Raw genomic sequence first — 144,179 nt, 5'->3', positions numbered from 1 at the left:
TGGTTTTCATTCATTAGAAGTACCCATAACCCTATAATCTCAAGAAAGGATGGTCACATCATCCATTAACATTCAATGCCATGTGCTATATTTTAGCTCCTTTTCTTCAGTAAGTATAGGTGAGTTGGAAAGGGCCAGTGATCTCTCATGGACAGAATCAATAACCCTCGAGAACTTGCCCTTAAGTAAATGACCATTCTTTTAGGCAAATGATGGTTGAATTATGTGGATTTGGAACTAGTTGAAAGGCCCAATCCAAAAAATAGTCATTAATGGGTCAATGTCAAGTTGGAAGATTGTCTTTCTCTAATGAAACACTCTCAGAGAGCTATGTTTGGCACTGGGCTATTTTACATTTTTTTCAAAGATGTAGATAAAAGTATAGTTGGCATGAATAGCAAATTTGCAGATGATTCCAAGCTGAGAAGAAGAATAAGTAACATGTATGGCAGAATAAAAGTACCAGATGATCTCAGTAGATTAGAGCATTAGACCAAATATAATAACATGGAATTAATTAGGATTTGGGCTTTAAAAAAAAAAACAACTTCACAAGTATAAGGTGGAAAAGTAAAAGACAAGATAGAATTTTACTGAAAAATAGCCAGATTTGGGCAGGTAGTTGGTGGATAGAGCACTAACCCTGAAGTCAGGAGGACCTGAGTTCAAATTTGGCCATCAGATCATGTCATATTCTCCTGATCCCTTCAAGGCAGTAAACAAAGTTCTTTGGAGAAGGTTGGGCAAGATTTCAGAGATTTATACCTTCTTCATGGGTTTAGATAACCCATGTGGGCAGAGATATTTTATAAGAGCAACTGGACAGCATACCCCTTATATAAATTAGCTACTTAATATAATCTTCCTGACTTCCCTGTATCTCCTCTGCATTCTAAATGTCACACCCTCTCGGAATAACTTTTCTGATGCAGAGAAATCTAGTGACAAACAGGAAAAAGTAAAGACTCTGGAGTCAGGAGAACCTGAGTTCAAATCTATTCTCATATACTTATTAGCTGTGTGACTTTGGGCAAGTCACTCAACTCTGGTTCCCTCAAAAAAATAAAGAAAAAGAGAAGGAAAAAATAACTTTTTCAACGAACAGCTCTGATCGTATGACTTGTCCATAAAAAGCTTTTAGTGTCTCCCAATGTTGATACAAACTTTTGCTCCTGGCACTCAAGGTATTTTCCAACATGTCTCCAAGCTTTCTTCCCTGCCTTAGTTCATGCTGTCCACCTTCATGCATGTAGTCCATGTTCTAGCAGCAATGGCCTAGTCAATCCCCATTCTCTTCTTTCCATCCTATATCTGTGTCCTTGCATACACCATCCCGTACTTAGAATGAATTCATTGACCTGTCTTTCACTCCCTTCTTCTTGAAGTCCTTTCCTCCTTTCCTCTCTTCCTTAAAACCTTCCCTAATGACCTCCCTTATAACTGAAAGGGATTTCTCCTTTTTCAAATTTGCCTGGAATTTTCTTTTGAACTTTCCTTTACGTCATAGTTATTTATGTGTGTGTCTCCCTCCAGTTAAATTCCTAGTTACTTGAGAGTAGGAATTACATCTTATTTTCCTTTTCTCATCCAGAATCTAGAGTCTTCCACATGGTAATAGGTACTTTATAAATATTCATTCCATTAAGTTTGATGAATAAATGTCAGGTTGTATAAGTCCATAAACATTCATCATTCTCTACAATTAATATTAGACATAACCATATTTATCATTGTCCTCTCTTTATCACTCCTACCTCACTTATATTGCATCCCACCTTTTGGTTAAATATGGAAAATGTCCATTAAATTGGGAAAACCAATGACATATTTTTTAAAAAATTAACATGTAAAAATTTAGAACAAAGATGGCAGGAATTAGAACAAAAGGGAATATTGGAAATCACTAATCCACTCACTTAATTTTATGGAAAGAGGAGGAAAATGACACAGAGAAAATTTAAACAAATTTCTCAAAGTCACAAAGATAGCTAGTAATAGTTATATTTATAATAAATATATAATATTTATATATTATAATATATATAATATATAATAGAGGTGGAATTTGAATCCACATATTCTAAAATAAGAGAAGGGAAAGTTTCCTCACACTCTTCTAAAATAAGAGGAGGGAAAGTTTCCTCACACTACTACCAAAAGATGTTTCACAGGACTCCCTCGAATAGTAAGACTGTCTGAAACACTGCAGTGTTACAGTATTGTTTAATAAACATCCAATTATTTCACTAAACTTTACAAGAAATGCCTCTCTTGCATCAATCAAGGGGCACCTTTAATATCACAGCCTTTGAGATTTTAATAGTATGTATTTCTTCTTATACTGACTCCAGCAAATGTAATCAAGGAGATAAGATCACCCAAGAAGAGGAAAGTGTTTTCCTCTTTCACCCCCATAATTCACATAAGACAGCTGGTCCAATGACGGGAGAAAAGCACATAATATGAAAACCGGAACTGGAAACTCATTTGGCAATTTGTAATGACTGGATATTTATCCATCCTACTTTAATCTTCAGTATAATAAATAGCACAGACCCTTGATGTCTACTTCCTATTTTAAACTTCTCTTTCATACAGTGCTAATGATACACTGATGGAATTTTTAACTTTTTCTACTCCCCTTTCCTATATTCCACAAGAACTGTAGTTTTTTAATTCAACAAATGTATATCAAATGCATACTAACTATTGAGGATAAAGACAAGGTAGACAAGTCCCTAAACTCCTGCAGTTTAAATTTTTCTCATGTATAAAATGGAGATAATAATAGCACCTCTCTGCTAAGGTGGTTGTGAGGATGAAATGAGATAATACCTGCAAAATTCTTTTCAAACTTTAATGTACCATATAAATATTAGCTAGTAGCTATCATTATTGATATTACCTATAAGGTGATTAACTATTAAAAATAACAAAAAAAATTGGAAAAACTTGTCTCTGATAAATATGGAGGCAAAAGTAAATTTTGTAGTTGCACTCAGAATGCATCATTTTTGAGTTCCTTCCATTATTCTATGACACAAAGTATAAAATGGTCTCCATTAGAAAGTGCTGGAAGAATATCTTAATTTTCTATTATTGAAGATTTTGGAAAAAATGAGAGAAATGCTTTCAGAAAACAAAGAATGAAATAAAAAGATGAGAAGGAGAGGGGAATACTATCATGTGTCAAAAGTTTGGAAGGTAAAAGAAAACAAAACAAAGGGAAAAAAAAGGAAGGATGATTAAACACTTAGGGAAAAGTGATAATATTTCCAGGGGAAATATTATTACAAAAGAAAAAGACTTACAACACAATTGAGTCCTAGCTTCAGAGTTCATAACTTTCTAGATCATGACCATGGAGAAGTCACTTAATCTTTAAGATCTATAATGTACTTATTTATAACATGGGAGTAATGATACTTTCACTACCTATCCCTAACAGGTTGATAAAGGGAAAGTACTTTAAAACTTACATAAATATGAGGAGTTCTTCATATAGAGAAGAGAAATGATCTTTTCAAGAGGAATTCACTTCTTGGCCTCCAAGGAATGAAGATGAGTCCATTTTCAGTGCTATTTCTCACACTCACTTTATTTTACATATAATTATGAGGATCCACTGTTGCTGTCAAGAGGGAGATTGCCCAGTAAATTTCTAAATAAAAAAGAAACTCTTGGTAGTTAGTATTTTCTTGCTGAAGGGAACCAATGGCACCATTTGTTAAACTAACATAATGAATAATGAGTCTTCCTAAAGCATGTAACTGGACATGATAGAAAGCCTCTGGAGAGTTGTCAAACATGAAAACTACTATCCACTCCTGGTGATTCATGTGGAAAGAAATGATGATAGAACCTAAAATGCACTGTTGATGATTATGAAGATTGGGGGATGGGGAAGACTAGATAAGGTTAGCTGTCATCAAATAATTGAAAGGCTCTTATTTGGAGGAAGGGTTAGCTTGATTTTCCTTGGCCCAAGAGACAGAATTAGAAACAGTAAGGGCAATATTGGTACAAAGGAAAGAAACTTAAGGTGAGTCCCAAATTGAGATATTTCCTCATACTTCTTAGGTCGTGACATGGACAAGTCACTTAATTTCAAAGATATCATTTTCTTATTTATAAAATAGGGGTAACACAAATTTTTAAGAAATCATAAAATGCAAAAATTAAAAAATTAAAATAATTAGCACTATCTAAAGATGGAATAATAAGTGGAGGTTTTCAAGCAAAGGAAGCATGGCTAATGATTGGAGATGTTGTAAGAGTTTAATTCCTGTTTAGGATGTGGGTTGACTAGATGGCCTGTAGAATTCCTTTCCATTCTAAGAGTCTGTGCTTCTGGGGCAAAACTGGCTCCTGAGTTAGACTTTTCAGAAAGAATGGGACATTAACAAATAGAGATGCAGGGTCTGGTAGAGACCATATAGGTGGAATGGTCTGAGAAAAGATAAGCAGAGAAGAGAGACTGGTGAGAAAAGAAAAGTCCTGTCTGCATAAGACATTGCTTCAGTATGTGAAAAGAAGTGGTCACTATTGACCTAATACTGCAAAGGTAAGATGGAACTGCCGCTCAGCTGCCAGTGTCTTTGATGACATTACCCTTCTTCATCTCAATCTATTTTCATAACATGTTCAAATTCAAAAGTTTACTCTCTTGGCAGTAGGAAAATTCCATTCCCTTTGCTTCTACCATAAACATTTTTGTACACTTAGATGAGAATTTCCAGGAGCAATAAAATGCACAGACATTACAGAAGAGCTTTAACGTATTCCTCAGCCTACTTTAAAATGTATAAGTAACCAGCAGGACAAATATTTATTCTTGGAAGGAGGAATGGTTTCTGAAACTACTTTGCTGCATATTGATTTTTATTATAGCACTGAGAGTTATTCAATTTTACTGCATTTGGCTCTTTTTGATTTATTGATTTTTCAAGCAAGTTATTGATCACAGGAAAACTCAGATAAATTAAATTAAACGCTTAGAGTCTAAGTAGCTTTTTAAAAAAAATTCAAAGATAATAGCATTTCCTTCCTTCACTTGGAAGCATTTGAAATGGTAGGCTTATATATTCATGGCAATGTGGCTCTGGAATCACAGGAAGGACCTGATTTTAAATTCTTCTTGATACTTGTATGATCTGAAGCAAACTATTTCACTTCTCTGAGGTCTCAGTTTCCTTATCTATTAAAGGAAAGGACAGGATATAAAAGGAAAGGATTGGATTTGGTGGCTTCTCCAGCTGCTTCTAGCTCTCATTCTGCTACTTTCTTCCTCTCTATCCTACTAGTTTCTCTTTCAAAACTTGAGAGAAATAAATTTGTCCTTGGATATTTGGACTCTAGTTGCCATCTATAGAGTACAAACCAGGGCTGATTACTAATAAAGAAGAGCAAGACCCAGAAATGTTATAATAAATGTACTTGTAGGTGGTTGTCTATCAATCATCATCATAACAAAGCTTTAAGTCTTTGTAATCTCAGTCCCAAAGTCTATAGCTATGGGACTGTCCCCTTATTGATGGAGATTAATGCCCTAACCTGCATGAGGACTCAAGTGAGGGTAAGGAGAAAGGGGAATTTTGGTCCTCTTCAAGCTCTTTAGCATCTTTGCGTTTAACAGTCTCCTCAAGAGTTTGGCCTCTATAGTCACTTCAAGAACTTCTGACTTCCAATTTTAAGAATCTTAGATCTCACCCAAATAGGAAGTTCTTCTGTATCTCTAATTGGGCTTGGAGATAGGGACATAACAGGGTCTGCCAGCTCCTCCTATGTCTTCCCAGAGTCTTTCCCTTTGCAAACTGAAGAGGGGTTAGCATTTTCTACCTTAAAACAAGACTATGAAAAGAAAACCAACCAATTAGAAAAAGGGAACCAGAGTGTTAAAGAAGAAAATGATCCTTTGAAAATTAGAATTGGACAAGGGGAAGCCAGAGAAGCTATGAGACCAAAAATAACTATATATATATATACACACACACATATAGATAGATAGATAGATAGATAGACAGACATAGATATAGATAGATAGATATAGATAGATATATATGTATATATATCAAGAATGAAAAAAATAGAATAAAATGTGAAGCTTCTTGTAAGAAAAATAACAGGTCTGAATAACAGATCCAAAAGAGAAAACATAAGAATAATTGAACTACATTAAAGCTGTAACCCAAAAAACATAACCTTGGTATAATAATGCAGGAAATAATCAAAGAAAATTGTCCTGAAGTTATGGAACACAAGTGGAAAGTAAAAATAAAAAAAAAATTACCAATCGCCATCTCAAAGTGATCCTACAAGGAAAACATAGGAAAATTATTGCTGACTTTCAAAACCTGCCAAAGAGAAAATTTTATAAGAAATAAGCAAACAAAAACAATGAAAATATCCTTGTTCTAGAATTAGAATAGTACAGGATTTATCAGCAGTTACAATAAAAGATGGCAGGTCCTGGAATATTATATATCAACTATCAAAAAATGATACCTATAGGCAAAACTATTAAATCCAGCAAAATTAAGTATAATATTGAACAAAAAAAGGATATTTGATGAACTCTCAGATTTTCAGAATTTTGTCTCAAACATACATGAACTCAATAGAAAATTTAACATATAAGAACAAACATCAAAGACTAATTTCAAGGGATTCAATAAAGTTTATATTTTATACAAGGAAAGTTAACTATATGTCTAAGAGTGATTTTAAGTTGAGTAGTCCAAAAGAAAGATTGGGGGCAGAGCTGAGTATGATCTTACTCTAAAAAGCAAAACCATCTAAGAAAATATAAAAACAGTAATTATGCTATATGAATGAGATACAGAGGAAGAACCAACACAGAGGAATTAGATGGGGGAGGAAGACTGGTAGTTTTGAAAATCTACTCACATTGAGAATGGGTTAAATAAGGAACAACATACACACACATATACATACATACACACACACACATATATATATAATATATGTATATATAATATACATACATACACACACACACACACTTCAAGAAAGGCGTGGTTCCCTCCAAAATGTATAAAGAAACAAGGGGTAAGGAAATAGAAAAAGGTGGGGTAGAAGGATGTTTAGATCAACTGGAATGGGATAAGGTATGTATTATTAATAGGAATGGGATAAAGAGGGGAGAGAAGGGGCAGGAGGAGAAAATAAGGGAAGCATCCATGGGTGAGAGTCAGTTAGGTAATAGGAAGATAAGTTAACGAGTAGCACTAAAGTAGAAAAGATAGCCAGGATAGGAAAAAAAAAAAAAAGATATTCATAAACATAGTAATAAGGATGAGTAGTAGAAATTGTTAGGGAAAAAAACAAAAACTAGGGCTAGTAATCATTGATCTCAGACAAAGTCAAACTAAAAGATTCAATCAAGAGAGAAATCGATGTTATATGTCAGTCATATTAATAGTTTTAGATGCATATCAATGTGTATATGTACATTAGTGTTAGTGTGTTAGTATGTATGTATTTAGGGTGTGTATGTAAGTATATGTATATGCAAGTGTGTGTATGTGTATACACACACACATACATATATTTACATATACATAAATATATCTGTAACTCTAGCTTCCTTGAGGAAGGGGGTTGAAGAGAGGGGAAATAAAGTAAAAAGTGTGCAGAAGAGAACAAAAGAATAACCTATAAATCAGTAAAGAAAAATAGATGGTCATGAATATGATGTCTTCTATTATTATATATTCTATCTTGTAATGAAAATTTATTGTTACATGTTTTGAATTTTCTCTATATTCTGCTTGGCACATTACCATGATTTTTTTTTTCTTTTTTTGTCTTTCTTTTTCCATTTTTTTTTCTCATTTTGTATTTGTTATAAATACCAATTTTTTTCCAAAAAAGAGTGGGATCCTCTTTTTTCTCCAATTAATAAACAGCCTATCCAAATTTGACTTAAACTTGAAAATCATATCCCCAGACTAATAATCTTTAAGGAAGCAGATTAATAAAATTCCAGCCCAGTCTCCTCTCTTTCCTCAGTTTCTGAGAAGAAACAAGTGGCCAAACTTCTGGCCCCAGATTCTTGCTTCCCTTTCTGGCAGGAAATAAAGCTTCTCTGAGAAAGGTGGTAGAAAAAGAAGCTGTCTCCCCTCAAGCCAGACAGAGACACCTCTATACTATATATGGGAAATAGCTCTCAGTACTATTTGAGAAGCACTTTATATACATTAGTTCAGTTGATCCTCCTAACAACCCTGTAAAGTAGAAGCTATTTCATCCCTATTTTGCCAGTAAAAAAGATGAGAATGAAAGAAATTAAGCAATTTTTCCCAGTGCTACATGGCTAGCAAGTCTCTAAGGCATATTTCATTCTTGTGTCTTTCTCACACCAAGCCTACTCACTGTGCCCATTGCCTCCTATGTGGTATAATTTGAAGGATTCCAGGAAGCATCCCATATGGTACAGCAGAAAAAGTATTATATTGAAAATCAGAAATCTTGGGTTCGAATGCCAGATCCTTACTTACAACCTATGTGACTTAACCCTTCTCAGTCTCAGTTCTTTCACTTTCGATATGAAACTAATAGACTGAAAGATCTCTTTAATTTCTAGACCTATGATTCAATGACAGGATTCTCTTCTTCACTATGGTCCCAAATTAGTACCATTAACAATCCAATTACTTTGAAGACTGCCATTTCAAGACTCCATGAAAAAAAAAAAAAAAAAGCACACATTCTTGAGAAAAGCAATACATTAAGTCCTAAAAGATGTTTTGGAGGTAAAATTTTTTTAAAAATTTGGCAAATGATTAGAATCTGAATAGATCTGAATAATTGATTTGAACTTAGTATTTAGGAATTACAAGAGATATTTCTAAAATAGACTTTATTGCTAGGATTGTAAATCTCAGCTTACATCTCTGAAAGACAGGTAGACATATCACTAATTATCCTGTTGGGTTAGTTGGATTAATTTAATTCATTAAATTGATAGTTTAAATGTTCAGTGTACTTAAACATAGGAGTAAATAGTGTAAGGTCTTCCCTAAAATCTGGAGGAAAATATTTGTCTTCCTTATACAGGATGAAACCCCAGGTCTTAGCATCTTCTTGGTAAAATGGATTAGTTTGATTAGGAAACTACCCAATGATTTCCCTCTAAAAGCAGCACCTGCTCCACACCTGGTCCCTTGCTACTTCCCATTTCTAACTCAGTCTTCCTATCAGTTGCTTCATGATATCTTAGGGATTCTTCACCAATGGCACCTTGTGTCCTGAGGTCCAAGGTTTTTTCATGAAGTTTCCTCCATAAAATACATTTGTCTTTGTTGTCAGGATTGCCAGTTATGACTTTATGGCCAGAACCAAGAATAGGCTCTAAGTATTTCAGGGTTCTCAGGGAGACTGCTCCTCGGGAATTCAGGCTCTTCTTGCTCCATTCCTGAGCACACATTTCCCAGTCTTAATCATGCCTTTCCCATCCATCATTTACCTAAGGAAAATGAAAGAAAGAAGAGAGAGACTGGAGGAAAGAGTGTCGTGATGTGAGTATAAGGATTTATATTTTCAATGGGAAAAGGGGGAGAAGAAGGATAGCTGAGGTTCTAGAGTAGATGTGACAGCAGGATAAAAACCCCTGACAGGAGAATCACACTGTGACTTCCCCTCCCTCGCTGCCACCTTGAGCCCTGTAACAGTCCATTAAATATACTCTTCATTAGACCTTGTAGTCACTATCTTCAGTCTAGTTACCATTTTTCCCATTTAGCCCTGGGCTAATTACAGCCCAATATAATTACACATGCCCCACTGGGCATTTCCAGCTGCAGCTGGAAAACAATATGTGCCTTTTAGGATGAAAATGAAAGTCTACCCAATGAGATGTGTGCCATGGGGTAGAGGAAATGGAATGATTACTTGAAACAGAGATTGTGACCTGGTGTGGGAACAAAGGGATCCCCTGGCGTACCTCTTTGTGTGTGTGTGTGTGTGTGTGTGTGTGTGTGTGTGAACAAGAAGTGTGGTTTCAAATGGGAAGGATCAAGGAGTTCTATATTCCATGTAGCAATCTCAGGCTATGTTCACACTCGAGCAATTAATCAGATAATTACTATAATGAGAACCTGGTCTTAATCATACTGCCTATGTTCACACTAGAGCAATTAACTAGGTAATTGTACTATAGGAGAGTTATACACATTATTATTAAAATGCACACAAGCCCAGAGATTGTGGTTTAATAATTTTGCAGCATACAACTATTCTTCATACCAAAATTAATGAACAGGGACATCAGGAAGAGTTATGTGATGAGCAATAAAGCACTGTATTTGGGGAAAGATGCATTAGCAAATCTAAATTTAGAACTGTGAATGCCAGAGCCCTCTATGTGCCAGCTGAAAGATACCTTCATCAATCATCTGGAAGGTTGTTTCACCCCTTCCCCTTTTTACCCCCTCTTAAGTGACCTTCCATATTAGACCACCTGCTCCCTCTGAGCTGGGATGCTTTGGTTGGTGCATAAGGAAATAAGAAATATTGCATTTTTTTTTTCCTAGAGGATCATAAAGGGACAGTTTTCTTCTATCCCCAGAGAGGAAATAGGCTGATGGATCGCATCATTCGAATATAGCATGCTTCTTTCCCTTAGGTAATTAATCAAGAGACTTGTTCTGAATCTAGACTGAATCCTTTAATCTTGATAGGCATTAATCAAAGGGGAGGTACCAAAAATGGAAAAGGGGAGTGAGTAGACAAAACAAGGGAGAGACAAATAGTTTAATCTCCCAGCCTAGTGGTCACATGTTCTTGATCATGCACCTCTATCTATCAAATATTTTTGAGCATTCATCTCTAATGTGTTTATTTACTCATTTATGAATTATATATATACCACTTTACTAATATACACTATATAACTTATAAAAATGGAAATTTAAAAGAATGAGGTCATATTTGATCCTGACATCGTCAACATGAAGCTACTGGAGTAAGGTAATATGACCAGACTTGCTAGCTAAGAAAATCTTTCTGACAGCTGCAGAATGAATTAGAGTGAGCAGAAGTTTGTGTCAGGATGACCAATTAAGAAGCTATTTCTATAATCTAGGCAAGAGCTGATGAGAGCCTAAACCAGGGCTTTGGTAAATAGAAAGAAGGAGATGTTTTGGAGGTAGAAGAAACAAAATTTGGCAAATGATTAGAGATGAGGGGTAAATGAGAATAAAAATCAAAAATTAGTCTGAGATTGCAAACCTGGGTTACCAGTTGGATGGTGGCTCCCTTGATAGCAGCAGGAAAGTTTGGAAGTGAGATTGGGGAAAAGTTAATGAGATGAGATTAGAGATATAGATCAAATGCATCTCTATGCAAATGAACTCTGTCCTAGCCAAAATAACAAAAGGTGGGAGGATATTAGACAGTATTCTATGCCTGGACCATAAAGTCTGCTCTTTAAGAGGCTTTTACAATAACCACTGATCAGGAGGAGAGGGAAGAGTATTTTTTGGGGAAAGGGAATTTTCATAAAAACGCCTTTACGGCAACTGCTGTGAGTGCCTGAGTAATGGTTTATACCAATCCTGAGGAGCCAAAGAAAGGATTAATAGGGAATGTTGGAGAATAAGGATTGTGTGGTTGCATGATTTATCTATGGCGGAAGTTGGATGGGATATTTCTTCCTATGCCTCAATAGACTGAACATATATCTGACCCGTCCAGCAGGTCACCTACATGTGGGTCTCGAGGTGGACAATGCCTGTAAGGCTAATGCCTGTAAAGGAATGGGGTTAGAAATGAGGAGGGAGACGAGTTGAGGTGGAGCAAGGTCTCATTTATTTAACGAAAAGGATCTTAGTTATATATGATTTGACTGCATGCGTTTTCTGGGTGGGGGGTTGCAATGTAAAGAGAAGAATGTCAGACCACAGGTGTGGCTGACATCCCGGGGCATACTCGTTATCTAGTTCCTGGGCGGAGATGGCCAATTTCCTGGGACACACATTATCTTGTCTCAGGAATTTAGGACTGTTCACAATAAGGTTTTAGCTAACCATATCAGAGTTTACGCACAGGTAGTCACGTTCTTCTTGGCTCTTTGTTTCCTGTCTCGAAAGTCCATAGTTGTAAAAGTCCATAGTTGCAAAAGTCCACATTCTTATCACTTGTTGTTTTCTTCTTGAGAGGGTGGGGTGCCCGTAGGCACTAAGGTATAGGAGAGTCTTTTATACATGGTTTCTAGCATATATCTTGGGCTAAAACCAGTGTTTTAGGGCATAATCTCCAAAAGTTGCTCTTTTGGTAAATGTGCTAATATAGTCATTTACTTTCAGTTGGACCCATAACTATAGTAATATGATAAAAGGGGTGATTCCAAGATAGGTTATATGAGGTTATAAAAAGTTAGTGCCTGAAATCCTGATGGTCAGCTTCCCCAAAGTTGAATAGATCCTTCATTAACTGGGCAATGTTATATAAACTTACGGACTATTGTTTTGGTTGTTGTTCAATCATTTCAATTCTGACTCTTTTTCGTCCTATTTGGAGTTTTCTTGACAAAGATATTGAAGTAGTTTACCATTTAGTTTTCCAATGCCTTGAACATATTTAAGTGGCTAAGCTATAGTGGCTAGCTAGACATTATGCTAGGCTGAGGTTAAATCTTCACCAATCCTTATTATCTGTCTTTGCATTTGCCCTGACTTCATTGCTACGGGGAGAATTAAAGGCCCCAGGGTTTCAATTCCACTCCCCACCTCAGATTCCTCAGAAAATAAAATTTTGACTTTCTTCTTTTCAAGCAGTGGATTTGAAGGGAGAGGACAAAGAAGTAAAGAAGGTGCCCAGAGCATAAAAATAAATCAGGAATGGAATATTACATTTTATCCTCACACAAGAAAAAGTCTTTGTCAAGATATTTTGAGACACCCTGTTTCCCATCGCCAAGACCCAGCAAGCAGGCTATGGCTAAATTTGACAGAATAACAAACCTTTGCATTCTAGATGATCTTACCCTTTGGCAAAGCATGTTGCTTTAACCAATACCAGGTGTTCACCGAAGAAGCTTTCCCTGTTTCTGGTTAAGCAGAAAACTGAAAACCAGAAGCAGGTGATTCAGTCTTTTGATGTGCTCACAATCCCTGTTTCTTGTAACATGTAAGTGAACCAAACCATGTACTGCTCTCCTGTTTCTGCCATGCTAACTCTGATTCTGTTTATGGCTGTGAGACTATCAACTTGGAGACTGTTCCTATAGGACCCAGAAATGACAGCATTGTCCATCTAGGAGTCTGCCTTGGGAATAGCTAAGAATGATTATTCCATGGTCCAGACAATTTATGTATATATAGCACTACCTTGCCCCAGCATGTTAAGCCCTCCTTCTCAGGAGAGTGGTTCTGTTTGCAAGCCCCTTCCTCACTTTGAAATTAATTAAACTTATGGTTTTTATGCTGATAACCTATCTCTAGCCTGTTCTGTTCAGCTCTACTCATTCCCATGTTAGACATATTCAAGAATAATCTCTCTAATAGACTGAAAGCCTTTTTCAGGGTCACTTAACATTTCATTTATGATAGTGCAACACTTAGGTCATTTGTTTCTTATACATCTATTAAAAGCAAAATCTTTTATTCGGCTTTTCAGTAAGTCATAGTGTGGTGTTCTCGTCTTTAAAATATAATGGTTCTCTCTGGGAATAGGTTTCTTGGGGAGGTTTTCTGGAGGCAGCCTTAGTTTCAGGTAAAAGTAATAATCACCCAAATGCAGCCAGGTGCTAAAAGTTCAAATCTTTTATTCTGTCTTTCAATATAGCCCGGTTAGTTTTTCTTAGAGGCCTCTCTCTCCTTGGTTCTCTTGCAGCTTTGTCCTTTGCTTCTGCCTCTGCTTTCTTCAGCCTCCAGCCAGCACAAAAGTGGAAGATGGAATGAATCTCTTGTCTCCTTGCCTGGGGCTGGGCAGCTTTCTGGAGAGCCTTTCAGACTAGTCTTGGTCTCAATGGGGGAAGTGCAGGAGGCCAGCCACCACAATGGGATGAATGAATCTGGTTGTGCCTCCGAGAGAGGGCTTCTCCTGAACTCACTTGACTGGCTCACTGAAGCTCTATTTATGCTCCTTCTCTGAGAGTGGGGTTGTGGGTTTCTTCCCAGAGTGCTCTCTGGCCCTAAGAACTTCTTGCTTATGTGAGCTCTCTAAAGGTGTGAACACAAGCATTGTTTCTATCAGTTCTACTTAGTACCTTGTTTCAAGTTCTGGCCCATAACATCTCCTCCTAGGATCAGATTAATCATACTGAACCATGCTAAATTAGATAATTATTGTCTCTATCAACTCTAAGGACTTAACCCTTTGTAAGGATTCCAACATCATAGAATTTCAGAATCAACAGGAGCCTCCGTGGTCATCCAGATCAGTCAATAATCTAAATGAGTTTTCATCAACATACCTGACAAGGGGTCATCTCTCTGGAAGACCTCCAAATGACAGGAAATCTCTTCTTTTAAAGTGACTTATCCTGTTGTTGAAGAGACCTCATGTTAGGAACTCATTCTTATTGTCATTTTTCTGGCAATCAAACCTAAATTGCTTCCTTGAAACTTCCATTTATTGTTCCTGGTTCTGCCCTCTGAGGCAAACAGATCAAATCTAATCCCTCCTCCCACATGTTAGTCCAGAACTCATTATTTGAATCTGGTCATCAGATACTTCTTTCTCCAGACAAAACAGAATGGTTCCTTCAACTGTTACTAATGTGACATGGACTCTTGGCCCTTCACCATCCTGCTTGTTTTTTTCTGAATCATCTCTGATACATCAATAACATTCTTCAACTGTAACATCCCAAAGAAAATAGAGTGTTCTAGATATGGTATTGAGGAGCTGCCATCAGCCTATTTCTGGGAGTTGTGTCCTCTTAATGTAGACACAAAAGGGTCACAAAAATTCAGATACAATTTGAAAAATGACTACTCAGTAAACTCTCCAGTTTCAAATGTAAACTCCTCTGTATGGCATTTAAAGTCCTTCACAACTTATCTCCTTCCTACATCTCCAAAATTCTTATATTTTATTCCTTTCATTCACTCTATAATTCAATGACATTAGTCAATGTACTGTTCCTTACACATAGTCCTCCATCTCTGATCTTTGTGCCTTTTTTGTTGCTGTTCCCTGTACCTAAAATGGTTTCTCTTCTCACTTCTTTAATTTCCCTGGTTTCTTTTAAGACTCAGCTTGAATCCCACCTTCTTCCAGAGATCTTTGTCATTCACTCTAGCTGCTAGAATCTCCCTCTTCCTTTGTGTCCACAAGCACATAGCACAATGCCTTTATTAAGTATTTAACAAATGTCTCATCCTATTTAGACCCATCACATATCTTTCCATTGTTTTTTTGGGCAACTGAACATCTTTATTCTTTAGAGATTGTTGCAATTCTATGAATTATAGCTATCTAGAATGACTAAAAGAAGAACTGTGTTTTTAAAAAGGAACTTCGTCTGTAGGCAGCTGTTGGGAATTCTTGAAAGGGCTATATAATTTCCTCAGTGTGATCTATTTTCTTTTTATCCTATTCGAGCTTAGCATGGTCTACCTTACCCCTGTCCCCACCAAATCTTCCATTTTTCAATTCTTCTATTTCTTAAATGGTTTCCCCATTCTTAGACTCTCATCTCTTCAATGAAGAGGAGTCCATAAATTTGCTTTTTAAAATATTTTGATAATTTTATTTCAATATATTTTTTCTGTAATCTGATATGCTTTACTTGACAAATTAAAAAAAAAAAAAAAACTTTATTCCAAGGAGGGCTTACACATAGGCTTTACTAATCTTCCAGAGAGGTCCATGAAACAAACAAACAAAAATGTTAAGAATTCCTTACCTAATTTATTCTTCATACAGTGGTCAAAATATTCTTCCTAAAGCCCAAGTGTGACTATGGTAATCCTCCACTAAATAATTCAACAGATAAATAATGTGTGTATACATGTATATATACATGAATATATACAAATGAGTGCCTCGTCATACATGTATGTATGTATATCAGAGTGCATATCTGTATATGTACATATATTATGCACATAGCAACATAGAGAAGCTGCTTAATAAGTATATAACAGGTTTTGAGGTTGATCTTTTATTATATGTAGCTTGAATATGGTGGTGACCCCATCAGACTCCTCCTTGATTAATTACCATATTCATTCTCATCATTCCAAAATGTAAGGTAATCCAGAAATATCCTTGAATGTTTATTAGTTATTGAAATTTCTAACCTTTATTATTAATCAATCACTATTGAGTCTTTGAAGACAGAAATTATCTTTTGCTTCTTTTTGGATCCCCAATACTTAGCACAGTGCTAGCACATAGTAGGCCCTTAATAAATGTTTATTGATTGATCTATAAACTGAAGAAACTGCTTTTTCCTTCATTAACAGTTTGTCATCTGTCTATATAATATATCTCCTGATCTCCATGGTTTAAAATTACCAGCTATAAAATTTATTAACAGGGTTAAGATAGAAATAATTATATTTCAGCTATGAGAAAAATCATTGCCAAAGTTGCTTTTAACCTACACATGAATTATTATTCATGATTTCTGATAACACAATTCCACAAAGTCTGTTTTTTCCCAGAATAGCAGTTAACATCTTTCAACAATCCACCTAATAATATTTCTGCATAAAATACTAGTTTAAAATGTCCTCAAAAAAGAAATACTTTTCATTCTTTTTTTTTCTATATTTCACTCAATCTCTTTTTAGCCATGATGGATTATATCTTTTCCAGTGCTCTAATCTCTCAAGATTAAATTGCCTCTTAGAAATACAGTAACAGTATAACCAACAGGTAGCACTATTTGGCTTTTTGGTTTCTTCCTAAGTATGGAAACTTTTCTCAGACCACACTTTTCCTCCTCCCATTGGGCCACCCTTGTGGCGTGGCATTCCCTTGGTTCACACTTCTACTCCACCTCATTCCTGAGGCTGGAAGTCACTGTCTAGGAAGAACTGGTACAATGTCATGTGGTTCGTTGATATCTGTATTTTTGACATGTATGGGAGTTATAGAAAAATCAAAACTACATCTTCTTATTCAGGGCAACTTCAAGATAAAAGGAAAAATCCCTAGTGCTTCCCCACACACACAAATCAAAACACAAATAAAATGAACAAACAAAAACTGCTGAGCTTTGGGTTCAGTTTCTTTGATTCTTCTTCACAAATTTATGTGTCTGTGAATATACTTCTTTGAGACTCTCTCTCCCAGGGCAAGGAGAAAACGAGTTGTCCATTGGAAACCACAATTCCCAGAGTTCACACAAGTAGCCAGCTGAGGGCAAAGTTTAATTGTCCAGTCATATCAATACATACAGGTGCTTGTTTTGTTTTGGTGGTGGTTGTTGTAGTTGTGCTATAGGCCTTTTGGTTGTTTGATTAAAATCTATAGATCTCTTCTTATAGCAATATATTTAAATTCATAAAATAGAATAAGTAGAATTGGAAAGGAAACCAATTATACTGAAATAAGTATGTAAATTTCCCTCCTCCAAGTTCACAGAACCAGAAATGTCTCCATGGTCCCCTTAACTGTCTGTAGACTTTGGTTAAGATTCTTTTCCATTTAACTTTTGTTTAGGATTTCTTCCATGGCAATAGAAAATACTTTTGTATGTAGTAGAAATAAGAAATAAGAATACTGGATCCATGGTTTCATTATTTTAGGAAACTCCCCCTACTCATGTAAGATAGTGCCTTCTTTTCACTTTATAGTCTTAAAGTTTTTTTAGAATACTGGGAAGTTAAATAACTAACTCAACATGTATCAGAAGTGGGAGCCAGGTGTTTTTGGCTCTGGGGCCAGCTTACTATCTACTATGTGATGCTATCTCTATAGGCTTCCCTGACTTACTTCAAATGCCAGTTTAAATTACATCTTCTTCAGGTCAGTCTTTCCCAATCACTCTTATATTGCCTTCCTTCTGTAACCATTCCAATTTATCCCATACATATTGTCTTTTCCATGAGAATATGAGCTCCCTGAGGGTAGGAACTGCTTTTTTGTCTTTTCTCATCTCTCCATGCTTAGAACAATGCCTACCACATGATAGGTACTTAGTAAATGCTTATTGTCTCTGTGTAGTGTATGTACTTTACAAAAGTTTGTTGAATTGATGAAATTGAATATTCCTGTGCTTTGAGCTAAATTTCAAAATTATAGTTACAGTAATATCTATGCTGTGAGGATGACAAAAAGAATGCCTTTGAGCACTCTAGAGCTGTGAGTTCTTTGCAAACATACATCATTCTTTTTTTTATCTTTTTTTAATATAGCTTTTTATTTTCATAATATATCCAAAGACAATTTTCAGCATTCACCCTTGAAAAACCTTGTACTCCAAATTTTTCTCCCTCCCTTCCTCCCCATCCCCTCCTAGATGGCAAGAAATCCAATATGTGCTAAACATATGCAATTCTTGTATAAATATTTCCACATTTATCAATACATCATTCTCATACACATTCTATATTTCTTATATCATCATTGCAGCTCCAAGACAGAAAGTAAATCACAGAGACAAACCACTTCTAGATGCTATGTCAGCTTTCTAGATGAAAACTGTCCTTATAAGTAGATTGAGAGATTATATAACTATAATCTAGAGTCAAAAGAAACTAATATATTTTCAATATTTAATGCTAGAGTTGACAAACTAAAAGTTACAATTATTTCAAAAGATTTGAATCTCTCCTTAATATTCCCACACTGTTTCTTTCTCCTTTTAAAAGAATAGAACTCTCTAAGGAATCTCATTTACAAAGTATTTTACAAAATACTTTGCTCAGGAACTATACTGAAGAAGGTAATTTCAAATGATCCCTTCAAACTCAAATAATGGCTCATATTTATATAGAACTTTAACATTTTCAACACATTTTGCCTACTTTATTTCACTTGAGATTCACAACCACACTGTGGGGCCAATTTGGTCTCATTTTATAGTTGAGTAGCCCGAGGCTGAGACAGATTAAGAGAGGATCACACAGGAAGTCAGTTTCTGAGGTGGAATTGACATCCAGGACTTTCTGGTTTCAGATCCAGTCTCATACCTACTATGTGATGCTGCTTACAACATTTTCTAAGATTAAAGTAGATGATACTAGTATTATCCACATTTTACAGATGAAAAACCAAAGACTTAAAGAGATTATGCAATTTAAAATAAAAAACTCTTAAAAATAGAAGATTAGCATTTGTCTCCTAATCCACAGTTGATAAATTTCTGGTCTAGAATTTTCACTCAAGTGTTATGAGCTCAGAGTTGATGTTTTTTGAATTATATCACTTTGCATTTCTAGAGACATGATCTACATATGGGTGTTGCTACTTTTACCGAATTATTTAACATAGGCAGTATATAAACAGACATTGCCTTAGGTCTTCATTGCTACCCACTAATTAAGCTTTGTCTGGTCACTGAAATTCTCTCCACATATAAACTATAAAGATCTAACTGACACTCCATGTTGTCTCTGTGACTTTGCACTTGCCATTCCCTCATCCCTGTAACACATTTCTTCCTTCCCAGAACTTTGTAGAGTCTTTGATGACCTTCGAGCATCTCTTTTAACAGTTTCTCTTTATCTTATATCTGTTATTGACTTCCACCCATTAAAAAAATCTGTTTTTATTTTATAGATAGATAGATAGATAGATAGATAGATAGATAGATAGAAGACAGATAGATAGATACTTGTCTTCCTCAATAAAATATAAGCTCCTTTGAGGTAAGGACTGTTTTGTTTTTTGTCTTTTTTATCTTTGAATTTATAGTACCTAGTATAGGGTCTGGCACAAAGAAGGTACTTAAGAATGCTTGTTGGTCTGTGAATTTAATAATAGTATCTGAGTGTATAGCCTTTTTATATTAACACTCCTCATACATTATTCCTCATAAAAGACTCTCTTTTTCTTATTAGAAATGTTTTAGAAGGTATAATTAGATGAGTTCACAATCAGACGGAAATCCATACTTCTTGGATCTTTTCCTACTCCAAGACTCCATTAGATTGGAGGCTCCTTGAGGACATGGACAGTCTTTTACTTCTTTAAAAAAAAAAAAAATATATATATATATATATATATATATATATATATATATATATATATATATATATTAAGGCATTTTTCTGAAGTTACTCATTCAGGGACATTTTTTTTCCTGAGGCAACTGGGGTTAAGTGACTTGCTCAGGGTCACACAGCTAGGACATGTTAAGTGTCTGAGGCTACATTTGAATTCAGATCCTCCTGACTTTAGGGTTGGTGCTTTATCCACTGGGCCACCTTGCTGCCCTAGGGACATTAATTTTATATATGCAATTAAAAACCAGTCAATAGGCATTTATTAAACACTAAATACCAGGGATTGTACTAGGTGCTAGGATATACAATAAAGTGTATTTCCTCCTTACTTATAGCTCTTAGACTGCTTAGCTTCCTTCAAGGCTAAAGAGAAGTATTATCTTTTGTAGAAAAACATTCCTAATCCTAATTAGTGTTTTTTTAATACCTTGAATTATCTTGTATTGGTCCCCAGTAGAATACAAACTACTTGAGGGTAGAAATTACTTCTTTTGTTGTTTGTGTTGTCATTCCTTCTTTCACCAAATCCCACCCCAGCACAAGGTCTTCTATATGTTAGTAAATATTGTTGAATTGGGAGGAACTGAATCAATCCTGTGGCAAAAGATTCCCATCCAATGCCCTCAATTCCAAGTAGAATTGCAATTATCTAGAATTGCCTGTAACCCTCTGGCAAATACACCAAAAATTGGAAGAAGAAGAGCACAAATGAAAAAATAACTTGACACCATATTAATGAGAATGAAAACACTAACTGAAAGCAATATTTAATGAGTTTATAAATGATTCATTTCTCTTTGCCTTGCCCTTTTATAGAATTTTAATGATTTAAAGACAAGGAAAAAGAAGAAGAAAGCAAGTTCTGGTATTCATATAAGAAACCAAAATCTTAATTTAAGATTTACTACATACATCCAATTTATGCTAGCATAGGGGATTAAGAAGATAAATGTAAATTAAAAGGAAAATACATGGAAAGGGTTTAGAGTTAAGTTCACATTAATGTTGTTTCTACAATGCTGGCATTTCAAAGTCATACCAAAATTAAAGTTATGCATTTCACAACTGCATTATGAACCAGAAAATCGATTTCTTCACCACTGAAAAAGCAGCTAAACTAGAAAGATGCATTTTAAAATGTTCTTGATTATTCCCAAGATGGTACCAGTAGCAGATCAAAGTCTTTAAAAAAATAAAAAAGGTCAGTCAGGCTTTTAAAATTCCATTTTCTGCTCCATTGCAGATTTAACAAACAGGTTTTCAATATGCAAACAAAAGATGGCCCCTGGTTATACAAATTCATAGTAAAAGTTTTTCCAACACTTCCTGAGACCTTAATCCATAATATATTTTTTCATTGTAGGTGCAGTAACTGCATTGCAGATGGCCTTTCATTCAACAGCATTTTGGGGGTCTATTTCTCCAGTAGAAGGAAAACTGAGAAAATAATATGAAAAAATATCTCATGAGATAGATGATAATCACTTTTTGGAAGTTTTTCCCCCCCTTCTTAAATATTGAAACAAGGTTGAGTGTTTAATTTATTCTAAAAGCATCTCCTTTAGCACATAGTATATTTCCAAGTGACAGAGACAATATTTTTTCCATGTTGTTTGCTGCTGCAACAACAGAATACAATTTAGCTTTTGTGAAAACATTTCCTCAGTAATGAGTCCTGAATACTACACAGGCAGGAAAATTTGATTGTTTTTTTTTTTTTCTTTGTCTTGACCTCTTCCTCCCCTGAATCTTCTTTATTTTAAAAATTAGTTTTATATTTTTTAATTTATGGAATAAAAACAAACATTTCCATAACATAGTATAATAAAAAAGATAATTGCATATGAAACAGCAAAATAGAATTTTAAAAAATAACATAAGCCCTGATTTGTAGGATTTGCCAGTTTCTATAGTATAAATAATCACAATGAAAATTTAACAATTGGTTCCTGAAACTCTTATAAACTAACTCTAGCATACTGCTGTGTGGGTAGAGGTAGGTACTGAAAGAAACCACAGAGGCCATTTAATCAGCTTCTTTTTTTATAGAAAAGAAAAAATGAGGTTGGGGAATGTTAAATGATTTGCACAAATTAGCACAATATCAGAGGTAAGATTTGAACGACAATTTGAACTAAAGTATTTTAAGTCCAGAGTTAGGATTCTTTCCACTGAACTTAATTTGATAGCCTTTAAGGTCCCTTCCAACAGGAATATGGACTTGTGTGATTGCTCAGTAAAAATCTAGGCCTCCCCTCCCAACAGGCACTCAAGCAAAAAGAACATTGCATTGGTATCAGGAAAAAATCATCACATACTAATGGAGTAGGAAAGTCATTTTATCTCACAAAATTTGTTTCCTCATTTGTAGAAAATGAAAAAAATAGCCATGTTAATAAATAATAATAATAATAGCTAATATTTATATATCCCCCTTATAGCTTGTAAAACTTTACATTTATTATCTCATTCAATCCATCTTTGTCAATATGCCAGATATAAGATGGAATGTCAGAATTTGCATATATCTTATTAGTATCAATTTGCATTTTTAGTATTAGAGTAATTTGAAGCATTTTAATATGGTTATTGATATATTCATTTCTTTATTTGAAGTCTGATTCTTCACATTCTTTGAAAACTAATTTATTAGAGAATGACTCTTGCACATATATATCAATTTTCTATACAACAGATACCCAACTCTCCCATCATGGTAGGGAAGGGTAGAATAAAGGGATGAAAATATGACATACACATAAAATGTCAGACCATGAAGGAACCTTAGACATTATTTAGACCAAATCCCTGATTTTGTAGATAAAGAAACTAAAGATAAGGAAGGTGAATGTGACCATGACTTAACTTTTATTAGGAATCAACAGATATTGACTTCTAATAAAGCATTTTTCCATTCTATGGAAATACTTCTATCCCTCAGTTCCAGCATCCTACTATAATCCAGTTCAAGTCAACCCTTGAAGCCATGTTAAAATAGATTGTGAATCTAGTTGCATAGTTTATAAATATATCACTCATTTCTAAAAGCTTATCTAGCAAAATGAGATGTTCCCATATGGGATTTAAGATAATCTGAAGACTTTCACTAAAATGGAAGAGACCTCAATTAAGTTTTAAAACACTTTCTAATTCATCTACTTTAAGGAAATTACACAGTTTTTAATTATAATACCATCGTGAAAGGGTCTTATTCCAATGTGGGAAAAAATTAGATATTCCTTGTTAGATAGCTCACTCTTGGGTTTTCTGATTTTCCATGTTCTCCTATTGCCTCCCCCAGAATCAATACTTCCTTGTTAATTCACTGGCATAGTTCTGTGGCTGCCAAATAAACTGAGAATCAGGCCAATATTATGTCAGTGAAAACAGATTTTTACAATCCATTGAAATTGAAGTCAGTTTTGGTTTCCATTTCATAGTGAAGTGAGTTTTGACAATCATGGCTTTTAGAAAACCTAGAAGAAGCAGTCCATACATGGCCATGTAACCATAATTACCCAGATAATACTGCTTTCCACTGAGTCAGCTAGGAACCAGAAAACTAACAGATTGGATAATCAGCATTTTTTAATCATTTAAAAGATTCTTTTTGCTTTGGATATACTACTTGTCATCAGAGATGAGAGTAGAAGCAGCTTCCCAAGGAGTGTGTACATGGGGATAGGATAATGGAAAAAATTGTGATTCTAGTATTCTAAATCTAAATAGAATATCATTTATCTAATATGATAAGGAAGGATGGAGTAATGGGATAAACAAGTTATCTTCAGTTTCCTAATGATTGTGTATAACATACCTCACATATGAGAACACTACATTTCTTCTTAAAGTCATAAAGCAAGATAAATCTTTTAAAAAATATTTTAAATGGGACTTAAATAATAAACAAAAGATTCTAACCTAATGCCAATTCTTGATGAGTTATATATTGAGGTATCTCTGCAACTCCTGGTTTATGTTCTTATTTTAGAAAATATAAATATAACTAAGATGAAATATAGATTAAAATATAATTGCATAAATTTCCATCATATCAAATCAGGGACAAGAGCTATGAGGACTTCCCTAGTAAACTTCTACCAATACAGAGTTGTACTTATTTTGCAATTTACAGAATTAGAGAATTGCCTACAACTTGACCAGATTAAATGACACACAAAGTCACACACTCTGTATGTGTCAGAGACAGGATCTTAAACCCTAAGTCTTTCAGGTTTTGAAGCCAGATTTACATCCACTATACTATGCTGACTTAACACGCAAATAGTTGATGTCAAATGGAGCATATGAACAAGGGTCCTAATGTTAAGGTCTAGATTTGGGGTACCTAAATAAGATTAGGGTTTAGTTGAGGTCTAGTGGCAGATTTGGGGTACAGGGAGTCAAACAGAGCTCCCCTGCAACCCCCTTGGATTTGGCACAAAGATATGGCAGTAAATGAGGTCTAGTAACAGCACTAGTCCCCAATAAAGGCATTTATCAGCCCAAAAGCTAGATTGATAAAAGAGGTTTATTATTGGGTTGGGAAGCAAGGTTAAAGCATAGTTAAGGAAATAGGCGAAGATAAAGATAAGGAGGGCACTGGGCAGAGGGTCCAGTGGACAGAGGATCGATCCTCACATGGCTAGCATGTTTGGGATCTCTGCAAAGAGGGGGTCCCAGTGTGTCCCTTTTATAATGGGAGATTTAGCTCGAGGGACTTTTGGGTGTAGCCCCAAAGTTGGCTCAGATATAGGTGCATTTGGGACAGGACCGGATCTTCTATTGGAATACAAAGGGACCAGGATTTGTGAGTTAAAGGGTAATTACATTAACTAGGAGGGGGTGGAAATCTAGAAAGGAATCTTTCCCACATCACTCTGACTTTTGTGCTCTTTCTATTGTACATGCAGAGTGTTTTGGTGACTATGCTAAATTTTGTTACAAATATTTAATCAAAATAAATGCTTTCTCTGACTCTGATTCCTAGAATGTTATTCTTGAAAATCAAAGTACTAATGGTCTCCGATGGATAAATGGATGGATGGATAATGGATAGATGGATGCCCAATTTGCATAGCAATGGATTGGATCCCCAGAAAAGATGATGATCACTCCCCTTGATGTTGTCATTTATAATTTCCCTGTCTCTTCCCTTTTTTCTCTCCTTCAGCCAATTTAGCCAACCTCATCTGCACTTTTTACCTTAGGCTGAAGGTTAATAATGTCCAGAGGAAGGTGAGGGAAAAGTTCCTAAATGTTTCTCCTTTATTCCCTTTGTCCCTTTATTGTTATCTCAGCCTATGCCAGAATGGTTTCTTTGGCAGCATTGTCTCCAGGCAGTGTAGTATCATGGAAAAACAAAAACAAAAATACTAAACAATGGATCTTGAGTCAGGGATGTGTTGGTTTTTGTAGATAGAGTGTTCTTATCTCTGTGAGTTCTTTGAGAGCAGAGATTCCTATCTTTCTCTATCCAGCATTTAGCAAAGTATTTAATACATAACAGGTACATAACAATACTTGTTGGCTAAATGACTGTTACTGACTACCTGTATAATGTTGAATGTAAGATAAATTATCTTGAACTTAATTTCTCTGTAAAATCAGAGAATTAGAGTAGATAGCTTTAATAGTCCTTTCCAGCTCTACTTTTTTTGTCTCATCTTCTCATTTTATCACCAAAAGGCCTTGCCTTGTATTTTTTCTTACAGGTCCCACTGTACTTCAAGTTTAAAATTAGAGGTAATTTCAGAGAGGCTCCATGTAAAAGATGAATACTTTCTATAATATCCCTGACAAGTGATCATCCTACTGCACTTCACCCCCAATTAAAGTGAACTTGTTATCTACCAAGGCAATCCTTTTCCATTTTGGACAGCTTTAATTATTAGGAAAATTGATCTTCTGTAACTTCTATCCACTTTGTCTAGTTCTAATTTCATTTGTGCATGGACATTCTATAACTAGTTTCAGTAAAGTTTCAGAGAAAATAAAAAATGAAAAAATTGATTTACCAAAAGTGAGATTAAAAAGACATATGAAAAGTAGTCAAAATAGATTTTAAAAGAAAAATTGAATTAGGAAAACCTAAAGTGGAAAGTTTTAAAAATAATTAATAAATTTGAGATAATTCTCAAAAATAAGATTAAGAAACATGAAAGAAAGAAAAAGAAAATTCAAATTACCAAAATCAGAAATGAAATCAGTAAAATAACAAAACTAAAAATAAACAATATGTTTTGTTACATTGAATTAAAGTTAAGAAAACAATAAGAAAACTCTTTGCATAGCTAAATGCTAACAGAATTGAAAAAAATGTTAATGGTTGATTATGGTTAAATGGGCAAGTATGAATGGAAATGTATTGTCAGTTATTGCTGACTCACACTTAATAAGGGCCATCAATGAGAATAGGTATGAGAAAAGGAGGTAGGTTAGCCATGTGGAAAGAAGGACTTCTAACAGTGCTGCACTGGCATCCATGAAAATTGGACCTCCAATATATTGGGAAGATCATCTAGGAAGCATTTATGGAAAATCATAGACAAGATTTGCCTAGAATGAAAAATCATGAAGAGGTTTCAAGTTATCTCAATGCAAAGAGTATCCACCGCAATACAATATCAGATCAAGTATGACAATATATTTAGAAAATCCAAGAGCTTAAAAAACAATTGATTGATGATCTAAATGACTTGAATAAGAGCACAGAAAATCATCCATATTTTTATATCTCAGTAACAGAAATGAAGATCATAGATTTAGAGTTGGGATTAATTCAAATCTCAGTTTAAAAATGATTAAACTGAGAATTAGAGAGTTTAAGGAGAAAAAATAGCATTAATAATAATAAAAGATGTTAAGTGCTTGGACATTGAACTAGTAAAAATGCACAAGATTTATTTTAAAATAATCATAAAATTATTTTGATAAACATAAAGGATGGATCAAAAAACTAGAAAGAGCTTGAGTTAAGACAATTAAAAATGCTAACAGTACCCACATTAATCTACAGATTTAATATAATTAAAACATGGCAGAACTTATTGGTTCTATCTCTGTGACATTACTTGCATCTGTTCCCTTCTTTTCATTTATACCACTACTATCTAAATTTACATCTTTAACATCTTTATCCTAGATTGTTTTAATAGCTTTTAAATGATCTGTTTCTATTTGCTCTTCTCTTTTTCTCCCCTCTCCTACTCATCCTCCATATAGCTATCAATTTGTTTTCTATATTTATTTCTTTTTACTATACCCTTCCTTCATTCCACATTCCAATTAAACAGGCATCTTGTGTTCCTCAATCACTCCATCATTTTGCTTCTGTACAGGAAATGTTTGGAATTCAATCTCTCTCCATGTCCTCCTCTTGACATTCAAGGATTCCTTCAAGGCTTAGCTCAGGTGGAAAGCCTTTCATTATTTCCCCACTTGCTGGTGCTCCCTCTATCCTCCAAATATCATATATATATATATACACTTAGGCTTATATGGTCTTTCCTTCCATTCTAATTTTTTATTAAGCCCTTTGAGTGCAATGATCTTTTTTTCCTACCTTCAACACCTAATACAGTATCTTGCATAGTACAAACTTAATAAATGCTTCATGATTCAAATGAATTGGTATTTCAGTGTGAAATATTACTGCAGTATGAGAAGTGACAAATATGGAGAATACAAAGGAATATTGAAAAGCTTATAAAAAGTGAAGAAAGTGGAATATGAACAATTAACACAATTATATAAAACAACATACTAGCAACAACATCTGATAGTATATACAAAAAAAAAAAAGAGATCAGAAGAAGGAGAAACAAAAAAAATGTCATTGTTGTTATTCTACTAAAGCCAAGATATACATTATCTTTATATGTCAACTTGCAATAGTTTATGGTTTATATATGATTTAATTTTATTTGAATATTTGCTTATGCTGATGATTATTTCATTTACAATATACTTTTTAAAAAGTTAAGTCTAATCAAGCAAAACAATAAGTTGGGAAAATATTTTTATATTTAAGGATTCTGATAGAGGACACATTTCTAAAATATATAGAGAATTGACTCAAATTTATAAGAATTCAAGTCATTCTCCAATTAATAAATGGTCAAAGGATATGAACAGATAATTTTCATGTGAGGAAATTAAAACTATTTCTAGTCATATGAAAAGGTTCTCTAAATCACTATTGACCAGATAAATGCAAATTCAGACAACTCTGAGATACCACTACACATGGGTCAGATTGGCTAAGATGACAGGAAAAAATAATGATGAATGTTGGAGGGGATGCGGGAAAACTGGGACACTGATACATTATTGCTGGAACTGTGAATAGATCCATCCATTCTGGAGAGCAGTTTGGAACTATGCTCAAAAAGTCATTAAACTGCGCATATTCTTTGATCCAGCAGTGTTACTACTGGGTTTATATACATCCCAAAGAGATCTTAAAGAAGGGAAAGGGACTCACATGTGCCAAAATGTTTGTGACAGCCCTATTTGTAGTGGCCAGAAACTGGAAACTGAGTGGATGCCCATCAATTGGAGAATGGTTGGGTAAATTGTGGTATATGAATGTTATTGTTCTGTAAGGAATGACCAGCAACCTGAAGAAACATGAACTGATGCTGAGTGAAATGAGCAGGACTAGGAGATGATTGTAACTGGCAACAACAAAAGTATGTGATGATCAATTTTGATGGATGTAGATCCTTCCAACAATGAGATGATTGAGGCCAGTCTCAATAATCTTGTGAGGAAGAGAGCCATGTACAGCCAGGGAGAGGACTGTGGGAACTGGGGTGGATCACAACATAACATTCTCATTCTTTTTGTTGTTGTTCGTTTGCATTTTGTTTTCTTATTCATTTTCTTTCTTTTTTTGATCTGATCTTTCTTGTGCAACAAGATAATTGTACAAATGTTTACATATAATGGATTTAACATATATTTTAATATGTATATTGGATTATTTGTCATCTAGTGGAAGGGGTGGGGGGAAAATTTTAAATACAAGGCTATAAAAGGACCAATGTTGAAAAATTATCTCTGTATATATTTTGAAAATAAAAAGCTTTAATAAAAAAATAAAAATAAAATAAAATAAAAAAGTTAAATTTAAGTTAACTTTAGCTATTGACACCCTTTCATACCTGGAATAACATTCCTCATGTAAATTATAAACTACTTAAGATTTGAGAAGCTGGCTTCAGAATCTAGCCATTATTTCTAACATTACTTCAAAGGGAAATGGAGTTCTAAGTTTCAAATATCTGACTTTACAATCACTTTTTGGAGCCCAAACTGTTTAATAAATTGAGGGCAGCCTTTAACTCAATTTACATTGCTTACCTTGTACATGAATGGGGAGGATGGGAAGAGAACACGTTGGAGGAAATGAACTGTAATTATTCTGTTCAGTTTCTTTGTGTATATCTTGCTTCCTTACTTTCTTCATCTGACCCCTCCATCCACCCACTTAAAAAATTCCAACTGAAACAAGTTGACATTACCCAAATGACCTTAAAACTGGAAGAGAGGCAAGGATGGTGGAATTAATGGCTACATAAAACTTTTATTTTGCCTGAATTGGGGTTTAAAGCATGTCTAGTTCCTTGCTAATTCTCTACACGGAGTTGTTTTACATAGTTAATTTTTGCAGATGGAAATTCTATGTTCAATACAACTCTACTGTAAATGGATGGCCTTATACAAGTTGTTATCATTGGATTTTACACACACCACTACACAATTCTAATCAATTTAACAAACATTTATTAAGTACAAAATATGCACAGGATTATGCTAAGCTCTAGGGAAAATGAAGAGCATCCCTAAGACCTCTCTCACAGTCTTCCAATATTGTAGAGAGTTATGACATACACAATAATACGCGATGAATATATTAGAGAGGTACAAAACATTATTTTGTTATGCCACAGTCTCTTTTTAACTGTTTTACCTCAGTTTCCCTATATTAGTTTCCCTTGTCTCAGTTTCCTTAATTATTCCCCTTAGTTGTAAAACCCCCCTTTGGCTCATCAAGGCTGAGGACCATTTGCTTTAAGGTTATTAGACTTCCTGACTCTTTTTGTCCTCAAGAATTTACACTATCCCTCTAAAATATTTCAAGAGATAAGACTATCCCAGATACCTCACTGACATTTTTATTTCTGTTTATTCAGACATCCTGTCTCTGGGTTTTAGTAATTTATGGCCTCTCCCCCTCTTTCCCCCCCCCCCCATCCTGACAGAAGTTTTCCTGCTTTTTTCCTTTCCTTTGTCTATAAAAAATATTTAAGAAGTTGGGATTCTTCCATTCATGGCTGGATGCTGGATTCTTTGAGATGATAATCTCATCCAGCCCTGGGACCAACATGGATTCATTGGTCCCAGTATATCTCTCCATTTAATAAACTATTGAATTCGTCTCTAATCTCTGTCTGACTGAACACTTTGAGATAAGAGTCCTGTCCAGTCAATTATACTCTCCCATTAATAAAATGTTAAAAACTCTCTAATTTCTCTCCTGCCTCAGTTTCTCCGGCATTACAATTTGAAGCTTGAGAAGGGAAAGGTAACATTTTTCTCAATCAAAAAGTATTTACTAAGTGCCTACTATGTGCTAGGCTCTGTGTTAGAAGCCAAAAATACAAATAAATAGTGAGATAGTCATTGATTTAAAGACAATACATTTTGGAACAATATAAATCGTTCACAAGTAAATGAACGCTGAATGTAGACATATAACACAAGATGTTTTTAGGGTGGAAGCATTAACCACAAAAGGACCTCTTAAAGGATGTCACTTGGGCCGAACTTTGAAGAATGCTAGAGGTCCCAAGAGACAGAGATAAGAATGCTATTCCAGTTACATTGGAAAGGAATAGAAGTGGCAAAAAGAATTTTATATGTAAGAAAACAAAAAGTAGGACAAGTTAACTGGAGTGTAGAATAAATGAGGTAAAGTATAGCCATCAGAGAAAGATGGGCTGGATCCAGTTTGTGAAGGACTTTAAATGCCAAAAAGAAGCATTAGCATATTATCCTTCAGGCAATATGGAGTCCATGAAGCTTCTAGAGTAAGGGAATGAGATGGTCAGATTTTTGCTTTAGGGATTAAGCTTCAGAGGAGGAGGGTAGAGAGGATTTTCTGAAAGTAAAAAGGAAGAAGGAGAATATTACATTAATAAAGAACAATGTGAGTGAAAATAGAGGATAGGGGATGGCTAAAGAGGAGGGGTGGAAATGTGCAAAGCATAATTGGAACATGGCAAATATTATGAGTATAGCAAAACAGTAGAATTGTACCTAAAATGTAGTAAGCACTTAGGAAATGTTTTTCAATTTCTTCTATGACTGATTAACTCAAATGTCACCTCCTCCATAAAGTATAAGGAGGAGAATTGAATTATAAAGCAATAGACTCTCACTTTGCATGTAGTAGGGGTGGGAAGGGATTGGTAATCACGTGAAATGTGCTTGAGTGAGTAAGCCCTTTGTGGAAGAGGCTAGGGAGTCTGCTCCCTGATTTGGCTAATGCACAGACTTTCTGTAACTGGTTCAGGTCGACTGGCCTGCTAATGTGGAAACCAATTGTTGATTATGTAGCTAGAAATGGGGTATATTTAAAAGGCGCTAATTGGCCAAAATGAAAATAGTCCTCATACCTGCATGGTTATTTTCCAGTGAAGAGCCAAGAAATGCTGAGTTTTCTTAGTGGGAAGAGGTCTTGGGCATTTATCTCCCCACTGTAGCTGCAGGGATGTGGCCCATTAATACATGGTCCTAAGGTTGGTCTAAGTATGAATCCATTCTTCCCGGAACCAAAGTCATACAGGCAATATAGGGAGGACATGTTTACAATTTATATTCTTGCTATTTCTTTGCAGGAAATACTTTAAAAAAAAAAAAACTAATAGGTGTTAATTGGTTAATGGGAACAGAATGCTAATCACTGGAGTTTAAGAGAAAGAACACACTAAAAAGAGGCAAGAAAGCTATGTTGAGCTCCAAGGGTACCCCTACCACTCTGAGGGAGAAATATAACTGGTCTTATTCTATGACTATATACAGGAAAAAACAGAGTCAGAAAAAGTTACTTAACCAGGGTTACATAATGAGTTAGACTCAAAGATAATACTGGAACATGTATTTCAGAGAAGTTTGTATTACACTATGGTTTAGTAGTGAGAGGTCCTGAATCCCAAGAAAAGGAGTTCAAACTATTCAGCTGGCAGTTTGGAGCTATTGAAAATTTCTGAGAAAGGAGCTCTAGAAACAGTTGTATATCTAAAAAAAGTTCAGTTTGGCAGTGACATGAAGAATGGATTGGAATAGGGAGAGAACAGAAATATGAAGACCTGTTAGAAGGTCAATCCTGGTATCAAATTATCTTTATCAAAAATGATGAAAATGGTGCCTGTAGGAGAGGGCAAAGGAGAGCATGGGTTGAATAAGAGAGATGTACAGAAGGAACCCAGATGTCACCCTTCTGATTTCCTAGAAATTCAATTAGAAGGTAAAAGGGCATTTTCACAATAATTTGTGTACAAGCCCACTAACAAGTACATTTCTGATTTAAATCATTTGAATTTCCTTCTCATAGCTATTTTTTGTTTTATAATTATAATATGTTTATTGCATTTATACAAGATAAATATAACCCTGGTGGTCAATTATCAAATTCTTGTCCTTGACTAGAGAAAAAAAAGCATGTTTTTACTCTCACCACACACAATAGAGATGGAAATTTACATATATTATGGCTTAGGATCAGAGAATCCTCTACTAGTCAAATTGAATTCCAAAGAATGACTTGAAATAAATAGGAAGAAGGAGAGTGCTCTCTTATTTATTGGGAGTATAAGAGTTTTACCAAGAAAGAATATCATCTTCTCAAAGGATTCATTGTTGCTTGAAATGTTTATGGTAATTTTATTATGAGGTTTGCTGCATATAGCAATGCTTTTTTTTTTTTTTGGTTCCAAATTATTTTTTATTAAAACTTCTTATTTTTAAAACATATGCATGGATAATTTTTCAACATTGGCCTTTGCAAAACCATGTATTCTAAATTTCCCTCCCCTCCTCTAGAAAGCAAGTAATCTTATATATGTTAAACATGATAAAATATATTTTAAATCCAATATATATATATATATATATATATATATATATATATATACATATTTATAAAATTATCTTGCTGCACAAGAAAAATCAGATCAAAAAGGAAAAAAAATGAGAAAGAAAACAAAAAACAAAGTAAACAAAAAAAGAGTGAAAATGCTATGTTGTGATTTATTCTCAGTTCCCACAGTGCTCACTCTGGGTGTAGAGGGCTCTCTTCATCACAAGATCATTGGAACTGGCCTCAATCATCTCTCTGTTGAAAAGAGCAACGTTCAGCAGAATTGATCATTGAATAATCTATTACCATGCATAATGTTCTCCTAGTTCTTCTCACTTCACTCAGCATCAGTTCATGTAAGTCTCTCCAGCCTCTCTAAAATCATCCTGCTCATCATTTCTTACAGAACAATAATGTTCCATAACAATCATATACCATAACTTCTTCAGCCATTCTATTGAATTTCAGTTTCTTGTCACTACAAACAGGGCTGGCACAAACATTTTGGCACATACAGGTCTCTTTCCCTTCTTTAAGATTTCTTTGGGGTATAAGCCCAGTAGAGACATTTCTGGATCAAAGGGTATGCATGTTTTGATAGCCCTTTCAGCATAGTTTCAAATTGCCTTCTAGAATGGTTGGATCAGTTCACAACTCTACCAACAATATATCAGTATCCCAGTTTTCCCACATTCCTTCCAACATTTATCATTATCTTTTCCTGTCATTTTAGCCAATCTGATTGATGTGTAGTGGTACTTCAGAATTGTCTGAATTTGCATTTCTCTGATCAATAGTGATTTAGAGCACCTTATGACTACAAATGGCTTCAATTTTATCAATTGGAGAATAGCTTGAATATTTATACATTTGAGTCAATTCTTTATGTATTTTAGAAATGAAGCCTTTATTAGCACCATTGAATGTAATTTTTTTTTTTCCCAGTTTATCTAGCAATACTATCTTGAGCTGAGGTCAATCAGAGAATTTCCCTCCTGTTTCTTTTGTTTGGAATTCAAAGCCCTTCATAATTTGCCCTCTCCCACTCCTTTTCCATTCTTCTTATACCTTCTACCTGTACTATAGTCTAATGGCTCTTATTCTCTTATTCTTTGAACAAAATATTCCATCTCCTGAGTCCAGGAATTTTTACAGGATGTCCTCCATGATTAGACTACTCTTTCTCCTCATCTTTATCTCCTGGGCTTCCCTCAAGTCCAACACTTTCCTGATCCCCCTTAATTCTAATGTCTTCTCTTTTTTGATTATTTTCAATTCATCCTGAATATATCCTGTTTATATGTAATAGTCTGTATGTTTTCTCTCCCATGAGAATGTGAGTTTCTTTAGAGCAGAGACTGACAGGCTTTGTCATTCTTTGTATCTCCACTGTATAATACAGTGCCTGGAACACAGTAAGTGCTTAAATATATGCATTACTTTAGCTGTCAGAGCTACGATTTACTCACCTAAAAGAAAACTATGCTTGTCTATGGGAAAAGACTATTTTCTTCCCAAGGAATTAAACTTCAGTTTCCATTTGAAAATCCTGCCACTGTTTGCACTCATAGAAAATTTTCCTTTGTCCTCAGGGACTCAGGGTTTCTCCTAAACTAAAGTGGGTGAAGGGAGGGAGGGAGAAAGATGGGGGAAAGGGAGGGAGGAAGGGAGAGAGGGAGGAAGGGATGAAGGAAGGGAAGGAAAGGAGGGAGGGAAAGAGAAAAAGAAGGAGGGAGAAAGGGAAGAACAGAAAGAGGAGAGACAGACAGAGACAGAGAGAAAAAGAGAGGCAGAGAAAAAAAGAGAGGGAAAGAATGAAGATGTGTGTGTGTGTGTGTGTGTGTGTGTGTGTGTCTTCCTGGTGAGTGTTTTTGTTTGTTAGCTGCAATCTGTTACCTAATTTCCAAAACAATGCTGTAAGATTTTTTAAAATTTGCTTTATGAAGACTTCCCTTCTCTAGTAGCATGTATAGTTTAGAGTGGACAGTAGATTATGTACTCTGGTATCAATTTGCCACTGAATACAAAACCAGTAAAAAAAAAAAAAAAAGTCATTTTTGGGGAGGAGAGGATTATGAAAAGAGTGAAAAATTCCACTTTTCTTTCATCAAATTCAATTGTACTTATGCCTACAGGTTTCTCACCTACACAATTTTCTAACCTATACTATTAGTAGCTGTTTTGTTTCATTGAACAAAATGATTGGCAGACAGTGACAGCCATATACATGGCTCATGAAAATGTTTGAGTGTACTAAGAGGCAAATGTCAAGCTGAAAAGCAATTAGATATTATTGAAAGCTCATTTCACTGAGGCAGGAAACAACTTCTTCTGTTTATAGCATTACCTTTCAACCTTAATTCTGGTGGGGGTTGGAGGGAGAACAAATCTCAAGATATTTTTTGACATTGGTTCTGGAGTAAGATGACCTGGGTTTGAATCCTAGCTTTGCCCTTAGCTGTATGATCTTGGTCAAACACCTTAACCTTGCTTGGTTTGGAAGAAATTGGAAGTGTCAAATGCAGCTTACAATATTCCCTAATGCCAGTAGAAACATTTCTGATGAACTAATGTTCATCTGTTCTATTTGAGTTTGATCTGTTGTTCAGTTGTGACTAATTTTTTGTGACTTCATTTGGGGTTTTCTTGGCAAAAATACTTGAGTAACTTGCCATTTCTCCCTTCAGCTCATTTTATAGATGTATAAAACTGTAATGTGTTTTACACACACACACAAATGTGTTTATAGTTTATAAAACTATAGAAGAGTTAAGTGACTTAAGTGACTTTTAGTCCAAAAGCTAGTATCTGAGGCTAGATTTGAACTCAGTTTCCTGGCTCCAGACCCAGTACTCTATTGACTATGCTACTAGCTGCCCTTTTGAGTTTGATACCATTGGATACATGGTATCCATGTCACATGATGAAGTTCTTCCATGTCACAATCTCTGATTCTGTGATTTTTCTGAAGAAACTTGGGACTGGGGTTGGGGTAGAGTATACGTAAATCTAATCAGTTCTTCCACATCACAAATATGTGTTCCCCAACATACTTTTCTATGCACAGGAGCATATGACCACAGAGCTTATGGGTAAATGGGGCTAGGGAAGCAATACTCAAAAATTTCAGTGACCAGGAAAAAAAATAACACAATAGGAACCTAATAGAAATGGAAACACAGTTTTATCCATGTTAAGCTTAGAACTATATAAACCTAAATAAATAGTATTCAGAGTCTGCAGCCTCTGGGTACTACTTGAGCTGCACTCCACACTCCAAAAATGAGTTGAGCAGGTTGCAACTTCAATACTTAGGCAGGAGGATCAAGTACAAATGGAAGAAGGTGGGATAGTGGTGCAAAATAGGCCTTTGCTACACATTCTATTGTGCCAAAATTTGACAATAAACCCAGCACTTTACCCTAAAGTTTACTTATGGAAATGGGCATAAGAAGGGTTGCAGCTTTGAGTTATTGGGAAATGATGTAGTTTTCTGCATTCTTGAGAAGAAGAAATATTAAAAAAAAAAAAACTAGAAATGTGCATTATGGTCAAAATATTCTCTATTATATCAATTGCATTGGAACAAATTCCCATTTTACAAACAAACAACAACAAAAAAAGCTTTATACCAGAAATAACTGTATATGTGTGAGAAAAAGGCAGAGAGGAGAGTCCCCAGGGAATAGCTGCTAGGGAATAACAATAAGAATGAATCTATCTGAATGAATATTATTACCTTATTTTAAAAAATCTGTTGTTTATTTTTAAAAACTTCTTTTATTGAATCAATATTGTAGTTGGAAAGATAACTTATTCATTTTTATCATAATTTTTTTTTTTTTTAACATTTACACACAAGGCAGCGGCAACCCTGGTTCATTAATGCAGCATTGATGGATTCTTAAGGTCTTATTCATGTCATGGGAACCTTGGACAGCAACATTCCTCCCTCTTTTGACCACAGAAAGTAGGATTGAGGATATAGATTATCTTATATCTCACTGGAATCGATTTCTTTAAAAAGGTTGGCCCATTTCATGCCTCTTGTGGATTTTTGACCATCAGTACTGAAGATACATTTACAATCCAGGACTGAAGCTTTTAAATAAGCCATAGCATAAGCAAAATGCCATGAAGCTTATTTTTTTAAAAAAATATGTATGAGATATATGAACTGATTTATTTTACATGTGGCCCATGTATATATGTTCCTCTCTCCCTATAATTAAGAGTATAACTAAAGGAATATTTTACTTAAATGTAAAACAACAGAATTGGTCCCAAAAGTGTTTTTGTGTGACGCAATTGGGTTTAAGTGACTTTCCCAGGTCACAGTTAGTAAATGTTAAATGTATACAGTCCCATTTGAATTTAGGTCCTCCTGACTCCAGGACCAGTACTCTATCTATTGTGTCATCTCACTGCCCCTGTGCATGTTTATATGTTTATTTACTTTCTTTATTCCCAATAATGGTCTAAACAAAATACTAATGAAAAATTATATATATATATGTGTGTGTGTGTGTGTGTGTGTGTGTGTGTATGTATGTTACATTTTATACATTCAACATAAATTGAGTATTTGAACATAATAAAAAGGCTTAATATTTATAGATATCCCCTTTCAAATCTTTACCTAGAAAAAGTAATCACCTTTTATTTAATATTTTTCATCTGGATCTTTATATAGTAGGGTTGTTTTAAAAAAGGCATAATTGTACTGATGTTTTTACTGAATTGGAATTTCCTTGAAATAGTAATCAAAAAGGGCTTAGATAGATATCTTGATGCAAGAAGATATTCATTTTAAAGATGTATTTATGACCTTCAGGAAATCACTTACTATCTGCGTGTCAGTATATTGATCTTCAAAGTGAGAAGGTTGGACTGGAAGATTTTAAAGGTTCCTTTAAGCTGTATGTATTTTATTTAATGTTAGTATCTGAAGAAAGGTCCTGAGATGCCTAGGCAAATTTCAACATCTTATCCTAATTAGACTCACATAACCAGCCAATTTTATATACTGTATTTCCTTCTTTAAACACATGGAATAATTTATGAGGACCCAGAAACAGGATACTTATGATTTATTAAAACAAACAAACAAACAAAAAGTAAAGATTACCACACATATTTGCAGGGTCATTGACCAAAACTTAAAAAGAATGATATTTAATGTCCTACAATTGGTGCTAATAGATTTCTTTTTAAACAAAAATCTTTCCCAAAGCAACTTTTTAAAGCCCAGTTTAACTTGAACTAAGGTGCCTCTAGTCATTTTGCAAGTATTTGTTTTGTATTTGGCGTGAGCACCCTCTACTGGCAAAACAGTTTTTGGCGTCCTCCCTTTTTTCAATGTTAAAACAAATGAGTATTGATAATTATAGTACATCATTTCAAGATTTTTTTAAAATAGCTTTTTATTTGCAATTTATATGCATGGGTAATTTTACAGCATTGACAATTGCCAAACCTTTTGTTCCAATTTTTTCCCTCCTTCCCCCCACCTCCTCCTCCCCTAGATGGCAGGATGACCAATACATGTTAAATATATTAGAGTATAAATTAAATACAAAATAAGTAAATATGTCCAAACCATTATTTTGCTGTATAAAAAGAATCGGACTCCGAAATATTGTGCAATTAACCTGTGAAGGAAATCAAAAATGCAGGCAGGCAAAAATATAGGGATTGGGAATTCAATGTAATGGTTCTTAGTCATCTCCCAGAGTTCTTTCGCTGGGTGTAGCTGGTTCAGTTCATTACTGCTCCATTAGAACTGATTTGGTTCAACAAGATTTTTTTTTAAAGAAGTAATTCTAAAGTAGTGTAACGAAGGGCAATTTCTACATCTGAAATAGAGACTTAAAAGATATAAAAATTTACTAGTATTAGAGACAAAAAATAAATTTCTGATCAATGTTCTAATTTTAAATGAAGTAGTTGCTTACTTCCATTTGTTCTTATTTTCTTGTAGCAGTTACACTGGTACTGACCTGAATTTAAAATGTGCCCTTTGTGCCTACATTTATGAAATGACTGAAGCAGTCAACAGTTTGTCTTCTTTAACCTGTGACATTGAATGGCATTAATTTAAACAGTTTTCAGACTCAAGATGTGCTTGAAACCTTTGGTTTAAAACGTCCTACACCCTTGTGCATGCTCTTTCTGTTTCTCTCAATTTTCCCTCTCTTCTTTTTTTCATCTCTTCCTTCCCCTATCTTTCCCTCTCCTTTTTTTTTTCCTTTCCCTTTCCTCTCTACTCCTTTCTGTTTGAGTCCTCTGGCTATCCTCAACCTGGTTGGCCCATCTGCTAAGATGACTGCTGTCCATGCTACAGCTTCTTAGGGCCACAGGTGGGAGTGAGGTGAAGGTGAACATCAAAGGTGGATGAACAGCCCTGAAAAGGGCTCAGTCAGCTCTCACAGCAAGTTAGTCCTCATTGAACATCCCAAACCCTTCCTGTGTATTTCAGCATCTTATCTTAGAGTCATGTGATCAACTGATTTTATATACTGCATTTTCTCCTTTAAACATGGAACAATTTAAGAGTAGTCAGAAACAGGCCATTTATGATTTATTGATACAAACAAAAACTAAAGACTAACACGCATGCCTTCAGTTATTGGCCAAAAATTACAAAAAATGATTTTTTAATGTCCTAAAATTGGTGGAAATATTTTTTTTAAATAAAAAACTTCCATAAAGCAATTTTTTAAAGAGCAGTTTAAGTCAAGCTAAGATACTTTTAGTCCCTGAAGGAGTGAGTACATTCCATAAATTAAGGTTAGTCTCTGCAAAGATGAAGTTGTAGGAAAAAGGATGTCATGTACAGGAAACAGGAATCAAGCAGGACAATTTGGAAGAGGCCTAAGAATGTTTGTAAAGATTTGAAAGAGGATATCTGTAAATATTAAGCCCTCTTATTATGTTCAAACACTCAATTTATGTTTGAAAGAGAGTAAATATGTAATAAACCTGGGGAAAACCAATGGTACTTGAAGAGAGGAAGAATATCAATAACATATAAGTGCTAGGTGTTAGGGATACAAAGAAGAAATAGTCATAGCAATTCTTTACAACTCTCAGTTCATCAGCTGTGTGGAGGACTGATTGTAGAAAGAAGCTGCAAACATGGATGTCATCAAGTAGAGAAGTAATGCAATAATCCAAGAAAAAGATAATGAGAGCCTGAATTAGGGCAATGATTATATGAGCAAGGGGATAAATGTGAGACCTTTACATTGTGAAGGTCATATGGACAAAACTTGGCTTAACTGGTTGTTGGGGAGAAAGAGGAAGAGCCAAGAACGACTCCTAAGTTGCAACCTGGATGGCTGGGAGATGGAGCCCTTCACAGAAATATTGGTTAGGAAAACACTGCCATACTGCAACAAAACATCTGATCTCAGTGATTCAATGGTGTTAGTTTCATCAGTTAATGAAATGAGCTCTGGTATGGAAGACATGAATTTTAGCCCAGACTTATAGTTACTGGCTATGTGATCCTGGGCAAGTCATTTGTCCGCCTCAGCTTTCTCATCTGTAATGGAATACCTGATGCGGTTAGTGGCAGTGCAGAGATTTATGGGAACCCCTTCTGGTTGACGCAGGTCCAACTGGAAAAGAATTCACAAACCTGAAAAGTTTGACTGGCAAAAGGAAGTTTACTGTTGGCACTGCCGAAGCAAGCTTTGTTAGCAAGACAGACTTCTGAGTGACAAGGTCTTGGCAGAGAGATAACAAAAGCTTTTCACTGAGAAGAGGGTCTCCTCACGTGGGTAGGAGTCCTGGCAGGCAGCTATGCCAAGGAGGGAGAGGTTCCTTGACATGGCATAATTCCTACTCCGGACTTCTGCAAGTTAGGAGTTTTTTTTATAAGAAATCAATTGAATGAGATTCCTTTAATGTAGTAACTGCCCCCAAGCCTAGATATCAGATGAATGAGACTACTCAAGCTACTAGGAGTGGTCCTGGACTAATTTTCAGCTCAATAAAAGGTGCAGCTAGTCCCACAAAAATAACAGAATGAAGCCATTTTATCTTGATTCCCTGAGGCAGGCTGTCCCAGAGGAGAGTTTCTCAGAGTTCACCTCATGGCTTCCCCCCAGCATAGTCAGGGAGGGCAGTTTTAAGGTTCCCTCTGTCATACCCACCTCCTATTTCCTTCTATAGGTAAAATACATCATGGGCAGCAGATGGTCAGAGGAGTGTGCACAAGCGTGCGTGCGTCTGTGTGTGTGGGTACTTAGAGGACTGAAGTCAGGAAAACAAGAATTCATATCCCACCTGAGACACATCCTAACTGCTCTGTGATCCTAAGTAAGTCGCTTCCACCTGTTTACCTCAGTTTCCTCATCTGTAAAATGAGCTGGCGAAGGAAATGGCAAACCACTTTAGTATCTTTGTCCCTCTCCCACCCCCTCCCCCCCAGAAAAAGATCGCAAAGAGTAGGGCAACAAAATAGAACTAACTCCTCCAAGTGATATGGCCTGAACTCAAAAGCCTTCACTGTCTGGGTTGTTGTCTTCTGGACAATTACACTTCTCTTAATCCAGTGCCCAGAACTGAACCCTGTAGCGCAGATAGGATCTAATAAAAGCAGAGTACAAGGGGACTATGTACTCCTTATTCATTAAAACTCTGGGTCTCATCAATGCAACCCAAGAACATGTTTGTTTTCTTTGGCTCACATCAGTTTATTGTTTCATAGAGCTTGCAATGCAGTGCAACCTTTTACAATGCTTTTTCAAAACAGTGCCTTATGCCTCTTGATTTTTGTAAGCAGGTGGAAGATTTTACATTTATCCCTACCAAACTGCTAAATTTCATCTTATTAGATTTAGCCTAATGCTGTATTGCCTATAAAAATCCTTTTGGCTCCTGTCATGCACTGTTAGTTATCCTCTAAGCTTTGTGTCATCTATAAATTGGATAAACACACCATCTCCTTTTAGTCTTTTTATCACTTTGAGGAATTTAATTGGTTACTGTTAAGTTCTCTCAAGATATATTGGTCAGGGAATGACTAAATGCCTGTGAAATATAATGGAATGTTCTCTAAGTGATGAATTATGAATACAAAAAAGCATGGATAAGCTTACACTAAGAGGTTAAGGGAAGTAAACAGAACCAAGAAAATAATATGCACAAAAGACTACAAAAATGTAAGTGGAAAGAACTACAAAACAATTAGGTGACCATTAAGAATTACAAAGAACAAAGATAGCCTCAGAAAAGGGACATAGGAAAATACCCTTGCACCCAAACACTCCTTTGCAAAGCTGTGAGATCTATAAGTATGGGACATTTCGTATTATTTTAGACTTTTTCCAATGTATTTATTGCTTTTTAGCTATATTTTCCTTCTATGTCTTAAAAATAATTTTACTTCTATGGGATGGGTCTCTGGAAGGAGGAAGGTGAGAGCTATTGGGAGTGTTTTAAGAACTAGAAAAATGAAAGATGCTAAAAAATTAGTTTTAAAAATGTATTACATTATATGATGATACATTACATACAGATATTAAAAGGGAAATTTTAAGTAACAGATTTGTATTTTCACATGATTGTTTCCGGTTCGATTTGTATATAAAAATGTCCTTTTTTGGGGACATGCTAAATTTTAGAATTAAGAAAATTAAGAAAAAAGTACCCAGTTAATAGTCTTGATATATGTTGATAAATGTGGGATATATCAATTTTTCCTTGACTTTTCAACTAAGTTTTTTTAAGTGTGTGTATTGAAATAACTAAACGAAGAATAAAAGGGCCAGTTTTCACTGATGAAGTACCCACACAATGAAATGTCACAGATTTCTTTAATTGCTTAAGCAAATGGATATAAAAAAGAATCATATCTCTTTTGTTTAAATACGTATGTGTGTGTGTGTGTGTGTGTGTGTGTGTGTGTGTGTGTGTGTGTGTATCTGTCTATTTCCACTTGATACCTAGTTGCCTTGGTGGCACAGTGGATAAAAACACCAGGCCTGGAGACAGGAAGACCTGAGTTCAAGAATGGCCTCAGACACTTATCAACTCTGTGACCCTGAGCAAATTACTTAATCCTGTTTACCTGAATTTCCTCATCTGTAAGATGAACTGGATGGAGAAGCAAACCACTCTAATAACTCTGAAAGTTCAAATGGGGTCAACAAGAGTAAGAACCAAAATGACAACATAAATGTATATATACATTTAACATATATGTCATCTTACAAACCTTAAAGTGCTATATAGATGCAATACTGGGTCAGGTAGGGTAGCACAGTGGATAGAGCACTAGCCCTGAAATCTGGAGAAATCTGGCCTCAGACATTTAACACTTCCCAGCTGTGTGATTCTGGACAATTCACTTAACTAAAAATGCAATCTGAGAAATTTGTTGTTGGATTGTATTAGAAACTAGTAATAAAAAAAAATTAGTGGTAGTAGGATTAGAACTAGTATTAGTAAGTATCAAAAGCAACTGATGTTCCATATAATAAATAAGTGATTTTCTATAAAAGCTTCTGTGTTAACCACCTATTTTCAACATTTCTAGGAATAAAAGACAACAAGTATTTTTCTTTATTAATACAGACAGTTTGCATGGTTCATTTTGTTTTTATTATAAAAAACAACAAAGAACATGAACATGTACAGGCATTTTAAGAAATGAATACAAGACAAATCAGAACCATGGTGAGTTATTAAACCCCTTTTCTATATACAAACACTAAAATTCCCAAAGTGGGAACATCATCAAATGTGAAACACATTATAGCATTATACTGTACATACAAAACATACACAGAGATCTACTGGTTATCTCTGACTCTTTTATATACATGTAACTTAATACATAAAACTGCATTTGAAATTTAGTTTTGACTTCTCAGATGCCCTTTCCTGCTACAATAGGATGAAACGGAACAGTTTTGCCGAAGTTTACAAATGAGGAGAAAATAAGTTAAAATGAATTTCTGGCAAGAGCTTTGTCTTTTATTCTCTCCAGAAGCCCACCACAAACAAAAAAATACAGTTTTGTAGCCCATCTGTAGGCTCAGTAACAGAAGACTTTGCTATCCAAGTCTTTCTTAGCTATATAATTCTCTATCTTGAGTGCATAGTCCAGAAACTGTTTTGGTTCAAGAACCAATAGCATTTTCATTGTTTGATTAAATTTAAAATGTCACATATATATATATATATATTTTTTTTTTAAAAGCCAACACTAAAAAAGATACTTTCTGCAGCAAAAAGGGCAAAGTTCAAGTTTTTGTTATCTGATCATAATACAATACTTCAACCCATCATCATTTAAAACATGACAAGCTTCTATGAAATGTATATTCAATAATACGATAATTTTAGGAAGGACATGCCTTCTGAATAAAGTCATTTCAACTTTTTCTTTTTTGTCTATAGCAATAAGGAATGTCTCTGTCTTTTGCCTGTTTTTGTTGCTGATATTGCTTTGATCATTTCTGAATTGTATCAACCAACTCTTCTGATAAAGACAAAAAGGCACTTGGACAGATGCAGTGTCTTTCTTCTCAATGGTTTAGCTGAGTTCTGCTGCACACAACAAATTGACTTCAGCTAAGCAGCTCACAACAGCAGATGGGATGTTCTTTGTGGTCACTCTTGTCCAATTTTCTAGTACCTTGGACACTTCTGCGGGATTGCTGGGACTCAAGTCACAAAGAGCATATACAGCTGCTAACTGAATACTCCAGGGCACATCTGGAAAGAGTTTCAGTCATTATTATTTAAGGTCTGGAGGAACTGTATTAAGAATTTTCAGAAAATTTACATGACAGGCTATTCATATAATTTGGATACTATGAAATATAAATTCTTTCCATAAATGAAAATTAAATAAAAAGACTGAGGGAAAAAAATCACAATTAATGAAAGCAACGAGGGCTGCAACAACCTTAAGATGATGTGACAAAATCTAAGAGGCAGTTAGGTACAGTTATCAGAATACTAGATTTGGAATCAGGGAAATCGAGATTTGAATCCCAATTTACCCACAAAGTATCTGTGTGATTGGGGGCATTTATCTTTCATGTACTTTCCTGTGAAAAGAAGGTAATTAGATGATATCTAAGGGTCTCTGTTTGCAGCTCTAACTCTTATGACTTAGCTATGCATAGTTAGAAAGTCTTGATCTTGGATCTCTCAGACTTTACTCTTTTTGAGACTTAGTTCATTTAGTTCACTGTACTCTTATAAAGAGGAAGGAAACAAGTACTTGTTAAGTGGCTTAATATTATATGCCCAGAACATGCTAAGTGCTTTACAAATAGAGGCAGAAGTACATAATATCCTAAAAGAATCAGAGAGAACTATAGAGATATAGTAAACACCATGAAGCTATATCTAAACTCTTAATCTGATGATTACTTATATGTGAGACAATCATTGTTTTATGAAGAGGGAGTATAACTAAATATCTGAACCAGATTCCACTTAGCTCCAAATTTGTTTAAGATCATGAACTTGTTTAATGTTTATGCTTCAATTTCTCTCTACTCAAAACAGATCATTTTGCACTGGTGTCACAGAGTAGGCAAAAGGATTACTTTGAACTCTGAGTTCTTCCCATGAAAAACAAATACAAAATATAATATTTATAAAATTACTTTGAAGGATATCAGCAAAAAAAAGTATTATTTGTAAAGATTCTGTAATATATGAGACCTTTGATAGATAAAGATTTGAGTTCTCATTCTTAAAATAAAAAGACATTTCAATGCTAAGAGAACAGTGGGAATTGAGTTTAAGATTATGGTTTCAGAGAAAACTAAAATGTATTACTAGAATCCTATATGGTGATCTTGCTGTTGTTCTAGCCTAATTTCTCTTCTGTAAAATCACTGCTTATCAAGAGATAAGAATTAAGGTTAAAGAGTATAATGATTTTTTATAAAACCATGTTTACCTTCTTCATTTGAATGCTGTATAAACATACAAATCACAGAACTGATATTTTTCACAGCAGAAGCAAATCCTTCCTTCAAACCTAGTTGGCCTAAACGACCTATAAGAAAAAAAAATGACATAAAAGATATCTTTAGTTAAGTATTATTAGCTATTTTCAATAAGAATTCAAAACTGTTATCTTTATCTCTTTTTCCATCATTCCTTCACGTCTTCCTCTGAAGTAATTGTCACATAACAGCAAACAAACTAAAATGACCATATCCACAATTGCATTTACATTTCTATAAGGAAAAAAAAAGATCACATGATAGAAAGACAGTTAAAAATATGCATCCATATGTCCCTTTCAATCCATTCAAATCATTCATGACCAGCTTAAGCCTACCTCCATTGGTCCTCTTTTCTGTTTTCTTCCTTCTTTACCTATCTCAGGCATCTGACAATGTGAACTACACTTTAAGACATCATTATCATTCTTCAGACTGCTTCCTTCCTGTTTCCTTTTCTAATCTCTCGGTTACTCTTTAAATAAAGGTATTATCCAAAGTTTTATCTTTTTCTCTTCTCATTTGACTGTCACTTTACCATGATAATCACATTCATTCCCAGGGTTTCAATTGTAATCTCAATGTAGTTAACTCCTAAATCTCTACCCAATACTTTTCTCCATAACTTATCTTTTTTTTTTTCCCCTCCCAATTGTATAATTCCCATCCGATGGTCTGTCTCCACATCAAAACATACCCTAAGCTGAACTTACTTTCTCTTCCAAAAATCTGACTTTCTACTTCTTATTCTCTTCATGGCATCACCTGCCTCCTAGGACCCTGTTCATTTGTATTCATTCTTGGTAATGAGCTCCCTTTCTCTTGTTCTGAAATACATATTCCTTCAATATCCAACTTAAGTATCACTTTGACTATTAAACTTTCCTTCACAATGCTAGGAATACTATCCTGTAACCTCTAACTAGAAGTGTTCTTCTCTTTGAAAATATTCTATTTGCCTTTCATTGTAGTTATTTGGTTACATGTGCTTTCCTCCTATTAGAAATGTGAGCCTTAAACAAACAAAAAACCAGGATATATGCTCAATAATCTTAGAATTTAAAACAATTCCTTGAACACAAACACTTAATGTCTGCTGAAATAAAAGTGCTCTAAGACACATTTAATACATATATCTCTCATGTGGCAGGGAATGATTTGAGTTATGTTTCATAGGTTGGAGGAAAAAGTGCTTCAGATATACCAAAAAGAACAAAACTAACTTTTGTTCAATTTTATATTATAAAAGTAAACTGAATTATAATTTTTAAGATGTATGTTAGCATTTCACAGCAACTGTTTTGTTAACTGTATATTTGTTCCACAGAAAACTGATTCAATCAAAAGTAAAATAATGTTTTCATTGACTTCCTCCAACAATTTGTACCCTTTGGTTTCTTCAGCCTGCTTTTTGCCGTTTACTCTCAAAGGAGTCCTAACATGAGGACAGAGGTAGATATGTTTGCTCAACTTTGACAAATTTATCTATTTGGGGCTCCTCTGTTTTCTTCAGGATCCATAAAAATATATCTAACTTGGATTAAAAATAAAAATGGTTCTAAACATAACCAAATTATATTTTTTAAAAATTCCTTCTTTCAGTTCTTACTGTACTTAAGGTACTGTTTTAGTATGTACGAAACCCTGTATTGTCCTCTGTTTTGCATGTGTTACACCCATCTCTCCAAAAAGACTTCTTGAATATAGGGCACCTTTCTATTTCCTCTAGAATTAGAAAACGATTTCCTCACAAGATCAGAAAGTGTTTGTTTGTTTTTTAAATATATAGTTCTTTTCATTTAAGGAACAATTTAGATAATAATCCTGTCATGAAATCTTTCCTGATGTTCTTTTTAGCCCCACTTCATATAAAAGTGATTGCTGCCTTCTCAAATTTTCTTTTATTTCTTTCTATTCTCATCAGCCATCTAGTAAACATTTTGAACTAATTGTTCCAAAGGGATCTAAAATTCAACATGTGCAAAATAAAAACCATAAAGATTTTCCTCCAAATCTATTCATCTTCTAAACTTCTCTATTTTTGTTGAGTACTGATCTTTCCAATTATATATCCTCAATTTTTGACTCGATTATCCATATACTAAACCAGTTACCAAAGCTTGTCATTTCTATTTCCACAAATTTTTTCACATATCTCCCCCTACTAGCATGTTGTCACTATCTTAATTCTCATCTACCTAATCTACTGTAATAGTATCTTAATTGGTCCGACTCAAATGCTTACAATCTTCAATCAAACAACATATAGTAGCCACTCTAGTGATTTACATAAGCACAGGTATGAGCACTTCACCCTTTCCATTCCTACCGAAATAGTCCCATTGCACCTATTACATCTTGGAAAGGATATATATATTCTTCTTTTTGAACTTAATAGTATTATTAAGTGAAATTAAACTATTAAGTTATTCGTTTTTGCTACTCATCACAGTAACTGTCAAAAATTATCAAATAAATATCCAATTGATACTCAAAATGTATAAAGTTCAGATTACTGTGAATACATGAAGTTGAAATAGAAATATACTCTATTCAATTGTGGGTACTGTCAACTCCTTAATAATCTCATGTATTAAAAAGAATGTTTTAAAAATAAATTAAAAGAATGTATTAAAAGAATATTAAAAGATTTGTCTGTTTTTCTACTCTAATAAATACATTTAGAAAATGAGAGCAAAGAGATTAAGTATAAAACAGTGAATGAAAGCATAATTATGAGTTTGGAAATTTTCTAAGATAGTGTAGGACCAGAGGAAAATGATTACCTCTTTTCCAATTGGGTAATGCTTGCTGGAAGAGGCAGGATTTCATAAGCTGTTTGAATGAAGGAAGCAAAAGAAATGAATAATTGTGAAATGAGGTGTCTCTGAGCATCTGATGTGACCTGATATAAGGCTCAGAAACAAGATGAGATGACTGGATGGAAAATGAAATGTGCCTGTGCTAAACAAAGTGAAAGAGTGAAATATCAGAAAAGGAAGCAAGTTAATCTAAAATGTGAGACCAAAGATAAAAGTTTTTTTAAACATCAGCTTGGTTGGATTTTACATTATGTAAAACAAAATTTTAAGAATGACACAGCAAAAGTGATAGACCACAACCTTGGAAACAATAAAAAGGAAAGGCTAGTGGCCATTTGGGCACAAAGGTTTGGGGAGAAAGTGATAACCAACTTTGAGAAGAGATAACCACAAATTTAATGATTCAATCCATCTATGAATTCATAAGTTAACTATAATGGCTGAATAAATTTCATTCTTATAGGTTTGCAGTGTGATTTAGCTCCATAACACTAAGTTGAACAAAAGATAGGATTTTTCCAGTTTTGTTTTTTTTTTTTTTTAAAGCCATTTCCCTCTACCAGGGTAGTATTTCATTTTTTTTGGCAAAGCACAGTTTAAGTATTACAGGGATGGCTCTGCATTTTCTCTTTATCCCCAATGACTCATGGCCCATTAGATATTATTTAGGTTATATTTTGATTTTAATTAAAGTATGTTTCTTATAAGCGGAGGTCATGTTTTATTTATATTTCTTCTATATCCCACGCTTTCCTAGTATTTTAGTAGACAAGTAGACATTCAATAAACAACTGTTGAATGAAATTGTTCTTTTTTAAAAAATTTCATTCAATTTTCATTATGTTCTATGTCTGTTGTTAACATAAGTGAGCACTCTTGGGATCTTTTTGATGCTCTGCTATTAAACAGTCCCTCTATAAAATCTGTAAAATAAGGGGAAAATGGATCAGATCTCTACCATCCCATGTAAAAGCTCTGAAACTCTATGATGCAAATGTCAGTTAAAGCATTTTAAATGTTAATCTTCAACTTATATCAAAATTGAAAATGTTCAAAAAAAATTTTTTAAATCAAATAATCTTATTAGCAATTAATTAAAATGAATTTGTTATTCCCACTATTTTGTGGAAAAATTCTGAATTATTTTCCAGTAATATTAGTTTAAAAAAATGTTCAATCAGTATTCTACTGCTAAAATTACTAATTCAGAAATAAGATTTTTCAGTCAGTCAGTCAGTCAAGAGGAATTTATTAAGTGTTTACTATGTGTCAAGCATCAGGCTAAGCATTGGAAATAGAAAAGCAAAAACACTATCCATGTTTCTCCCTTCAAGGAGCTCATTCTAATTGAGGGTGACAAAAAGGGAGGAGAGATGGGGAAAGAGAGAAAGAGAAAAGAGAGAGAGAAGAAGGGGGAAAATGGGGGGATAGAATGAGGATAAGTGAAGGGAAATCTTAGAAGGAAAAGATAGAGAAGGGGTCAAAGGTCTCCTTATAGAAGGCTCAGTTTGAGTTCTTGAAAGAAAAAGGCAACTAAGAAGAATAGCATTCCAGATATGGGGCATAGTCAATGCAAATATAAGAGAAAAATTAACTGTGATGGATGCAAGGAGGCCATATTTCATAGATCACAGTGTGTAGCAAGGAGTAAGGTATGAAAAGACTGGAAAGATAGAAAGGAACCAAATAATGCAGGTCTCTAAATATCAAAACAGAGCTATATGTTTGATCTTGGAAACATCTGAGAGTCACTGATAGGATAATATGATAAAACATGTGCTTTAAGATCCTTTTGGCTGATGAATAGAGGATGGACTGAAGTGAGAAGAGAACTGAGGTATGTGATCATTAGAAAGTTATTGCAGTAGTCTAAGCATAAAATGACAAGGGCAAGCACTAGGGTAGTACTGTGTAAATGAAGAGAAGAGTACATGTAGAAAAAATTTTGTGAAGGAAAAAGTAACAAGACATGACAACAGCTTGAATGTGTGTGTGTGTGTGTGTGTGTGTGTGTGTGTGTGTGTGTGTATGTGTGTGCACGCATGCGCACGTGCCTGGATGACATGAAGATTGAAAGTCTGAGTGACTGGAAGGATAGTAGTGTCTTTGACAGTAATGGTAAACTTGAGAGGGAAAAGTTTGAAAGAAAAGACAATGAATTCTATTTAGAACACAGTTAAGTTTGAGATGTCTACATGATGTCCATACAAAATATACAAAAGGGAATTGGTGACTTAGGTCTAAAGTTTGGAAGAAGGATTAGTGCCAGATATGTAGATATTAGATTCATCTAAAAGAAAGGACAGTTAATGCTATGGAAGGCATTAAGATCACAAAGGGAGATAATGTAGAGATAATTCCCAGGCAGAAGCCCCAGGGAACGTCTAGTTAGTATGACCTGGATGAAGATGTAGCAAAGGAGACTGAAAAATAGCCACAGGGGTAGGACAACCAGAAGAAAGGTTGTGAAAACCTATAGAAATGAGAGTATTAAAGTTAAGAGGGTTATGAATAATGTTAAATATTGAAAACAAGTTAAGAAAGATGAGGACTTAATTGCTATTAAATTTGGCAATTAAGAAATCAATGGTAACTAGAGAAAGCTATTATAGTTAAAAGATTGGCTAGAAAGTTTAGAGAGTAAGAGGAAACTAAGTTAAAAACTCTGACTGAAGGTAGATATCTTAATTAGTTTAGCCCCTAAAAGGAGAGATAGAAGATAATAGCTAGATAACTTTAGCAGGAACAGACACCAATCAAGTAATAACCAATAGGAGGTAAGATCACAAAAATCTATATAATCTCTTTTTCTGAGAAAAGAAGGTAATTGACAGTTTTGGGATGCAGATAGGTCAAGAAAGATGACTAAGAAAATCATTGGTGAATTTGGAGAGCAATTTTGGTTGAATGATAAGGAAAGAGATTGCAAAGGGTGTCAAAACAAGAGGGTCAATAGTGAATGGGACCATGTGAAGATTTCTCAAAAAGTTGATGAGATGGAGTGAGTCAGACCCTAGGCCTGCAGGCCTATAACATGATCCCTATTCTCAGAGTTCTGTAAGGCAGAAAAGTTCAGGCCCTAAGTCAGGAAGTTATGAGACCCACAGGAAGTAGATATCATTGCTGACCATTGGTCAATGGTTACTTCCTTTTCAATCCATCCAATGAAACCAAGTCTTTTGCTATTTAACTAACTCACTATTTCTGGCTCATCCCCAGATACCATGCTGGAAGATGGGCTGAAAGGCTCTGTATCTGCTCAGTTAGTGTGTGTGGACCTTTTCTTGTAAGAACTAAATAAATGCTTCCTGTTTGAAGTTCTGATAAACAGCACAGAGCAGGGGCACTCTGGATGGCTGCTTGATGGGGGGAGATCCCTCTCGGTTTAGGAATCCAAGTTGAGAGGTCATCTCTGTGTATTAAAGGATCCCAAACCATGAGATTGGAGTTGCTCTCCCCAGAGAGAGGGGAAGGAGCAATGCAAACCTAATCTTTGGAGCAAAAAATCTCAACTACCAGCAAGGAGTGCACTTGATGAGATATCGCTGTTTTGTGTGGAGAAGGGACAGTCCTCTTTCATGTAATTTTTGTCTATGTCTATATTTGTATCTTTGTGCAGTATGTTGGTGACATATCTTTTGTGAGCTAGATTTTGCTACCTGGAAAAATTTAAAATGCAGCCAGCAAAAAAAAAAAAAAAAAAAAAACTTCCACCTTAAAAGAGAGGGGGAAAAAAGCCTGAATTTTTCCTGTGGCCTCTAGCTCTGCCAAACTAGGGGGCAAGAAAATAAAGTTAGCTAATTTTTTAAAGCAATGATTGGAGAGTTTGGCAACTGATCATTTCAAGATTACAAAAGTGCTCAGCATAAAACAAAGATTATATAAATGTTAATTTTATTAGATTTAATTGCTTCATATTTGATGATTTTATATGAGTTTTTAGGTGAGACTAACATACAATACCAATGTTGAGATAAATTAATTTTGTATGTATATAAAGTAATTTGGAAGCAAATTCAACTAAATTAAGAGCTCCATGAGGAGGACAGTACATAGTAAATGGGGACTTAAGTCACATGATCCTTATTCCTAGAAGTCTACAGAGACAGATCAGGTCTTGGGCCCAGATTGCAGAAGTCACATGATCTCAAGGCCTAGAAGTCTCTAAAGGCCAAGATACTAGATCAGTGACAGGAAATGATGTGACCCACAGGGAGCAGAAAATATTGGTGACCATTGGTCAATGATGGTTTACTTCCTTTTAGTGTATCCAATGAAAAAACTTGAGTCTTTTGCTATTTAACCTCTGCAAGCTTCTGGATTGTCAGATAGAACACATGTTGGGACCTGAGATGCTTCCCAGGTGTGCTTGGACCTCTTCCTGCAGGGACTAAATAAATGCTTTTTCTTTGTATCTGAAGAGGTCTCTGATTAATTAATTTGGGGAAGGGGGTTTAGCACCTGTCCCACACAATAGGATAAAGGAACATGTGGAAGGAGGAGTAACTGAAAGAAAAAGAAAATAAGCCCTTTCAGTTTAGTGAAATTTGTTATTTGAGATATGATAATAAAAGCAAATGTATATAAATCTCTTTGCACAGTGTTAATAGACAATTTAAGAGTTTGGGAACTTTGGGAAAAACAGAAAATCACTCAGCTGCTTTTAAAAACCGGCAGTAAACAGCCTTTTCTGATTCACAAGGAAACAACAAAAAACAAAAAACTTTATCTAGATCAGGTCTGCACTTTTAAAACCTGGAAACCTGAGAATATGCAGTTCTAGGGGGAGATAAAAGAGAACAAAGAAAGCTGATTATCCATCAAAGAAAGTGAACAGACGGGAAGTGGAGTCTTTTTTCTGAAATTCCTCTTAAATTGTAAATTAGTTAAGCTTCTTAAAATTCTTTACTAAAATTATTATACCTGAGGAATAATTTGTTTGTGTTACATAGGTCTCATTGAATAAATGAGTTTACTCATAATTTACAAGTCTGTTAAGTAGGAAGAACTTCTAATAACAGGCTTTTATATCAGGAATGTTGAGCTTAAGGCCACCCTCCTTAGATACCACCAAGAAGAGTTATAAGTTTTATGTCACTATTAAATGGCATATGCTAGAATTGTGAGTTTGTTTACTTTAAGCACAAGATCTTAGAAATTTGTATGCAAATACTGTAACACTACTGGAAATTTAAATCTGTATTTTATTTTAAGCTATAAAGTTCTGGTAACACATTTTAAGAGGTCGAGTGTTTTACAATTTTGTCAGCTCAGTTGGAGCTTTATATTTGTTTAAGTTTTATAAAATTTGGTCCAAAGTTATTTAGATATTAGCTATATTGTGAATCTTAAAAGTTAAAAAAAAAAAAAGGTGATTTTAAAAACAAGGGACAAGAAAGACTGATTTGCAAAAGCAATTGATACTTTGAATGGAACATCTAGTTAGAATATCACAAGGTAAAGTATTAATTTTTAAAATAACTTCTTAATTGATGTTGTTGTGGCCACAGTTCCCTTTTAATGTCCTGACCCAGTTTCCCTAATTGTCCTATTTAGTTACTCTGCCTCAGGTTATAACCATTCCCTCTTAATGTTTGCAAGGATAAATGTCTTATTAATACCTTAGACTTTAGGCTATACTTATTCCCTCTTAATGTTTAATGGGATAAAGGTCTTTATCCATTTTAGATGTCATTAGAATATCAGGAGCCTCTCCACCAGTATCTCCCATTATGTCATTCTAGGTGCCACCCCCCCATTAAGTCATCCCCATCCAGGTACCTCCTCCATTATGTCATTGTTCTTGTTACCTTATAAAAGAATCTTTTTCAGGGCTGGATTCTTTGAGATGATTGTCTCATTCAGCCCTGGGACCAAACATGGATCCATTTGGTCCCAGTAAATCTCTCCATTTAATAAACTATTAAATTGTATCAATGCATACAATAAAATTGGAACAACTATATATGATATGAGAATCCTATCCATTTTTGTGATAGACTATGTTATTTGTATATGTTTATTTTATATGTATATGTTTATTTGGCTATCACTTGTGAAAATTGTCAAACTGCTAGGGAGTAGGAGTTTTTGTCATAATACTGCTAAACTTGTTAAGGATTATTGATTTGATAAGTTGTTGTGAGAGAAAGAGAGGAGATATGAGGGCCCGGAGAGGAGCAGGATGGAAGAAAAGGGCAAGTTCTTTAGTAGAGAGAACTTGCCATTTGCCAGGAGAAAGGGAGAACACTATGAAGTTGGGGCATGACTTTAGCTGGAAACTAAATCCTGAAAGGGACTTGGCATCCTAAAAGAGTTAGATATAAGGACAAGACTTAGTGGAATTAGGAGTATACCACATGGGGGGGGGGGGAGGGGAGGGGAGAAAGATTCCACGAGGGGGAATAACTAGGCAGGCTGATCTAGGGGAAGGCAACAACCATGGGATAGCCCAGGGGTAGTGGGATTTCTAGTTGGACAGGCAGGGGGTAGACTTCTGTCCCTGCTTTGTGAACTTGCCAGGTTTGGAAAAAGGTTGGTTCTGAGTGTAGAGTTCCAGTCTCTTCACCTTTAGCTTTCTGGAGGTTTTTGATTGAGATTTTTAGTGATTAATCTAAAATTTAAGATTGAAAACTGTATAGTAGTTATTTGTGATTTGTGATGCTATGTCAAAGATTCCAGTGTGCTCATTGGTTTAAGCAGCAATATCCTGTCATCCAATTGCTTATGCACTTAACCACCAGAATAGTCCAAGATTTCTTAGCTAAAATGGCTCCTGAAAGCTTCCACTGATGTGCAGGTGTTGGTTGTAAATGGTAGAGGGCAGGTTACAGTTGATATTGAAGAGATGGACCAGCCTGAAAGCCTAGATGACAAGGATGTTCTAGTGGAAGAAATGTATCAGGATTGGTGTGAGAAATCTTCAAATGTGTGATATAAAGAGGAGGGACTAAATGGGCCAGGTGAAGATTTCTCAAAAACTCTACTGTTCAGACCCTAGGCCTGCAGGTCTATCACGTGATCCTTATTCTCAGAGGTCTGTGGAGCACAAAAAGTCAGGTCCTAGGTCTAAGCTTCAGGAAGTTACATGTCCCACAGGAAGTAAATACTATTGCTGAACACTGGCCAATGATTACTTCCTTTTCAATCCATCCAATTAACCCAATCTTTTGCTATTTAACCAATTCACCAATTCCAACTCACACCACATACCATGCTGAGCTTGCTCAGCAGGTGTGTTTGGGCCTCTCCTTGCAAGCGCTGACTAAATGCTTCCCTCTTGGTATCTGAAGATGCCTCTGAATAGCCAATTTGGGTAAAGGGGTCTAGCACCTGTCCCACACAAGAGGAAATAAAATCTAAATTTAGATAGATTTTTCAAGCAATTTCAAGCTTCAAGAAAAAGAAGAGAGACCCCTTAGTGGGGATAATAGGATAAAGTGATACATTTAATTTTTTTAAGGGTGGAAAAGAAATAGGTATATTTGTGATTAGCAAAGAAGGAACCAAGAGAAAGAGAATAAAATCAAGGATACATAAAGAAAAGTTTGCACTGACAAAGAAGAAGCTCACCTCTTCATGCAAGACAGGAAGAAATAGTGGGAAAAGATTTTTGATTGATGTGATAATGGGAGGGGAAAAGAGGGAACACAATTCCACAATTTTCTCCAACTCTATTAAGCATCACACTATTCAGGAATGAAAAATACAGATGATGGGAGTAATCTCAAGGCTGCAGTTTACAAAGATAGCCAGTAATAAGTCAAAGAGATGTGAAATAAAATGGAAAAGGATCATAGTGATTATATAACCCAACCCTTGTTTTACATATAAAGAAACAGAAAAACAGAGGTGATATAATTTAAGCGATGGCAAGAATAAAAGTCTTAACTTCAAATTCAATGTATTTTGTACTAAATAAAATGAATTTTTATTCTCTAAACTGGTATTGTTTGAATCCACAATCCTTAACAATTTCATCATTTGCTAATAACTAAGTTCTCTGATCAATATCAATCCACACTCCATGATGCAAAATTTAAACAGTGTTTCTTCTTAGTAGAATTATTAAATTAATTTTTTTGAGTTCCTAAGATTGCTTTAAACTATTATTTGATACTTAGATAAAGTCAAAACATCAAATCTGATCAATTTGACCCTTACGGGTCAATTTGGCTTCAGACTTCATTATTTAAATGAAAGTGTTCTTTCAAAAGTGATGAAAAATATATTTGGAATATTTACCAAATCTAATGACATTTTCTTTCTGTTTTCTTAACTCCTCTGCAGGATTTGACAATGCTGACAGCCCTGTCCTTCCAGATACTCACTTTATTCTTCCATTTTCAAGACATGGATCACTAGTTACCTTCCTACCTGTCCCTCTGCCTGCTTCTGCTCTGTCTCCTTTGTTGGAACATCATACATATCACTTCCTCTAAGTGAGTGAGTGAGTGTGTGTGTGTATGTGTGTGTAATATGTACCTAGCACTATTCTTTCCACTAAATGACAAGCATACATGACCAAATGCATGCTTGACATTTTTATTTAGAGGTCCTGTGACTACTCCAAACTCAGCCAGTTTAAAACAGAATTCATTATTTTTCCTCTCAAATTCACCCTTCTGATCATGTATATTTCTACTGGGGACATAATTTTCTTTCCAGTTGCTGTGGTATACAGTAATTTTTGCTTTATCCCTGACTCTGCCCAAGTCAAAAATGATTTTGATCTCCACAACATTTCACATTTCTAACCTTACAAGGCCATCAAAATAATTCAAGGCCTACCTAGTCTCCTCTTCTTGTCTCTCTCCAATGCATCCACCCCACTCAGCTACCAAAATAATTTTTCTTAAAGCAAATGTCATTTTCTTGTGCTATGAACTCCCAAGCTTCTAAATACAAACTCCTCTGTTTTGTATGTTAAAGCCCTTCATTCCTATTCCTAACACATCTTTCTAGCCCTAAAGTATTATCCTGCACACAACCCAGCCAAATTAACCTTACAAAAATTATCATAGATGACACTCCACTTTACATTTCCATGCCTTTGCATAGGCTAAATCCTGGAAAGAACTTCTGCCTCTACTTCAAAGAATCTTTAAGATACAGCTTTAACAATACTTTCTAGATTGGGGTGGGGAATGTGGATTGTATAGGGCCCATAGAATAATTTCCTAAGGCAACTACAATGAGTTGAAAGCTAGTACAGTAAGCTTCCACTGCTTGAGCTCTGTAAGTAGATAATTTTTTTTATGGCCCATGAATGATGTTATGAAAATCCAACTGGCCCTTCACAGAAAAAAGGTTCCCCAGCCCTGTTCTAGATGAAGACTTTCTTGACCTTTCCCCATTCTTCTAAATCTAATATTGTCCTCCTCAAACTTTTATATTTATTTGTTTTTTCTTTATATTTATATCAGCTGTTTTCAGTAGTTCTGACTTATCTTTTCTTGAAGCAGTATGAATGAGTGATCTCTTTCAGTGCCTAATCCCTTATAATCCATAGTAAAGTACTCATTTCCCTTTACAACTATCTTAATTGTATTCATTAGAGGTATCTCCTCTCACCACTGAAACAATGTTTGTCTTTTTTCTCCCTTTCTAAATTCCTCTCTTAAGTTTCTTTGTCCATGTTTCCCCTAAATTTTCTTCTTCTTGAGAAAACACAGTTGCTATTTTCCTTTCATATATAGACAGGAATGTGAAGAAAAGAAAATAAAATGTTTCAGAAAAGTAAATATGTTAATTCCAAAACAGCTTAAACATCTTAAAATAAGCCAATACAAGAGATAACCCCAAATGTAGGTTAAGCTTAGAAACAACTTATATTAATTAGAATTTTTGCTTTAGGAAAAAAATCATATGAAAGAAGCCAAATGCCAACATGCACAAAAACTCACCAATTAGCCTGAGTATCAATGCCACAATAATATCTGGAGTGTATGCGATGTTCAAATGTCCTTTTCTATGCTTTATCCACTTATCCATGACAGGCCATAGCTCTTTACTATGAAATCAAGAGACAATGAAAGAATAGACACTCCAAAATTTACCAAATCAAAAACCTATCTTAAATAGATAATAAGTTCCTATCTTAAATAGATAAGTTAAGAATTACCCTAAAATACAATATTAAAGGAAAAAAAGTTATATTAGTTAGGAAAAGCACTCTCTTCTGAGGAAGAATTCAGCAGGTTAAATCTAAGTTGGTCTCCCATTTCTAATGGCTAATAAAGGACCTTTAATTACTATTCTTAGGTTATATTAGAGGCTGTCGCATGGCTTACACATTTTATGCTACGAAACAAAATTATTTTCATGAAGGTAAAAAAAAGTAATTTTGTAATTCAAATAATTTGAAATGGATATAAAATCCTCACTATTCCAAAGCACAATAAGGAAAACATAAGATAAAAAAGTGCTTTTCCACTTTATTGGTTTTGCTAATTTGAATTTCTATACATTAAGTGCATTATAAGCAAAATCCACCTGTATTATATTCCCTAGAAAAGAGTTTATCATTCATATGGAATAGTCGACAACAAATCAACAAGGATTTAGTAGGTGCCTATTATGTTTCAGGCACTGGGCTAATTATTATACACAGTAAGGATGACATTGCTACCTTAAAAAAATTACTTTTGCCTATGAAGTAACTTTCAACTGAGAAAGAATTAATGTTATTATTTTTATTTCTATTATTTAGCAAAGCAATAACTTACCTTATGATATTATCATGTGTCCAAACCCATTTCTGATGACAGCAGAGTAGATCAAGGGCAAATATATATTCCCACGTGTCATCATTTAGATCTTCACCAAATTTCTCACTTAAGTGAAACTGCATTTTAGGACATAATTGTATTGTCAGAAGCAACTTGGAGATCATCATACTAACATCTAAGGAGGAAGTCTGAGAAAGAGAAAAAAAAAAAATTTCAAACTTGCAGAGATAGCACAATATACAACTCACTGTTTGGGATATTACTTCCAAACATCAAAATAATAGTCAGATTGATTAAAAGTCATTTGATTAAGAGTCTCTACTTTCCCTTTTCATAAACAGAATAGTTTAAAAACAGGAATTATGTTTCTTCTTACAATAAATTTACTATTAGAAGTAAACATTTTGGGGGTACCTAGGTGACACTGGATAGAGCACCAGCCCTTAAGTCAGTAGGACCCGAGTTCAAATCCAGCCTCAGACACTGAATACTTCCTAGTTGTGTGACTCTGGGCAAGTCATTTAACCCCAATTGCCACAGCCAAAAAAAAAAAAAAAAAGTAGTAGTAGTAGTAATAAACAGTTTAATTTCCCTCTCCAATCTCCACCCTCTGCTATTATGACAACAACATTTGCAGGAATCCAGTGAGATATTTAAGCTTTTTTTTCCCCTACAAGGCAAGGGAGATTGATCTAGAAAAGATTGTGCCATAAAATGACTTGTAACTCAATTTAAAACATATACTGAGACTTTTAACTATTTTATTTTACAGAGTAAAACTTATAGATACTAACCAACTATGGTGTCATTTTTAAGTAATTAGCCAGACAATCACTTAATATAGTAACCTAAAAAGATTTAAAGTTTAGTTTTGTCATAGTTGCATAATCAAAACTAATTCTGGAAATGTCAACACCTTTTAATATTTCAAATTAGAGTGCTTTATTAAAAAATGAGAATATAATGCGTTGGTAAGAAAATCATGCTTGTGTTTTATACAGTTTTTCTAGTTCAGTATGATCTATATACATGGTTGTCCAAACCAAAATCATTTAACTGCATTATCAACACATGATAAAATTGCATAAGCCTGAAATAAACATAACTGTCTACTTAATACTTTTGTCCCTTTCAAACTAAGTGATCCCTCTCAAATAGTTTTGCTCAAAATAATATTTTTGAATCTAATATTTTGTATTATATTTATATTAATTCATAATTTAAAAATATTTATAAAATTTTAAAATAAAAAACAATATTTTCAAAGAACCAAATAATAACAGTAATTGGAACAGGTCTAGTAGTGATCCAAATATACTTTTATAACAACATCTTCATGTGACATATTTTTAAGACAGTTGTTTTCAACAGGCATTCTCCAGTGGCCAGATCAGTGTGTTCTTCAGCACAGTCTGGGATGCCCCATGAGAGTCATGGCAACATCAATGCAGCACCAGGTAAATAGCCAGGGTTCACAGCTACTGACAAGCCTGACAAAGTACTCCTTCCCCCTTGGGATAAAGGCTCAAATTTAAGAAAGAAAAAAGGCCAAAAAAGAAAGGATGGAAGGAGAAATAGACAAAAACCAACAAAAAAAGAATCTGACCAGAAAAAATTAATATAGTAACAAGAAAGACTAAGACACAAATTCAGAAAAGAACAACAATGTCCAAATACCTGTGAGTAAAATCTGAAAGAAAAGTGGAAAGTGATCACAAGTGTAGAAAGAACTCATGGAAGAGTTAAAACAGGAGCTTAAAAATCACAGAAGAGAGAGAAGAAAAATTGGGAAAAGAAATGAGTGATGTAAGAGAATTATGAAAAAAGAGTCAACAGCTAGGAAAAGTACTTAAAAAGTAAAACTGATCAAACGGAAAAGGAGATATAAAAATCCATCGAAGAAAACAACCCCTTAAAGAATATAATTGGACAACTAGAAATGAAAATACAAAACCAATTAATTGAGGAAAACAACACCTTTAAAGTTACACCTGGGTAAGCAGAAGTTAATGACTCTATGAAACATCAAGAAACAAAAATTCGAAAGAATGGAAAAAATGGAAGAAAATGTAAAATACCTCATGGGAAAAACAACTGACTTGGAAAAATTTTCCAGAAGAAATAGTAAACAATCACTGAATCTAACTGAATCACTGAACTACCTGAAAGCCATAAGAAAAAGGAGGACAATATCTTGCAAACAATTATCAAGGAGCCACAATCAGGATTACACAGGACCTGACAAGTGCAATATTAAAGGATCTGAGGTTTTGGAACCTCATTATGTTCCAAAACATAATATTCTGGAAAGCAAAGGTGTTAGGACTACAACCAAAGAATCACTTCCCTAGCATAAGACGCTTAATACATCAAAGGAAAAATAGGCCAGTCAATGAAATAAAAGGATTTCAAGCATTCATAAGGAGACTAGAAGTAAACCAACAAATTGACCTCTAATATCAAGATCTGAGAGAAGCATAAACAAAGTATAAAGGTGAAAAAAAGAAAGAGAAACAATAGAGCTAAACTAGTTACATCCTTACATGGGAAGAAGATAGTTATATTTCTTAAAAATTGTATTGCTACTAGTAGCTAGAAGCCATATACAGAAGGTATGGGAATAAGATGAATTTTTAGAATGACAAAAACAATTAAGGGATGAGAAAGAGGAGTACACTGGATGCAGAAGAAAAGGAAAGTGGACAGGTACAAATTACTTCATATGAATAAGTGCAAAAGACTTATTACAGTGGAGGGAAAGATGGAAGAGTGGATGATGAGCATCCACTTAATTTTAATCAGTATTGGCCTAAAGAGGTACACAATCACTAGGATAAAGAAATCTATTTTACCAAACAGGGAAACACAGAGGAGGAACTTAAGTAATGGAGATGGGGACTAACAGAAAGGCAGATCAGAGGAGATGGTAAAGAGAAGGAAAATAACTGATGAGGAAGAAAAAGGTGAGAAGGAATGGAGATGGGGACTAACAGAAAGGCAGATCAGAGGAGATGGTAAAGAGAAGGAAAACAACTGATGAGGAAGAATAAGATAGAGTTCGGAAGCAGAGGTAGTAATCATATGGTGAATGACAATAGGAGAAAAATCTCCCATAAAATGGAAGCTGACAGCAAAGTGGATCAAAACCCAGGATCCTACAATATGTTCTTTTTAAGAAATACACGTGAAGCAGAAAGACAAACTCAGAGAAAAGCAAAAGGGCTAGAATAGAATTTGTTATGCTTCAAATGAAGTAAAAAAAAACAGGAGAGTAAGGCACTACTGGTGATATTGTGAAATGATCTAACCATTCTGGAAAGCAATTTGGAATTATCCAGCAATACCACGACTAGGTCTGTTTCCCAAAGAAATCATAAAAAAGGGGAAGACCTACATGTGCAAAGATATTTATGGCAGCCCTTTTTGTGTTGGCAAAATACAGGAAATTAAGGGGACATTCATATATTGGGGAATGGCTTAATAGATTGTGATATATGAATGTAATGGAATACTATTGTGCTATAAGAAATGATGAACACGCATAATTCATGGAAAAAAGAGTAAAGACTTAAATGAATTGATGCAAAGTGAAATGAGCAAAACCAGGCAAACACTGTATACAGTATCAGCATGATCAAGCGATAATCAACAATGAATGACTCAGCTCTTTCAGCAAAACAATGATCCAAGATGAGCACAAAAGACTCTTTTTTTTTTTTTTCTTTTAAATTAACTTTTTATTGACAGAACCTATGCCAGGGTAAATTTTTAAAACACTATCCCTTGCACTCTCTTCTGCTCCGATTTTTCCCTTCCCTCCCTCCACCCCCTCCCCCAGATGGCAAACAGTCCTATACATGTTAAATAGGTTACAGTATATCTTTGATATATGTGTGCAGAACCGAACCGTTCTCTTGTTGCACAGGGAGAATTGGATTCAGAAGGTATAAATAACCCAGGAAGAAAAACAAAAATGCAAACAGTTTATATTCATTTCCCAGTGTCCTTTCTTTGGGTGTAGCTGCTTCTGTCCATCCTTAATCAATTGAAACTGAGTTAGATCTTCTCTTTGTCGAAGAAATCCACTTCCATCAAAATACATCCTCATACAGTATCATTGTTGAGGTATATAATGATCTCCTGGTTCTGCTCATTTCACTTAGCATCAGTTCATGTAAGTCTCGCCAGTCCTCTCTGTATTCATCCTGCTGGTCATTTCTTACAGAACAATAATATTCCATAACATTCATATACCACAATTTACTCAACCATTCTCCAATTGATGGGCATCCATTTATTTTTCAGCTTCTAGCCACTACAAACAGGGCTGCCACAAACATTTTGGCACATACAGGTCCCTTTCCCTTCTTTAGTATCTCTTTGGGGTATAAGCCCAGTAGAAACACTGCTGGATCAAAGGGTATGAACAGTTTGATAACTTTTTGAGCATAGTTCCAAATTGCTCTCCAGAATGGCTGGATGTATTCACAATTCCACCAACAATGTATCAGTGTCCCTGTTTTCCCACATCCCCTCCAACATTCCACATTATCTTTCCCTGTCGTGCTATCTCAGCATTGTCTTAATTTGCATTTCTCTAATTAATAATGATTTGGAGCATATTTTCATATGGCTATAAATAGTTTTAATTTCTTTATCTGAGAATTGTTTGTTCATATCTTTTGACCATTTATCAATTGGAGAATGGCTTGATTTTTACAAATTAGAGTCAATTCTCTATATATTCTCTATATATTTTGGAAATGAGGCCTTTATCAGAACCTTTGACTGTAAAAATGTTTTCCCAGTTTATTGTTTTCCTTCTAATCTTGTCTGCATTTGTTTTGTTTGTACAAAAACTTTTCAATTTGATATAATCAAAATTTTCTACTTTGTGGTCAATAGTGATCTCTAGTTCTTCTTTGGTTATAAATTCTTTCCTCTTCCACAGGTCTGAGAGGTAAACTATCCTATGCTCTTCCAATTTATTTATAATCTCATTCTTTATGCCTAGGTCATGAACCCATTTTGACCTTACCTTGGTGTACGGTGTTAAGTGTGGGTCAATGCCTAGTTTCTGCCATGCTAATTTCCAATTTTCCCAGTAATTTTTATCAAACTGAGTTCTTATCCCAAAAGCTGGGGTCTTTGGGTTTGTCAAACACTAGATTATTAAAGTTATTGGCTATTTTGTCCTTTGAACCTAACCTATTCCATTGATCAACTAGTCTATTTCTTAGCCAATACCAGATGGTTTTAGTAACCGCTGCTTTATAATATAATTTTAGATCTGGTACAGCTAGGCCACCTTCATTGGATTTTTTTTTTCATTAATTTCCTTGAAATTTTTGACCTTTTGTTTTTCCATATGAACTTTGTTATTTTTTCTAGGTCATCAAAATAGTTTTTCGGGAGTCTGATTGGTATAGCACTAAATAAATATATTAGTTTAGGTAGTATTGTCATTTTTATTGTATTTGCTCGCCCTATCCAAGAGCATTTAATATTTTTCCAGTTGCTCAGATCAGACTTAATTTGTGTGGAAAATGTTTTGTAGTTTTGCTCATAAAGTTTCTGCTTTTCCCTTGGCAGATAGATTCCTAAATATTTTATACTATCGATAGTTACTTTAAATGGAATTTCTCTTTGTAACTCTGTTGGGTTTTGTTAGTCATATATAAGAATGCTGATGACTTATGTGGGTTTATTTTGTATCCTGCAACATTGCTAAAGGTATGGATTGTTTCTAATAACTTTTTAGTAGAATCTCTGGGGTTCTCTAAACATACCATCATATCATCAGCAAAGAGTGATAATTTGGTTTTGTCATTGCCTATTCTTATTCCTTTAATCTTTCTCAACTCTTATTGCCAAAGCTAGCATTTCTAATACAATATTAAATAGTAATGGTGATAGTGGTCAACCTTGTTTCACTCCTGATCTTACTGGGAATGGTTGCAGTTTTTCCCCGTTACATACGATGCTTACTGATGGTTTTAAATAGATGCTACTGATTATTTTAAGGAAAAGTCCACTTATTCCTATACTCTCAAGAGTTTTTAATAGGAATGGATGTTGGATTTTATCAAATGCTTTTTCTGCATCTATTGAGATGATCATATGGTTTTTGTTAATTTGGTTATTAATATGGCCAATTATACTGATAACTTTTCCTAATATTGAACCAGCCCTGCATTCTTGGTATAAATCCTACTTGATCATGGTGTATTATCCTGGGAATGATTTTCTGTAGTCTTTTTGCTAATATCTTATTTAATATTTTAGCATCAATATTCATTAGGGAGATTGGTCTATAATTTTCTGTTTTCAACCTACCTAGTTTAGGTATCAGTAGCATGTCTGTGTCATAAAAGGAATTTGGTAGGTCTCCTTCATTCCCTATTTTTTCAAATAGTTTATAAAGCATTGGGGCTAATTGTTCTTTGAATGTTTGGTAGAATTCACATGTAAATCCATCTGGTCCCGGGGATTTTTTTTAGGGAGTTGATTAATAGCTTGTTCTATTTCTTTTTCTGAAATGGGACTATTTAAGCAATTTACTTCCTCTTCTGATAACCTAGGAAGCCAATATTTTTGGAGGTAGTCATCTATTTCGCTTAGGTTATCAAATTTATTGTCATAAAGTTGGGCAAAGTAACCCCTTATTATTTCTTTAATTTCCTCTTCATTGGTGGAAAGTTCTCCCCTTTCATTTTTAAGACTACTAATTTGATTTTCCTCTCTCCTTTTTCTAATCAGATTTACCAGAAGTTTATCAATTTTATTCGTTTTGTCATAAAACCAACTCTTAGTTTTATTAGTTCAATAGTTTTTTACTTTCTATATTATTAATTTCTCCTTTTAATTTTAGAATTTCAAGTTTAGTAATTGATTGGGGGGGTTTTAATTTGGTCTTTTTCTAACTTTTTAAGTTCCAGGCCCAGTTCATTGATCTTTTCTTTCTCAAGCCTCTAAGGATATAAAATTTCCCCTTATTACCGCTTTGGCTGCATCCCATAAATTTCGGTATGATGTCTCACCATTGTCATTATCTTGAGTGAAATTATTAATTGTGTCTATAATTTGCTGTTTCACCCAGTCATTCTTTAAGATGAGATTATTTAGTTTCCAATTACTTTTTGGTCTATTTTTTGTTGATTGTAGTTTTTATTGCATTGTGATCTGAAAAGAAAGCATTTACTATTTCTGCCTTCCTGCATTTAATTTTGAGGTCTTTATGTCCTAATACACGGTCAATTTTTGTATAGGTTCCATGGACTGCTGAGAAGAAAGTATACTCCTTTCTGTCACCATTCAGTTTTCTCCAGAGAGCTATCATACCTAATTTTTCTAATATTCTATTTACCTCTTTAATTTCTTTCTTATTTGTTTTGTGATTTGATTTATCTAAGTCTGAGAGTGCAAGCCTGAAATCTCCCACTATTATAGTTTTGCTGTCTATTTCTTCTTGCAACTCTCTTAACTTCTCCTTTAGGAAGTTAGACGCTATATCACTTGGTGCATATATGTTTAATACTGATATTGCTTCATTGTCTATAGTACCCTTTAGCAAGATATAGTTTCCTTCCTTATCTTTTTTAATTAGATCAATTTTTGCTTTTGCTTGATCTGAGATAAGAATGGCTACCCCTGTTTTTTTGACTTCACCTGAAGCATAATAGATTCTGCTCCAGCGTTTTACCTTTACTCTGTATGTATCTCCCTGTTTTAAATGTGTTTCCTGTAAACAACATATTGTAGGGTTCTGACTTTTGATCCAGTCTGCTATCCACCTCCTCTTTATGGGAGAATTCATCCCATTCACATTTATGGTTAAAATTACTAATTCTGTATTTCCTGCCATCCTAATATCCCCAGATTATGCTTTTCTTTTTCTTGCCCTCCTTCCCTAGTATTAAACTTATTGGTCCCACTAACGTTGCACAGCTCTCCCTCTTTAGTATCCCTCCCTCCTCCCTTTGAATCTCTTCTACTTTCTTGTACCCTTCCCTTATTACTTTTTTTCCTTTTCCCTTTTCCTCTCCCACTTTTTAATAAAGTGAGAGAAGATTCTCTGTAAAACAAATATATCAATTATTTCCTTTTTGAGCCAACTCTGATGAGAGTAGGATTCACACAATGTTCCTCCCCCTCTCTAAGTTCCCTCAGATTTGATAGGTTTCCTTTGCCTCATCGTTGTATGTAGTTTCCCTTTTTATCTCCCCTTTTCCCTTTTTCTGACATTATCCCCTTTCCATTTCTATTTCTCTTTTTTATGTTATATCAGTAAAATCAAATTATACATGTGGTTTTTATGTATATCCACAACAGAAATACAGTTCTCAAGAGTTCCTTTTACCTTTTTCTACTTCTCTTAAGTCCTGTTGTTGGAGATCAAAATTTTTATTTAAGTCTGGTTCTTTTCCTTAGAAATAAATGGAATTCCTCTGTTTCATTAAATGTCCATCTTCTTCTATGGAAAAAAATACTCAGCTTAGCTAGATAGTTTATTCTTGGCTGCATTCCAAGTTCTTTTGCCTTTCGAAATATCTGATTCCAGGCCCCTCAATCCTTTAATGTTGAGGCAGCCAAATCTTGTGTGACCCTTATTATGGCACCTCGGTATTTGAACTGTTTTTTCCTGGCTGGTTGTAAATTTTTTTCTTTAGTCTGAAAATTCTGAAGTTTGGCCACAATATTCCTTGGAGTCTTTATTTTAGGATCTTTTTCAGAAGGTGTTTGATGAATTCTTTCAACGCCTATTTTCCCTTCTGGTTCTATTACTTCTGGGCAGTTCTCTTTGATGATTTCCTAGAAAACAGTACCTAGGCTCTTTTTTTCCATCATAATTTTTGGGTAGTCCAATGATCCTCAGGTTATCTCTCCTAGATCTATTTTCCAGGTCTGTTATTTTTCCAAGTAAATAGTGGACATTTTTTCATTTTTTTTGGTTTTACTTGACTGATTCTTGATGTCTCAAGGAATCAGTCATTTCTATTTGTTCAATTCTGATTTTTAGTGAGTTATTTTCTTCATTAGCTTTTTAAAATTCTTTTTGTTTGTGTCCAATTGAGTTGTTTTGATCTATGGAATTTTTTTTCCATTTCACTAATTTTTTTTTTTTAGTGAGTTATTTTCTTTTTCCAATTCACATATTCTGTTTCCCTGCACTTCTTCGGAGTTTTTTACCTTTTCCAATTCACATTTCAGGGAGTTGTTTTCTTTTTCCACTTTATCAAATTTTTCTTTTAGTGAGTTATATGCCTTTTCTGTACTCTCTTGCATAGCTTCTCTTTCCTTTCCCCATTTTTCTTCTAGTTCTCTTCTAAGGTTTTTAATAGTCTCTTCTAGAAGAGCCTTTTGTATTGGGGGCCAACAATTGTCTGGAGACTGTCTGCTATTAGTTTCTTCAGGGTTGAAAAGCTGTTCTCTTTCTGTACAGAAACTATCATTCTTTTGATTTTTTAACTCATTTTGTTAAAGCCTGTAGGGTCTTGCCTTCAGAGCCAGGAGGTTACCAGCTTCCTCAGCAGAGCAGTGAAAGGTGTATGAACGAGTAGCTGTCCTGCCACATGCCTACAAAAAGCAGGGAGGTACTAGAGTGCTCTGGGAAAGAGTGTCGTCCGTTCCCCCCCCCACCCCCCCCCCCGTCCCACCCCCACCCCCCCAGTAACTCAGGCCTGCAGGGAGGAGATGGGAAAGTGCCCTGCAAAGAACCCCCACTGTGTGAGATAACGACTGCCCTAGGGCTCTTACCCCAAGCCAAAGCCCGCCCTGGGGCTGTGGTTATTAGTAGTTGAGCAGTGAATGGATTTGCAGGGACCTTCCCTGGAAGCAAAGTCTGCTGGGGAAGTTCTATTGCCCCAGGCTGAGTCTCCCACTGTGTCGATTAGAGGCTGCCTAGGCTGTGCCCCCCTGCCGTGCAGATTTGTAACTGCCCCGCAAAAGCCCCGAACTGCAGGATGCGGCTGCTACTGCAGGGCTGCAGTTACAGTCTGCTTGAGTCACTTCTGGATTTGAGTCGTTACAGCCAGATCTCCTTAGGTTCTGGAGTTTTTTTAGAGTACCCTCTATTTTAGGCTTTAATTTCTCTTCTAGTTTACTGCTTTGTAGTCAAGGCAGAGCAGTTAGCCTATACCAGAGTCGTCTCTATAATTTCTCTAGCCACAGAGATCACCCCCACCTCTGGTCTGCTCAGGACGCTAGTCTCTCTCTGTGCTAGTCTGTTCCTGGCCCCTCAGGACAAACCTTTCCTGGCGATCTTCCAGATTGACTTCGGCTGGTACACTGTAGTGTTTCTAATCCTCATGAATTTAAGCAGTGAAGATCTATTTTTGAGGCTGAATTAAATAGTTGGTTATGAGGGGAATGAGAGGAGCTTAGAAAGCAGTGTGTGCCTTCTTTGCCATCTTGGTCCACGCTCCCCGCCCCAGCATAAAAGACTCTCAAAGGAAAATGCTATCTACATCCACATAAAGAAATGATGTACTTCTGAAGGCAGATAAATGCATTAAAAAAAAAAAATTATTCTTGGATTTTTTTTTTTTTTGGATCTCTTTTTTCTTTCACAACTGTGACTAAATGGAAATATACATTACATAACAACATATGTATAAACTACATTGAACTTTCTACCATTTTTGTAAGAGGGGAAGGAAGAGGGAGAAAGATTTGTAACTCTTGTAAAAATGAATGCTAAACAGTTTCTTGACATGTAACTGGGAGAAAAATAAAATAAGACAGCAAGTCTGGGCTTTCACCAATGACTATATTTTCATTAGGACTGCTAGGAAATCAGAACATTTAACTTGGCAAAGTTGTTTATGTTTATTTTTGTTTCTAAGGCAGAATTTTATGCTAAACCTCCATCAGATATATTAGGAACCCTAATGGGTCAATAAAATAACAACCATCAAATTGTTAGCACATTTATCAAAATAGGCTAGCAAATGCATTTTTAGGCAGGATGTATGTTATCTTCAAAATGCTCAGAGTAGCTCATTATTAATAGGTTAGAGGCTTAGTGATGAATTTTTTGGTCATAAAAACCAATAAAACAAAAACAAAATACAAAATGGAGCTTAGGCTTATGTGAGAATGGCAGAATAGCAAGAAAGGGGAATAAAAGATGTTTAAGATCATAGTTTTATAATGATCTAAAAATATTAACTTAGTTGTTTTTTCTTCCCCCTAAATGTGAGTTACTTTTTAAAAAGCCAATGAATGGACACATTCCTGGAGGGACTCTTACTACTCTAGACATTCTCAAAATACACAAAAAATGAAGACAAAAGAAAAATGCAGCTAAATGAAAACATTTTCTGTGGAGAGGAAAATGGAAGAATTGGCTGAACTGCTTCACAAGATCATAAATTTAGAACTGAAATATCTTAGTTTTATTTTTTAAAGAAATAATTGTACTCCCTCAAAATGATCACACACATATGACTTGAAAAAATGACAAATGCTGGTGGAGAAGTAGAAAAGTGAAGATGCTAATGAACTTAGTGGAGTTGTGAACTGATTCAACCATTCAGGAAAACAATTTCCAATTGTACCCAAAGGACTATAAAACTGTGTATACCCTATAATCTAGCAATCTCACTACCATGTCTGTATCCTAAAGAGATCAAAGAAAAAAGAAAAGAATTTACGTAATAAAAAATATTTATGTTAGCTCTTTTTATAATTACAAAAACTGGAAATTGGGAGGATAGTCATCAATTTAGGAATGTTTGGAACATGACTGTGATGGAATAAAATTTGTGCTATGACAACCAGGAAGGGTTTAGAAAAACATGGAAACATGAATTGATGCAAATTAAATAAACAGAACTAGAACACTATACACTGTAGCAATATTATGATGATGATCAACTATGAAAGACTTAGATACTGATCAAGACAGTAATCCAGGACAATAAAGAATTGAGGATGAAAAATATTTTCCAGAGAGAGAACTGGCAAACTCTGAATACACATTGAAGCACACTTATTTTTTTTCCCCCCTACTTTATTTTTCTTGAAGTGTGCAACATGGCCAAGAGATATAGATTTGCAAAACTTTGCATGTAGAGATAATATTAATTGCCTCCTCAATAAGTAGAAGAGAGGATGGAAAGAAAAGAATTTGGAATTCAAAGTTTTTATAAATGTTTAAAATTCAGAAAAAAAATCACAGAAAACACAATTAGTTATATCAAAGACATTCAAATGATAAAACTTGGAAAACAAATGTTTGAAAAATGGAAGACATGTAAAGCTTTTTATAACCACCTCCTTTTACAATCAAATATCATCACAAATTAACTATTAATAGAATATTCCCAAATGTGTATAAGGAATCCTAGTGATTAAGAAATCTTAACTGAGTCTCAGCCATGTTTTTTTGTGTAACTCTTTGTGGTAAGAACAAGAGAACGTACTTGTAGGTAACTGATGCATAATTTGGTAGACCACTCTTCTGGTGCATTAATAATAAATATCCTTTTTTGTAGGCCTATTTACTCCACAAACCTGGCCAGTTCCTTGAGTAAAACGTAATTTTTTTAAAGGAATGAACAAATATTCTCCTTGGGCTTCCTATGATGGAGCCTTCTGTACCTGGGAGGCTTCTCCATCTCAAGAGACATGTATCCTAGCTGTGTGACCCTGGGCAAGTTATTTAACCCCAATTGCTCCAGCAAAAAATAAACAAACAAACAAACAAAAACAAATAAATAGCCAGACAAATAATTAAATAAATAAGTGCAGTAGTCATGTTCTGTGTTCTCACCCTCTAAAAACCTTTTAGTGGAAAGGGATTTTGAGAACTCAGCTAGGAAGTATTTGTACAGCTTGCCTAGCAAGGGTACCCATTCCAGACTCTGAAGACTGGTGACCATAGATTCTCCCAGCCAAGGAATTCAGATGTTGGTACTTCCTCAATGTGGTTATGATGTATGTTGTATGTTACGTCCTTTCTTGTTATAATGTCTTTATTGTTATGGCAGCCACTTTGTTAATTGTGTATTACTTTTATGCTTTGAGTTTCTTCTTCCCTTATGTCTTATTTAAATCAAAGTTCTGAGCAGTAATAAACCTGTCACTGCTCCTTTTAAGACTATACCTATCGAATGTGAATTCCGAACCTAGATTAATCTCACAATGTGACACAAGAAGTAGAAAGGTTGCTGTGAAGTTGCCTCAGTCATTTCTGACTGTGACCTTATTTGGGCTTTTCTTGAAAGTGGTTTGTCATTTTCTTCTCATTTTATATTTGAGGAAACTGAGGCAATCAAGGTTAAGTGACATGCCAAAGATCACACAGCTAGTAAGTGTCTAAGCATCTATTAAGTTAGCACCATGGATCACACACTAAGTTGGCTGCTGGAGAAATACAGACAAAAAAATGAAATAGTTTCAGACCTCAACAATCATATATGCTATCAGAAGAAATAACAGATAATAAATAATTAACATTAATAATTATTATAATAATAAATCATAGTATTATTGATAGAATAGCATGGAGGTGGTGGGGGAGAAGTGTTTGGGAAAGAGGAAATCAGAAAAGATTTCATGAGTTCAATTCAATCTTGAAAGAAAGGTGCATCTAAGATGGAGGTGATGAGGCAGAGAATTTCAAGCATAAGAATGAGCATTTTAAAGGCATACAGAAGAGACATGGACCATCATGTGTAACGAACAGCAAGAATACAAATAATGTAAAAAGACGATTAATGGGCTGGAAAATGAAATTAAGATGGAGCCAAATTGAGGATTATGGGAAAGGGAAAAAAATGATTATAATTTAAGCAACTTTAATCCCAAATTACTGAAGAAAAACAAAAGAAGAGGAAAGGGATGAAGTAACTGAAAAACTTCATTTCAAAAAGAATCTCCTTTTATTTTTACTTCATCTAGCATCTACTCTTAGAATAATTGACCTAAATATCTTATCAAGAGATCTCTGTATAACTGAGATTTTACAAATGACTGAACTTCATAACAGACAGGATCAAATGATCTTATATTTTAAACAAGAAATACTTTAGAACTATCTACTTCGATTCCATTAATTTACAGATGAGAAAATTAAAGATGAGAGAAGGTAAATGACATGCCCAGTCATATACATCAGGTTATCCTCAAGACATCTCAGTTAAAATCTGGTATTCCTTTTACTCTATTTCACCACATGTATTTCTAAGAGTATAAATGCAAAATCATTCAATAATAGCTTTCTAGCAATTCAGTTATATAATTTTTTTTTTTTTTGGCAATTGGGGTTAAGTGACTTGCCCAGGATCACACAGCCAGGAAGTGTTAAGTGTCTGAGACCATATTTGAATTCAGATACTCCTGAAATCGGGGCTGGTGCTCTATCCACTATAATATACTTTTAAAGAGGGAAATCTCTACTAATAAAACAACTTAAAAGATTATGTTTCTAAATTTGCTCTGAATATCCCATGTGTGACAAATTTCCTTAAAACCAATTTAAAAAATCATGCAATGATGAGAAAGATCAAAATTAATATAGGATAGGGGAGACAGTCTGCCACGTTCAAATATTAATATAAAAATCAAAGATACTGAGATTGAGAGGTATATGTATATTAAAAAAAAAAACAAGAAAAAAGACATCATTAGTTTGTCAATAGAAAACCACAAAGTCATGAGATTTATGTGAAAACTAACTTTTTTATAAGAGAAATTAACCACATGCAGAACCCACAAAATTCAAAGTTCACCCTTAAAGAAGTTTGCATATTTATGACAAGGATAAAAAAAGGAAGAAAAAATATGAAGAGGCATGGCATGGGAGGGGAAAAATGGGAAAAAGGAACCTCTCCTAAATGGGAGGAATAAGACAATGGCAAGAGCCACATTCTTTTCATTTGGGAACTGCTAGATTATGGAGAGGGACCTAAGTTGAGTAAGAATTTTCCCATTTAGCACAGACGGCTAGTGCTTGTCTTGCTTACCAAGGACACACAATGGATCCAGCTTGGGATGCAAATAGTAAATTATGTCAGGTGACCATAGGGGGAACAGGGGACCTTGTCCTTGATGCAGTCAGAGATTCCTACAATACTCTAGACACAGTATTCTGGAAAATATGACAACTCAAAAAGACCAGTTCAGGGAATCCTTATAGCCCTTCACAGAAGCAAGTTATGGAATTCAAAGAGTGCAGTAAAAATACAGCATACCTTTTCCCAATTGAGATATGTAATCAAACAGTTCAGAACTTCTCCTTTAGCACGTTGTCGGACAACCAGCTGCATTGCTTTATTAATCACTCCTTGGAAGGCAAATATATCATGCCATATGTTTGCAATAAACAAAGTTAATTTATCAGATTCTGGAAAATCTAAAGGGGAGACACAAAAACAATAAGAAATCTTTATAACTTATCAACTATACAACAATTACAAACAATTTTCCTTTTTTTTTTTTCCTTCTAGCACCCAGGATTAGGGTTAAGACGCCTCCCCTTCCCAATTTTAGGCAATCTTTTCTTTAAAATAAACTTTTCTCTTAAAAATGAAAAGAAATGACAAAAAGTCAATTTGCTTAAATAAATTGATGCAGGGACTTAAACCACATTTAGACAAAATAGAATGCAGCCTACCAATTCTTTTCCAAAAAGACTCTTTTGGTTTGATGTAGGAAATAAAATTATTTGAAGGATAATTTGCTTTAAAAAAAATCTGTCTTCAAAGTAGATCTGGTCCATACACAAGGGAAACATGAGGGAGAAGTAATTAAACTAGAGCATTTAATGTATTGTAATGTACTTAGCACCATGGATCATACACTATGCTGGCCGCTGAAGAAACAAAGATAAAAAAATGAAATAGTTTCTGACCTCAACAATCATATATGCTATCAGAAGAAATGGCAGATACATAAATAATATTAATAATTATTATTATAATAAATCATAGTATTATTGCTAGAATAGCATGGGGATGGGAGAAGTGTTTGGGGAAGAGGAAATCAGAAAAAATTTCAGGAGTTCAATCTTGAAAGAAAGGTGTGTCTAAGATGGAGGTGATGGGGCAGAGAAATTGATTTAATTATCTTCACCTTGCATCAAGTTGGAAAATAAATTCTCTCTATACTTACAAAACCTAGGATGTATTTTTTTTCTTTTGGCTAAGACAACTAAGGTCAAGTCACACAGGGTCACACAGCTAGGAAGTGTTAAGTGTCTGAGGCCAGATTTAAACTCAGGTTCTCCTGACTTCAGGCTGGTGCTCTATCCACTGCACCACCTAGCTGCCCCCAACCAGATGTATTTTTTAAGAGTTTCAGTTCATTACGATCAAACACAATCTCATTTTTAGATTATGTAAAATAAACAGATTTAGAAATGGCGAAAGCAAAAGCAAAAATCTGAGGATTATTTTTATTTTATTGTATTTAATAATAACTTTATATTGACAGAATCCATGCCAGGGTAATTTTTTTTACAACATTATCCCTTGCACTCGTTTCTGTTCTGATTTTTCCCCTCCCTCCCTCCACCCCCTCCCCTAGATGGCAAGCAGTCCTATATATGTTAGATATGTTGCAGTATATCCTAGATACAATATATGTTTGCAGAACCGAACAGTTCTCTTGTTGCACAGGGAGAATTGGATTCAGAAGGTATAAATAACCCGGGAAGAAAAACAAAAATGCAAGCAGTTTATATTCATTTCCCAGTGTTCTTTCTTTGGGTGTAGCTGCTTCTGTCCATCCTTGATCAATTGAAACTGAAGTAGCACTCTTTATCGAAGAGATCCACTTCCATCAGAATACATCCTGAGGATTATTTTTAAAGTCTGATTTGTAAAGTCACAAAACAAAGAGTCTTCTTTTAAGAAAATGGACATTGGGAAATTTGTAATTATTTTCTGCATTTCTCAAAAGGGTTCATAAACTAGGGATAGACCTTTGTAAATTATCTTGTGCAACTCTGTCACTTTAGAGATGAGGAAACTTAGATGATAACTGACCCAAGTCACTTAGATAAGCAGCTGAGAAGAGACTTGAATTTAAGCCCTGGACTTCAAAATTAGCATCATTTGCTGCTATACCACAAAATGCCCAGAAACACTTTTCATATACCATATTCTGTTCTAAAATGTCTAGTACAAAAATGTCTAACTTTCCCTTCAAAAATAAGATTCAGACCTTAAAAAGATGAAAACCAAATTTTTCACAATACAAAAGGGTACCAAATTCTCATGCACCAATGTACTATGTAAAGGCCAGATAATACAGAAGCTTTTCCAATTTCAGTAGGAAATAAAATTATTTGAAGGATAATTTGCTTTTAAAAATCTGTCTCCAAAGTAAATCTGGTGTACAGGGGAAGTTAAAATCATTTAATTTTGCATTTAGATGGAGTAAATGGAAAAATTCATCTTTATTTTTCTTAAAAACAAAAGGAGAATTAGCTTGCCTTTCATAAGCATACATGTAGATTAAGGAAATATGTCATTATTCATACTGGGATGAAAATTTTGCTGCAAAAACAATCAAGATAAAATATATTAGTGATTATATTTTAAAGATTAAACTCAGGGATTTCCAACTTGGGTTCTTTTATGCTGAAGTTGTATACTGAAATTTACAAAACAAAATTTTAATTTACCTTAATGTTAAAAAATTTCATAAAAGCACTTTTAAAAAGGACAAAAGAAAAAATAAGAAGTAAAAAGGTATTATAATTCCAGAAAATATGAATATTATAAGTTTCACAATGAACAGGTAACATATGCAAGCATTCTTTATAAAACTCACACAAAACAGACTCTTGAGATGGACAACTTACATTGTATCTATAGCTAAAGCATTCAGATGTCTATTTTAATTCACACTGGCAGTCAGAAGCAGTTAAACACAGCAGCTTCATTCAAAGGGCTATTACAATCATGGACAAATGGTTTGTTTTCACCTGAATTTATACTGGCCCTAGAGGTTGCTTTGAGACATGAAGAAGATAAATCTTGGTAAAAAGAAATTATATATTTGGAATAAAATACCCAAACCTTACATTCATATAGCATATTTTAGTTAATTATCAAAAAACTTCTAGATACTTTACTGTAGATTATATGATTCAGGCTATCTTTAATAATCTGATAAATAACAAAACAATTATGGGTAGAGCAGGTGTCAAGCAATCATTGATGAAAGAATAACTCAAGGCCAGATCTCACACTAATCATTTCTTTTCTTCATCACCGTGTAAGACATTTCAAATTTTTAATCTAAAATCTTCATTTTATTATATTATAAGGTCATAGATTTAGAGCTGGAAGAATCCTCAGAGGCCATCTTGTTCAATTTTACAAAAGTGGAAAATTGAAGACTGGGAAACTTAAGTGATTATATGCTTCTCTCGACAAGTGATAAAACATTTTAATTTGACTTGTGCTTCAAATGTGGTGTAATTACTTTAGGTCAAGCACACTGCTTCCTAAATGTATGAACAGAAGAAAGCCGAGTGGTGAGTAACATTCATCTAAATATAAACTGTGCTAATGTAGTATGTATGCATTTAAATCCTGGACATTATCTGCTAGGTAAAAATCTGGAATAATTTTATATCCCTTTACAAATATACAATATGAAAGTGGTATAAATAAATTATATAAATATATTCCTAGAACAAAGTAAAAAGCAAAATACAAATGTAAAGAAAGCTACCCAGTTCCCACCAGCTGTCCCCACTTTTGAACTCCTCTGCACCTCTTCATTCTGCTTTCCCTCCCTTGGAAACTCATCACTGGCGCATATCATTATTCTGCAAAACTGAAACTGCCTGATTTTTACATCTCATCAATGCCTTCTGCCTCAATGATTGCACTCTTGGATTGGAGGACAGAGCCAGTTTCTAGGGCGTCCATTTAAAAGAGAGGTTCAGCACAGTTTTTTCCATATTTTCCACCAGTTAGCACTGCTGTTGACCTTCACAAGGATTCTCTCTTTTATCCCTTTGAGCCAAGTCCCTCCCACCCAATCCCTACCCTTGTCTTTTCTGCTCCCTTTTTGGGTTATATTTGCCATTATATGATAAGCTCCTTGAGGGCAAGGACTGCCTTTGTTTTTATTCATATTTGTTTCTCTAGCAATAAATAAATGTTTACTTGACTGTTTGAGAGAATATTTTCAAGACAGTGTTACATAAATATATCAACATACCTTCCTTAAGTAAGTCATAGCAAAATAGTCGGGCTCTTTCCAAGTCTCCCAGTTGCCGACATATTCCAACATACACTCTGCAGAGAGCATGAATGTAAGTGTAATCCAAGGAAGTCTTGTGAATTTTCAATTCAGAGAGAATAGCATGAAGCAAAGGCTGTGCTAAGTGCTGTATTAAAAATGTAAAAACAATTTATTATTTGCACATATATTCAGTAAAGACAAGAATAATTAAATGATAAAAAAATTAAACACTAAATCTCTTGAGAGTAAATAAATTAGCCAAATGATATGTGAGCGGCAATTGAGAGAACCAAACCTTTTCAATCTGTATCATTGTCAACATTAGTTATAGCTGTTTGAGTTAAGCTTTGTTTTTTTGAGTTAAACTTTAGTTTTCCTGAATATCATATCATATCATATCATTCAGTTATTATTGTATCTCTACCTATTCGGCAGAGTGCAGGTGGTTACAATCAATCAGCATTCCCAAGAGCTGGAAAAGTCCCAGTCTTTACCACCAATAAGAAACAGGATGACACTATCCTATTCTTGTTCTACTTTTATCAACTATGTAATTACAACTTGTTCTGTATAATGCCTGTTCTATTTTTGTACTCCCGTCATTATAAAATCCTTGTGATTTCTTTGCTAGGTATTTTTTGTGCTTACTAAGGGCTCTGAACCCAATGTTTTGCAACTGTATGTTTTGCCAGTGAATTGCATCGTTTAGACTTTATTTCCTCAGTTATACTACATATGGGAGGCCAGGAAGAATCACTTCAATTTTCTGGGTTTTATTTACACTGAAAAATTAAGGAGTTAAATTAGATCACATTTAAGGTCATTCTGGCTTTCTACCTGTGAATCCAAATGATAAATAGTATCATGCCTTAGATTCGTATAAATGTATAATACCATTTAAGGAAATACACACACACACACACACACACACACACACACACACATATATATAAATATTTACACAAATGCCAAAAATATGGAGATAACGTATTTTCAGTGGTAAAGAACTGAAATCTTTTAAAAGTTTTCATATCTTTCAGGAAAACAGATTCTAAATGGGCATTATAGCAAAATTTTACCTAAACACATTATGGATTACCTAAACACAAGGATTATGGATTCTACTATTATTTGAGATGTCAGGTCTCAAAATTCTGGCTTGCCTACTACTTTTTGAAGTTGGTCATTCCTTACCTATCTACTTTTTATTAGGCCCATAGATTTTCTATTTCCTCAATTTTCTTACTTTCTTAGGCAATGCCCTTCTTAGGGCATTTCATATATTCTTAGGATAATTATTGTTAATAACAATAGACTTTGTATAGTGCTGGCAATTGTACATCTTATTTGATTCTCACAACAACTTTGTGAAAAAGATCATACAAATATAATTATTACCAGAGATTCCATGAACTGTCCATGGTCACAATAGTAGTATCTATTAGGATTCACCTTTGGATAGCTCATGACAACTCCTCTATCTCCAGAATTCTGAATACAAATCACACTATTTCATGATTGTTTCCTGAGATACAATGATTATCAAATACAATGGCAATGATGTTATTAATAACTTATGTTTAGATAGAACCTTATAGGTCATGCAATTTTTTTTTTTACATAAGATGACCTATCTGGTTTGCTATTTTTATTCACTTTAAAATACTCTTAAAAGTTACACTGACAAATTTTATTGTCCTTTTTCATAAAGACATAAAAGAAAACTAATAAAATCTGTAACACAAAGGTGATATTTAAGTAACTTTTTGTTTTTTATTTAAAAGTTAGTTAATTTCTAAAGTCTGTTATGATGCTGGTGATATAAATCTTCAACGTGTCTTAAAAGGATATTACCTTTAGAAACCATTTTATATCTTAGAATATATACATATATTCAAAACTATTTTGTTTCTAGGAAATATTTTTGAAAAAAAGAAAAAATATAAATGCTGGTGACTAATACAATATCTTCCACTAAATCCTTTCCAAAGACCTCAAAGAGAACAATGCACTGGTCTCTTCCTACCTACTTTTCGCTTCCTGATTTTCAGTTTGCTCTGTTGTATTTTCATACAAGTTATACCACTTACCAACTAATATTCCATAAGAGTCTATTCTTTGCTTTCTCCTTTCCATTGATAATTATTACAATGGTGGTTCCGTTTTATCTTATGGATTTTATAACAATGCTTCTCAGATCTATTTGTCCAGCCCTAATGTCTTTATTGATCTCTATTCTCCCATTGATCATGTTAATTGGTGGTCTTGTAAAAATCTAAAAATCAAACATATCTAAAACTGAATATGCATCTTTCCCTTCAAATCCTCTGATCTTTTCAACTTCTCTATTACTGACGAAGGCAACAACAGCTTAGTAATCCAGGTTTGCAACCTTGTTGTCTTCCTGGACTTCTTACTAAAATCAGCTCATATACTTAAGCTGCTATGAAATTTTGGCATCCTCAGTTCTTCTTTCTCGTCTCCATGTCCAACCTGTTGGCAAGGCCTGTCAATTCTATGTTCACAACATACAAATTAAGATGGAGAGTGAGCTGTTTTCTATGTGTATACACATATATTATAAAGATCTATCTTATCTATCATCTCCCTGCTTCAAGTTTCTCTCCAGTCTTAATTTATTCTCCATTAAACTACAAAATTGGATTTTTCTAAAGTGAAGGTCTGACTACGTCATCCACCTATTCATAAAATTCTGTGGTTCCTTATCTATCATTTATAAGATCAACTTAAAAATCCTATTTAGCTATTAAAGCATCATAGCCTAGTCTTTTCCGACTTTACAATCTTCTTATATTTTATTCCCCTCTACAGTCTGCAATACAGTACTACTGGTCTCCTTGATATTTACTGGTATCCTTGACTTTTCTCTTGCAAGATACTCTATTTCCTGACACCATACATTTTTCACTGATTGTCCCTAAGGACCAGAACCCTCCTTCCTCCTTATTTCTATTTTCCTCCCCTCATCAAAGTCTTTGGTCTTCTGCCAACCAAACCAAACCAAACCTCTTTAATCTTAAAAGATTTCCTTAAGATTATCTCCAATTCTTCCTATATATACCTTGTCTGTACATAGTTGCTTACATATTATCTCCTTCATCTGACTGTGTGATCCTTGAGAACAGATTTTTTGCCTTTTTTTTTTTTTAATAACCTTAGCATTTAACATAAAGCCTGTAGCACAATAAGTACTTAAAAAATAATTGTTGACTTGAATTACTTTTACATCTCTCATACACATCCCTCTTCTTTCCACTCATACTTTTGAATCTTGATGCAGGGTCTAATCATAAACATACAGATTACTGCAGTACCTACTGATTGGTTCCCCTCATCTTAAGACGTCTCTCTCCATTCTAATTTATCTTCCACACAGCTCCCAAGTGATCTTCTTACAATTCAAGTTTAACTAAGTCTCCCCTCTACCTAATAAACTCGAGTAGCTTACCTTTGCTTCCAGGATTAAATAAAAAGTTCTCTCCAAGCCTTTTAAAGCTATTCACAATCCTTTCTATCTTTGCAACATTTTTATATTTTACTCTCCTTAATACACTTTGCATGCCAGCCACACTAGTATTCTTGCTGTGCCTCATGTAGGATACAGCATCTCCTGACCCTAAAGCCTTTTCACTGGCTGACTCCAGGATTGTGATGTTCTCCTTTGGAAACTTCCCTTCCACTTGTCACTAATGCCTTCTCTTTGAGATGATCTCATGTTGACACTATATGACTGTCTGTATCCACCAATGTAAGGAACCCCACACTGAAGCAAATCAGCAAATCATCTATATTGTAGTTGTCTGGAATTCTGAAAAGCTGAAGTTACTTACTTGTTCATGGTTACATAATTAACATGTTTAAGAGAAAGAATGTGAACCTATTTTTTCTTACTTCCTTTACCTACTATGTAAACATTTTTATATTATGTAAGTAATTATATAACAATGTTACAATTAAATAAGCTCTCTAAACAAAGACTAGTTATTACAACAAAATGGCTTAAGATTAAATATGCTTGCTGTCTAGTTTTCAAAATAACATTAAGTTTGAGATGTTTTCCAAAAGAAGTTACTGTCCTCCAAGATTTTACAGCAAAGTTGAATATGTAATAACTGCTAAATAAAGCTAATAAAGGAATTATGTGGTACCACATTTTATGGGGCTAGCAATTCTTAAAACAAAAAGTTTTAAAATACTTTTGCAACCTGTTGGTTTTAAGTATAAATATAATTATATACAATATATACAATAGATCAAACTACATACCTTCTTTGTGGTACTAAATTCACAAACAACTTCTTTTTCTTGATCTCTCATCACTGGCTTTTTCGAAACATTTCCTACGTGCACATGACTTCGGATGACAGGTAATAAATCAAAAGATGATTCAGCAATCTTTTTCAGGACATTACTCATGATACTATCATGTGATTCTTTATGTTCATGTAAAGCTGAAGATAATTCTGCAACAGTGTTGTCTGTCAGTTCCTGAACAGAAGAATTCTCATCCTCAAGGGTCATGACATTTTCAGCTTGAGGAGAACTAGTCTTGATGATTTCTGATACATCTACCTTAATTTCCAATTTTGGTGACTCACTGTCTAGACGTAACCTCTTTGCACTCCTTAATATGGTTGATGGTACCAAAGGTCTTTTCCCACCATGACTTTGGAAACTTGTAAGCTCAGGATCAAAATCCTTTAGTTTACCTTGATCACATTCAGTATTAGAAGTGCTTCCTGTTTTAACAAAAGCAGTTGATGCAGAAGTGATAGCTTTGAATCCTGTAATATTATTCACAGGCCCTGGTAAATTTTTACAATCTGCTGGAGGACATCTATTCAGCTGAATATTCCCTTTAAGAATGTTAAGTGTCCTTGCCCTGGCAGACAGCTCTGGATACATGGTATCAAGGATTTTTACAGAGTTCTCCTGGGGCCCTCCTAGTGAAGTATTGCCAACTGCCAATGGAGGAAGCCTTCCAGGCACAGGAAGTGCATGCTTTGGTGTGGCAGCACAAAATTGCAAAGGAGATGATAAGATTCTTTGACTAGCAGATGCATCTGAAGGAGATGGAGTACTATGCATAGGAGACTTGTACCGTGGATCATCAGAGAGTGGAGACATCAGAGGAGGGACTGGTGTATCACGCAATGGGGAAATCAGATCATCAAGTGGTGAAGTTAGAGAAGACTGACTAGAGGTTGACATTAGAGGGGAAACTGGATGCAGTGTCCTTGGGGGTGTTGCTAGCAATGGTGCAAGCAAAGGAGGCAAAGGTGGCCCCATCTCTTGCCTTATTTTACTCAGAGTATCAGGAGAACATTTTGTTGGTGTAGAAGTATCAGCAGTTGCCAAAACTGGCTGAGCTAAATGACTGTGTTGAATTTTTACTTTGCTTTTTATCCTTGAAGACTTTTTAGAAGTTTTGCCTTGCTTAACTTCAACTTTAGATTTGGCTAAAGCCTTTGTCAGTTTATGTGATGATTCTTGGTTTGGCATTTTTGAACCACGCTTACTCTGACTGACTAAATCAACTTGATTTAGTTCTAAAAGTTCTAAAGTATCATGTGTGCTATCGAAAGAAATACTTGAGGATTCTGAAGTCTGATTATTTTCTTGAGAGTCAAAACTTACATCACACATAGATGGATTCCACAATGTGTCTTTATCAAAGATACAATTTTGACCATTCTTTGAACCATCTTTCTGTCTGGATGAAGAACTGTCATCATAATAACATTCGTTAGATGGAGAGTCACTCTGATTTTGTTCAGCATTTGATGTGTATTCAGTAGAGGCAAGAGGATCAAGTGCATCTTCTAAGATATCTCCAGATAGAATAGCTTGCCCTCTAGAGACTGCCTCAGGAACTTCATGCACTACAGTTTGGTCCATGCTTGACTGGATATTTCCATCCTTTGTAATCATCCAATCTTCAGATTCTTTGATATTTAAATTCAAATTATCATGTTTTCCATACCCATTTACAATTTCTGGATTTATCCTAGATATATGATGGAGCAACATACCTCCTTTTGAATTTCCAGTATTTTGCTCAATGGTACTTTTCCCAACTTTTCCGATTTCTGTGGTGTCTTTACTATCATTTCTCCCTTTGGCTGCATCTGAATGTTCTGTATGTTCTCTTCTTTGAGTGTTTTCATTAACAAACCTATCAGTGCATGATTTTCTTTCAGCATCAAAATCTAGAATCAGTGATGATTGTTTTATATCTGATGAAGGCGTAGTTATTTCACAGGAAAGAGATTTTTCTTTCAAACATCCAGCTGTAATATTGTTGCATGTTTTCAGAAAGGAAACATCAGGAGATTTAGTAAGAGAATCTTTACAAATGTTTTCAATGCCAGATACATCTTTGGTGTAAGTCTTAGTGGTTTCCCCTAGTAAGCAATAGGTAAACTGACTTGAATGCTTAACCTTGCTTAAATGATTCCATTCTTCTTCTGAATCATTTGTTTCTTTGGAAACCTCATGAGTTTTTACCCAAGAGTGTTTTCTCAAGTTTTCTTCAGATACTTTTCCTATTTTTAGTTTGTTTTTCATTTCCTTATTTGTCAATACTTTGTCAAAACATTCTGAAACAGAGTTCCCTGAAATACAGTTTTGGGTGTTATTTTCGAGAAGCTTAAATATCTCTGATGTAGAAAATCCATTTGTCTCAGAAACAGTACTTAAATTAAAATCTTTCAGAGCGGATGTCAAATACTCTATGTCTAAAGAGCCTCTTCTTTTCATACATGCATGAGCATCTTTATAAGTATTAGTTTTTCCTATTTGCATTTGTGGTTCTTTGTTGAAATTTTGCTCTTTGGTTTCACGATTAGTTTCAGTTTCATTTTTACTTTTACTATCATAACTAATTTGATCATACTTCTCATCTTCAGAACTATGTTTTGTGTCATCTGGGCTACCCATATAGCACTGGACAATGTCATTAAGTATATTTAGTCTAACTTGGGTCTCATCTTCATTTTTTTTACTTAAGGATAAAGGAAAAGCACATTCTTCTTTCATGTAAGAATTCAAACAAGTATTCCCAGGAGTTCTCTCTTTCTGAACTTGCTGAACTTTAAGAGACACAGAGTCCAAAGGTGTAATTAAGACTTCTAAATCTGATATGGAAGCATCTCCTGAGCAAATTTCTTCTGTGGCTAAATCATCTGGAAGTGAAATATTTGTGGATGGAGTGAATTCTCCCTTAGTATTCATGGTGCTAAGGTGACCTTGATTTTGAAGATCTTGTTTTTTATCTACTTCTGACACATTACTCTTCTGGCTCTGGAGGGATATCTCTTCAGATCTGATTGATAATTTTCTAATTGTGTCATAATGAGAATTTTCTACTAATAAAGATTCACTAAAACAGTTTAAATCTGTTGATATCCAGGAAGCAGAATCTTCTGCTGAGGGACAGTTTACAGTCTCTCTTTGCTTGACTTTTAGCAACTGGCATTTCTCTTTGTCAATATATTCTGCTTTAGATAGCATATGTTGTTCAGTTTCAGTGTAAGTATTATCAGGTCTCAAAGTGCTCTCTTTAACATGAGACCCAAGATCTTCCAAGTTGGTAACTTGGAGTTCTTCAGATTTCAACTGCTCAGAAATAATCGAGACCTGGTTATTAAAAGTAAATGTTATTGGCTTAACTTCCTTTCTATGAGAATCCAATTTGGGTGATGACAGAACATTTTCTATAACAGGAATTTCTGTCTGTAATTGCTTATTATCTTCTTGTTCACAGCTGAGTTTAGCTTCTGGACTTCCTTCATATTCTCTCTCTATAACCATACCAGCATCTATATTATGACATGAAGAACTAATGTCTAAATGATGATCTCTCTTTACTAAGTCACTCTGAAATGCTGTGGAAATTAAATCATTTGATTTAGTTGTATTAAGCTCAACTCCTGATTTTTCAGTTTCACATTGTTTATCTCCTGTGTCTTTTTCAAATGTTGCCTGATCAATCACATGGGTATTAGCCACACCTTTTGATTCATCACAATATTTTGTCTCTCTGCTGTTTTGATCAGTAAGTATGGGTGTTGCTGAATTAGGGCTCAAAGCATGTATGTTTTTCTCTACATTATATTCTTCTTTAGGACAATCTGTAGGTTCAGGATGCTTATCTACTGTATCTGAAATATTATTATGCATTGTTTCACAGGATTTTTGTTCTGCGCAATGGAGTTGATTTGGAACAGTCTCATTTAAAAAGTCTGTATTTACAACTTCAATTAAAGTACACTGTCCATTGAATTTCCAAGAAACCTCATTATTATATCCTAAATCAAAGGAGAACTGAGGATTACTACAATTAGATGACATGACATGGGGAGAAGAAGAGAGAACATCTGTCTTGACATCAAGCTCACTTGTATCCATCATGAGTACATCTTGTTTGGATTCAGAAGGATTCTGTTTATTAAATCCTTGCATTTCTTTTCTGTCTTTTCCAGGCAATTCTCCAGTTATTTCTTGCAAATGTTCAGAAACCATGGCCATTTTTTCATTTTCAGAGCTGAGTCCATTAACAGGTATTTGTTTAGAAAATTCAAATTTGTGTGATTCAGATCCTGGCAATGAGATTTTTTCTTCAGATGTAACTTGTACAATTAACTTTTCCTGGCTAAGCAAAGAATTACATATTTCTTCATTCAATTCAACATTATCTGTCACTTGCATTAGGTCATCAGATATCTTATGTAAACACTCAGTTTCAGTGGGTATATGGGGTATTCTAAAGGTTGCTCTTTTACTTTGCAGTGGTGTGACATTTCTTTCCTTGTCATCTTGTGATATACCATTTTCATCTAAGACATATTTATTTTCATCTTTTGTATTTTCATTTGACACCGCAAGATGTTCTTTATGGAGTAATGGGCTAGCACATGAAAAAGGCATCTCTATTTCTTTTGAATTAGGCTTACTACTTTTGAATTTTAATCCTGTTGGTAAAATATCACACCCAATAGCTGTTTCTTCATTCATTTCCAGATTCACTGGAACCTGGGTTCCAAGATCTGGTTCAATTTGTTCTATAAGTTTACTACTTTCTTCTTTCTCTTCAGAAGAGTTAGAAGTATTCAGAGACTCAGATGTGCCATTTTCTAATAGAGATTGCATAGTATGTTCTCTATCCACCAACTCTTCTTCACTGGAATCTGTAAAATCTCCAAAATAGTCCTCCTGGGGAGAAAAACAAAACAAAACAAAACAGCTTACAATTAGTTGTTTCAGCTTCCTTAAATCAAATAAATTCAAGTTCAACAGATTCACTTGCTGCTTTCCCATTCTCATCAACAAAACTTTTTCTTTTCTTTTTTTGGGGGGAGGTGGGAGAGAGGGCACAGAGAAATTAAGTGGCTTTCCCAGAGTCACACAACTAGTAAGTTTCAAGTTCTGAGACTGGATATGAACTCAGGTCCTCCTGACCCACTGTACAACCTAGCTGTTTCCTACTCCAAGACTTTTAATGAAGAATTCAGTTTACTATCATCTTTATTAAAGAACTGATCTATTTATTAAAAAAAAGACCTTTATTATTAACATATATCAATGTTCCTATTGAATTACAAACCGCTTAATCAAATATCGAGTTTATATCAGCACAGGCCATGTCTGGCACTGAGACAGTCATGTACTATGGTAATTTATTTTATATTATTAGAGGTAAATACTACAGTATTTGTATTTATTTTCTATCATGATAAAATTTATATTATTTATAGTTATACAAATATTCATGTTTATTTTCTATCATGATAAAGGTAGGATACATTATATACACCTAACATATTCTGGAACCCAAACTTTTGTGATCTTTTCAATAACTGTACATATATCTAATGTCACTAGTGAAGACAAATTGTTTCAAAAGCATTTAGAATCAGACTCATAAAATCTTAACAGGTAAAAGGAAGTTTAGAGGTAAGATCGACAAAAACAAAGACACAATCTCAACATTAGAAAGGACTTGTAAAACCAATATTCTAAACAAAAGAGGTGTCATTCAGAATCTGCTTGAAAACTTTTGAGGAAGAAGGGGTAGCTAGGTGGCGCAGTAGATAGAGCACCAGCCCTGAAGTCAGTAGGACCTGAGTTCAAATCTGACTCAGACACTTAACACTTCCGAGCTGTGAGACCCTAGGCAAGTCACTTAACTCTAATTGCCTCAGCAAAAAAGAAAAGAGAGAGAGAGAGAGAGAGAGAGAGAGACAGAGAGACAGAGAGACAGACAGAGAGAAAACTTCTGAGGAAAAACCACCATATCTCCTAGAGTAGCCCATGGTACTTTTGGATAACTGCTACAATTTAAAAAATAACAACCAAAAAAAACCTTACTCACTCCAACTTCTGCTCATTACATATATCTCTGCTCTCTAAGGCAAATCAGAACAAACCTAAACTCATGTAGTAAATATAAAGAAATATTTGACACCAGTTATTAGAGCTTCCTCTAAGTCTTCCCTTTCTCAGATTTAACAAAGGCTTTCTCCTTTTCCTCTACCAAAGTATCTGATAGGCACTTAGAAACTTTCATAATCTTACTCAGCCTCCTCTGGAAACTTCACAGGTCATCAATGACTTTTCTAAAATTCAGCACAGAATACAAAACTATATATGTCATCTGATTATGGAACAACACAATCATCACTATCTTTAAACTGGATGCTATGCCTCTCCTTAGCTTACTATGGCTACCACAATCACACAAAGCACAAAGAGGTTCATCATCTCACCACAGAGGTTTGTCATTTGAGTGATAAATTCTTTAGCCAAAAATATCTCTCAGACAAAGACAAATTCACAATGAGATTTTTTTGAATTTTTACAGTGAAGATGGCAAAGTTGTAAAGAAAAGGGGCAGCAAATGTAAAGACTCAAGAGTATCTGACTAAACAATCTATTAACTTATGTGTTAAATGTAAGGTCCTTGTGTACTTATCAACAAGTGAACGTACCACTTCAAGAAATGAATCACATAAATCTTCCAACTAGAAGACAAAAGCTGCAGCTAAAAAAAAAAGAAGTTGGTAGAATTGGTATTATTGTGCATCCAAAGGCAACAATAAACATTATTGAATGAGACATTTCTTTTTTTATTCATGTAGTGTTTATAATAAACATTTTAAGACCACTACTATGAAAATAACTGAAACTCATGCATCAGTATTTATTGCCACTGAGGAGATAGTGAAATTTCATAAAAAAACTCCAAAATCAATCAACATAAACTTTAATTCCAAGGGATTTCAATGCATGTGGAAGTAATAGATAAGGAAGGTGAAAAATGTTTAAAAATAGGGTTCTTAAGAATTGAGACTAGATAAAGCTTAAAGAAAATTTTCATACCTACAAATCATAAATACTTATAATTTTCATTTCCATAAATCCTAAATACTTTTCTTGAGAAAAAGGTTCTAATATAATGTAAAACATATAAAGTAACTTCAAAACAAATAAAAATGATTCAGATTTTAATGGCAGGATATTAATGATTATTGATGAGGAACTCCTTTCTGTATCAGCTCTCTACTGAAGGAAAGGTCAAATTAGAAGAATGAAAGTGAAGGGGAAAATTTGCAAAGACACAAAAAATATCTCTTATCTGAACTAATCAAATAAATTTGTTACAGTAAACCCTAGGAAAATGATAAAAACAGATATTGACATGAACTATTAATATTTTCTTAAGGAAGATTAGCCAATCACCATGATTAGCTCAAAAGAGCTTGGGAGCCAATTAATTTTGTCCAGCAGAAAGAATTGGCAGTTAGGAGAAACAAAGATCATAAACATGTTTTTAAAATCTTACTAGAAAACAAAATGGAAGATTGTGAATATTGGTGATTATTTCATAAAATAGAGAAGCAATAGTAGCAAAAAGCAACTTTAAAGAAATCTTGGTATTAGTATGTTATACAGTTTATACTTAAATATACTGAGAGTTAAGCATGCCTAAAAACTCTTTCCTGACAATGGTGCATGATCAAAAAAAAAAAAAAAAATCTGAACACAACTCACTGATCTAGATATCTAGACATCTCTTTGCTAAAAGTAGACCTCACCCACCTTCATACATTTCATTCTTCAGAAGGGGAATGAAGTGCAAAATATGGCCTTGATTCTGACCAAGAGCTCTATGAAAGTAAAAATTCTGAACACACTTATTAAAAAATGATCATTTCAAAGTTTGTGGTAAATAAAAATGGGCAAGTTAGGCATAACTGAAAGAGCATCTAAGATTGTGGAAAAGAACACTGTAACTATAATAAACATTGTAAGGATGATCAACTATGAAAATTTAGCCATTCTCATCAAAGGACTCATGAAGAAAAAATACCATCTACCTCTCCATACTGAGGAAAACTGAATAAGCATACTTTTTAAAAAACTATTTTTGTCTGTGTTTTCTTTTGCAACATGGTCTTGCATGACTTAACATGTGTAATCATTATCAAACTTTTCTTTCCTTCTCAATGAGGGGTGAAGGAGAAAGGGAAAAAGTTAATTTAAAACTCAAAATTTTAAAAAATTAATGTTGTGAAGAGGATTCTGGAATGAATGTAGAATTTGATGGGAAATACTGGGGTTTCCTAAATTCTCCCATAAGCATGATAAATATCGCCTCAGAATGTACTTTGAGCAGCAGAAATCATCAAAAGCTTGGTAAAGCAATTGTCCTACTAAGACAACTTGGTAGGACCTTAGGAAAGACCTGACCTGACCTCCTAGGGCTGAGGTCTGACCCCACTGAAGTGCAAAACTTCTTGGCAGACAGACTTGACTGAATCAACAAACAACAAGCCTTAAGTGTAGATGTGGCTTCTCAAACTTTTACATCATATTCAGTGTGGAGATTAAGTAGCTAAGCATGAGAAGGTTGAAGGACCCATTATAAATGTTTGACTCCAGGTCCAGGTGGTTTTACTCACTTATGGTCGTAGTCCATAAGTGAGGATGAGGGCAAGTGAGTACAAGCCCAAATACAGAAGAAGGAGGGTAGGACCTAGCTGGCTGTGGGCACTTTCAGGAGAGTATAGCCCCTGGTTTCAGTTTCAGGGCAGAAAGATAAGCTGAATTTTTACAGTTGTGGGAGGGATAGCAGGGAATATTTGCAGTTAACAGCATAGCTAGGCGCCTAGGAATACCTGAAATTGCAACATTAGACAAAAATCAGAAATAGTAGGAAAAACCTGAAGAATGCCTCAGCCTGAGGACACATTTAGCTCAATCTGTGGCATCATCTCCTACATCTCAGGACTAGAACCCCAGTATAATAATATGCCACTAAAAAACAGTAAGTAAAAAAGAATCCAACTATAGATAACTATTACAGAGACAGAAAAGATATGAATTCATAACTCAGAAGACAGTGAAGTTAAAAAGACACCAGTACCTCAAGCAAAAGATCAAAACGGTTGCAAGCCCAAAGAGAGTTCTTAGAAGAATTTACAGGGATTTTAAAAATCAAATAAGAGAAATCAAGAAAAAATTAGGGGAAAAAATTATGAACAATTCAAGAAAATCATAAAAAGAAAGCTAATGGAAGACAAGCTCCAAAACCTCAAGAAATGCTTTAAAAAAAATAGAACTGGGAAAACTGATGATATTATGAGACACTAAGATGCAATAAAAGTAGTCAAAAGAATGAAAAAACTGCATAAAATGTGAAACATCTCTTTATTAGAAAAATAATTGATCTATAGAACAGAACAAAATATAAAAATTGTAAGACTTCCTGAAAGTTAGGATCAGAGAGTCTCTAGATATATTACAAGAAATTAAGGAAAATTACTCTGAAGTTCTATAATAACAGGGTAAAACAGAAACAGAAAAAAATCCACCTATCACCACCTGAAAGCTACAAAACAAAAACTCATAGAAATATTATTGCCCAGTTTCAAAGCTCCCACATCAAGGGAAAAATCTTACACGGAATAAGTTAAACAAACCAACAAAACTTCCCCAAGAAGTTAAATAACACAGAGCTACAGTCAAAATGCAACTTCTACATTAAAAGACCAAAGAGGGTAGCTAGGTGGTGCAGTGGATTGAGCACCAACCCTGAAGTCAGGAGAACCTGAGTTCAAATCTGGCCTCAGATACATAACACTTCCTTGCCCTGGAGGGAGAAACAACAAAGAGCTTAGAACATTTTATTTCAAAGAGCCAAGGTTTGCAACTAAGAATAATTATTCAGCAAAGATGAATTTAAAACAATGGTAACAATGAATTAAAGACTCTAAAGTACTTGTGATAAAAAGATCAGAACTTAATAGAAAATTTGACATGTAAGATCCAGAAGAAACATAAGGTAAACATTAAAGAACAGTTATGAGGGACTGAATAAGTAAAATTATTTACTTCTTATATGGGTAAATATATATGTATTTTTAGGAATGTTACCATGACTTGGGTAGTTAAAAAAAAAAAAAAACATATAGTTATAGGAGGTTTGGGATTGAGTTGAATATGATGGGATGATTCTAAAAAATAAAACTGGGGAGGAAAAGATAAAAACAGAACCATTATCTCACACAGAAAAGGCCTAAAAGGAAGAACTGTTATAGCAGAAGCAAATGGGGAGGCAGGGTAGATTGTACCAGAACTTTATTCTCATCAAAACTGGATTAAAGAGGAAATAATAACAAATACATCTAAAAGGATACAAAATTCTTCTAAATTAAAGAAATAGATAGGTGAGAGGAAAGGATAAGGGAGGGACTTTTAGAAGAGTATGTAGATTAAAAAGCTGCTGACCTAAACACTTCTCAGACTGGTTAAGATGACAAGAAAGATAATGATAACTGTTAGAAGGAATGTGGGAAAATCGGGATACTAATACATTGTTGATGGAGTTGTGAACTGATCCAACTATTCTGGAGAGTAATTTGGAACTATGCCCAAAGGGCTATCAAACTGTGCATACCCTTTGATCCAGCAGTGTCTCTACTGTGCTTATATCCCCCCAAAAAGGAAAAGGACCCACATATGCAAAAACATTTATAGCAGCCCTTTTTGTAGCGGAAAGGAACTAAGAACTGATGGGATGCTCATCAGTTAGAGAACAGCTGAATAAGTTATGGAATATTACTGTTCTATAAGAAATGATCAGCAGGATGATTTCACAGAAGCCTGGAGAGATTTACATGAACTGATGTTAAGTGAAATGAGTAACCAAGAGAACATTGTACACAGATTATGAGATGATCAATTGTGAGGGACTTGGCCCTTTTCAACAATAAGATGATTCTAAAAAATTCAAATAAACTTGTAAGGAAAGTACCACCTACATCCAAAAAGAGGACAGTAGGATCTAAATGTGGATCATAAAATGGTATTTTCACTTTTACAATTTTGCTTTTTTTCTTTCTAATTTTTTTAATGTTTTTTTTTTCCTTGTGCAGCATGATATATGTGGAAATGTTTAGAAAAAGTACACATGTTTAACCTATATTGAATTACTTGCTATCTCAGGGAGGAAGTTAGAGGAAAGGGAGAGAGAGAAAATTTTGGAACACAAGGTTTTACAAGGGTGAATGCTTTTAAAAACTATCTTTGCATGAACTTTGAAAATAAAAAGCCATATTTAAAACAAAAAGTAGAAAGTGAGAGGAAAGGAAGGGATTGTTTAAATGGAAATGATTTAGATGGTGATGGTTATAAGTAAATTAGAGATTTAAGGAGAGATAAAGTAAAAAAAAATGAGGATAATAGTGAAGAAAATTGGATTAAGGAAAATATACAACTAGTACTTTTAACTTTGCATTGTAAATATTAATAATTTAGAATGTGAATGGGATGAACTCACCCATAAAAGGAAAACAGCAGAATGGATTAAAAATCAGAATCTGAATCTGAAAACATGCTGTTTACAAGCAACATATTTAAAATACAGAGTTCAAATAAAGGCTGGAGTAAAATTTATTGTACTTCAGCTGACAAGTTTTAAAAAAATATTCATTATCTCAAAGTTAAAATAGGTTTAATTAAAAGAGATAAATAGGGAAAACATTATAAAAGCTAACATAGATAATAAGCAAAACATTAAACTTAAGTGCACCAAATGTTATAGCACCTAAATTTTTAAAGGAAAAGGTAAACGAATTACAGATAGAAGTAAAAAGTAAAAACAAAAACAAAAACAAAAAAAAAAGAAAAAAAATAACAGGAAAGAAAAAAGTATTATAATAGGAGGGACTTTAACCTGTTCTTTAAACAAGATAAATCTAACAAACTAAGTCAAGAAGATGAATAGAATATTAGATAAGAGAAATAAGATCTTTTTCTCAGTAGCAAAGACTACTTTATAAAAATCAACCATACGTTAAGGCATAAAAACTATATAATGAAATGTGGGAAAAAGTTAAATGCATCCTTTTCAGATTACAGTACAGTAAAAATTGTATTCAATAAGGGACCATGAAAACTAAAGATTAAAAAATAATTGGAGACTAAATAACTTAATCTTAAAGAAAGAGTAGGTTAAAGAACAAATCATTGAAACGATCAAAACTTCGGCAAAAAGAATAATAATGAGACAACATATCAAAACATGAGAGGTAGTGTTGAGAGCGAAACCAGCCAGCCCTGTAAAGTTGTGTGAAATCACCAACAAAAAGTTATACAAACTCAAATGGTCTTACATCTTCTGGAGACAGGAACCTCGAGAGAATGACTCTTCATATACAAACTTAAATCGTCTCACACCCTCTGGAACCAGGAAGATGAATCTCCAGAGGATGTCTCCTCATATACAAACTTAAGTAGTCTTCCCTATTCTTAGATTTCTGTATAAAGTAGGCCTTCAGAAAATGCCTCTTTGCAAAAAAAAAATCACTTCTCTCTTGAGAATGACATTGCCCGCCAAGAATGCTCTTATCTTGGTGTCTCTCTAACAATAAAAGCCTTTTTATCACAGCCTTGGAGTAATTGAATTTCCTTTCCTAAGAGCCTGCTTCTCAGAACCTAATCCTGCCACACCTCTCCTTCCAACCCCCCTCTCATCAGTAGTAAAAGTGGCAATCAGAGAGAAAAAAAAATCTCTAAATGCTTATATCAATAAAAGAGAAATAGAACATCAACAAATTTCATAAAAACATGGAAAAAGAACATATTAATGATTCCCAATTAAACAGTAAATTAAATCCTAAAAAATTAAAGGTGAGGCTAACAAAATTAAGTGTTAGAAATCCACTGAATTAATAAAATTGGTTTTAAGAAAAAAAAATCCAAATAAAAGAAAGAAAACCAAATCACTGGTATTAAAAATGAAAAGGATGAATACAGCACTAATGAAGATGATATCAAAGCAATTATAAGGCATTATTTTGCCCAATTATCTGCCAACAAATGTAGCAATTTAAGTGAAATGAAAGAATATAAAAATAAAAACTGCATAGAGCAATGAAAGAGAAAATAGAATAATTAAATAAATCTATTCTAGGAAAAAAAAAATTGAATAGGCCATAAATGAACTTCCTAAGAAAAAAAGCACCAGGACCAGATAAATTGAAACATCAATAAAAAAAGAAAATAAAAAAGTACACAGTGGAGAGCAAAAGAAAATTCAGAAGTATAGAAAAGCAGAATACCTTGGAAAACTATGTGAAGCACTTACTATATAGTTTTTTGAAAAATGTAAAAAGTACAAAATAGAAATTCATGGTCTTATGCTGAATTCTCTTTTATGTTGAGCTGTGTACATGGAAATATTCTTTTTTTGTTTTTGTTTTTGCTGAGACAATTGAGGTTAAGTGACTTGCCCAGGGTTACACAACTAGGAAGTATTAAGTGTCTGAGGCCAAATTTGAACTCAGGTCTTCTTGACTTCAGGAGTGGTACTCTATCCACTGCATCATGAAAAATCATCCCATTTGTTATTTCTTATGGAACAAAAATATTGGAATATTTTTTACTATCATATAACCTTGTTCAACCATTACCCAATTGATGGACATCCCCTCAAATTTCCAATTCTTTGCCACCACAAAAAGAGCTGCTACAAATATTTTCATATAAATATTCTTCTCTCTTTAAAAAAAAATCTCTTTAGGATACAGACCTAGTAGTAGTATTGTTGAATCAAAGGGTAAAGCAACTTTACAGATCTTTGGGCATTGTTCCAAATTGCTCTCCAAAATATCTAGGTCAATTCATAACTTCACCAAGCACGCATTAATGTCCCATTAGACAAATAATAATAAGCATATGGGGGGAGGGGAAGAATCTAGTTTTTTTCTTCCTTTTCTAGTTACTCATTTAAATCTTAGCTTCTAAAGGACATTTCTGACCCTGACAAAAGAATTCACCCAACCAAGACCATCTTATCGAGGTGGAATTCTTACCATAACCCTACCATTGTTCTACTCAGGTAATAATGGATGGAGAATAGACTGCCCATAGATAGATGTGTTCTGGGTTTGAAGATCAGTTTCTTGATCTAAGAGTGACAAGTAAAGAGTCTCTCATTAGAATCCCTCATTAGAGCCCCTCATTACAACAGGCCTATACCTCATTATAATATTCACTCATTAATTGTTAACGAATAAGAGATGCTTTCCACCTATCAGGACCCACTCTTCCAAGAGTATGTACACATATACACACGTACATATGTACACACACACACACACACACACACACACACACAAATATTAAGCAGCCAATAAGTCCATCTTTGGTTTATAAGAGAAAGCCAATAATTATAATTTTATTAATAACCATAACCAGTAAAATTGATAATTGGCTATAAATCATGTCTGACTTTTCATGTTTCACTCCCATTTTCCCAAATCGTGTCCAACGTTTATCACTTTCCCTTTTTGTCCTATTAGCCCATCTGATGGGTATGAGGTGCTATCTCAGAGTTGTTTTAACTTGCATTTCTCTAATCATTGATGATTTAGAGAATTTTTTCATGACTACAGATAGATTTGACTGCTTTGTCTGAAAATTGCCTGTTCATATCGGTTGACCATTTACTGACTGGGAAATGAATTTTACTTTTATAAATTTGGTTCAGTTCTCTATATATTTGAGAAATTTAAGACCTTTATCAAAGATACTTGCTGTAAAAAATTTTCCCCAGATTACTGCTTTCTTTCTAATTCTGACCGCAAGGTTTTTGTTTACACAAAAACTTTTTCATTTTATATAATTAAAATAACCCATTTTATATTTTGTAAATCCTCTCTATAATTTGCTTAATCCTAAATTCTTCCCTTATCTATATATCTGATAGGTTAAACTCTTCCATGCTCTCCTAATTTGCTTATGTTATCACCCATTATATCTAACTCATGTACCCATTTTGACTTACATTTGTATATGATATGAGATGCTGGTTTAAACCCAAGTTTCCGTCATATTGTTTTAGTGGTTTTTCAGCAATTTTTTTTTTCAAAAGATGAGTTTCTGTCCCCAAAGTTTAGCTCTTTAGGTTTATCAAATATTAAATTACTATAATCACTTACTACAATGTATTGTGTATCTAATCTATTCTATTGATCTACCATTTTTTAAAAATCCAGTACCAGAAATCATCTTTTTTTCATAGATACCTTACATTAACATTACAGACAAATGTGTATTTAGTAACAAATGCAAATAATCTGTAACTTACAGGTGCAAGTGGAGATGATGATGGCACCTGACATCGTAATGGTGTTGGAGGTGGTGTGGACACTGGGGACAGAAGTGGTGGGGGAAGTCTGAAGAGGTCAAAGATGGCTTCCAGATCCTTCATGAGTGGTTTATCTTCCATATCTTCCGGATCAGAGGAATCAGAACTATTTTCATCCCAACTGCTTGGCACGAAAACCTCAGGATTTCTGTCCTCATGAAAAGCTGAGTCATTACTGCAGTCTTGTACATTGACAGTGATGGGACCATCCTCCTCAATGGACCTACATCCTCCAAGGAGTTCCTGCTCTAACTGTACAGAGAAGCTTCTCAGGCAAGTCTTCATTTCAGGAGATCTGAAGTTATTGCTCTGCACTCGAGGTAGCAGTCCATATTCTTCAACAGATTTCCTAGATTGTGTATTTTCTTTGGCAGCCTTTTCTATAAACAGATATTTGAAATTAAACTTTGGGATATTCTTGCACTCTTGCAGTACAATTCTACAAAATGGTCATTCTAAAGGAAAAAACTATAGTCAAAGGCAAAAATTTTCTTAATTATCTCCTCAAAAATTGAGTATCATGTAAATATAAACAAACTTGTCATCTTTCAGACATTAATACTAACTTATGAAAAAGGTATATCATTTGAGATTTATGTCTACTACTTTGATAGGCTCATATCAAAATTCATCTACTTCTCTTGCCTTTGTACCAATAAAATACATGTAGCACAGTTAGTTTCAGGAATGTGGTTTACGGGGAAAACTGCCTAGCCTATAAGGGAAATATACCTGCTACTGGAGCCCCTTATTGCAATGTTCTTACCAATAATAAGTTAGACAATGCAAATGATTTATAGCATATAAAAAAAAGAACTTTCTGTTCTGAATTTTAATTAAATCAGATTGCTAATAATTAAAGACAGAATCTCTAGGTCAAAGGAAATTGTAATTGCCATTCTCCTCAAGTGAACATTTCCTAAATATAATGAGAATATAAGAAACCCATATTTGTTTTCATTTCTACCACACAAGAATATAAATAATAAATTTATTTTTCACCAACATGTTTTAAAAATTTTGATGACAGATAATAGACTGTCAAATAGCTTCATATTCTCAAAACATTATCCAAAACACACTCATTTTCATAGGGCCAAATGTTTAAAACAGTATCATCCCAGTGAAAGATAGGCCAAACTTATAAACAGGTAAAACATTATGAATTGCCATGTTTATTTGAAAATCACGTGTAACTTTATAAAAATGTGCAATTCTAAAACTGATCTATGGGTCAACAATATTCATGTTCTTGTATTCTAGATTATTCTTAGTGATTTTGATCATTGCAAATACAAGACAATCTGTATATGTAAATTTTAAGTGGCCTAGGAACATATCAGCTAAGCTTGTTGCAATCATGACAGCTGCCAAAAGTCACAGTGAAATGTCCCTTCCAAGTCCATGAACTGGGAAGGAAGATGAGAGATAAGAGATGACATAATGCCATTTTTGTTCAATTTTAAATTCAAAATAGGTGTATATTCCATATGTGACATATTAAATATAATAACTGCATTGCCTACAACCCTAAAGACCTGAAAGAAAAGTAAGCCTACAAGGAATTGATCCTGTTTCAAAATACTAAACCAAATTAGGGTTTTACTAATCAAATACAAGAAGCATGATATTATGGACAGCCCTCCGAGTTGGCTGCATGACTTTGTGTAGGTTCCTTAAAATCTCAGTACTTCAGACAACTTTGTAAACTGAATGACAGTTGCCCATCTATAGCATTAGAGAATATTTCTTCTTCTATACCTCTCTAGGGCCCATGAAATAATAAATATGAACAAAAGCCAAATGGAAAAAAAAAATCCAAATGTTCTAAATAACATTTTAATATTTTAAAAAACTTTTAGATTAGTGTGTCTAGAAGATGTCAACAGTTTGATGATAAAGGGATTGGCTTACTAAATTGACAAATTTTGGTCAAATGATAATTCTCTTATAATATACTGAACCCAACCTTTCTTTGTATTCCATGGTTTTTTTTTCAGTTATCTCTGAACATTCATTGATAGAAGCTGTAGCAAATCAAAAGCCAAATATATTATTTACCAAGTACACAGTAGAAATCATGCTATGATGGAGGGAAAAAAAAAAAACAAAAAATTTTTGCTGATAATCTTTTATATAGCTCGCCTTACCTTGGACATCTTCATTGTCTTCATTCTGTAGCCTTTCTTTTGTAGAGTCAATGCACAACCAGAGCTCCTTCAAAAGCAGTTTTATTTTTTCTAAGAAAAATATGGAAAACATTAAATTTTCTTTATTTATCAAAATTTACTTTAAGCTAGCTGAGGTAAAACACACTGCTTTTAGAATAATAAAGTTCATTTGATGGAGCCTGTGACTTGGGTATGGTTTCATCTCAGGGCCTTAGTGTAAATTCCAAGGATATGGAAGACAAAAAAAAGAGGAAGACTAAGGACTTAGAAGTCAGGTAAGTAGCAGGACCACAGTTATTGAGAAAAGATGAAGTTTTATGTACTTTGGACAGGATATAAGGCTAAAGGACAATATTTTTCATCCTTGTCTGGGTAAATATGGAGTTGAGGAAGATGGAGGACTGAATTCCTAGAATGGATAAAGGAGGTGAGAGGCTTTTAGAGCCCACTGGTCTGAGTAAGAAGTCAGAGGTAAAGAGAACAGATAGATTTTCAAAGCAGTGATTAGGGATGAGCAGCAGCAGCCGCAGGTAATTTCTGTTTCTTATGGTAGACCAGAATGGGCAAGTCATCTTATTGATTTCCTTGGTAAGTTACCAGGAAAACTCCAATCTTTCTTTTTTCCTATTAAATAGTATTTTATTTTTTCCAATTACATGTAAAGACAGTAAAAATCAATCTTTCTTAGCTATTCCATTAGGATCTGTACAAATAAGTGAAAAACATTAATATTGTGCATTATAATTATTACCGTGCACTGTAATTCAAACTAAAATCTGAAAAAGTCTCCATAGCAATATAATAAATTCCATCTAACAAATGGGGAAACAGAGGTTAAGTGACTTATCCAGAGTCATAAATGTAGCAAAGGTATATACCTTGAAAGAAATCTATTTACTACCTCACAGAATTAGATCAGAAGGAGAACAGAGAGGTTATCTGGTCCAAATTATAGCTGTAGAGGAATCCCCTTTTCAGGAAAGCTAACAAGAGGTCATACAATTGCACCTAATAATTCCTCATTATTGAATCACTGCAGACTCTGTTATCTGGTTTTCAAACTCAACAGTACACTGAAACTACTTTTTAAGTTTCCCAACTGACCACATTATAGCCAAATTCAATGACATTTAATCAGTTTTTATCTTCCTTATCCACTTCACAATTTCTGAAGTCACTATCCATCCAAGACATCCAAATAATTTCTATTTTTAATTTCTGCTCTCCTCTTCCTTCTCAAAGCATTCACTGTCTCCTCCACAAAATCCTTTCTCTCTTCCTGGCTGCTAAACACTGTCATTTTTCAAGTATTTTTCCTCTGTCTTTTTTTTTTTTTTAAATATGCCCTCCCTTTTCAGGCTCAATTATAATTTATATGCAAACGACTACCAATAGGGAAGCAAGATAGAATAGTGGAAAGAACAAGTAACTAAGTCAGAAGATCAGTATAATTCTAGTTCTGCTACTTGTAGAACATCTATTTCTACTGCCTCCTCTTTCATGCTCTAGATCTATTCCAACTCTTTCCTCATAATCTCTTGGATGCAATGAGACAAATTTTAAAATGCCCCAAACCAAACTCATTATTTTCCCAAGCCCAAGAGTTCTCCATTTCTGTTAACGGTACAATTATCCTCCTTATCATCCATGGACTTCAAATAAGTTACAAAATCTTATTCAACCTACCAATAAGACTTCTCACAACTAGAATAGATCAGAGATAACATTATTTCCCCACCCAACTATTATTCAATGAAAATTAAAAATATCAACTATAAAGATTTGAATATTCTTTGCAGGAGCAAATAATCCAGTGCACTTATTTTTTAACAGAAGCCACGCAGTACAGTGGACAGAAAGGCTAAGCCTAGAATCATGAAGACAAGTTAAAAATCATGACCCTGAAAAAAGTCAGTTAATCTCTATTTGTATCAGTTTCCTCATCTGTAAAATGGGGATAACAATAACACCAATCTCCTAAGGTTGTTAAGAGAATCAAATAAGATAATATTTTGTAAAGTTTCACATAGTATCTGGTATATTGTATGTAAATGTAAATTATCATTATTATCATTATCATCAGATACATATACTTTTAAAGTTAAGCTAAAATAAAAATAGTAATTGAAAGACTACTCACTCTTGTCTAGGGTTTCAACTGGCTCATTACTGGAACTCTGGGTCCCCATATGTTTCAACACTAAAAATATAGAGAAGAATGATTTTATGATGCAAAGTATATTATAAATCAAAAAAAAAATCAAATATAGTTACAAAGTCAACACTCACCTTTCTTACTATTTTGTTTAGGAAACTCATCAAGTTTTTCCTGTTAAATAACAAAATTTTGTTACAATAATCTGTTATCCATACTTACAACCCTCACCCCCCACATCCACGAAAATTCACCAAATAAACAACTGTTGGTTAGTACTTGGCACAATTTGCTAATTTTAAGTTAACTTTGATTTTGTTCTACAATTATTCTATATAAATAAATGTTTCTATATGTAAAAGGTCTTAGAAGAACTCACTTTTATATAAGTAATATTTTGAGATTGACAAAGGATAATACGCAAACCTCTAAATTTTGAAATCAAAAACTTTGTAGATTATTTATTACCTGTGTCTTCTTGAGCTCTTTTTCAAGAGTTTTCTTTTCAATTTTCAATTGCTTTAAGTCTTCAGTGTGTTTTACTGCAGCTTCTTTATTTAAAAAAATAAAAGAACATAGGAAGAAGAAAAAAGTTATTAATTTAACTTTGATTATATTACATTCATGAAATATAGACAGGCATATGGTTGCTATGTGCACAAAACTTTTCTTTGCTTATTTATAGTATCTCAAAATGGAACAAAGTAAAATAGCTTCTGTTGGATATTTTACCAGGATCTACAGAATTGCAGACAGTTTAAATCCAATTTGTAAATACTCTTCAGGAATTTTCACAAAATTCTTTTACGCAATTTTGAAATTGTTTCAATTTATTTGGATTTCAGAGAATAGCTCAATGCTATTTTACATTCAAAGACTTCTGTCACTAATGAAACAGTTCTTATAATTCCTACACCTTTCCTTTCCATAGCCTAAATAATCCCAATTCCTGAAACATTTTCAGATAAATCTTTACTTACAAACCTTCATTCATCTTTAAAGTTCTTATCTGTACTTCTCCAAGTTCCTCCTTAGCTGTGGAGCTCCAAATTGGATAGAATATTCTAGTAAGGATCTGATCAGTAATGATTATATTATAGTGGGAAGATACTATTGAATTTATGCCCCGGCACCACTATAGAATTAAAAATTAAATTTACCTAAAAATAAAGATTGTCAAGTGCCCTCTAAATAAATAAAAATACTCTACCACTGATTCCTCTAACACTCCCTAGTCTTTTTATACCAAAAGTTAATAAATGTAGGTCCTATGCTATTTGTCAAAAAATGAAATATATAACAAATTCAAACAACTTATACAAAACAAAACTATCTTTCTCCTTATGCTTCAAAGGAAAATTTTAAGATATGCTTGTAACAGTGACAAAAAACAAAAGGTGAACTGCAGAGAAGTTCCCTCAATAAAAACCATGTCTCCTTAAATTCACTATTAAATGTTGACACAGCACACAGGAATTCTCTACATATGCCTTTTACTGACAATGTTTAATACAATTGCAAAGTAAGATGAAATCATTAGTATTTGGTTTTTAAAGAATTCAAATCTAAATTTCAAATCTAATCAATATAACAAATTTATGTCTGAACCTATGTCAGTTCTTAGCTACTGCAATGTAACTTTATCCTGTGTTAATATAGAATATACTTCATTCCAAACCTGAAGTAAACTCATTTTTTAAAACAGAATTTTGTCAAATTACTGAACTATGTAAGAACAGATATAGTAATTGAGAATACAAAAGGTAATCTTTGGTGGTCAGGCTGGATATTATGTCAGCCTTTGTCAAAATTATGAAAGTGTCCAAAAAAGAACACCAGAAGATTATAGACTTAGAGCCAGAAGGAATTAAGTGGGCTATAAAGTCCAAATCCCTCATTTTATAGAGGGGGAAACTAAATGCTGAGAAAGGTTTCATAACACATACAGCACTAAGAGAAGCCTTGAGTTCCAAGTTTTTCATAATGCTCCAATTTTCAATCCAGTGTGCTCCCAACTGTCTAAGTCTTTTTACCTTCCATAACAAATTTACTTTACTTTTTCCTGATTTTACCCCATTCCACAAATGCTCCACAACTCCAGCTCTATTTTTTCCTAAACAATATTGACATGTTAACTAACAAAATAAAACAATTGTTGAGGAGGTATACCACTCCAGTATAACAATATTTTAATAAGTGTAGCAGAAAACTAAAAAGTTAATTTTTCCTCTAAATAAAGTAAGGAAAAATAATTGAACATAAGCACCTAATATGCTGATTTCTGATCCAAAGTACCAATTTTTCTGACAAAGAAAACAATATCCAGGTTTTATTATTATTTTCCCATCACACACATCCTAATTTGCTTGCTTCTAAAAATATCTTTTCTTAGTAGTGAATTTCCTTAAGGAAATGAGTACAAAAGACCCATTTATCTCTTTCAACTTTCTAAAATAAATCCATTACTCAATTGTTGTCAAGTATAGAAAAACTATAGCACTCCTATTATTTGGATTGTAACATTTCAATAACTTGTCTTGTTACAGTCAGACATTACTGTCTAGTAATTATGGATATAAGTACAGTATTTATATGTCCTTTGACAGAGTTGTTAAAGCAGTTATCTATTACTCCAGCATGAAAGATATTGTGCAAGGATCATTCAGTCAAGTGTCAGAACAAAGTAGAAATGATTTACTTTATTATCATCATGATCATTGTAGTGCTAATTACCTTCCAGCTTTTTCACTTTGGCTTCGAGTTTCTTCTTCCTGATTAAAATTTCAAGTTAGATAATAAGTTAACAGGATAAAATATAAAATTCTGCTTCTGCAATTAGATAGCTAGATAGATATAGCAATTAAAAGGCTTATGCAGGACACAATTTTTGTTCCATAAATAGCTAAAAAAAATTGGTAGACACTAAAAATGATGTCAAATTATACCATAAAGAAAACAAGAAAACATATGAAAAGACTTGTTATTGTTTATGTGGATTTATCCCTTAATTTTTTGTGAAGTTTTACTATCTACTTGTCAAAAGTATTAGCAAAGTTAGTTCAAAACAAAACAAGAATAATGTGAAAGAGATATGGGAGGGAGGGAGTTTATAATGTAACAACTTAACTAAGGAAATGAATATCAGAAATAAACAATGTACAACAGAAATAACATTGTATCTGTTATACTGATTTCATCTAGAAGTTTCACTAATATAAATTAACTGTCACAATAAGGAAGACTAGAAAATATCTTAGTAGGCAAATATGCCTTATGAACATAAGACATAATCAATAAATACTTATTAAGCACCTAACCACTAAAGTAGATAATTTCCAAAAATACTATTAGAATACACATTAATTTTGAAATCTTATGAAAGAGGATAATAATGATAATGAGCAATATCATGTTACAAAGAAATGAGAAGCAATGGAGGTAAAACCAGTTTTAAAGAATTTCTAGCAAGCTATCCAATTAAGCGAAGTCATCACAAAGATATTCAAGGTTTATGAAAATGGAAGGCATTTAAACAGAAAAAAAATAATGAAAAGATCTGCAAAATTAATTTTAATAAACTTTTCTCAAGAGCACTGGAAACACCACATTTATATTCTAAAAACACAGCAGATGTACCAATAAAAAGAGAGAAATGGTATCAAAAAGGGGGGAAAAAATGAAATGAACCAAGTGTATATACTCATATTCTAGTATGGAGTTCCATGTTGGAGATGATACAATTGTGAAGATATCAAAGGCTGATATATAAGGTGTTGAACAGAGATAAAGCTATTAAAAGTATGGGGGAAATCTCTTATTACTTTGGGGGGAGGAGAAGGAGAGAAGGAAGTTAAAATAGAAAGTATAATTACCAAACAATACACCTACTTTCCTACCTATGCAAAATTTTTATAAGAATTTTCTATAACCAAGCTGAATGAATTTATGATGAGTATATTTACAGGAAACAAGCAGCCTTTCCCAAGCAATAGTCAACAATAAACACAATTTTACTATTTAAAAATTAACTTTAAAAAGTGGAAAACATGGATAACATTGTGCTTATGATGTTGTGATTATAAAAAGACATATATATGATTTTATAGCACAAAACAGGGTTCTTCAAATAAACTATTTCCCATCAATACTCATTCAAGAGCCTCTGTAAGATGTAAAGGCAGTAACATTAACATTATTTAATGATCCACTGATAATGAACATGATGTGAGTCATGAAATACGGAGACATGCTCACCCAAAACATTGACCACTGTGACTAAGAAGATTTCTACAGATGGTGAGGTCACTTTGGTGAGTGGCACAGTGGACAGCATGTTGAGTCCAGAATAAGAAAGGTCAAATATAACCTCAGATACTTATTAATATACAAATAAATTTAATTTTCATATGTCTCGGTTTCCTCAACTATAAAAATGGGATAATAAAGCCCTTCCCTCATAAAGTTGCTGTGAAAATAAAATAAGATAATCTTTATAAATTATTTAACACAAGCCTGGCATTTGGTAGGCATTTAATAAATGCTTCCTCAATTATTCCTTCCTTTAACCTTTTCCCCCAGTCCCTCATTTGTAGATATCATTGTGCTTAGCATATCAAGTTTCAGAACAATAATTACACATCCTCCTTGAATAAATTTGCAAACACTTCAAAGGATTCAGACTGTTTATTTTTACAAGAGGAAGCAATTAGTTGAAAAATTATTTATCGCTAAAATTTCAAGAAATATCTGTATGTACATACTAGAGTTCACAACAAGACAAGCTATGCTCAGAGCAGACCATAAGAAGAGAAGGCTGGATTGTTTTGGGAAGATAGAAAAATTTGTTTTCCCAACTTTATGCTTCCCATGAAAGTAAAAGAATATTTTTTAAAGTCAATATTCCATAAATATTTTTATACAATTTTCAGAAAAACAAAGACTCTGAAATTAACAACCATAGACTACACATGGTCATTTTTCTTTAAATAAGATAAAATAAAAAACTTACCGAGCATCACTTTTTAGGCATTCTTCTTTCACACGAGTATATTCATGATAAGAATCCTGATATATCTTGAGAGAACTCTAACAAGAAAAAAAAAAAGGCCTGAAAATTGTCAAAAAAAAAAAAAAAAAAAAAAAACCCAAACCCAAACAGAACATAACTTTCTTTTTATGACTATAAATGAATGTAGTTAAGTTTCATATATGTGTAATCAAAGGAAAAATTTGTTATTCAATCCTTCTGCATTATTATTATTTTAAAATTTAATATGATAGGCAATCTGGGGTGATTAATGAGGAAGCTGTGTTTTGACATTCAAAAACCCGAGTTCAGGTACTGCCACAGAGACATACTGTGATAATTCACTTGCTCTTTGCTCTTAACAAGAAATTTTCAAAGATTATAGAGTATTATTTTTGTATTTTTTGTATATTTTGTAGAGATTATAGAGTAAACTGTTGATCTTCATTGATAAAGAGGAATTTTCTCACGGGGAGGTTCAATTACAGTGGTGAAATCACAAGTTCAGGGAAAAAAATGTAATGACCAATCATATGAAAATATAATACCAGTTTATCTATAGAGGGACATACAGATATAAGGTATAAAACAGAATATCTAAATAAATGCACAATATATAAGTAAATATCTAAAAAGAGGTTTTGCTTAAAAAAACATTTCTTTGCTATAAATTGATACTGAAATGAACACATAACAGTAAATCTTAGTAAAAAAATGAGAGGTATTATAGTACAACATTATAGTGCAATGAGAGGTATTGATACAAAAATGGATTCTACCTATAATGTATATTTGTATATATTTATGTATATGTATGCATATAACTTCTCTAGGTCTCATTTTCCTCATCTACAATATTAGAGGTGTTGAATTCATGACAGCTACGATTCCTTCTAGATCTTTAGAGGAATTAAGGCAAAAAAATCTTGTGATTCTCTAACTCCAATAATAGATCCTATAAGTTACTACGACCAACTCCAATTATAAGAGGGAGACAAACATTAGGAAAGTATGCTAAATTATACTAAAAATACAAACACCCTTTATGGGTGGTTACACTAAAAGATACAATTTAAAAGTTTTCAACAAAGCATAATACTAATTTTTTATTAAAAAAAAAAACCCTCAAAAGCAGAAGTGAGGGCCACTTTTTAATAAGATAAAAATTCACTTAAAGTAAAATGCCAAAATCATTAATGAATTTTATAAGATAAAAATTCATTTACAATCAAATGTCACCATTACCAATCAGATTTTCCAATAAATACAGAAGCAGATCAAGTATACCCTATTCCCCACTATTCAAAGCATGTCTACCTCACAATCTAAACACTAAGGTTTCATGTCATCATGAGTAAATTGGCAATATTGACAAAAACAAAAATGGCTCATGCTGGAGTGGAGTGGGAACTATTATTCAGTTGGCAGAGCTGTCCATTGTTCTAAAATCATTCTAGAAAGCAAATTGAAATTATGTCAGGAAGAAAAAAGTAACCAAAATATTTTTGCCTGCCTACATATTCCCTGGCTAAGAAAATTCAAGCAAGTCAAAGGTGGAAGAAAAGTTCCATTTATAGTAAACATTGCAATACCTAATGGAGTAACAAGAAACGAGAAACAAAGAAAGCACTCAAAATTGTAATGGAATATTACTGTGTCATAAAAAATAATAACTGTAAGGAACTCAGAGAAATAGGAGGTCTATATGAACTTGTGCAGAGTAAGTTAGGAAATAATAAGGAATAAAATAATTAAGATTTTTTTAAAATGACAAAAGCATAGCAATGAAATGATACTGAATGTTGCATTATAGTAATGACCAAAGAAGTTCAAAAAAATAAATAGTTGAGAAATGACATCTCTGTTCATCGAAAAGTATGCACCCTAGGACAATGTCAATGTGCTATTGTTATATGTTGCTGAACTGCTTTTATTTCTTTTTCAACCTGTGTGCATAGGAGTATTTTGGAAAAACATATTTTTTAAAAAGGTATTAGAGAATAATCATTTTAACAAAATTCAACACCCATTCCTAAAAAAACATTAGAGAGCATATGAATAAATGGAGTTTTCCTTAAAATGACAAGTAGCATCTATCTAGTAGTATTATCAGCAAACCATATCTAATGGGGATAAACTAGAAGTACTCCTAATGAGATCAAGGTGAAACAAGGTTACTTACTATTACCAACACTATTCAACAATTGTACTAGAAATGTTACTTGTATCAATGAGAGAAGAAAAAAGAAATTGAAGGAATTAGAGTATGTAATGATGAAACCAAAAAATTATCACTCTTTGCAGATGACATAATGATATACTTAAGAGAATCCTAGAGAATCCACTAAAAATTCCTAGAAAAAATTAACAACTTTAGTAAAATTGTAGGTTATAAAATAAATCCATATTAATCATTGGCATTTCTATATGGTTACCAATCAAGTCCAACAGCAAGAAACAGAAAAGAGAAATCCCATTTAAAATCACTATGACAATATAAAATATGTAGGTGTCTACCTGCCAAGCTATATGAATACAATTACAAAACACTATTCACACAAATAAAGTTAGAGCTGAACAATTGGCAGAGTATCAAGTGCTCATGGGTAGACCGAACTGATATAATAAAAATGACACCACCTAAATTAAGAAATTACTTTATAATGCTAGAAAAAAATAATAACAAAATCCACCTGGAAGAATAAAAGATCAAGAATGTCAAGAGAATTCATAAAGGAAGGTGGCCTAACTGTACCAAACCTAAAACTGTATTATAAAGCAGCAGTTATCAAAACCATCTGATGCTGGATAGAGTAGAGAATCATTAGAATAGGGGAGGTTCACAAGACACAATAGTCATTGACTATAGCAATCTAGTTTTTGATAAACCCAAAGACCCCAACTTCTGGGATAAGAACTCACTATCTGATAAAAATTGTCAGGAAAACTGGAAAACAGTATGGCAAAAATGAGGCATGCTAATTTCTAACACACACGCTATACCAAGATAAGGTCTAAATGAGTTCATGATTTAGACATAAAAGGTGATGCTACTAAGAGAATTAGAGAACAAGGATAGGCTACCTCTCAGATCGATGAAAGAAGGGATGAATTTATGGCCAAAGAAGTAGAGAACATTATGAAAAGCAAAATGGATAATTTGGCTTACAAGAAATTAAAAAGATCTTGTACAAGCAAAACCAATAGAGACAAGATTAGAAGAGAGACAGAAAATTGGACAGGGAGGGAAGGGGGGTTTTACATCCAATAAAGGCCTCATTTCCAAAATATATAATTGACTCAAATTTCTAAGAATAAAAGCCATTCCCCAACTGATAAATAGTTAAAGAATATGATCAGACAATTTTCAGATGAAGAAATTAAAGCCAGTTTTAGTTATATAAAAAAATGCTCCAAATCACTATTGATTTAGAGAAATTCAAATGAAAATAACTCACACCTTTTAGATTGGCTAAGATGACAGGAAAATATAATGATAAATGTTGAAAGGGATGTGGGAAAATTGGGATACAATACATTGTTGGTGGAGTTGTGAACTAATCCAACCATTCTGGAGAGCAATTTGGAACTAGGCCCAATACATGAATATCCTTTGATACAGCAATGTCTCTACTGAGTCTGTATCCCAAAGACTTCATAAAAAAAGGAAAAGGACCCACGTATGCAAAAATGTTTGTAGTGGCAAAGAACTGGAAACTGAGTAAATGCCCATCATTTGGGGAATGGATGAATAAATTATGGTATAAGAATAAAATGGAATATTATTGTTCTATAAGAAACAAACAGAATGATTTCAGAAAGGCCTAGAGAGAGACTTGCAAGAACTTGATGCTAAGTGAAGTGAGTAAAACCAGGCAAACACTATACACAGGAACCATAAGATTATGTGGAGATCAACTGTGATAGACCTAACTCTTTTCAACAGTGCAGTGATTCAGACCAATTCCATCTGCATCCATAGAGATAGTTATAGAGACAGAACAGGGACAAAAGCATATTATTTTCAACTTTTTTGTTGTTGTCATTGCTTGTTTTTTTCCCCTTTTGATCTCATTTTTCTCATGCAGCATGACAAATATGGAAATATGTTTAAAGGAATTGCACATGTTTAACCTATACTGGACTGTTTGCTATCTAGAGGAAGAAGGAAAAAAAAATTAGCAACATGAAGTTTTACGTTAAAGGATATACGTTAAAACTATCTTTTCCATATATTTTATAAAATAAAAAGGCATCAATAAAAAACTGTCATGAACAGAATCATATTTTATTACCCAAAGGGACATAAATGAAACTCATGATGTTGTATTCTATAAAATGAAAGATTTTTTTATAATACAAACCACTAACTTCTAATTAGCTGCTTTCCAAGTCTAAATTTTTACTAATTATGTTTTCCTTAAAGAAGGATGAATAAAGACATGGCTATGTAGAACAATCAATATTAAAGATACATGAAATTATAGAATTTTAGAACTAGAAGAGATCTAAGAATCATTGATTTTTACATATGAAGAAACTGTTCAAGATCAAAGTTAGCTATTTCCAAAGTTAATAATCAAGCAAGCACCAGTTCTCCTGATCCTCAGTCTTGGGAGCTAACAACTAGCACACTGGATGAACAGAGCTGGACCTGCAATGAGGAAAACTTGAGGCTGAAACTAGTCTCAGATACTAGTTGTTTATTCCTGGAAAAGTTTTTTGAGTTCTCTCAAGTTCAGTTTTCCTATCTGTAGAACAAGAATAATAATCATGCCTATATCACAGTGTTGGGAGAATTAAATAAATTTGACAGATAAATTAATAAATTAAATAGAAATGACAGATTATGTATAATAGCAACAGAAAAATAAGAATTTTAAAGCTACATGTTTTAATTAGTAAAAATGAAAAACACTGTAAACCTTAAAATACTCTGTGATTATTGAGCCTAGGTATATACACTACTTTGCATCTTACTTAAAATGTGTCTTGAAGAATACATACAATTTTTAAGCATATAAAATATTTTTTCCCTCATTTCACATAAATGAGGCCTTCATTTATTGAAAATTTATCAACAATTACTCAAAATTATAAACTTAAAAAGTTTTAAAATGAAGTTATTAGAAGCCAAGCTGTCAAAGGTTTTAGCAAGCCATGAGATATTAAAATTGCAAAATGAGTTTTCACTCAGGAAGACTTTTGCAAAAGAAGATTAAAATTAAAAATTAAGAAAGTCCTTGTGAACACTGCCTTTTAAAGACAGCATATATTCTTCTCAGTGTGATATAAAATTCTAAGTGAAAAACCATTATTTCTAAACAAGTCTTCAAGTAGTCTGGAATTTTAAGACAGAAACCATGCTTAATCTGGCAAGTCCAAAGATCTAAGGTTAGTGATACCACACAATGATGGAAAATAACAAAATGAAGAAGATGAATTGTATCTGTTCAAGATAACATATCTACAACTTACTCCAAATGACTACACAGAGCAACAAATAAATGAGATTTGAGTAAGCTTCAGCCAAACAATACTGGCCTTTTCACTACTGTACCTTTTTTTCTTCAAGCTCTGCTTTCAAACATCCCAATTCTTCCTGGCATTTCTCCAGAGGGGAAATTTTTTGCAACATTTGTTCCACCTGCTTACGAAGTGCAGAGTTTTCTCTAAAATAAACAGTTTAATAATATATAATTACTTGAGCTCAATTAATATACAATTCTTTATACAGTTTTACTTTTGCAAGTAAAATGTTAAGTAATTCTCTGTTGTCTCTGTTATAACTGTTCTATAAGCCTTATTAGCTACATTCACATGTCATCATCTACTCCTTGAAATTACTCTTTATTTTTTTTCTATCTATTGTCAAAAAAAAGACTAAAGAATTTTTTAAAGAGGTAATTAATATAACCTTCCAATCTGACTACTGTCCCGGCAAACTTATTTTACAAGGTCTCCTTGGACTGAACCTGATCCACTGAGCCAAAAAGATTAGTTAACTCATTCCCATGTTAAAATTTTAAATGCATGCTTTGTGTTTCAAGCAAGTAATTAACACAATTAGGTAATGGAACATTACTAAAAATTTATGTCTATTAGTAATTAATTCACATAGCTGAAATTAAACTAGTTAAACAATCAAATTAGTCTAAATGATACAAAATAATCTGAGAGTACAAAAATATCAATATAGACAGGTTCTAACATTGGCTAAACATCACTGATGGAAGAGAACTTAAAAGCTATAATAAATAGAAAAATCACTGCAAAAAAGCTCTGCAGACCTTATTCCTTTTACTAATATCTGAGTAAATCAAATATTTTGAACAAATCCTAATAAACAACCAGCTGAATTCTATTATAATGCTTAATAAAGTTACAGTCTACCAAAGAGCCTTTTGGTCAATGAAGTTGAATTTAAATGATAATGTATAAAAAGTGTGTTTAAGGAGCAAGGTTATCTTCCATTAAGTAGATGTTCAGATAATCATGTGGTAAAGAAGAGAGGTTCAAACAAATGAAGTTTTTAAAAACGACACAATCTGTCAATTTTTCAGTAGTTTTAGTTGAGTCAGACTCGTTGTGATCCTATTTGGGATTTTCAGGACAAAGGTACTAAAGGGGCTTTTTATTTCTTTTTCTAGATCATTTTATAGATAAAGAAACTGAGGCAAAAAGGGTCACATACTTATTTAGTATCTGAGTCCAAATTTGAATTCAGGAAGATGAGTCTTTTTACTTCAGGCCTGAAACCTATCGGCTTCACTTCCTAGCTGCCTAAAAAGATGTCATTAAGGGGGAGCTAGTATTATTATTTTTAGTAAATATGGTATGCTATTAGCTTCCTTACTATATAGCAAAGGATGTCCACTCAAAAATAAGGCCCATCCTGGAGAGACTTACACGAACTGATGCTGAGTGAAATGAGCAGGACTAGGAGATCATTATATACTTCAACAACAATACTATATGATGATCAATTCTGATGGACTGGCCATCCTCAGCAATAAGATGAACCAAATCAGTTTTAATGGAGCAATAATGAACTGAACCAGCTACACCCAGTGAAAGAACTCTGGGAGATAACTAAGAACTATTACATCGAATTCCCAACCCCTATATTTTTGCTGGCCTGCATTTTTGAGTTCCTTCACAGGCTAACTACAATATTGCAGAGTCTGATTCTTTTTGTACAGCAAAATAATGGTTTGGATATGTATACTTATTTTGTATTTAATTTAAACTCTAATATATTTAACATGTATTGGTCATCCTGCCATTTAGGGGAGGGGGTGGAGGGAAGGAGGGGAAAAATTGGAACAAAAGGTTTGGCAATTGTCAATGCTGTAAAATTACCCATGCATATAACTTGTAAATAAAAAGCTATTAAAAAAAAAATAAGGCCTATGTGCATTATATCAATTAAATTCATGCTTACCTTTCTGCGAATTGCAGCTGTAATCTTTAGTTAAAGAAAACTTAGAAAATTATATATTGTAATATTATTTTTCTACAGCTAGTGACAGATTTCCCCTGCAGTTATACTTTTATATATGAGAGCTTAACACTCTGCTGTCCCAGTTATAACTGATGAATCTGATTAGCTTCATTGGCATCATCCACTCCTTAATACTACTCTTTACTTTTTTCTTTTACTGGCAAAAATCAGACTAAAGGATTTCTTTAAGAAGCAATCAATGTAATTTTCCAATATATTCCCTTTTATTTGTAGGATCAAATATCAAATATCAAATATCTGGCACTTAAAGCTCTTCACAAATTGACCACTTCCTACCTTCTCAGTTTCTTTATACATTACTCTCCCCTCCCCTGTGTATTTTCTGTAACATTAATTCATACGTATGTGTTTTGTGTGTTTATATTTGTATTTTATTGAGTTTTTCAGATTTACTTATACACACTATTTGTATATGTATGATACATATATAAAAAAAACTACTATTTCTCTTATCACACAACAGTGAGACTAACCTCCCTCACAAACAGAATTGTCTTATGTTCAAAACTCTTTGAATGGCTCCATTCTGAGGACAGAATATAGTCCCCAACTCCTGAGCCTCATATCCAAGGCCCTCTAGAAATAGGGACCACCCAAGCAAATACTGTGATACACATACTCCAGCTGTAATCAAGATTACCTTTATGAACCCTCTGAATATGCCCCATACTTTGCCACCTCTCCTTATCCCCTTTTCTTATGTATTGAATTCTTACCCAAACTTTAAAGTTCCCAATTTTCTTTATGAAGGCATTCCTTATTCTTCTTTATATTTTACTATGAATTTTATTTCCACTAGTATTTGTTTTCAGATTCTATCACTGCTCCTTTACAAAGCAAGAAAATACTGATAGTTCTAAAGTTTATAATGAGTTAAGACTACAAAGATTTCATTTAAATGGAATATCTTATCAAACTTAGCTTTTTTCATAGGTCTCTATGAACAATTATCTATAATCTAAGTATATGAAACTTAAATTTAATAACTGACAGTTAAACAGCACAATAATACCTTTCATGACTTCCTTACACATCATTTCCTTTCCCACATTCTATGGTCCAGCCAAACAATCCTCTTTTCTTTTCTAAATACATGACACTTTCTCTCTCCTTTGTATGCTTTATATTGGCTGTCATTTCCATGTGTGGAAAGCACCACCTCATAAACTCTGCCTTCTACTTGAACCCTTTCCTAATTCAATTGCTAACTATCTTGGATTTTATATATAAGTGGCTATAACATGTATAATACTCAATATATGTACACACTATCTCTCTCAATGAACTATGCTCCTTGAGGAGGGATTGTCTAATTCTTGCATTTTTATCCCTCATAGGAAGTAGTTTATAAATATTTGTTGACTGACAGAATAAATTCCTACTTATCCATAATAAAAGTTAGAAAATAAAAACCATATGTATTTATGCTAATATAACTATTTAATACAAATATTCCATGTTCCAAATATCTTTTAACATAATTTCCTATGCTATAGCAGATTTCTTCTAAAGTTCTAGTTCTCACAATGTTACTTTCAGGTAAATGAATAATATATAGTATTTCAATTTTAAAGATAAGGTAAACTTTATACAAAATGTCTTAAACCGGTTTTTAAGATCCTACAGTTAATAGTCAACTGAGTAGTCAGAATATTAAATACATTGACAATGAAATAAGAAAATGTTCTTTATCAGAGTCTATGTCTTTGATTTTACAAATAATTAAGAAAGTATTAAAAAATTCTTTCAAAAAATTAGACATAAAAGAGATCATTTTAAAGAAATATATACTAAGCAAATGTATTGAGAAGTAAAAAGCTACAGAAAGGATATTATCACATTTCTTCTGATATTCTGTCAGCAAATTACTGTAAAGGAAAAAAAAACAACAAATCATTTACAATGGAAATATAAAGAAAATCACCAGTTTACATTTTTTACTTGAAAAATCTCAACAATTATATTTAATTAGTAATGTTGTACAAAACATAACCCTTATACTAAATTACCTTATATAGCAAACAGCTTAGTAAATATATTCTAAAATAAACAAGTCACAAAATTAGACTATTCTAAAAATACAGCATTAATTATCATTATTATTATTATTATCTAAAACTACTGAATTATGAATTTAGTGAGGGAAAATCTCTCACTAAAAATTCATCTGATCTGACTGAAATCTATGCCTGGTATAATATTAGACTTTTCACAGAGTTTAATGAATTTTAATTGAACTTCCCAGAATGACTGGAAATTATAATACTCCATCTTTTTTTTTTTTAAACTGTGAGGAAAATAAGAGAACAGTAAGAAATTCAAAACATCCAGCAAAAACCCTTCCATATAAAAAAAACAGAATGGTGGCATACCAAAGTCTACTTAACTTGGAGAGTCTAAAACTATTTTTCAGTCTGGATCCTGAGAGATATCATTTTATTCCAAGTCAATTTCACCCTGCAACACAGATACCAGTCTTGGAAATAGTCATTCCTTCCAAGCTAATTTAATACTACAGATTAGTTAAGAAAAAAATGCTGGAAATTAGCAATTTTTTTCATACACTCTTCTCCTTTCCCATGTCCTTAATCTTTTTTTTTTTTTTGGAAGGAGATGGGGAGTCTTGTTTAAAGTTAACACCGTGTAAAAACTTTCATTTACCATACTAGAAAAATTAAAATTATCCAATATATGTGTTGCTACTGTGTTCTAGCATATTCTAATGTGTTTATTCATCCCATAAAGAGAATTAATTCTAAAATCCTGGTTATAAATTTTTAATTTCGATCCACTACGTGAAGCTTTAAAATTATCCAATTATTCTGGAAAGAAATTAGAAACTATGCCCAAAAAGTTACTAAATTTTAGTAATAAATTACTAAAAAATCCACTTATAAGTCTATATCCTAAAGAAATCAAAGGAAGAGGAAAAAAGAAGAGAAAAATGATCCACATGTATTAAAAAAAATATTTATAGCATCTCTTTTTGTAGTGACAAAGAATTGGAAACTCATTGGGGCAATGGCTAAACAAATTTATTGTAAATGAATGTAAGGGAATACTACTATTCTAAAAGAAATGATGAAAGAAGGAGTTTTGGAGAAACTTAAGAACATTTTTATGAACTGATGAAGTGTACTTGAAGTAAACAGAATCAGAAAAACAATTTAGCTATAACGTGGTAAAGACAAACTTTGAGCAGTAAAGAAGTCTGACCAAGATCTCATGATAAAAGATACTACCCATTTCCCAAGAGAGAAATAAAGGTCTCGGTGCAGATTGAGATATAGGGGGTGTCCCAAAAATCTTAATAAAGTTTTAAGTTTTAATAGCACCCTCTGTATTTCCTAGAAATAGTTAAAATGGAAATGTGTTTGCTTTACAATGCATAAATATACATACAAGGTGTTATAGGGTTGTTTTTGTTATTGCTTTTTTCCCCCCTATTGGGGTAAGAAAAGAGAAACAAAGATTTTTTTTATTAATTGAAAAAAAAATTAAATCTCCCTAATAAAGTATTTTAAAATTATATTGTCACTATATAGACATTCTCCAATGAGAATCTGTTAGTGAAAAAGAAAATTGATATGGGCTTGGCTCCACTGACACTGAGATCAAGATCACTGTACTAACACAAGTAATTTGTACATATATCGCCTATTTTCCCCAGACCCACTACAGTAAAAGCAAATAACAAAATTTTGCTCACTTAAAAAAAAAACACACACACAAAACATCTGTACTTACTCTGTATCAATTATTTTTTGTTTTAGTGTGATTAGTGCAGCAACATATTCATTTAAATTCTGAAAGAAAAAAAAAATCGATCAGTTCTATTTCCATTTTCTGAGGAGGCAGTTGTAACAAAATCATTGGATAGTCATTTTCTACATAATAATAACTGTACAAGATTGATAGGGAGAGCTAAGTGTTTCATATTTCTTTTTATTTGAATATCAAGCAATAACCACTTCAATTTTCCAGTGCTAGACACTTAGTAGGTCCTCAATCTCTTGAATTTAATCCTCAGTACTTCAGAGAATCCAAAATTATCAAATATAAAATTCATTCCCAAACTAGTTATGAAAACAGAACTAAACACATAAAACACTTTCAAAGCAAAAAGCGAAAGTGGCATGTAAGTCTTCCTTCTCTTACTTTTTCAGTCACAATGTAGTAGTGTCTACATTGTCTAGTGCAGTAATACTACAGAAATGGTTTTTATGAAATATAAATGGCTACATAGAAGCCAAACATGAAGAGTTCTATATACAATAGCTTTTCAAATCACATGTAGTCCTCTAAGCAAAATCATGCTGCACCAAAATTTAGATGCTTTTCTGGAGCATCTAAAAAAAATTTTTTTTTCAATGTGATTTTTTTTTATGTTATACTATAATTTATTTGATAGACTCCTAGAACTTTAACCTGATTTGATTCATAATGTAGATGATTCAAAGACATAATAAATAGTCATATGGAGTTTTTTTTTTTAATTTAAATGTTTTTCATTTATTTTACATTTTGCCAGAAATGGGAAATGTTATGTGGCTTAAACACTTTTGTATCAAATATAAAAATGTTAAGTATTTCCTTACTCAACATGAAAAGCTCAAAACCATATACTAAATATGAAACAAGGCTTATGATGCTTTCATTTGTAATTTTAAAATTATCAGTAATCAATGATTAATAATGCTAGGCCTACTAAATTAAAATTTCCCTGTTCTAGCCCAGTTCAACAAGTTGACTAAGAATCAGAAGATCTGGTATTACTCCTGGATATGACACGAAGATACTGCATAATCTTAGACAAATTATTCAACCCCAGTTTCAATTTCTTTTTCTGTAAAAATAGGGCTGAGCATCTGACTACATTGAGAATCAAATGATATTACATGAGAAAGTACCTTGTACACTACTAAGCACTAAAAAATCAGAGGAAGACTCCACTGCATGGTGCACATCTTCTATGAACAATTCATGAAAAGATGGCCAAGTTATCACACAAGACAAAAAGAAATGAAAGAGTACTGGAATGAAATTTGTACTGGAATGAGTTATTTATATCAGTAAGATTACAAATCCATCAAAGTACATGAGAACAAAGAACAGATACATTTGATCGAGAAGTATACAAAGATTTTAATACACATTTCATTTAAGCCACACAATAAATCTATGAATTAGGTACCATTTTTCTTTTTAGCGAAAAGAAATTGAGCCTCTAAGAGGTTCAATGAATTCTAGCCCATGGTCACTGAACTCCTATATGTAGTGGAATCTGAACTCTGGTTTTCCTAACTCCAAGTCAAACATCACATATTCTATAATATCATCTTACAAACACTGTCCCCCATCATGAGGACCAGATTTCTGTGAAAAACAAGATACCTGAATTCCAACTGGGGAAGTTCAAATCTCAAGTTTCCATTTGAAAAGGAAATCAGCTTTTATTGATTACTTGATTTATTTTTAGTTTGATTAGGCTCCCTTCCTTAAGAACTAGTCCTTTTTAAAAAAATTGTTTTCCTTCAGTTATATGTAAAACAATTTTTTACATTTGTTTTTAAAACTTTGGATTCTCTTCTTCTCTCCCTCTCACCCCCATTGAGAAGGCACATATGAAGCTATGCAAAATATATGAAGTCTTAAGAGCTAAGCCACACTAACAGAGATAGTCTAGGTTACCTACAGATTTGGGTGAATAGATTGAGAGTACATCTTTTCACCATTTAGTAGCAGATACTTTTAGAAAAATAAAATAATCATAAGATTATAAGGTTTTTCAAAAGGCTGTCTCCTTTTCTAGTGGGGGGGGGGGGGGGGGTGGGGAAGGGAGGGAGGAGAGGAGATATGACCAAATGCTAAGCAGAAAGCAGGGGTTGACCAGAAGCCAAGTTCCTTTATCTGGCAGCTGGAGAAAAGTTTATCAGCCGTTACAATGTAAAGCCCCCTTTTCTTTTTCTTTAGCTAGAATCTAAGTTCAGTAAAAGTCTCTGCTAAGGAAGATGGGAAGTGATTGCTAACCACCAACCACAAGTTCCTCTTTCCCAGTATATTTTCTGGTTACAAAAGATATCACCTAGAGAGAAAGGATGTCGGATAATCAGCAAATAATTAAGAAAGTCTGGAAGAAGCTAATTAACCAGGGGCCTTGCCTTTGTCCAAATGAATTATGTTCAAAACAGTTTCTATAATATTTCCAATTTGGTTTTCTACAGCAACAATAATAGGTTTAAAAAAGAGATAACTGAAATGAAGGCAGTCATGGCATTTTGGCAAAAAGTCTTAAGATTTGAAGTTGGAAGATCTATGCTTTAAGTCTGATTATACTTACTACTTTTCTAACCTTAGAAAATTACTTTACCTCTCTGGACTTGTTTCCCCATCTAGGCAAAAAGAGAACTGGGCTATATGATTTTGGTGGTGGTCTTCATTGCTACTACCTTCTAACTCTAAATCTTATAATGCTAATAATATAATGAAACCTCAGCTATTAAGAACCTTGAGGACTATGACAGCATGGAATTCATACTAGAAATGTAGAGTAGGTTCCAAGGGTAGGTTGCATATTTGGAAAACTATCAGCATAATTGATTCTATTAATAACTAAAACAACAAAATTTTTATGATTATCTCAATAGATGCAGAAAAAGCTTTTGACAAAATACAATATCTATTCCTACTAAAAACACTAGAGAGCACAGTGAATCAATGAGGCTTTCCTTAAAATGATAAGTAGTATTTATCTAAAACCATCAGGAAGCATTATCTGTAATGGTAATAAATTAAGAGCCTTCCCAATAAGATCAAGAATAAAGCAAGGATTATAATTCCATTATCTGATATTATACTAGAAATGCTAGCTATAGGTATAAAAGAAAAAAAAAATCAGAAGCAATTAGAATGGGTAAAGAGGAAACAAAACTCTTACTCTTTGCAGAAGACATGATGCTATGCTTAGAAAATCCTAGAGAATCAGTTTAAAAAATCCAGGAAAAATAATGAACAACTTCACCAAAATTATAGAATATAAAATAAATCCATATAAATCATCAGCATTTTGATATGTTACCAATAAGATTCTGGAGATGTAAAAATGCTTGGGAGTCTGTCTGCCAAGACAAACCCAGGAACTATATGAACACAATTACAAAAAATTTTCATAAAAAATAGTCACATTTAAAGAATTCAAAAAATATTAATTGCAGAATAAAATGACACTTCTACCTGAATTAATTTGCTTATACCAATCAAAATATGAAAAAAGTTGTTTTATAGAACAAGAAAAAATAATAGCAACTTTATCTGGAAGAGCAAAAGGTCAAATATAACAAGGAAATCAAATTTTTAAAAAACATGCATAGGAAGGGGGGGAGTCTATCTGGATATCAAACTGTACTACACAGTGGTAAACATCAAAACAATTTTGTACTGGTTAAGAAATAGGGTGGGTTGGGTGGGTTGATCAGTAAAATAGATTAACACCAGACAAGGTAGTAAATGGCCACAATAATCTAGTGTTTGATAAACCCAAAGATCTAAGCTTTGGGGACAAGAATTCACTATCTGACAAAAATTGGTGAGAAATTAGGTAAGCAGTTTGGCAGAAACTAGGTATAGACAATATAGCTTACATACATAACAAGATAGGTCAAAATAGGTACATTACACACATACACATACACACACACACACAAAATCTTTTCCCTCCATTTGGCTCAGTGACTTAAGATGTAAAGGGTGGTATAAGCAAATTAGGGGGGAGTATGGGAAATTTTACTTGTCAGATCTATGGATAAGGGAAGAATTTATGACCAAATAAGAGACAGAGAACATTAGGAGATACAAAATGAATAATTTTGATCACATTAAACAAAATCAATGCTACCAATATTAAAAGGAAAGCAGAAAAAAAATTTATGGTAGAAAAAAAAATAAAGGTTTTATACACACACACACACATACACACACACACACACACACACATCAGAAATGAGTCAAACTTACAAGAAAAATGAGTCAATCATTACGCCCAAAAAGTTATCAAACTGTGCATACCCCTTGTTCCTGCAGTGCTACTACTGGGCTTATACCCCAAAGAGATACTAAAGAAGGGAAAGGGACCTGTATGTGCCAAAATGTTTGTGGCAGCCCTCTTTGTAGTGGCTAGAAGCTGGAAATTGAATGGATGCCCATCAATTGGAGAATGGCTGGGTAAATTGTGGTATATGAATGTTATGGAATATTATTGTTCTGTAAGAAATGACCTGCAGGATGAATACAGAGAGACTTGGAGAGATTTATATGAACTGATGCTGAGTGAAATGAGCAGAACCAGGAGCTCATTATACAACAATGCTACTATAGGAGGATGTGTTCTGATGGAAGTGGATTTCTTCCTTCAAAGAGATTTAACTCAGTTTCAATTGATCAAAGATGGACAGAAGCAGCTACACCCAAAGAAAGGACACTGGGAAATGAATATAAACTGCTTGCATTTTTGTTTTTCTTCCCGGGTTCTTTATACCTTCTGAATCCAATTCTCCCTATGCAACAAGAGAACTATTCATTTCTGCACACATATATTGTATCTAGAATATACTGTAGCATATTTAACATGTATAGGATTGCTTGCCATCTAGGGCAGGGGATGGAGGGAGGGAGGGGAAAAATCGGAACAGAAGTGAGTGCAATGTTGTAAAAAATTACCCTGGCATGGGTTCTGTCAATAAAAAGTTATAATTATTTAAAAAAAAAAAAAAAAGAGTCAATCTCCAATTCAAAAATGGTCAAAGGTTATGAACAAGCAGTTTACAGAGGAAGAAATCAAAGCCATTTACAGTCACATAAAAAATGCTTTAAATCACTCAAAAGAAATGTAAATTAAAATGATTGAGGTTTAATGTCATATGCCTACTGAACTGGTTAATATGACATGAAAGGAAGATAATAAATGTTGGAGAGCATATGGAAAAAGTGGGACACTAATTATTCACTAATAGTGGAATTGTGAATTGAACAAAATATTTTGGAGAAAAATTCAGAATTACTCTCAAAGGGCTTTATAAAACTGGGCATACTCTTTTTTGACCCAAAAAGAATCAAAGGAGAAGAAAAAGAATCTATATGTAAAAAAATGTTTACAGCAGCTTGTTTTGTGATGGCAAAGAATTTGAAATTGAGAGAACATCCAATAACTGCAATGGCTGAAGTAATCATGATATATAACTGTGATGGAACACTACTGTACTATCAGAAATGATGAGCAGAATGCTTTCAGAAAAACCTGGAAAGATTTATATGAACTGATGCAAAGTGAAGTGAGTAGAAGCAAAACATTACATACAGTATCAACAATATTAAATGGTGATCAACTATGAACACTTTAGGTATTCTCAGCAATACAATAATTCCAAAGGACTTATGAAAAATGCTATCTCCATCTATAGAGGTGACAAACTCTGAATGCAGACTGACACACACTTTTTATTTATTTTCTTTTTCTGGAGTTTTTTCTTTTAGTTGGTGGTTTGGACTTTTTTTGGGGTAACAAGGATAATATGGAAATACGTTTTTCATGCCTTCACGTGCATAATCTGTATCAAAATACTTGTCTTCTCAAGGAGTATGGAGGTTGACCTCCACAATCAAGTGCTTTGCTATAAAATATATAATTCTTGGGAATTAAGATGTTGATTTAATTCTGGAAAATGGGGGTAGCAGGTGATGACCACAAGATGTTCTGTATATCTTGTGATATGCTTTTGTAATAACTACAGAATGTACCAGGATATTCTTGAAATAACCATAAAATTTGTAAAGCTCTAGCTGGCCAATCAGAAAGAGAATGCCCACATTGCTCAATATTGTGCAAGCTAACTGATTTCTCATTATTGACTATAAGCTTTGTTAATAGCAAAATAGTGTCTTTGAATCTACAGAGGGATTTTGGATCTGATTTGTTATGCAACTGTATGCCTTGCTAATAAATTGTTTTGCTGGAATTTAACTGCCTCAGTTTTTATCAATTTCACTAGTGATAATACCCTTCTCAAAATATATACAGCTCCATCAACCACATTTGAGTATCTCTTTAATTAGCATTGAGAAAAAGACAAAGACAAAAACCCCTTAAGAGGTTTTCATTAAAAAATTGTTACTACATAGAACTCAATTTAGATATTTTTAACATAAATGTGAGTGTTTTCTAAAAATACCCACAACTTTAGCCAAATTTTTAATTGTCAACCTGAATACACCTTGAAGTTCATTTCCTTGTCCTTATAATTCCTCCTTTTCTTCTCCATTGCAGAATTACTTTTATATTACTATTTAAAAAATTGCTTATCTTTTCAAGGTTCAGCTCAAATTCTATCTTCCTCTCTTTAACTATGCCACCTGAAAGAGATCTTTCCCTCTTTCCAAATACTTTTGATTAATTCAGCATTCAGTTACTTGCTGGCATCCATCTTTTTACACATCTCTGATGCTATTGACCCTGAACAAGATATTTAACCTCTCTGAACCCCAGTCTTCTCATTTGTAAAATACAAATAGTAACGCATATAAGTACAAACATCCTACTAACTTCTATGTGATAGAATAAATTAGGGCAATTATAAAATAATGTAAATGACCCCTATGAGTTTACATCGTTGATCTAAGTCCTTTCCATATAGTGTACAAACTTAAATTTAAAATTTCATACTCCGCTGTTAAATGGAGCTGAAGGAAACTGGAGTGAACCTCCTAAAATTTATGTTTTCTAATCTTAACTGGGCCCTTCCCTAATATATTTGCTATCCCATTCTCCTCAGTTGTTATTCCAAATTTTCTTAATTCGCATATAAAACAGGGAGAGGGGGAAAGAGACAGAGTGGGATCATCCTTATTTCTCATTTCATTATTCTTACATTGTGCTCTCTTGTCAAAAGGATAGAAAGACCTTCTCCTTGCCTAGGCAAACTTTTCTATAGGTACTCTTGATGCCAAATCCTCTTCATTTCTCTAGTACATTTCCCCCGCTATCATTCCCACTCTCATCTTCCATCATTTCCTTTCTACTAATTCCTAATTTACTGTCTGCAAACATAATCAAGCTTATTCTCAGTTGATCTGACCATATCCAACAGTCATCATCCTATATGTCTCCTAACTTCTCATCTAAAATCTTTGAAAAATTTATTTTCAATCTATGCTTCTATATCCTCTTCTCTACATACACAGAAGACTAGCTAGCTGATATAAATGAAGCACCAAAGTACCCTGAGGAAAACCGAAAGTGACATATTGGAGCCAAGCAAATCACTCTGTCGACTTCTTTTCCTTCAGGCCCTGATGAGGACAGCTTAGAACCTTGAATCCAAGTATTTTGGGTATAGAGTAGCAAAAGACACCACCACCACCACAACAAAGCCAAATCACTAGACCTGCTTTAGGCCCATTCTCCATAGCCTTCATTGTAGGAAGAAATAACTACAGATACAGAGAGAAGGCCACCTTTCTCATCATCACCGCCAAAAATTGTTGACCAACAACCAGTTAAAAAAAGATAGACAGACACAGGTTTCTGAATGTGTAGTATCCCCCAAAGAACCATTATGACCAAATTCCAGTTTCCAGATCAAGGAGAAAATATTATACACGACTAGAAAGAAACAAATAAATATTGTGGAGTTACAATCAAGATAACCCAAACACAAGACTTAGCAACTTCTACATTAAAGAATCCAAAGGCGTGGAATATGATATTCTGGAGGGCAAAGGAGCTAGAATTACAACCAGTAATTACCTACCCAGCAAAACTGTATGTTCTTTCAGGGAAAAAAGTAGATATTTAATGAAATAGAGGACTTTCAAGATTCCTGATGACATTGTACCTCTCCCTGTCCTGGCTCTCCCTAACTACAATTTTTCTTTTTCAGTTTCCTTCCTTGGTTTTCATCCATATTATACTATCATCCATGCCAAAATGTGGCCTTAAAGATCCACTCTGGGCCTTCTTATCTTTTTTACTCTATATTATTGATGGTTTTGCCTAAGTATTTTAAGCTCAAATATTTCTCTTTGCTATCTTCAAGTGTTTAAAAGACTGTCAATGATTCTCTGGGGGATTTTGCACACTCAGACACCTGTGTCTAGCTTCTTTTTGTTGGTTGTTGGTCAACAATTTTTGCTAGTGGTGATGATAAAGGGGGACCTCTCTCTCTCTGTAGTTATTTCTTTCTACAAAAATGATCACAAATAACAAAACAAAGTATATCATTGGAAATACTATGCTTTATAAAGATTCTATATGCAGAGTATTCCTAAAAAATAAATATTATACTATCTTGATATTACAGTGAGAAATACTGAAAAATTATGTTTCCAAAGAATGTTCTAAGCTTCAAGGTGATTGTAAGATACTACTCCTAAGTACCACTCACCAGTAGATTTTAAGAATATGAGAAATTAAGGAAAGGTAGGTTTCCACAGAACAATTAAGTTTCAATCTCTTGGAAGCCTTGAGCAAAACAAGGAATTGGGAGCTCCATGAAATCAGTCAATCAGAAAGTCCTGTGATTCTGAGAAAACCACAAGCTTAAAATAATAGCCATTACAGTTCAAAGTGGTTGGGATCAAAGACCTGACAATATTTTGAATCTTAAGGTTTGTCTTGTTTTCTTCCTTTATACTTAAAGGGTAGAATTTATAAAATTTTATAGACCTGATGGGAGGAAAATGTTAAATAAAGCCACGATGAGGAAGATTTTAGCAGTACTTCATTGAGGTGCTCAAGCAATATGTGATGTCATTTTTTTAAAAAAATTGGAAAGGCAGAGTTGAGATGAGAGAATAAAAGCAAAGACTGGCCCAGCCACTTCAAATTCCTTTGAGTGGTGACTGAACAGATTTTGAAGCATCACAACACCCAGAAAGCAGAGTTTTCTAGCAGAAGGTCACTTCAGTTTAGTAGAAAAAGGCCTGTGATACTGGAGTGGGAGTCCAGCCTATAGTCCTGGTACAGACCATGACATGCCAACACAGCCCTGTCTCCTGCACTATTGTGGTCCCAAGCCCAGCCTCGTATCAGCAAAGCAAGAAAATTTGGTGTCTAGGGATATGTGTAATTGTGAAACAAATACCTGAAAGGAGTGTGATATGTCTAAAGATAAAAAAGAAGGTATTGAGGAAATATCCTTTGGAGGAAGGCAGCCCAGAATATTTAAGTTAGATTTTACTGAAATGATACCAATGGGAAAACTGAGATATTTACTGGTTATAGTGAACTATTTGATAGGATGGGTGGAAGCTTTCCCCTGAGATTTGCTGCTGCAAGAGAAGTTAGTGGAATACTTAAGTATAGTGGAGACTAATGATTCTGATAATGGAACATACATGAGAAGGGATATAGACTCATTACACCAGGGATTAAAGGACCTATGGAGGAACCTCAAGAAAGGATTTTTAAAAATAACTTATAACCTCTAAAATTGACTTTGCACCAGGACAATTAGGGATATTTTGGTGGGAGGGGGAGATGAACTGTGCTTAGAGGAATTTTAACAAACAATATTAATATGTCTATTATTTAAATTTTTAGGAATGTTTATAGTGACTTCTTGATTGGGAAGGAATTGAATTAATTTTTTTTTAGAATGAAAAATTGTTAATTCTGATAGGGTTTTTTAATGTGAAATTAGGACAACCCCATCCATGAATCTCTTATTGTTATCAATTAAGATTACACTTAGAACTTACTTAGGATATGTGATCTTTGAGAGCTAAATTGACCTGAGGCTTCAAATGAAATTTACTATTTGAGTTAAACTCTCTTGGTACTGTAATTGATGTTGTTTAGAGTTTTGAATTTAGGCATAATTGTCTAATGAAATCCTCAAGTCAGAAACCCACCATTAGAGAGAAATGCCACAAACTACTCAGAGGAATGTGATCCTGAATTGTTACAGGTGAAGATCAGTATCTAGACAAGAGTAGGAAGGACAACTCTCACCTCTGCTTAAGATGGGATCCTTCTGACTCAGTTTCCCAATGGTGTTCCTTTGAATAAGAACCTACATGATTCCTGAGTCTAAAGGTGGAATTGTTACTGCATAATTGATTGTCTACTGTGAAAAAGAGCTATGGAAGCTTTATCCTTTCATGTATGTGCTCTCAAGCTGAAACCTAAAGGACCAGTTTAGATACTATCATAATCATGTTCCCACTTTTTTCTCTTATAGCAAATTTCTACAATCAGAGCAAGTAATCAATAGAAGCCATGAGCATAATTAAAGTATGTAAGATCTTGAAGTTTTAAATCTGAAAATATGTAGTTATTATATCCTAAGTAGGTAAATGAATATTTGGACCAGTCATCTAAATGTCGGTAGATACAATTGTGAACATTGGATATATGACAAGGGAAATGAGACGTGCTTTTACATATTTAAGGGGTAAAGAGTGGGAATATTAGAAAGATTGTAATCCAAAACGGAATGGACCAATCACGATCTTTGAGGGGAGGGACTATGACCAGCTAACAAGTATAAAGCTTCTCTTGCATAGTACATTGTCCTCCCTCTTCCACACAAGAGAAGCTAAGCCCACTTCTGGCCAGAAAGGTTAAGACAATTCCTTAAAGTTCTTTAATAAATTTTTTCTCATATCTGAGGATGTGTCAAGTGTGTTTCTAACAATGCTAAGCATGCACACAAATTTAACAGTAACAAAGTTTTCTTAAACTCAAAATTTAGAGTTAGTACAAACTGCTATAGCCATAATAGGTAGCTTATCTCCCTAATGCTACTTGAGTAATGAATTCTGGGGCTATTTCAGTTATGTCTTTATACTGCTAGTCTTTGAAAGTAGTAGACATTTATTTGAAAATAATTTAAAGTTAAAAGAGAACATAAAGTTCACCTAGAACGTACAGTATTTGACTAATGAAGAACCAAAGCTGGCAGCATGGAATAATGGAAAGAGGAATAATGGAATCAGAGGTCTTGGTTTCAAATGCAGCCTGGCATATTTACTTGACCTTGGTCATCACTTAATCTTTCTGGGACTCAATTTCCTCATCTACAAAATGAGGGAGTTGAATTAGATGGCCCCTATGATCTCTTGTATAGATGAACTAATAAAAACAATCATTAAAAGATGATTCACAGACTTAACAAAATTGGGGGCTCTTAAATGGGAAAAACAAAACACTTCTTCGTTTTTTTTATGTAGTAAATATTAAAAGGTAGTACCTTAAGTGATATTCTTACAGCACCTATTTGTCTATATTACTCCTAAATGCTCCATAACACCTTACACACACTCTTTCTTTGGGATCAAATGTGCAAATTCCTCTAGTTGCAATATGTGAAAAGTCATTTACATTTATTGACATAGTATCATACCCTCTCCCAACAAGGTTGACATCATCACACAGTTGAAATCATCAGGGAAAGGAAACAAGAATTCTCAAATGGCATTTTTTAAAAGTCCTCACAATCAGTTCCTAACAAGAATTACATACTGGGCTGCAAACTGGCTACCTTGATGTTATTCACTCACATTTCATCTCAATTCCGGGTGCCTCTGCACAAGCTGAATTCCAAGGTGCCTCCCTCCTCACCTCTTCCTCTTAGAAACACTAGCTTTTTTCAAAATTCCAGCTCCAGGATCTTCTCCATCGTAAAGTCCCATTTACTTATTTTGTATATTTTTAAAACTGTTTACGTTGTCTTATTCCTCACATCATTCTTTCCTTTCCTCCACCCAAATAATGGAAAAACAAAAATTAGTAAATAAGATGGGATGAGTCTCTGTCTTTGCACCCCCAGTAGCATGCATAGTGTTTGGCGCAGAGTAGGTGTTAAATAAATAGTTGCAGGTAGGCTGACGCTATCCAAGTCAACCTTTAAAGTTATTTCTTCAAGAGATTTCCACTTCCTTAGAGCTGAATAGTCAAGGGGAAAAAAAACAAAATACAAAAACACTATCTTCTGCAACTTCTAGCAATTCAAGGCGTAACCACACCTCCCGGGGGGAGTGCTTCGGTTGGGAGGAAGCTTTAAAACAAACACAATGGGTTGGGGGCGGGAGGGGGGAGAAGAAACCCTTTCAGTTCTACAAGAACAGCACTGCACAGTCAGCCTTCAGCAACCATCCCCATCCCCAAGGCAAAGAGCCAAAGCTCCACGGGAAAACTTAACCCAGACCGAGAAAGAGAGCGTCTACCCGCGCAGTCAGTCCCTAAGCAAAGCAAGAATCCGTCATGTTCCTAAGGGCTGGTCGGTCCGCAAACTTCATCCACGAGCCCTAGGACCCAACTCCCCCTACACTCCACGACGTACTCCCCCCAAAAGAACACGTGGCTTCTAAAACGAGAGAATTCCTTTTCCAAAATGTTCCAGGAGTGGGGGCGGGAGTGCGAACCCCAAATACAAAGAGATGACAAAAGGGGGTGGGGTGGGACCTAGGGACAGCGGTTCAGCCAGCTCACAGACCCTAGCCTCGAAAGGGGCGGGTCCCAGGGATGAACTTGGGAGGAGGGCGCGTTTGGAGTGGGAAGGTGGAAGGAACCGGGCCCTCCCCTCTAGGCGCACAGTCCGTACCTGTTGGAGCGCGGAGCAGCCCTGACAGCCCGAGGCATCCGCTGCCGTTCCCGCAGCCTTGGAATGAGTCTCCCCGGGCATCATGGTGCCGCAGGAAGCCGGGTTCCTCTGCCTCAGGGACCGATCGCCTCCACCGCCGCTTCGTCCGACCGCCGCCGCCGCTGCTGCTGCTGTTGCCGCCGCGGCCGCCGCCGCCGCCTGCCCGGCCGGAGCCTGCGGAGCCACTTCCCGCCGGGACCGGGTGAGTCCATCCGGACACCGATGTCCCCGCGGAGCGAGCGAGCGACACCCCGAGCCCGTGGTAGTCGCCGCCCCGGGTACCGTGGGGAAAACGCTGCGCCGGGCACCGCCCTAGAGAGCGACGCGACCCAGTTAGGACCCTGCCGGGATGAGGTTGTCGATAGTACAGCCTGAAAGAAACGCGCTAAAGCTATGTCTTGCAGGGATCTGAAGATCTGCCGATCTGGATGTTCTAAAGAAAAATAAATAAAAGTGTTGGCGGCGTCTGGCTGGGGTCTCTACCCCAGAGATCTAACTATGGAAATTCCTGAGCAGGCATTTGTTCAAGTCTACTAAGTCGGAAGAAGATGGGAGGCAACGCCCTCTTCTTGAAGGGAGAAGGCGGGGCTTCACCTGTAGCGTAATATTTCTGCTGCGTGGAGGTCGAAGGCCCCCAGGGCGGGGAAAGTGACTACCCGGAGTTATAGAAAGATGCCTGTGAAATTCACTGCTTTCCCGCGTCGTTCCTAGCCCTTAGCGGAGCGCCGTTCCCAGCGTGCCGCGCGAGAGACGAAGCGTGATGGCAGAGTGGTCCAGGGGCCTGGGTAGGTCCTGGTACCTGGTCGCCCGACTCCAAACTTTCCCTACTTTCTGGAGTTGTCTCCGACTTTCCTAACAATAATCTTCGTAGTCATATGTATGTGATCTGGCCCTTTAAGGTTTGCTAGTGCTTTCCTTTTAAAAGATCTGATTTGACACCATCTTCCCACCCACCCAGTGACGTAGGGCTCTCGTTATCCTCATTTAGTGGGGAGGACATTCTGGATCAAAAACGCAATCTGTTCAGGCTTCTTGGCCTCTCAGAGCACCCACAAATAATAAGTTTTTTCGTCATCAGTTTTTTAATAACAGCTGATAATTTGCATGCGGTTTCTCTTTAGAGCTTCCTGGGACCACTGGGCATTTGCAGAGTAGAAAACTGTCGCAGCTGGTGTAAATCCAAGGCTTGCTGACCCAGCACCTTGTGTGGTTCGGAATTGGGAAAACCGTGTTAGCATTGGCAATGTCTAGCCAGGGCCTGAGCTGAGCTGAACTCAAGGTTAAAACCTCCAAACAGGATGAATGAACAGATTTCCTTGGAATCATTCAAATATAGTATATTTGTTCTGCTAATAAACAATGTAATATTTCCAGCTAATTTACTTAATTGGTGTGACCTTGTTGCAAATTAATCTCTCTGGATAAGTTTTCTTCATCCATAAATATGTGTGTATATGTATATATATATATATATATATATATATATATATATGTATATATACATATATATACATAAATTTATATATTTATATAATCTATATACATAAATATATATATTTATATAATCTATATACATATATACATAAATATATATACACATATATATATATATATACATATATATATATGATTAAATGATGTATGATAGAGCTTCCCACACTATGAGGAGGAATACAAACCTCGTTCAGAGCCCTTCATATATAGGCATCTCTGATATCAACTTAGTCTTCTCGACAATAGAGGCAATGTATCATATAAAAAAGTTAGTAAGAAAGCATTTATTAATTACCTGGCATTGTATTAAATGCTAGTTGTTATTATTAGATGCTCTAAGATACTTGCCTTCTAATAGAGAATATTTGCATTTTTATAGAAGAGGAAGACATTTGGAAATGGTGGCAAGGAGAAGACATTTGGGAGTGGTGGCTAGGAAGGAGAGTTGGGGAATAGTAAATTGATCTATAGGACTTTACATATCTCCATAAGGAACTATGGTAGTGTGGTCATATGGATTTCATTACTGAGCAAGGGATAGAATTAGGGTTAGGGTTGCAGGGAATTAGTAGTATGTGTATCAGCTGGGTAAATTAAAGAGTAGCTAGATGGGATGCAAAACATTTTTGTGGTCTGAGATTATACACACGTTATGTGTGTTATATATATTTATGTATATATTGTGTATGCACTATGCATATATATCCATAAATGGGGACTCAATATAGAGATTTTACTATTGAGCAGTGTGGGAATACCCTGAATCCCAGCTTCTTAAACTGGTTCACAACCCCATCTTGTAATAATGATTTATTATCAGTAAATGTTTGTTTTGTACACCTATTTTATATACCTCTATACCCAGGGTTGTTAAAATTTCTTAGGCAAAGGAGGGTCACAAAGTTTAGGGAAAAGTTTAAGAAGCCTTGCCCTAGATAAATCAGAAACAGGGTAAAAGTTATAAACTAAGTGAATTAACTACAAATATCTCATATGTATATTGTGTGTGTGTGTGTGTGTGTGTGTGTGTGTGTGTGTGTGTGTGTGTATAAATAGTTTCTCCAACTAGATTTTAAGTGCTTGAGGGTAAGGATTATATCTCAAGTATCAGTTTGTACTAATAACACCTAGCACATTGTACTAGGTATTAACTACAACACACACACACACACACACTGTTCTTTATAATGGTGACCATTATGAGGGACAGCTAGGTGGATAGAGTGTCTAGAAATAGGAAGACTCATCTTCCCGAGTTCAAATATGGCTTTTGACACTAATCATGTCATTTAACCTTGTCTGCCTCAGTTCCCTTATCCCTGCAGTATCCCTGTGTCTGGAAAAGGAAAGAACAAACTTTTGTTTGTTTGTTTGCTGAGAAAACTCCAAATGGAGTCACAAAGAATTGGACATAACTGAAAATCACTACAATGATATGTAAGGAAAGAAATATAAGTCAATCTTGTCTGTCATTTTAGATAAAAAGGGAAAAGAAGCAGCATGTGTTAAGCGTCTATTGTGTTTTAAAAACTATGTCAAGTCTTTTACAAATATATAATTCTATAACTCTGGAGGTAGGTGCTATCATAAATATCCATATTTTATAGTTAAGGAACCTGAGGAAGAAATAAAATCACTTTGCCTATGATCATGAAGCTAGTGAGTCTCTTAACTCACCTCTTCTTGATTTCAGGGTCTAATACTTTATGTGTTAAGGCCACCTAGCAGAATTAACAATATCTGAAGCATGCTGACCTCACAGGTCATTAAGAAAAGCTAGTCCCTTCTGACAGGGCACTAGGAAATAAATGGTTTTTGTACCTATGAGTCTAGAAATCTGTAGGAATAGCTGGACTCCATAGCCTCAGAGTCAATTGAATCTTCTGGACAATTCATCTAACTATATATATACACATATATATACATACACACACACATACATACATATATATATACATATATATGTGTATATATATATATATACACATATATATTGTGTATATATATATATACACAATCTTCATTCATATGTAAATCTCAAGATTACAATTGTAAGTACCTTCTTGAGTATTACTTGAGAGAACCACCCAAACCTTATTCCAGTCTATCTGGAGGAACTTCTAGGCAGTAGTCCTGGGGAAAGCTCCTACCCACACTAATTGTTTACTATCCAGCAAAGTTTTAGTTTCTTAGGGTTTTTTGGGTTTTTCTTTTTTTTTTTGATTTGTTTTTTTGTTTTTTTGTCTTTTGTTTTCATCCATAAAACCAATGGGAAAGGCCTTCATTTCTCCAGTTATAAATTATAAATATCTACCTGGACCTCAGGAGCCTCAGAGGACCTGGTATTACAGATGTGATCTTTCACATTCTTCACATTAACGCACATACATTTTATCTATGTCTCTCACATTTTTCACCCACTCAGAGACACCAAAGCCACCAGAAAGCAATTAGCACACCCAGACTCCAGGAGCATTCTTAATGTACATCAGAGAGTTAGAGATAGGACTTTTTTTTTTTTTTAATAAAAGGAATGCTGAGAAGCTGTTTTAGAACCTACCATCCTACTACTACATATGGAAGCCTATGGAGATTTGTAGCAACTATTTTTTCCAATCTGGGTCTAAATCATCCTGGGTCTACAGCATCTCATTTAATATATATCATATTCTTTAATAAAGCTCATCTGGATAAATATATCTTGCATATGGATTTCCTGCTTTACTCCTGCTAATTGTGAAACCCAATTGTCAATATAATTGCTAATTTGCAGAAGACTTTGCTAACACGTGTAGAAATTGAAAAGGCATGGGGAAATCAATTATCACTTTATTTGATTAAAGTCTCTCATGCTAATCATGTGGGCAAGATGTCAAGGTCAAAGATTTACAGAAGTCATTGAGTCTGACTCTTGATTTTACAGATGAGGAAACTGAGAGAGGCTGAGTATTTATCTAGAGTCACACTGCTAGTATCTGAGGCAGTATTTGAAATGGGGCTTTCCTGTCTTCAGATCCAAAGCTTTGTTACACTAACTCACACAGATACCTTTCATTCAAATTGCTGTAGTGAGCAGTTCTAATTAACTCTCAAAGCAACTTTATGTGCATTAAATTCCTCAATAATGGATAGAAATGTAACTTCAACTTAAAGGTGAATAATCAACACAGAATACTTAAATAAAGTGTCAGTAGTATCTGTTAAACCTCAAAAATTATTGGATAGCCATAGGTTACATGTTTACTCAGAAGATTTGGGGGGAACAGGTGAATCCCAATAATTTTAAAGAATTCAAATCAATATGGCATCCAGATGGTGTTCACCAAACCATATCAATGTGAAATGTATTCAAGTAGTGTGCTGTGCAGAATTGCTGTAGACTGAATTACTATTAAAATATAAGAGAAAAAATAGGAATAGAAATGACAGTGGGGAAAGACAATTATGAAAAGATAACAGTTTTATAAAAGCAGTACAAAAATACTGAAGAGAATAACATCTTTAAAAACAGAATTAGTCTAAGAGTAAAAGGCATAAACATTGACTGAAGAAAAGAACTCTTTAAAAAGCAGAAAAGACTAAATGGAAAAACAAGTACAAAAGATCATTGAAAAAAATAATTCCTTAAAATTTAGAATTGGGAAGATAAGCCAATAACACCAAGAAATAACAAGACACAATAAAACAAAGTCAAATGTATGAAAAAAATAGGAGAAAATATGAAATATCTCACTGGAAAAACAACTGACTTAAAAAATAAATCAAGAAGGAATAATGTAAGAATTATTGAACTACCAGAAATCCGTGGTCAAAAAAAAAAAAGCCTTTCTAAATGATAATTTGATATACATGGAAATTTGAAGAAAATGTATTCTACAAAGCCGGAATTTTAAAAATATAAAAATAATAACAGATGTCAAGAATAACTGTTAACAAAATACAGCATAAGGACAGCGAGGTGGTGCAGTGGATAAAGCACCACCCCTGAAGTCAGGAGGACCTGAGTTCAAATCTGGCCTCAAACACTTCCTGGCTGTGTGACCCTGGGCAAGTCACTTAACCCCAATTGCCTCAGGGGGGAAAAAAGCAAAATACAGCATATAAAACATTTTGGTGTCCCATCACATCTCTTAATAAGAGATAAGAAAAAAGAAAATAAATCAGTTGAATCTATGTTTAAATAATTAGAAAAGGATCCAAAGGAACAGAACAAAAGAAGGAATATTATTAGGCTGAAAGTAAATATTAATAAATTTATAATGTAAAAACATTTGAAAGGATAAAATTAGGTGTTTTTTTTAAAAACATTAATTAAAATATAAAATTAGATAATAGCAATAATACATATATGTACCAAATGGCAGAGCATCGAAGATCTTAAAGAAAAGTAAATATTACAGAAAGAAAAAACCCTAGAAATTCTTAGAAATTTTATAATTCTCTTTTCAGATCAAGATAGAATGAACAAAATCAGTCAATGAGAATAAATACCATCTATTGTGCAAAGTACTGTGCTAGGTACTAGAACTATAAATACAAAGAATGAAACAATCCCTACTTGCAATAAGGTTACATTCTAATGTGTAACAATGAATGCATCAATGTAAAGTGAATAAATACAAATATATGCTAAGTAGTTAAGTGCAAGGTAGTTTGTAAGGGAGGGGACTGCCAGTTTGGAGAGTAAGGCATCAAAAAAATTTCATAAAGAAGATAGTGCCTGAATTCTTTTTTTTTTTTTTTTCTGAGAGAATTGGGGTTAAGTGACTTGCCCAGGGTCACATAACTAGGAAGTGTTAAGTGCCTGACTAAAGGGCTGGCACTCTATCTACTGATTATCTAGCTGCCCCCTGCATTGTTTCTTAAAGGACATTATGTATCTAAGTACTATACTAGAAAATTTAGGCAAGACCATTAATGATTACTTAATTTTAATAATTAGCCTAAAGAATATACATATTTTTCAGCTTTTCATGACAAGTGTACAGAAATATAAAGAAATTCTTCTGAATTAATTAGCAGTTATGGCCCTTGGAAAGAGAGGAGAAGAAAAAATCCCTTGCTTCATTGCAAGAAATTAGATTCTTCAATAACTTTTGATCTTCTCTTTGACTATTCACAACTCTGAAGACTGAGCTACTGAAACTGATTCCAGAGTTTGCCTACATAAAACCCTCAACCAATAAGCCAAGCCCATCTTGTTACACCTTCTGATTTAATGAGAGGGAAGTGTTTGTTTGCATCATAGGGTGCTAACAACTTATTACCATATCAACACATGACTTACTTGCTATGACCATACCAATTGATTTGGGGTCAGTCACCAAATTCTTCTTTTTCTACACACATTCATATACCACAATTTCAAATCCATTCCTGTGAAATAGCCCAGGCAATAAAATTCTGGACAGCCAAGGTGTTCATAATTTTGAAAGCCTTTATTACCAGCCAGGACAGACTTCTCAGTAGAGTTCTGCCCCAAACAGGTATAGACAGCCTTATAAGCATTCTTGTTCAGCCTTGCGGTTACAGTTGACGTTAAACATTGACTCGACTTCCTGCTCACAAAGGGGATGTGGGGGAGCTTACAGGATGTAGGGAGAATACGCAATGGCAGGTGTTGACATAGATTAATGAAAATAGGTCAGGGTTATGGAACATTGTTAGGCAAGCATCCTATAGAACGAACATTTCTCAGAGCTTGGTTGAGCAAGCACTTCATAGAGCAAAACACTTCCCTTAATCTAGTTGAGCAAACATTTCTCTGCGAGCCCAAGGCCCCTTGACCCAAGACTGAGGGAGGAGAGGGGGGCCCATCTTTTGTCCATTTCACTCCCTGTTGGAATCCTTACTAACTGCTAACTAATTAGAGTTGATCTAATCTTACAAGAAGATGTTTTGGGCAGAACCTGAAACAAGGTACTAAGTAGAACTAATTAATACAAGGCTTGTGTTCACACTTTTACTCGTTGGAGTTCAATGAGTTCACACCTCCCTTGAAGCTCTTTGGGAGCATAAATAGAGCTTCAATGGGCCAGTCAAGGAAGCTCTTCAGAGGGAAGAAGCTACAAGTAGAGATTTCACTGGAATGACATGAAGAGTGGTGCTGGCTCTGGAGGCTGAAGAAAGCAGAGGCAGAAGCAAAGGACAAAGCGGCAAGAGCTCTTGGAACCAAGCAGAGAGATAGGCCTCTAAGCTAACCGGGCTATATTGGAGATAATAAAAGATCTGAACTTTTATCACCTGGCTGCATTTGGGAAGAAGATCACCACATTTTGGCGCCCGAACAGGGACCGATTCAGATCCATCTGAACTAGATCACAACAACTCCCCCCCTTTTTCTGTTCATAGTTGTGACTCATCTGAGGCCAACAGGGGATAAGTCATCTTGAGGGTGAAAAGTTTCAGGGTTTATATGCGATCCTGTACGTAAGAGGGGAGGCACTTAATTATTCAGGGAGCTATGAGGAAGAGAAGGAATAAGAGGACTGGGCCTGCGACTCCTGACAGGAGGGTGGACCAGTCATAGAGTGACTGATATCAGGACATTGAAGCCTTACGACTGGCCTCCCATCATCCATCCGCTTATGCAAGGAGGCCAGTGATTCCCTAATGATCCCCGACCGATTTGCGTAGAAGCAACAAGATTCTCCCAGCGCCATACACAATCCGCCTTGCTTCATGAACAGCAAATCTAACCCAGGGCAGTTCTGCAGTACAACCTCCGCTAGGGACTCCACTAACTTTTCTAAATGGGTGATGAGACTTTCCAGTGTTCTGATGTCGGTATCTACCTGGGAGCTCAGGAGGCTGAAATCTGCATTCCCCTTAACCAGAGCTGCTGTTCCCACTGCCGCTGAGCCTGCGACACCTGTCTCTACTGGCAGCAGAACCAATATGGGCACCACTCATTTTGAACGAATCAATCCAAAGTGTTCCTCGGCTCCCTCTTCAGAATAAAGGAACACTTGGGGCAATACATGTACCAGGATGCGAAGTTCAGTATCTGACGGAACCTGAGCTCCCAGATGCAAGAGGTTAGTCCTGCCGTACAGGCAAACCATGTGATGATGGGGGCAAAAAGCCAATCGGGGGAATGGTCGGCAGGAGAAACCTGCAACCTAAACTGACATATCTCCTTGTAAGGGGATCGGGACCACTGAGAACAAGTAGCTAGACAAGTAGCACTGCCTTCTATGTCTTGTAGGGTCAGGACAGGCTGGTGCTGGTTTCCTCTCCAATGCAGTCAGGGCCGATATACGTGTCTGACAGACTTTGCTTTTGGATGGAGCTGTCATTGTTGCCCAAGACCGCTGTGGTCCTTAACCCTACAAAGAATGGTGGTGCTGTGTTAAGGCACAGCCAACAAGAGGAGGTTAAGTTAGGGCGAGTCTGATTTAAGAAAGCAAAGACAGCATCCAGGGTGCCCACTGTGGGGGAAGGGTCTAGATTACCATGGTGTAGGACTTGTGGCTTGTCCTTCTTCCCAGACACATTGTTACTAGACACCTCATTAGGGCTATGGGATACGGGTGGTGGTGAGGGGGAGGCCCATTCTCCTTCAAGGATGCTGTCATTAAGCACAGGGTTAGGTCTGATGGAAAGGGAGGGAGTCAGTATGATGGTCTTCTGTAAGGTGAAATAGCCCCCATTATCATATCCTTTTAAATAGACTCGGAGTCCCCATGACTTTCCAGTCCACCAATAGTCAGTGGTCTAGATTTTGGTATGCAAGGTCATCAGATTACAAGAGCCTACTTTACAGGTTGGGTTTTTAGGGCCCACTCGTATCAGATTGATATTTGGGTCCTTGCCCTCCCTGCCCAGCCAACTTGCAATGATTTCACAGTCCCAGGTTCCGCAGTGGAATTGATCTTTTCACTGACATTTTGAGGGCTCATCTGAGGGACATACATAGAAACCATGAACCTGGAGTGTAACAACCATGCTAGCACCCAGGACATCCCAGAATCAGCCGGAGTCAGGATAAGCAAAAGTCCGTCTTTATTCTTGGTCTTTAGGGGTAGAAGTGAAGGGGATGAAAGAGAATCTCTGCAAGCGCCTTCTCCATCATCTACCACCCAAAGTGTGTGAGCCTGGCTAGTCTTACTTCACCCCCTAGTCTCATCATCGAGCCAGCACAGGATAGCGGAAAGGACCATTTTCCAAGCATATGTCCATAGAGTATTGTCCAATCGGTAATTAGCCGATTGCTCAGTTATCCCCTCAGCTCAGCTGAGTCCCGACCTCAGTGCATCCCAATAGTTTCAGCCCTCTACGCTGGAGGGCCCCTCATGCTCATGAGGTGCCGGAATCCCGCTCCCACACCCTGGGTCCCCATTCCATTTTCTATCATCATTAGACCAAGTCATTGTATTCGCACTCCCACAATTGTTTGCCATGTTCCAATTAGGGCCCAGCAGGGAGCATAGATCAAAATATAGGATAGGCTGGCAGTATGTGGCACTGAAGGCCACTGTGGTCCCATATTGGTTCGAGTTATATCAGCTAGGGGGTTAAGGATTATTCCCTAAAGCTAGAGGTAACAAGACAGAAATTAGGAAGAACATTATTGCTTAGCTAGGCGCAGTTTCAGGTCTCCAGCAGGAATGGATGTCCAAACATTTGGGGCATCTGTTTTCTTGATGTGTGACCTGTGAATCCAGGCTTTTTGTCCTGCTACTTTAACAGCCGAAGGGTTACTAAGTATCACTTGGTAAGGTCCCGCCTACCTGGCTTCCAGAGAAGATCCCCGGGCTGCTTCCTGGTGAGGACCCAATCTCCCCATCCGATATCCAGGTTTGTCAGAGATTCAGGAGACTTGGGTCCGGCTGCAGCACAGTACAAATTCTTTAGAGCACTCTGGACTTCTGACAGGGCTGGTAAGGACTTAAGCCAGGATTTATTAGTAAAAGGGAGGGCAGGGTTGTTCCCCTACAAGGGGAATGATAGGAGGTGCCCCAAACAAAATCTCAAAAGGAGAGAGAAAGAAAGAGAGAGAAGAGAGAGAGAGAGAAAAAAAATGGGCCGGAGTAAGGCAAAGGGAAGGAGACTCGCCCAGGACTCGCCAGTTTCAAGCTTAAGTTTAGTAATGTATGCTTTGAGAGTCCTGTTCATCCTTTCTACCTGCCCTGAACTCTGGGGTCCATATGCATAGGGGAGTTTCCACCTAATCCCCAATAGTCTGGATAAAGCTTGGATTATTTGAGAAACCAAAGCTGGTCCGTTGTCTGATCCGATGGAGTGAGGTAGCCCGAATCTAGAAACTATTTCAAAGAAAAGCTTCTTAGCTACCACTGTTGCGGTTTCAGATTTTGTAGGGAACGCCTCTGGCCATTCAATGAAGTTGTCTATGAACACCAGGAAGTAATGTATGCCCCAACTCCTGTCTCCATTTCAGTGAAATCCACTTCTCAATGTTCACCAGGAAGGGTACCCCTGGGTCTGTTTGTAGGGACCGGCTGGGGCTGGGTTACTTTGGCACACTCCAGGCATCTCTTTGCCCCTGATTCTGCCACCTGCTTTATCCCTGGACCGTAAAAGTGGCGGCATAAGGTCATAGAGCCGAGAGCCCCCCAGGAGTGTAAGGCCGTGCATGCTCCTTATGAAGGGCCAGAGCATTGTCCTTGCAGCTATTGCCTGGCCTTGGGGCGTTCTTCTCCACCCATCTAGTCCAATCCTCTCATCATCTGGCCTTGATATATTGGTTGTGGGGGGAGTATTCCCTTGGGGCTCTGGACTGTGGATGTGGAGAGGGTAGCGATGACCTTTGGCTGTGGCCGCCCGAGGCTGCTGCGTCTGCAGCTTTGGCCCCTTTTGAAATCTAGCCCTGCTGTCTGATGTGGGCTGGAATGTGTATTACTGGGACCTCTTTCGGGAGCCACATCGCATCCAGCAAGGCTTGGATCTGGTCTTTGTTCCTCACTTCTTTTCCGGCTGAAGTCAACAAACTATGTTCACAAACAGCCGTGTGCATAAATGGCTGCAAAAGCCTACCTGCTGTTGGAGTATATGTTAACACAGCATCCTTCAGACAAGTGGAGCGCCTGGGTGAGTGCAATGAGCTCGGCTGTTGTGCAGAAGCGCTGGAGGCAGGGTGGCATCCCAGAGCACTTTACCTTGCAAAACAACAGATGCGCCTGCTTTTCGGGCTCCATCCACAACCAGACTGCTCCTATCTGTGAATAAAGATACTGGCAATCGGGGTATCTGACAGTCCCTACCATGAGCGTGGATTGTGTTAAGCACATCCAGGTAGTCATGGAGAGGCCCCAAAGGAGGATTGTCAGGTAGGAGAAGAGCCGTGTTCAAGGAGACAGGGAAGTGAAAGTGATGCTGGAGGCATCAAGGAGAAGTGACTGGTAGTGGGCAATATGTGCATTAGAGATCCATGTGGCCGAG

At 34.6% G+C, this 144,179-nt stretch overlaps 1 protein-coding gene across 1 annotated transcript; it reads right to left on the bottom strand.

The window, feature by feature from the left end:
• Nucleotides 1-43,882: 43,882 nt before the first annotated feature.
• ICE1 (interactor of little elongation complex ELL subunit 1) lies at nt 43,883-133,652 on the bottom strand. Its single transcript, XM_051973445.1, has 20 exons — nt 132,246-133,652; nt 119,398-119,456; nt 117,484-117,518; nt 115,570-115,588; nt 113,686-113,797; nt 108,108-108,184; nt 105,833-105,870; nt 103,568-103,650; nt 103,234-103,273; nt 103,085-103,144; nt 100,924-101,013; nt 98,714-99,153; nt 89,378-89,390; nt 83,326-88,502; nt 79,015-79,183; nt 75,027-75,187; nt 59,827-60,017; nt 59,005-59,111; nt 46,229-46,327; nt 43,883-45,024 (listed from the first exon to the last, which is right to left on the bottom strand). The coding sequence occupies exons 1-20, from the start codon at nt 132,327-132,329 to the stop codon at nt 44,843-44,845; spliced, it is 7,236 nt and encodes a 2,411-aa protein (XP_051829405.1). The 5' UTR covers nt 132,330-133,652; the 3' UTR covers nt 43,883-44,842.
• Between the last annotated feature and the right edge of the window lie 10,527 nt (nt 133,653-144,179).

This window comes from Antechinus flavipes, chromosome 1, assembly GCF_016432865.1.
Source record: "Antechinus flavipes isolate AdamAnt ecotype Samford, QLD, Australia chromosome 1, AdamAnt_v2, whole genome shotgun sequence".
NCBI lineage: Eukaryota > Metazoa > Chordata > Mammalia > Dasyuromorphia > Dasyuridae > Antechinus > Antechinus flavipes.
This window is presented reverse-complemented; position numbering and strand designations above follow the sequence as displayed.

What these genes read in the sequence shown, in the direction of transcription:
- ICE1 (XM_051973445.1), bottom strand. Translation starts at nt 132,329, where the DNA reads ATGATGCCCGGGGAGACTCATTCCAAGGCTGCGGGAACGGCAGCGGAT. An exon ending in AAGAGCTCAAGAAGACACAG is followed by an intron (nt 103,274 to 103,567) that starts GTAATAAATAAT and finishes GTTATTTAACAG; the next exon opens with GAAAAACTTGATGAGTTTCC. An exon ending in CATATCTCAATTGGGAAAAG is followed by an intron (nt 60,018 to 75,026) that starts GTATGCTGTATT and finishes TCTCTTTCTCAG; the next exon opens with ACTTCCTCCTTAGATGTTAG.